This window comes from Lissotriton helveticus, chromosome 12 (genome assembly GCF_964261635.1).
Source record: "Lissotriton helveticus chromosome 12, aLisHel1.1, whole genome shotgun sequence".
In the NCBI taxonomy this organism is placed as follows: Eukaryota; Metazoa; Chordata; class Amphibia; order Caudata; family Salamandridae; genus Lissotriton; species Lissotriton helveticus.
In genome coordinates this window covers 900480171-900598250 of record NC_136073.1, presented here as the reverse complement: position 1 = coordinate 900598250, position 118080 = coordinate 900480171, and the positions used below count along the sequence as shown (strand labels likewise).

The 118080-nt window shown below is 47.5% G+C and overlaps 1 protein-coding gene across 1 annotated transcript; it reads right to left on the bottom strand.

Annotated features, from left to right (window-relative positions):
• Positions 1-38084: 38084 nt before the first annotated feature.
• Positions 38085-92369, bottom strand: SPAG7 (sperm associated antigen 7). The gene is made up of 7 exons (XM_078670978.1): positions 92230-92369; positions 71567-71634; positions 69163-69251; positions 63261-63345; positions 58868-58957; positions 55262-55418; positions 38085-40389 (listed from the first exon to the last, which is right to left on the bottom strand). Exons 1-7 carry the CDS (start codon positions 92312-92314, stop codon positions 40274-40276), a joined length of 690 nt encoding a protein of 229 aa, XP_078527104.1. The 5' UTR covers positions 92315-92369; the 3' UTR covers positions 38085-40273.
• Positions 92370-118080: the final 25711 nt, after the last annotated feature.

The following is a 118080-nucleotide window of genomic DNA, read 5'->3' as shown; positions in this document are numbered from 1 at the left end:
GACGTCCCTCCAATCCCAGACGGGACCACGCCTGTGGTTCCTGGCTGGATTCTGAGCTGTGCCTGCAGCCCACAGCAATTCAATGTATTCCAAGCAGCCATGGGAGAGACTCCTTGGTCTACCCAATGTGAGGGGCCACCCTCATGGTGCAGTGGGTACACGCGGGTAGATCCTGAAGCATATCCTACCCCTGGCATGCAGTGGGCTCAGCCTGCCAAGGCCAGTGATTTTTAGATTCCAACCGTGTGAAGTAGGACAGTACAACCTGCACCGTAGAAATGCACAAATGGCTACTGCTATTCAGGCCACACAGCAGGGGCCGATGGGAAACCGGCTTATTCCCCGCCATGCACGATGGGTATTCCTAGTTTTTTTGCACTTTCTGCATTTTTTTAAACTACCACTGGTTTCCCTTCCTAAATACTTTGGGAATTTACATCTTTCTGCAAAATATTCCAGGATTGGAGCTAGAATAGTAAATAAACCTTCTGGAGTACTTAGAGTTGCCCTTTCCCCCAACATTCCAGTTACATGCGCTTTTTTCAATGTCCAATTAATAGTGCACAGCAGAATTCAGTGTTGGCTTGCCAAGTGCTGTAGAATCCAACCAGGTGTAATGAATAGGCGAGCACTGGATGCAGTGACTGCCCTCTTGCATCCACCCAGGAGGATCCGACAGGCATGCAGTGACTGCCTGTTGGATACTCCTGGGTGCGAGAGGGCAGTCGGTTGATGCAGTGACTGCCCGTCGCACTCACCCAGGAAGATCAGACTGGCATGCACTGGATGCAGTGACTGCCCTAACGCGCCCACCCAGGAGGATCCGACCGGCAGTCTCTGGATGCAATGACTACCCTCACACTCACCCAGGAGGATCCGACAGGCAGTCTCTGGATGCAATGACTACCCTCACACTCACCCAGGAGGATCCGACAGGCAGTCTCTGGATGTAGGAGGATCTGACAGGTATGCAGTGACTGCCCCTCACACTCCTCCAGGAGGATCCGACAGGCATGCAATAACTGCCCTATGACACCAGGAGGATCTGACCGGCCATTCAGTGAGTGCCCTCTCGCGCCCACCTAGAAGGGTCCGACAGGCATGCAGAGACAGCCCTCTTGCACCCACATTGCCTGACCGCTGGAACAACTCCAGGACTGACCCTTTGACCTGGACCGGTCTCATGCGGGGTCTTCCAGTGCTTGGTGGCCTAGTGGTCTTGTACAGCCTCTGTCTTTGGAGCGCAGTCACTGCAGGCCTTAGTCGTGTCTTGATCCCAGGCAAACCTGATTAATATCGGTCATTTGTTGATCCCAGGCAAACCTGATTAATATCGGTCATTTGTTTGCGACTATCCCTACAGGGTGAATCGCGTCTTCTTGGGAGGGGAACTTTTCCTTGCACACTGGAAACATTTGGTTGGAAAAACTGTGGGCAGGGGTGACCTTATAGGCCCCACACATACTTTCCAAAACGAAAGTGTCTGGAGCTGCAGAGCACCACCTGCCGGCGGGCAGAGAAACTGCTAAAAACTTTCTGGATCCAGTCTGACACGTGGGGTATATTCTAAAGGTGAAGGCTCTTCAGTTGCCCTCCAACAGCTGATTGAAGTAGTTCTCTGTAGATCCTATGTTGAGTAGGAGACCGGTCTGCTTGGATGCGATCATGCGGGGAGGTTTAGTGGGAAGAAATGGCTGAGACTAGGAGGGAGTGTACAGGTTAGAAGTGGAAGGCCAGTCTCTGGGCTCTACTAAGAGGAAGAGACTTCATGGGGTTGGGATCAGTGGAACAAGGGGATAAAAGGCTTCATGGAAGGGAGGGGGGGTGTTGGTGGTGTTGGACTAAGCTGACGTAAGTGCCTGAAGGAGGAGATGGTTTGGGTGCAAGAAGCATCTACATGCAGTTTCTCCTCCTTAAATCAAACCACAGCTCACCTTTTGCAAAATCACAAAAAGAACACCCATGACTGTACAAATGTAACTATCCAACCTATCTGGGGCCAGATCCAAGCCTGCCAGGTTAAACCACCCTGGTGCTCCGACTCTTTAGGAGTTTCCCTAAAGTCTGATCAAGACACAACAGAAGGCCTCCAAAACCACTTCCAACTCCCAAATCTGACAACCGCATTCTATCCCCGCTCTAGTCCGTGTGGCCCACACCATAGACTATCCAGACTCCTTTAAATCCTACCCCTAAGGGGACATGTACGACGGCTCGCCTGCGATCCTCCATCTTAGGAGGCGGGTACCTGCACGTGAAGCTGTAGCGTGCAGTGGCGAAGGGTGCATTGGCTTCGTTCAAGTCTAAAACTGTGTTGGGAAGAAAAGGGTGAGGTCTTAAGGAAACTGTTGGTAGAAAATCGGATACTGATACTGCATGGTGCTTGAAGCTCACTCACCCTTTTGATCAATGTTATCGCAACATGAAAAGCCTCTTTCCGTGAGATGAGGTGCAGGTCTGTCGTGCCTGGGCTCAAAAGCATGGGGACCAAGGAGACCTGTCTCCTTACAAGCTGGAAAACTCTCCTTAGGCCTGCTTGAAAATAATTTATCACTGGGATGGTGAAAAAGCATGTCTGGGAAAGGATCTTCCTATATTGAGATTGCAGACAAATCTTCTTTTAAGAGAACGGAAGGCCAGAATTTGCCAAAGAAGGTAAGGTAAACTCTTCTTGACAAGTTCTCAGGTCTTCCTGCTTATGCACCAACCATGTGCAGCACCTTTTCCATTTAAAGGCCTCTGCACAGCGAGGGGGGGTCTCTTTGCTACTTTCATTCTTTTCATGCAGTCATTTGGAATGTTCAAGTGGAATTCGAGGCTACTCTGAAGCCTGCAAGTGAAGGCTGGCGTGGGAAAATTCTCTTACATCTTGGAAAGTAGGTCAGTTTGAGCAGGAGACTCCTGTGAGGGTCAAGCAACTGGAGCCTGGATACCACCACTGCCTCAGCCAGTCTGGTGCTACGGGGTCATCTTCATTACGATCACTTTGGGACGCAAGTGTATTGGCTGAAAAGCGTAGTGAGTGTCTGCGACCAGTCTATCAAAAAGGCCCTGCCCTGGGCTGCGGAACACAGGCTTGGCATTTTGTTTTCTGCCTGGTGAACAAATTGATTTTTCAGTCCTGAAATATGTTTTGAAGTATGTCATTGCCCAACACCCGTTTTTTATAGTCTTAGAACTTGGCGGCTGAGCTAGTCTATTGCCCTGGTTTGTAAACCTGGCAGGTTCCTCGCAAGTGTCCAGTGCAAAACCAGTTATTGTTCGTTTGAAGTCTCTTGATCTTGTACCCACTTGCTTGTTGATATATTGCATGGTGGTTGTGTTTCTGTTTGAATGAGCACTTTGTCAAAATGGACAGGATGGCCGATTTCGAACAGCTCTCGACTTGAGTATGTTGGCCTGCTACAGTTTCACCGTACGAGTCCATATTTCTGGAGCTGAAAGATACCACATCATGGGCACCGCAGCCTTCCAGCGACCCAGCCATGCTTATGAGACCGGAGCGGGAGGTTTCAATAATGGAAATCACTTCAACATTGCCTCTTATGCACCATGCTGCACGGGCGAGTCCCCCCCCCCCCCCCCCCCCCCAATATATCCTCTGGCACCACTGGTCTTCCAGGCGTCCTTGTAATGGCCACACATGCAGTCTGGGGGAGGGGTTTAGTTCATGCATGATGCCAGGCGGCCCAGAAGGTATGACCCCTTTCTGGCTGATGGAGCTGATGTTGCTTTCAGAGAAACGATCTTCATACGTGAAGATGAGTCTTGCCTCCAATGGAGACACTTGCTTGTCTATTGTGGCTCCTCGGTACTGTACTGGTTGCACTGAGGGTAGAACCGATTTGGAAGAGTTTATCTCCAGACCCAGGTTGCAAAGGGTAGCTAGGATATTCCCCAAGCTCTGAAGTTAAGGTGCTTAAACTAGCCAATCAACGTATGAGTAGACCAATGTCGCACTCTTCCGCAGAGCTGCAGCTACCACTGACCTACATTTGAAAAAGGCCGCTGGGGCAGACTTCAGACCAAAATGGAGGACTCCAAATTGATCGCGTGTTCCACTGGGAAGAGGATACACGCTATCCTAGCTAGTTTTGTGGATTGGTATGTGGAAGTAGGCATCCTGAAGGTCTGCTGATGCTTTCCAGTTGCCTGTCAATAGGTGGGGAAAGTTGATAGAGATCCCAAATTCGAAACTTCTCCCTTTTCACCCATTTGTTGGCGCACTCTAGATCCAGGATGGGATAAAATTCTGACTTTTCTTCTGAACCAAGAAAAGAGTAAATACACTTGTTCTTCTACAACCTGGGGACTATTGCTAACCTCTTATCAGAATATTTTGTTCTCTCTTGTGTAAGGGGCCTCAAGTTCAGAAGTTGGGACATCGTTGGTGTAACGGAAGGCAGGGAAGAATCAAACGTAATTTTGTAACCAGATTTGACAATATTTAGCACCCAGCTGTCTTTTGTTACCTTCTGCCATGAGGGAAAAGGTTGGCATGTTTACCGGTGCTGGTGAGCGAGAGGCCCTGTTTCGCAGGCCATACCTTACCCACAGCTGCAGAAGGTTGCTGAGAGCACCTCTTTTCTGAATTTTTGTTGAAAAAAATGTTGTGCGACTGATTCATTTACCTTTACAATTGTTGCTGCTTGCTTTTCTAATAGGTAATGTTGGTATATTGTTAGTCTTTTCTATAACCCTCAAATTGAACCTTCGAGATTATTTTCTTCTTTCGGAACGGGTGCATTTTAGGGTGTCTGTTCACATGCGTCTCGAGACGGACGGAATTAGTAATTTGCATGAGAACAAAAGAGTAGTTCCATAACCAGTCCTGCTCACGTGTTTTTGTTGTGCCTGAGCAGTCCAAGATGGAAGTCTCAAAGAGCTGCCCTGACCAGTGTCATCTGCTGCCTGATTAGGGGAATCCTGGCCTGACGTGATCAGCTTTAAACCCTCCTGAGCCGCCTCAGGAACATGATCAAGGAAACAGACCAGTGTTTCTTAGCTCCCTGTTGTGGTTTTCCAGCAGTCTGGTGGAACCTATACCCGCTGTGGCTGAACGTGCACATTTCTCATAGGGCTGAAGGAGGTGACTTGGAAGATTGTTACCCACATGCGGCAATGCGGAGGCGCAGATGGACCAACTGGGGCTCTAGGGGGCCGACTCATCCTTCACCGGGGGAACTGGTGGGAGCCCTTCTGTAGAAGGTTGTGCATCTTTGAGAAGATGATCGATCCAGGAGGCATCTCCAGGATCTCATCATCTTGCTGGAGGTCTGCATCCATCCTCTCAACGCGGGAATGACTGGAGGATCTTGGAGCGCTGGTGGCCCCCGGTGTGCAGACTGAATGCAGATAGGGAAACTAGTCCAATCTCAACAGACTGTTACGGAGACCAGAACCTCCACGTCGATTGGAGCACCTGCTACTAGGAGTGCGCAGAGGACCCTGAAGGCAAATCAGACGAGACTGGTCACAGCAGCAGCGACTGAAGAGGGACTGGAAAAATCCATTGCCCCTCTAGTGGCGGGGACTATGAGCGGTCAACTCAACCTTGCTCTGCCCTAAGGTGCCCATCTTTGCTATCCCAGAGGCATTTGTAAAGTATCTCCAGACAGAATGTACACCTCACCATGGAGTGAGGATCTTAACATGAGGGGAAAGCTGTCGAAGACCGCTGGCACGGTCTCCAAGGAGGCGTGAGAATAGAAACACCTTAGAGGGAAAGAAAAATTAAAAGGCATTTAATGACCAATTAATCCACTGAAAAACGACGACTGCAGCCAAAAATACTACGAAAAATGCAGCTTTTCAGCAACAAAACAGCCTTAGAAAGGCAACTGCATTCAGGGCCCCTGCAACACACGGTGGAACATGTGCACATCCCCTTCAAGGCTACACTTCCTTTGATTTTGACGTTTAAAAGGGGGTAGATAAGTAGTGTCAGCCAAATGTATTGCATACTAATTTGCTAACCAGAGTTACTTAATACAATGGAGATTATGTAGTGACTGTTGCCTCTTACAAGCATCATTGTTAAAACCAATCTTTAAAATGGTGTTCTGGGGTTCCTGCGTGTAGATATTCTACCCTTAATAGTTGTCAGCGAGACTCCCATAAAAACAGAGCTTTTTATTAATGGATACCATGGGTAGGTAAATTAAAAGCAGTGGATGTACCGTGAGAGAATAATGGTCTCACACAGCACAGTGTGCGGTCGAGATGTTTCAGCCAAATATAAGTGCTATTAAGTCATGGTGGCTTTCTTCAGGACCAGATGTACTATGAACCATCCTAGAGTAGTGTGGGCATGTGCACTGCGGCATGCTGCAAATGTTGTTTAATGGATCGTAACTTACAGTTTTCAGCATCCTCTTTAATAATATTTGGAGTGAGTATAACATTACATAAACAGTGCTACAGTAAATTCTGTAATTAACCATCATGCCCATGTCAAGCAGGGGTGCTCAAGGTGTCGAGACACAGTTCACTCCACTGTATTATCAAACGCTATGACCAGCACAGATCACTGGTCAGCACGGACGGGGTGCTCAGTCTCCTCATACACAGTGCTTAATACTATGACATGCGTGCGAAAAGGGGGGGGCCCACAAGAGTCATACCATGCTGTTCCGACATCTGCCTTTCTATGTCAGACGTGGTTCATTGATGAAGAACATACTACTCAGATGGCAGGGCACATGGGGTGCAAGTACACGTGCAACATAAACTCATGCAATCAGGGGTTGTGCAATCGTTACATGGCACTTTTACCTAAACAGTATTTGACCGTGCTTAGTCCTTATGTTGCGTGGATTTCAAGAGACAAGGAGTGGGCAGGCCTGTAGTCTCACTGTGGAGGAAAGTCATCGGCCATATAAGTGCAAAAGAATGTCCTCCTTTCTTACCGTCTCCGAGGTGGTATTCAGTGCAGTATCAGCCATATTTAGTCCATGACCTCACAGTGACCCCTTGGCGACGCCAATGCTACCAGGGTATCAGCCAGGGTCAACCGCAGCTGACTGGAAATCGCGCTGGGAGGTTCAGCTAACCCCTTCCTTGTAGCTTTTGTTTACCAAAGTGGAAAAGTGCTGCTCCAAGGGATGGATGAATCCATCATCGTTCTTTAGCTCGCTACGCCACCTCAGTTCATACTGGTCATGCCCACATAGCAAAGCTTGCTTGGGCACGTTATCAGATATATCACATTGGTTAGAATTCAAGTCTGTGTATTTCTTTATTGTCCAAACCTTTCCTGGTTCTATATGAAGTGTTCTGGTAGTGGTGGTAAGGTGGCATTCGCTGCAGTTGCTGCATGCGTAATGACCCGCTACCTCTGGCAGGCCCAGTTGCTGCGCAGCATCTTACGTGTCTCCAGTTGTGGTCTGGGATGGGTAGAAACCAGGCTGTCCTCCCAGCTTTTTGCTTTCTTAAATGAAAAGAGGGGCTTATCCTAGTTCAGTATCCCTGGAATAATCAATATGTATTGATCACTTGATTGGAGATAGCGTTGAAGGTAGTCACACAGATCAGGGGGTGCAGTCGTGGAAACCATCTGCGCCTGGTTCTCCAATAAGGCTTCCCTGTTCTGGTGTTGCGCCCTTCTTTGGGTAGAACGTATTATCTTCTCAGGGTATTCCAGTAGTTTTTCAGTAAGGGACTTGGCTTGTAGGTTGAACTCTGAGGTCTTACTGCAGTTTCTTCTTAATCTTAAAGACTGGCCATAAGGTACATTTTCTTTCAAGGTTCTTGGATGGAAACCATCAAATTTCAACAATGTGTTCCTGTCTGTTGGCTTGCAGCAGGTTCTAGTTTGTAGAACCCCATCCTCTGGAAAGATGGTAACATCCAAGGAAGCTATAGAAGTTGTGTTCAACGTATGGGTGAACTTCAGGTTTCTGTTGCAGGTATTTATCCATTCTAGGAAGGGGTAAAGGATGATACGTCTCCATTCCAGATAATCAGGATGTCGCCTATGTAACGCTTCTACAATTGTATATTGCCTTTATAGGGATTGTTATTCAGGATGTTCTTCTCAAAGTCGTACAGTCAAATGTTTGGAGGTAGATAGTTCCTTCGAACTCTAAGTTTTTCATAAGGGCAAGACGGGCACAGTCAAGTATGAAGATACTAGGGGTGTTGTAATTACACTCGCCTTGGCCGAGTGCCTCCATGACGGCCTTCATGGTTTCCTCTTGGGTTAAGCTTGTACCCAAGCTTTCCACATCCAGGCTCACCAACAGGCTGATGGACAGATCAGACTCCATATCAGGGAGTACGGTTAGAAGATTCTTTGTGTCCTTCAGGTAAGTCGAGGGTCCCTGTACTGCGAGTTTAAGAACGAAGTCACAGAAAAGTGATAATGGTTCCAACAGGGAGCCCATACCAGAGATGATAGGGCGTCCTGGTGTTGGAGTTCTGTTCTTGGGGAGTGTGTAGATGTACGGTATTTTGGGGTTAGTAGTGCACAGGAATTCTACCTTTTTTTTTGTAGATCCACCACCTGCTTTTTGCACCTTCTAAAAGATTTTAAGCCCATTCTGCAGTTTTATGGAGGGGTCCTGCTGGAGGGTTTGTCATTCTTTCGATCTCCTAGGAGGCGTTTCCATTCCACTCTGTTATCCTCTATGTTCTGGTTTACTTCTTTATCCGACAGTTTGATGAGGACAGTTTTGTTCATTTTTAGTTCCTGCAAGACGGAGGTCTCTTCCTTACTCATGTTATGGTGTTATTCCTATTGTTCTGTATGTGTTCTACCTCTTTTGATACTGCCAGCCAAAACGTAAGGATTTCTATGGTAGAGGAATGAGCACAGAAAGTGGATTTGATCTTCAGACCCGGGTCCCCTAGGGCTTCTGATTCAGCAGAGGGTTCTTTTTTTTTCTCAAAAAAGGCTTTCAGTTTCAGCTTTTGAAAGAATTCCACTAGTTCGTAATGGAGGTGAAACTTGTCAAGGTGCGCAGTTGACACAAACCCTAGGTCTTTGATCAAAACTCGTTTGCTTTCTGTGTGTAACCTGGAAGATAAGTTGGTCACAATTCCAGATGTGTGCTGGTCCCTGGTTGCATGAACCTCAACTTACTCCTGGTGTTCACCCCGACTGGGTTCCAATGCGCTTGGTTGTCTCTTCTGCTTCTCCTGTTCCTCTCTAAACGGGACTGCGTATGTGCGCAGCCTACGCTAGCTAGACCTAAAATGGAAACCTCTGGCCAGGAGGAAAGAAAGGGATCTATTTCTTCTTGGGGACGCTTATAGGGGGCGTACACAGCCGTATTCAGTGGAAGTGGCACAACCTTATCTATTTCCATCGCCACATGGGGCTGAAATGGGGTGGGGTGGTGCCAGAAATGTAGGGATTGTGCCTGCGCAATGAAGGCGTACAGTTCAAAATCTGGAGTGCCTAGCCCTCCTTGTGTAAATGGCAGCGTCAATACCTTCCATGAGACTCTAGGCTGCTTTCCTGCCCAGATTAATTCTAGTACGTTGGACCGTAGTCGTTAAAAAAAATGCGTGTTTAGTGGCATAGGAATAATATGGGGCTGAGATCCATACGAGTCAGTAAAGTGAAGAGTAATTTCCATTCTAGCAAGTCAAACGCTTTTCGTGGCGTCTAATAATGCCCCAATGGCCTGTACATGGGGGGCTAAGTAATGTATTGTGCCGAAAAGCAATCTCAAATTATGGGCAGTGGAGCGACTTGGTATAAAACCCGATTGATCTGGTAACGCTATCTGGGGTAGCATGGGTTGTAGTCTGTTTGCTATTAATTTAGCGTAGGTTTAGCGTCTAAATTTATCAGTGATAATGGATGATACGCATTTGGGTTAGTCGGGTCCTTGCCTGGCTTAAATATAGTTATTATAGTGGCCTCTCGAAGCGTTGGGGGTAATATACCAGTTTCCATCGCCTCCAGAAATACCTGCAACAAACTGGAGGCAAAACTTGTCAAGGTGCGCAGTTGACACAAACCCTAGGTCTTTGATCAAAACTCGTTTGCGTTTCTGTGTGTAACCTGGAGGATAAGTTGGTCACAATTCCAGATGTGTGCTGGTCCCTGGTTGCATGTACCTCAACTTAATCCTGGTGTTCACCCCTGCTGGGTTCTCTTCCCAATGCGCTTGGATGACTGTTCTGCTTCTCCTGCCCCTCGCTATAAAGGAAACCTCTGGCCAGGAGGAAAGAAAGGGAGGGGTGGGGAGGTTTGGGGTAAGGGGTTCCCCCAACCAAAAATTTGGGTGGGTTGTGGTGGATGGTAGAATGGCCATGGTCATCCCATCGGATTCTGTAGGGAAGTGAAATTCCACGGCCTTTGTTTAGGTCTATTTATACCGCTTTGTCTACTCTTAGAGTGATCACCACTTGACCAACTCTGTGTCTGATGAAGTCCCATCAGATGAGTTATCTGTGAAGTTGTGTTGTTTTCCTATTGTGGTGTAATCTGGATCAGAACAAGGGTATATTTTAACATACGAAAAACATTTCAGATATTTTTGCAACGTAAGCATCTTAGTCTGTGTCGAACAGCCCTTATATGCTTTCTCTTTATTCACCTCACCCAATTTTTTCTTGAAAGAGGTGACCGTTGTTTAAAGCGATTCTTATGTGTTTGGATCTCTAAGCAGTATCTCGGATAATCTTTTTACTGGTTTTATTAAAAGTATGATCCAGTCCCTGGTGCAATGCCAGGCTATTTGAGTCCAATCCCTCCTGAAGGAAGCATCCTCCAGGAAGATACCAGGTGCATTCGATACCATCAGTCGCCTCGAGGTAGTGTTCGATCTTCGATACTCGGTCAATATTACACCATACAGAATCTCTCACTCTGTTCCGTTTCATTCCAATTCTTGGTTTGGGATACGTTAAGGTCTGCCAGAAGAGATGGGCCAGATAGGATTTGGTTAGCATCCTCCTCAGTGAAAGTCAACCCCTGGTTCTCTGCCATCTTGTATTCATTATAGGGACAGGGGCTAGTCTCCCCTCAAGCAAATTATGAATAGTAGGGTTCTGAGCCCTGTGCGAGTAAAAAAATCCCACGATCTAGGACATATGAGATCTAGAGGAAGATTTAAGCTTTCACCGCTGTGAGCTGCCGAGAATCAGAAAAAGAGAGTGAGGAGATGCAACAGGCGCGTTCCTCTTCCCCTTTAATCCATCAAAAACAAACAAGAATGAGCTAGCCTAGCTACCATTAGGCCCCATAGTCACAAATGCCATTCACTCCAGTTCCACTGGATCATAAGTGAATGGCATCTGGGACAATGGGGCCTAATGGTAGCTAGCTTGTCCATGTTTCAATATTGACATGCTTCTGCATGCACAGCTCTGTAGCAGTACCAGGACAACCTCCAAATGTTTTCTGAAGACACTCAAATCTACTTTGGTCTAGAAAATAGGCTGGATGATCAATATCTCCAGATATATCTTGGATGAAAGTGCGTTCTTTGCCTGAATAGAGGTGTTCATCTTGGGAGGACCAAATCTGCCTCACTGTGATTCGAGTGGGCTGCCAATTTACGACCGACAGCTTCCCCTACACTGAAGGTTAGGAACCTTGGACTCCAAACGTGTTGCTTCCTCAGGTCAATGGTCAACGCAGTGGTCAGAGGCGATCTGCAGCGCTCCCAACGCAACTTTGGAAAATCCTTCCACTCCTCCTAAGTGACCACAGGCTAGAGTATACTAGGAACCATACCCAGCACCAACTGCAGCAGAGGCACCGGCTCCATGCACAGGCTGGCAGCTCTTGATGTGCTCAACAGAAACCTGTGATCAGAAACAGCAAACCTCAAACCTCACTGAGCCTTGGAAAGAATCAACATGGAGGAAGAATCATTGGGGTCCAGAGCCACAGGCCTGGAACACAATGAACTACACCCCTCACTACGGGGGCAATGACTGAAGATCTTAGCCAAATGTACTCCAACTCAGTCTTTCAGCAGGTCCCTTAGTGCACAGAAGGAGACACACAATTCTGAAGAAGAACTCTAAATGAATACTTGGATAGGTCAATGTGCCCTTAGTGTCTATTATATACAGCTCTTTCCCTCTTTAGTTAATTTTCTTCCAGAAACACTGCAGTAAAGCAGCTTAGGGTTTAACCAATTAAGGAAATGATTGAACTAGTATTTGAAGTTATAAAACCAGAAGTAAGCAGGATGCTTAAGTAACTAATAAACAAGTTACTAGCCTTTGGTAAAGCCTTATTTTATAGAGACAATCTAGCTGCAGATCTCTTACCTTAGAATAATCCCCAGGCATCAGACTGGATACAGAAACTTTTTGTGAACAGAGCCCCTGCTCGCTAGTAGGTAGTGTTGTTCGACATTGCACAGTCTGTGCCGGAAGTGAGGTACACAGTGCCTATATAGGCGCAACCCCAGCATGCAGACATCAGATTCTTTTCGTGAATTTCCACGCGCGGAACCACTAAGTACACTGACCACCGGTATATGGAACTAGGGCCCTGAAAAGGGAACCGCTCTATACCTATAAATCCATTACCAGAGCGGGAAGGAGGGGGGGGGGGGTCATTAATTAATCTGAGGCTAGACAGTCTCTGCTAAATAAGGCGTTACTGAAGGTAAGTAACTTGTTCAACTGATAGTCTTCTAGCTGCAGATTTCTTACCTCAGAATAGATACCCCAGCAATATCTCTCCGGAAGCGAGTTTTCAAATTTGATTTAGACTAGAAGTCCTGTAGGGTAATACGGGCAAAGTGCCCGCCCCAACAGACCAGACTGTCCATGCAGTAGTGCTTGGTAAATGTATGCAGTGAAGCCCTGTTAGAAGGTGGTTCTGACACTAGGGGCCACCCGGGTTTTTCGCTTTTTGAGCACCTACTTGTTGAGCTTTTACTGTGGGGGAGCCTCATAATCTGGGACTCACCCACAGTAAACTCATAAGGAAGCAGACTGCATGGAGATTTTACTGGTGTCCGCCTGGCTTGACCAGGCCGCTGCGCAGCAGCTGGAGTATGGGGCACCGGGCTGGTTACATGCAGACACATGTGTACATGCGTGTGCACACGTGTAGGGGCTGCGCAGGGGCGATTCCTAGCGTGCGCAGTCCAGTAGCAGCTACAGAGTGAAAGGTGTGGCAGGACCTATGCAGAATTGGGTGGTGACATGGAATAGGCTTTATACCCTGGAAAGGAATATGCCAGGGAAAGTCAGTGTGCTTTACTGTGTTTTTACTTCATTATTTCCCTATGGGGATGTGGGGCTCATGGCTAAAATGACTTCCACAAAGCCTACAGATTCCAGACACGCACTAATGTCCAGTGTAGCAGATGTGGGAATGAGTATTCTGCAAAGTCAAATTTGTACTGCTTTTGGGTCGTCCAGAAATGTCATATTTCTCCGAGTCCCGGGCTGGGGTCTGGCCAAGGAAGGTTAGATTAATGATCTCTCTTCCCAGAACGAAGATCTTCCCTGCAAGGAGAAAAGATAGGTGGAGCTCCAAGCCAATCGATCAACTGCTGTCTCTGGGTGCCAGGCACCAGGTTGTCTCATGTGAAGGCAGTGAGGGGGGGAAGGAGTTGGGTTTCAGAGGCCATGTGGCCAGAGACACTGGACGGCGCCATGTTTGAACAACCCAGAGGCTGGACAAGGAGGAGGGAGCAGGGGCGGGGAAGTGATGTGTCGCTGTTTGCTAGGACGCACAGAGACTTCCTGCCAGCCCCCATCTCAACTTTTAAAAGTACTTGCACAGGAAGAGAAGCTCTCTCTGGGGTGTGGTCCGCTGAGGCGAAAGGTGCTGGAGCCTGGTGCAATGGGCAGTTGGAAGGACACCCCCGACTGCCCCCCAGGCCCCTAACAGCGCCAGAAGAAGAGCTCAGGATCGGGGCGCAGAAGAGGAGGCCTTGGCGCAGGGAGCAGAGAGGCGCAGGGAGCAAGTGTAAACCGCTCCCTGCAGAATGCACCCTCTTGGAGACCCGAAGGACGAAGGATAGTGCTCCCAGTGGCTGGGGGACGCCACCAGGGGCGAGAAGACGCAAAAATGGGGCAAATCGGACTCCAGGGGGTCGAGATATACCCCCAAGAAGGTAGGCGACCTTTGACCCCGCCTGGGACCGCCACCAGTCGCAATCATGCCCCGGTGTGGGTCAGGTCCGGGGGATGCCTCCCAAAGAAGTAAAACTCGCCCCATAATACCTTGCCAGGTGATTGGAAGCCTGTTAATCTGAGGCGTGGTGGCCCCCCCAGGGGGGGGGGGTCACCCTTAATGATGGAAAGGTGCTGGGGGAGCTACTGGAGAAGCGCAGTCTCCCCCCCAGCATGAAGAGACAAGTCACCCTAGGTGTCCTGGGGATTTGAAAAGAATAACCCCTCCAGGGCTCAACCGGCATTAAACACTTTCTGGGCTGGAACTTTTGTTCTTCAGCTGAGGGTGTTTTGATAATTGCATCCAGGATAAAAAGGGCTGAGTGGGGGATGTCTAGAGAAGGGTATCACCTGGAGGTGAAGAGGGTAATTGTACCAAAATGCATTTATTAATGGTTATTTCTTTTCAAGAGATTGAGGTTCCATCTGAAGTACTGGTTTAAGGTGATGTCATAAGCAAAGTGGATTTAAGTGGCTAGACACTCCTGCTAGGGTGTCTGACTGTATTTACTTAATCCTGTGATCATCGGTGATGCCTTTAGGGGCTGTAATTGCACTGCATTTTTAATGCTATCCAAAGGTGCGGAGTACTGTCATTCTAAAGTGTGCGTAAACCTGTATTCTTGCTGCTGCGCTTAGGTGAAGACCCCAGACTGTTAGCCCTTAAGATGAAGAGGTGTATGATCAGTAGGAGATGCTCAGTCAGGGTCATGTGTCACCAAGGCAGGTGTAGCCTGGTTAATGCTTGTTGAGGTTATTGGGGGGGGGTCGCTACTGGGATGGTGCCAGTGCGCAGGGCCCTCGCTCCAGGTTAAGACCAATTCACTGCATTGGGAGCAAGATGATGTGCCTACATGGGAGTGGAGGTACTGGACCCCCCCCCCCCTTGCGGGAAGGGTGGAGATGTTATGCAATGTCACAAAGTAATTCCATCAGCTTATGTATATTTGTAAATTGGTGCATAGTATTGAGTGGTGTGTGTTTAATAAATGTACTCTTACTTTTATAAAGGAAAGTACAGACTGGACAATCAATTATTCAGTGTTATTTTTTGCGCAACTGCAAATGGCGATTACTAGCCCACACCACCTCCCTTGAGTAAGCCTCAGACTGCTCTGCAACGCTTCCCTCTGAGAGTCGATTCAGAAAAGGGGGTGGTGATGAACAGAGTGTCTGAATTAAGCAGACCACTCTTACCCAGTCCAAAGATCAGGGCTTGATCCATCACCGTTATTTAGCTCACTGCCCCATCCCAGCTCAGAACCTGGCTATATGCAAATGAGTCTGTCCCTGGCCCAGTGCATCATGGGAACAGGGCAGACCAAACTACCAAGCCAATTCTTCACCAGAAAGGAGACAAGCTTCCGGGGACCGGTTTCTGGCATTTCAGCCATCGTCGGCCCGGCTTGCTTGAATCCTGATGGAGCAGTGAGCAAGGGACTCATGTCTGAGTATACCCTGCCACACCTATAGTGGCCAAAAACGATTCAGAAAAGGGGGTGGTGATGAACAGAGTGTCTGAATTAAGCAGACCACTCTTACCCAGTCCAAAGATCAGGGCTTGATCCATCACCGTTATTTAGCTCACTGCCCCATCCCAGCTCAGAACCTGGCTATATGCAAATGAGTCTGTCCCTGGCCCAGTGCATCATGGGAACAGGGCAGACAAAACTACCAAGCCAATTCTTCACCAGAAAGGAGACAAGCTTCCGGGGACCGGTTTCTGGCATTTCAGCCGTCGTCGGCCCGGCTTGCTTGAATCCTGATGGAGCAGTGAGCAAGGGACTCATGTCTGAGTATACCCTGCCACACCTATAGTGGCCAAAAACGATTCAGAAAAGGGGGTGGTGATGAACAGAGTGTCTGAATTAAGCAGACCACTCTTACCCAGTCCAAAGATCAGGGCTTGATCCATCACCGTTATTTAGCTCACTGCCCCATCCCAGCTCAGAACCTGGCTATATGCAAATTAGTCTGTCCCTGGCCCAGTGCATCATGGGAACAGGGCAGACCAAACTACCAAGCCAATTCTTCACCCGAAAGGAGACAAGCTTCCGGGGAAGGGTATACTCAGATGTGAGTCCCTTGCTCATTGCACCATCAGGATTCAAGCAAGCCGGGCCGACGACGGCTGAAATGCCAGAAACCGGTCCCCGGAAGCTTGTTTCCTTCCCAGTGTAAGAATTGGCTTGGTAGTTTGGTTTGCCCTGTTCCCATCATGCACTGGGACAGGAACAGACTAATTTGCATATTATAACAGAACTCTGAGTAGTCAGGAAACTAAAATCCTTGAAAAAGGACTAGGCTTTGTGCCTACTCCAATCCCGGACAACTTCACCGAAACTTGTGAAGTTAAGCAACTCTTTAGAAAAGTGCGTCTTCGTTCCTTTTTTGCGGATAAACCAGAACAGGACAAAACAGACACTGGTTTACGCAAGCCATCAACTTTCACACCATCAGATTCAATGGTTCCCCCAGAAATCCTTGCTTTTGAGAAAGCAGTGTTGAGGAGTCTCGATAACAGACCTAATAATTCCTCTTACATGAATTTGTCCAAGTCTGAAAAACAGGCTATGGTGGAACTTGGGAATGATACCAGCATAGTGATCAAACAGGCAGACAAGGGTGGGGCCACTGTGATCCAGAATCATGTGGATTACGACACAGAATGCAGACGCCAACTCGCTAACATCTCCCACTATAGACCACTCAATACTGACCCTACCAAACGACTCATGACCACGATTACCAGCCTTATACTTGAGGGCGAAACAAACGAGTGGATCTCCAAAAATGAGGCAGCATTCCTAGTCACTACGGACCCGGTAATCCCTTATTTTTACACCCTCCCCAAAATTCACAAGGGTGTCACTCCAGTACCAGGGAGACCTATAGTCTCCGGCATAGGCTCCCTACTCGAGCCCTTGTCGAAATTTTGCGACTACTTCTTGCAACCAGTGGTGAAGAAAATCCCATCTTTCTTACAAGATACTCGGGATGTCCTTCGACTCATTGAATCTCTAGAGGGGAGGGAAGGTGTGGACCTCCTCCTCACGATGGATGTTGAGGCGCTTTACACCAATATCCCTCAACAGGCCACTCTGGACGCAGTTGAGTCCACTCTACTGTTGGAGGACTGGTCTTCCCCAACACCGGTTTCATTTATCATGGCATGCGCATCCCTGGCCCTGACTGAAAACTTCTTCCAATATGGTTCCCAACTCTACCACCAAATCCAGGGGACCTCGATGGGTTCTACCTTCGCTCCTAGCCTGGCATGCATTTATATGGCTACCTTTGAGGAAAGAGTCATCCAATCTGCACAGAATCCTTATCGTGAAAATATCACTTTGTGGCGCAGATACATCGACGACATCCTGGTCTTCTGGAAGGGTGATCGCAGTACCTGTGAGGCATTCTGCAGCTGGATCAACCACCAGAATGCATACCTTAAGTTCACGGAAACAATATCAACCACCACCATCCCTTTCCTGGACCTATGCATTAACCTCAGCCCCACCGGCCTGAGCACGACTCTGTTCCGTAAAAGCACTGACAGAAACAGCCTTCTACTATTCCAGAGCCATCACCCACGGGCCCTGCGGGATAACCTACCCTTTGGCCAGTTCCTCCGCATTAGAAGGAACTGCTCGGACAAAGTAGATTTCCAAAGGGAGGCCACTCTGTTACAACACAAACTACAAGACAGGGGTTATCCCACCAGACTAATAAAACAGTCATGGAAAAGAGCCTTGAATAACCCTAGGTCAAGCCTACTGGAAGAACGCCCCAAAGTTCAAGACGAATTGATAACGTGTGTGACCTCATTCACTCCCAACTCAACATTCCTCAAAAAAACTATAAACAAACATTGGTCAATTATCAACTCGGGGGGGTTAGAAATTCCCAAACCCAGATTCGCATTTAAGAGAACTGCTAATCTGAAAGATGCCTTAATACACACCCGCCCGAGACACAACAACAGTGATAACCAGAGGAGATTGTGGGACCTTCCCCCAGTTGTAGGCCACTTTCCCTGTGGAGGGTGTGCGGCATGCCCCCAGACATCCCAATGCAAAGAAGTAAGATTGTCTGACACATTTCGGTGGCAACTACGTAAGCACACCAACTGTAACAGCACCAAATGTATCTATATGATCACTTGCCCTTGCGGCAAAAATTACATTGGCATGACCATGAGGAACATAAAAGTAAGGATTTTGGAGCACAAGAGCAACATCAGGTGCCACAAAACGCATACCAGACTATACGAACATTTTTCCCAGAATAACCACACGGCAGACAGTCTTACTTGGTTGGTGTTGGAAGCCCACCCAGCCATTTCCAGAAAGGCCTTATTCAGGATTGAACAAAGGTGGGTCCATCGTCTCCGATTGGACCTTGATGGGCTGAATGATTCCGTCCCATGGGTATCTCTAGGAATATGACCCTGCGACCCTACCTCATACAATGTTCACTACTAGTTACGATATTTTTACAACTGGTTCTTTGAAAGGTGGAGAACGGCTTACAACCCACCACCTGGTCAGTTGGACACTTGCAGTCATCTGCTCTGCTGCCCAGCCTTCTAAATAGGTTAGCCATCACCCTACTTCCCTACCCACATCCATTCAAAATCGCCACCACTTTAAGATGGCCGCCATAGCCACCAGACCTTCTCCTAGTAATTCGCGCTTTACATGCATGCGCAATGCTGAGTGGGGGAAGCGCCTGGTCCCATATTAAACAAGGTCCGATTGAGATCTCAATACCCTGCGGTGTGGACTCTCACATTTAGCTGTTTCGCTGCATAGTCCCTTGAGCGATACAGCCACTAGCCTGCTCTCCTCACAACTTGTCACCATTACAATATGGCAGCCATAGCCAACAGCCCGACCCCTGGTTAAAATCTCTCTCCACACTGCGCATGCGCTGTCCGGGTGGGGCGGCCCCTCAATGGAGAATGACGCCGCTGTAAACAATCCCAGTGGCGCTTAAATAGCGTCCGCGCAGAGAGAGCATTACCAGCTGCTCTGCGCCATTACCTAGACGCTGTACGTGGGGTAGGTGACACCGTTTGGACTGCTGACGCCGGAGGTGAGGTTTTCTTTAAGGTAGATGCCATGGTACCACTACGTCTGACCAGGTAAGCTCTTCCGCTACCCCCCTTGACATCCCATGAGTAATTGACTCCCCGGGTGTTTGTCTCCCACTGCACCATGGTGCAGCACGCCTAACTAGTAAGGCGGGGCAGGCGTGGCTGCCTTGTCCGGCGGCTATGTCGGCTCACTTTGACTCTCTGAGGCTGAGTCCGGGGCTCGGCACTGGGACGGCTGGCGCTGGCCTGGAAGTCCGCCCTTACCCCTCTGGTGGGTGTATCCCTGGCCGATTGTGGCGGTGGGAGACACACCGGAGGACTCGTTTGCTTGGGGCGAATAGGGAGGCTCTCTACCTTACCTCGGTTGACAGGCAATCTGGTTAGTCCATACCTTCCTGCCAGCAACTCTAAATATCTTTGCTATGAGACCATACATCACTATTGTCTCCTGCAAAATAGGTACTACACCTCCCTAGCCAGTCCCACGGGAGCAGACTGAGGGGTCCACCAGGGATCCGGGTAAGGGTAAGTGTGCCCTGATCATATTCCTCAGACGATAGAGCACTTTACCATGTTGTTTCTTCATGCCTAATCTGACCGACACATATAATCGCTGGTACTAATCTATCACATCGATGGTGTGCCACTGATAGCAATTTTTATGTTCGGTCTTTTAAGTAGCACAGTTATTGTGGGTGTGTGTGTGCTCACTTTACTTACAGGGTGATAATTTGTATCAATGCAGCTGCTCTGTACTATGTCTGTTCTTATGAATATTATCTTATTTTCACAGGCTTTGCAAACTGCAGCAGGACTGACTAGCCTGCATCTTGGTATTTCTGACTATAATACGGTCATAGACATACCTGCAAGTTTCAACCCTTCACTTTTATGTATATATATTTGTCACTAGCATTTTCACAGTGTGGTACGATCATATTTAGGTCCTGAAGAATTGCCATCAGGCAAGAAACATGTCGACCAATAATTGAGGGTAGCAGTCCAATAGACCCTAATAGTACTGGGGTCATTGTTTCTCCCCTCCCACACCACTTTCATTTGTTTTTAACCAAGGGAGTCTACTACGAGAATAAATTCTTTATGTAGACTGACTCACCTTTTTTAACCTAACACTCACGTCACGACCACACTCCCCAGGCCCTCTCACACACATGCACCATATGGCGGGAACAAAAGATCTCCGATAAAGAGCCCCGGTTTCGGGAGCCCGTCAGACATTGCAGCGCCAGTCTGACGAGGAGCAGAGCCCATATGATGAAGCATGACACCTAGCTTGCTGGGTGTGTGAGGGTTCTAGTTCCAACTAGGGGATTCCCCCCACTCACTAGCACACACACACCCCTCTATCACTCTTCCCGGGGAACTTTTGTACATCCCTCTGTGTCATTAGTCTATAGGACAAGTACACTGGACCCCGTAAAATATTGTCCTAACCTAGTTCCCTTCCTGTATTGATAATTTGCATATAGCCAGGTTCTGAACTGGGATGGTGCAGTGAGCTAAAAAACGGTGTTGGATCTAGCCCTGATCTCTTGACTGGGTGAGAGTATTCTGCTTAATTCAGAAACTCTGTCCATCACCACCCCTTGTTGTTAAATATTTTGTCCACCCTAAGCGTGGAAGGGTATACTCAGATGTGAGTCCCTTGCTCATTGCACCATCAGGATTCAAGCAAGCCGGGCAGACGACGGCTGAAATGCCAGAAACCGGTCCCCGGAAGCTTGTTTCCTTTCCAGTGTAAGAATTGGCTTGGTAGTTTGGTTTGCCCTGTTCCCATCATGCACTGGGACAGGAACAGACTAATTTGCATATAGCCAGGTTCTGAACTGGGATGGTGCAGTGAGCTAAAAAACGGTGTTGGATCTAGCCCTGATCTCTTGACTGGGTGAGAGTATTCTGCTTAATTCAGAAACTCTGTCCATCACCACCCCTTGTTGTTAAATATTTTGTCCACCCTAAGCGTGGAAGGGTATACTCAGATGCGAGTTATGTTATGTTATGTTATGTACCCACTCTTTTATAGCGCACGGCTACCCAAACGGGTGTCCCGGCGCTTTAGCAAAGAGATCAGAGACCAGTCAATCCAACCCGCAGCTCGGAAAGTCGTGATGATCACGCAGAAAAGAGCCACGTCTTTAGTTCTTTTCTAAACATCAGGAGACTGTTGGCTTTCCGCAAAGAGATCGGAAGCCCATTCCAATGGAGGGCCGCTAGATAGCGGAAGGACCGACCACCCATCCGAGCACGTTTAAAGGAAGGGACCACAATCGTGGCAGATGAAGCTGATCGCAACACCCTCTTTGGGACATAAAAGGCCAGTCTCTTCCTAATGTACAAAGGGCCTACAGAATGCAGGGCTTTAAATGCCAGAGTCAAAGTTTTAAAAATGACTCTTTTGGAAATCGGTAGCCAATGTAACTCTTTAAGTAAACCAGAGGCTCTAGCTCTGCGTGGAAGACCAAAAATTGCCCTTGCAGCAGAATTTTGGACTATCTGCAATCTTGCCACCAAATACTTCGGCAGGCCCGCATAGAGTGCATTAGCATAGTCGAAGCGTGATCCAACTAATGCCTGCACCACAATTTTCTTATATTGCAGTGACAGCAGCGGCAAAAATTTCCTGAGCATCCGCAGGATGCTAAAACATTTCCCTGATAATGCATTGATCTGGGATCTAAATGACAGATCAACGTCACAGATCACACCCAGATTTTTGGCCTGCGTTGACACCGCGTCTGGAGGAAACATGTCTCGAGGCCACCAAGATTTCCAGCATGGTTCCGGAGCACAGCCAAAAAAAAGCAACTCAGACTTGTCTGAGTTGCATTTAAGGCTGTGTTGTTGAAACCATGAAAAGACGGAGTCAAGGCAGTCCCTGATTCTAGCCCCATCAAATGCCTCTCCCTTCCTGCAAGTAAACAGGAGCTGGGTGTCATCAGCGTAGGATATGACCTGGGCACCAAAAGCCTCCGCCACCGCCGCCAGAGGGGCCATGTAGATATTAAAAAGGATGGGGCTCAGAATGGATCCTTGAGGAACCCCCACCCCTAGCGACGGCATTTCAGCGGAGAACGGTGGTGCCCAGATCACCTGTCGGCGGTCAGATAAAAAAAGATCTAAACCAGTCCAACACCGTCCCGCGAAACCCGATCTCCTGGAGTCTTAAAAGGAGACCGTCATGCGGGACGGTGTCGAAAGCCGCCGACAGATCCAGCATGACTAGTACAGCCTTACCTCCAAGATCGAGCGTCTCCCTGATAGCTTCAGTGACCTCCAGAAGGGCTGTCTCTGTACTGTAATTAGCACGAAACCCCGACTGTGTGTCATGAAGAAGGTTGGTAATCGAGAGCTGCACGTGTTTTTCTACAACCTTAGCTAGAGCAGGGAGAAGGGATATCGGTCTGTAATTAGCATGCGTCAAGGGATCTAAATTTGGCTTTTTGATTAGGGGCAAAATCAGTGCATGCTTCCATGCTAAGGGAACCACTCCCGTAGACAAAGACATGTTCATCAGAGGGTTCAGCAAACTATTTACAGCTGCAGCTACTCTGCCCAAGAATTTAGCCGGGCAGGGGTCCATAGGCGAACCTGACTGCAGTCGAGATAAAAGATCAAACGAGGTCAAACAGGTCATTTGAGGAAATGTCGAAAGGAAGGGCATAGTATCCTCACTCAAGGAAGTAAAAGTAGAGCTATATACTGGCAGTGTGGGGTCTACAGCCGGAAAAGACTCCTGAATAGTCTTAATTTTTTTAGCAAAAAAGACTGCAAGCTGTTTTATCCACTCTTCGGAATGTGAGTGGGCAGAAGAACAGGCAGCCGGTGAGGTGAACTCCCTAACTATTTTAAAAAGCTCCTTACTAGTATTAGTGGCTTCGTCTATTCTATGTTCCAGATAGCTTTGCTTGCTCTCGGCAATCTGTTTATGATACGTTTTAATCATATCTTTATATCTTTGTTTATCCTCAGAGTCATATTTTCTTCGCCAGAGCCTTTCAGTTTTTTTACACTCTTGGCGTATTAATCTTAATGAGGAGGTAAACCATGGAGCAGAGGCCAAGTGACAGGCTGAATTAACAGTCTTCATAGGGGCCAATTCATCAAGTCTATCTGTTAGCCACTTTTGCACCATCTCCAGGTCTGCCTCCAGATCATCAGTGAGCTTGCAAGGATGAAGGCGGAAAGCTTCAGCCATTGCTTCCACCGAAATACGGTGGAAGGCTCTAGATTGTCGAAACCCGTTACTCTGTCCTCTCTGCCCTGTGGCCGTATGAAAGGGAATTTTAAAATTTAGCAAAAAATGATCAGACCACAACACTGGGAGTGGAGATGATACTTCAATCGGTTTGGTAGAGAAGATTTGATCCAGAATATGCCCTTTATTGTGGGAGGGGCTCTTAATATAAGGGACAAGACCAAGCAATGCCGCAACATCTTGGATTCTAACAGCATTTGGATCCATTGCTAGATCCATATGAAAATTAAAATCCCCTAGCAAAAGACAATGCGCCGAGCGCATACAAGGAATGGAGAGCGCGGCTTGTAGATCTTCAAAAAAGGTACCAGTCGGACCTGGTGGTCTGTAGACAAGCAGTCCGGTACATGTCTGACAAGGTGAAAGTGACAGCTTGAAGCCAATGGCTTCACACCCAGATATATTGTCTATCACAAAAGAGGAACAGATTAGGTCCTTCTTCACAATAAGCGCTACACCTCCTCCTCTCCCCTCAACTCTATCATTTCTGAGGATGGTATAGTTCGGGGGTAGTGCTTTAGCCACATCCGGCCCTGAGCCTTCCCCGAGCCATGTCTCTGTTAAAAACAGACAAGAAAGTTGAGAGTTAGCGAGCAGATCCCAGATATCCGTGGAATGCCTACCAAGCGACCTGGTGTTCAAAAGAGCGCATTGGCAGTATTGGGAGGGAGGTGGTGTCAGTAATTCCGATGGGACAACTGGCCGCCAGCCACAGGTCCCTTGCTCATTGCACCATCAGGATTCAAGCAAGCCAGGCCGACGACGGCTGAAATGCCAGAAACTGGTCCCCGGAAGCTTGTTTCCTTCCCAGTGTAAGAATTGGCTTGGTAGTTTGGTTTGCCCTGTTCCCATCATGCACTGGGACAGGAACAGACTAATTTGCATATAGCCAGGTTCTGAACTGGGATGGTGCAGTGAGCTAAAAAACGGTGTTGGATCTAGCCCTGATCTCTTGACTGGGTGAGAGTATTCTGCTTAATTCAGAAACTCTGTCCATCACCACCCCTTGTTGTTAAATATTTTGTCCACCCTAAGCGTGGAAGGGTATACTCAGATGAGAGTCCCTTGCTCATTGCACCATCAGGATTCAAGCAAGCCGGGCCGACGACGGCTGAAATGCCAGAAACCGGTCCCCGGAAGCTTGTTTCCTTCCCAGTGTAAGAATTGGCTTGGTAGTTTGGTTTGCCCTGTTCCCATCATGCACTGGGACAGGAACAGACTAATTTGCATATAGCCAGGTTCTGAACTGGGATGGTGCAGTGAGCTAAAAAACGGTGTTGGATCTAGCCCTGATCTCTTGACTGGGTGAGAGTATTCTGCTTAATTCAGAAACTCTGTCCATCACCACCCCTTGTTGTTAAATATTTTGTCCACCCTAAGCGTGGAAGGGTATACTCAGATGTGAGTCCCTTGCTCATTGCACCATCAGGATTCAAGCAAGCCGGGCCGACGACGGCTGAAATGCCAGAAACCGGTCCCCGGAAGCTTGTTTCCTTCCCAGTGTAAGAATTGGCTTGGTAGTTTGGTTTGCCCTGTTCCCATCATGCACTGGGACAGGAACAGACTAATTTGCATATAGCCAGGTTCTGAACTGGGATGGTGCAGTGAGCTAAAAAACGGTGTTGGATCTAGCCCTGATCTCTTGACTGGGTGAGAGTATTCTGCTTAATTCAGAAACTCTGTCCATCACCACCCCTTGTTGTTAAATATTTTGTCCACCCTAAGCGTGGAAGGGTATACTCAGATGTGAGTCCCTTGCTCATTGCACCATCAGGATTCAAGCAAGCCGGGCCGACGACGGCTGAAATGCCAGAAACCGGTCCCCGGAAGCTTGTTTCCTTCCCAGTGTAAGAATTGGCTTGGTAGTTTGGTTTGCCCTGTTCCCATCATGCACTGGGACAGGAACAGACTAATTTGCATATAGCCAGGTTCTGAACTGGGATGGTGCAGTGAGCTAAAAAACGGTGTTGGATCTAGCCCTGATCTCTTGACTGGGTGAGAGCATTCTGCTTAATTCAGAAACTCTGTCCATCACCACCCCTTGTTGTTAAATATCCCTCTGAGAGTCAGGCGCTGCCCTAGGGTGTTTGGTTCCCAGTGAAGGACAAATGTGTCATGTTATTTGTGCAGGCCTCACTGATGCTGCCTCGTTTTCCAACAAGCCCACGTTGCTGCTTGGCAGATGTCCAGGACCAGAACTCCATGTGCTAACGCAGTGGTCGCACCCTTTGCTCTTGCGGAATGAGCACGCAAACCTGTAGGGCTGCTTCTTGGCCAATGTGTAGCTGAGTATAATCCATCGGCAGAGGGTTCGTTTCTGCACGGCCGTCTCTTTTTTAACTCCAACATATCCCGCGAAGAGTTGATTGTCCACCCGAAAAGGTTCTGTGTGGTCAAGGTAGATTGTCAGTGCTCTTTTTGGGTCCAGCAGGAGTCTCTCCATGGTGGTGCTGCTGTCCATGAACTCCTGCAACAGCCGTCCCTGATGGAGGGTAGAAAGATCAGTCAGATCAGTCAGAGCTCCAACAGGAAGAAGCGGAGTCCAGATTCTGATAGAGCCCAGAGGCCTCTGATCCCCCACCAATCCCAGATGGCTATCCCAACCCAGAAGCGACCCATCTGTCATTACGGTCTGATCTGGTGGGAAAGGAAGATAATAATCTTTCTAACGGTCACAGAACGCTGACCGCTCTCCTCGGCAGTTACCATCGACCACGCCGGTTGAGCTCTGCCATCTATTCTCTATCGAGTTTCACGGAACGCGAGGCGAGATACAGATCAGTCCTTGCCAAACCGATGAACTTTATGACCCCCGACATGAATCATTAACGTGCGGGTGAAATAAATAAATACTACATGTACGTTTTTAACCGTTCAATTTAAAGAAATGAAAATAATATAACAGAGGGGGAAAAGGGATCTTACGTGACGGAAAGCGTCCTTCGATTCCATTTGGTTGCACATCAAGCAGCTTCAGAAATCCCTCTTTTTATCGATAGGAAAATTGTTAATTACGCCCATAGCGGAATGTTAAATGCTTGTCCTGGAAACAGGCATTAATTCACCATATTATTGATGGTCGAATAATAATTTTTATTCCTTAGATATATAGGTGTGGCTCCTGATGAAGGCGTTGGTTCAAACGCCGAAACGCGCGTCGAGTTATTAATGATTGCCACTCTCTTTCTTTGTGGTTGTAATAATTTACATTAACCTTGATAAAATATTGAATGTAATTTTTGTTCTATAATCTATATGGTTATTTTGATTTTTATGACTTATTTTTAGTATTGTACTATCTTGTGCATTTGAATTTTCTTTTTTTTAATAAATTGTGTACATTTGTAATATGTTTTTATAAAGAATATTATTAAAACGTTTTAAAAAAAATGTTTTTAATCTTTATGTTGTTTTGTTGTTTGGTATTGGTTTCTCCCTGGGTTGTTATTACTTATGCGTTTTTATACACACGGGAAAGGAAGAAGGGTCTGTCGCTGACCCAACTGAGGTTCGTTAACCACCACTGCAGATCTTTTACAGTGCCCTCCGAGATCTGGATCATATCTGAAAGATACCCGGATGTTGCGCCCACTATAACTTCAGGTCCCACTGCAAACCCCGCAAATACCAGCGGGCATGCATCACAAGCAAGATGCAGGAGACCATGAGGCTCATCAACCTCAGAGTCAGTCTCACCGAAACCCAGAATAGAGGCTGACACATCGGTACCATATCTTGGACTCGCAGTTCAGGAGGATAAGCCTGAAACAGCCGTGTCCAGAACTGCTCCAATGAAAGGGAGTATCTGAGAAGGAGTTAGGTGCGACTTTGGCACGTTGATAGTGAACCCCAGCGAGTGCATGAAGTCCATTGAAGTCTGGAGGTGGGAGAGGACTGCCTGGGGTGAACTCACCTTTAACAGCCAGTAGTCGAGATACAGGAAGACTGGCACTCCTGATCTTTGTAGATGAGCTGAAACCACAGCCATTTCTCCCTCTTCAAGAATAAATTGAGAGGGCACAGCTCTAAGATAGGACAATGGCTTCCGCCCTTCTTGGGAACCAGAAAGTAGCGAGAACAACGACGACAACCTACTTATGAAGCCAGCACCCTCTCTATGGCATCCTTTGGCCAACAGAGCCACCACTTCCTGGAGGAATAATGAGATGTGGACTCAGTCAGCCTCTGGCTAGTTCGTGGCATGGGTGGAGGGTAGTCACAAAGTCAGATATTATCGACCTCAAGTGGTGCAGGCGATGGCGTATTCCGACTACCACTGGATGCCCATGATGGTCAGAGGGCAAACTAAAGAGGCTTAGACATTGCGCCTGCCTGGCCCAACCTCCGACTACCTAATCCACAAGGTTTGTGGGTACCACAAACTCTGCCACACAGGGCAGGAATGCTTGCGTGCCGTGGTGGCTGGGCGAGTAGACACATAGCTGGAAGCCCCTTCCATGGCCACGAAAGGCAGACTGGGGTTGGCGAGGGGCCATGGAAAGGACCAAAGACCTAGCCAAAGCTCTGCTGTCTTTGCAGCACCCCAGCGCAGAGTCCACCTTGACTCCAAAGAGACAGGAGCCATCAAAGGGCATATTCATGAGCGAAGCCTGAACATCCCCTGAAAACCCAGTGGTTCTCAACCAGGCGTGGCACCCAAGGACCACCAACACAACCGGTCTGCCTAGTGAGTCTGTTGCATCCAGCCCACAGTGTTTGGCGGTATTAGCTCTGTCCCTCCAATCAGCGATAGCTTGGAAGAGTATGGCTCAGGGCTACTCCGAGACCATATGCAGCACTTGTGCTACTGAGTCCCAAATTGAATGGGAGTATCGGCCTAAAAGGCAAACTGTGTTGACCCACTGCAGTCAGGCTGGCAGAAGAAAGCATCTTCTTTCCCAAGGTATCCAGTCTCTTGGATTCCATGACGGTGGCGTGGTAGAGAATGCTCTAGGATTTACCCTGGAATTGGAGGCTTGAACCACTTAGCTCTCCGGTTTGGGGTGCTGGGTGAGGAAGATGGGGTGATGGTGTGGTAAATAAATAATTAATTACCGGTTCTATTTTTCAGGATACTCTAATAACAGATAACTCAATAAATAAGAGTCAAGATTCGAGGTAGCTGAAGTATACAGGCTTTAATCAGGCATAAAAGGACAGGAACAGGACAGCCTGCATGGGAATAGGATGGCAGCTGCCGGGGGCAGGATCTGGGAATTGGCTGGCTTTTAATAACAGTGCATTAATATATATACTAAAAACAATTACATTGCATTCAATACAGTAGGCGTAGCAGTAGGCGGAGTTTGTAGCAGTCGCGAAAGATAAGGGCAACATGATGTAACAAGAAGGCGTGTACAGGGCGTATACATAGACATGTGATGCAAACGTAACAGAATATGTCATAAATGGGGCGGAAACATGGAGGGGGCTACCTGAGCAGCTGGGACCTTTAACCTAGTGGTGCGCGCAAACTGGCAATGACGTGTTACCAGGGAGAACTGGGGGCTATGACTTCTGCACTAGAAGAGGAGACGAAAGTCTGGAGGGTCAGAGCGACATGTACCTAGGTATATCTAGTATCTGGTGTTTATAGTACATGTTGATAGAATCCAAAAGTTATCAGGGTAAAGGCTAACAGACACTAAGACTGGTGCATGCATTATTCTAAATGTATTGCATGTGCGAGGAATATTCTATGAATATGAATACAGTATTTCTCTTACATGGAGACATAAAGGCTAGACCATGACGGAAACTATTGATGCGATTCAGTAGCTTAGGAATGCAGAGAAGGAGGGCTGGACTGATAACTAGAAACATAACATACTCTTGGCAGACTGGGAGGCAGAGCCAGGCCTAGCCGGGCACTGCGAGGCATGAAAGTAAGTGAAGGGTCAGGGATACAGGTGGGGGCTGTATCGCTCCTCGGAGAGTTCAGGAAACAGGAGCTGAATCTGAGTCCGGGCCCTTTTGAGGCCTAGAAACGGGGACAATTCAATGAATTAACGTGCACACTGTAAAACGTGGCAACGTAGCTTTACATAGGCCTGATATTCGTTATATTCACGAAAATTGGAAACTGGCATACTAGAGATGGACACAACTGTAATTGCGTCTTTAATCGATCAGAGGGGAATACATGCATATCGATCATGCACATATAACATAAGATGGGGAACACGTAGGCACATATGACATGGCAAAATTTACTTTTCCACATCCCCTCCTTGTGCCCTACGTTTCCATCAGGAAACATCAATATTCATGATACCATCTATCATTTCATATAGCATCATTTGCTCGTCTCGAATTGTCTTGGAACGGGACTTAGGACTAGGAATACAAGAGGTAGCACAAATGCCGCAAATCGCAGGGCCACATTGTATACAGAGGCAGCAACTGAATAGGATCATTACTGCAATACCTAGAAATGACAATACTTTCCATCCCCAGGCAGATATGATACTCCAGAGCCAACCGGACCATGTCCAGGTGCCTGGATTCTGGTGTAACTGATGGGCAATTTTATGAAGTCTGGTTATAGCTGAATAAACAGACAGCGCGTTATTAGGAATGAAAATGCAGCAACTAGATCCGATGACTCTACATGCTCCTCCTCTATCGGCCAGTATGACGTCAAGAACGAGACGATTTTGGAGCACAACAAATCTCATAGCAGATTGCTCTTCGGTTAAGTTACCTAGAGCAGAAGTAGTCTCATTCACTACTGCTTCAAGGGTTCTGGTTAATCTACGTATTAACTTACTATTCTGGACAGGTCCTATAAAGAAGAAGAAACCTTTATTAAAGTCTTGATACTGTTCTAGAGCAGTTTCAGTTTGATCGACAATTGGGGACTCAATCTCCCTTCTATGTCTGACCTGTACTAGTTGTGTGTTTCTGTGATAATCAGATGGGGCTAGAAAAACTGGTGGCAGTAGGAAGGCAATGTAACATGTTCCATCCCAATCGAGGGGCAGACGAACATATGCGGTCTGACCACAAACAAAATAAGAATGACGTGAGGCTTTGAAAATAGATTTCCCACTGTCACTATACTTGACAGTAGTAGTACAATCACTATGTCCTACATGTGCGGAACCATTCTTTCTGACACATAATTCGCCTTTGACTGGTAGTACTGAAATAGCAGGTAAGTCTGGAGTAGTATCAGACTGAACATTCAATACCATAAAATTCGAAGAATAATTACCTAAATTATATACTTCATTTTCTAGATCTAACCCTGTTCTATGGGGGAGACCTTGCTTGTCTGGAAAACATGTTCTATTCAGAAGGGACATATCATTTGAAGATGACGTTAACGTGGACCATGCTCCACACGAACCATTATGTGAAAACGGATAAGGAAAGAGTGGCAGAACTCCCTTCGGTGTCTGGAAAGGGGGGAGTCGACCACACACCCAACAATTAGTGGCATTGCTGGTCTGGTGTGAATAGTGTAACATTCTTATAAATGTATTATTTCTCATAGCAAGACGATAGGATAACTCGTGAGGAGGCAGATCACTAAATGTGTGCTCTACTGTAGCATTAGAAAACTTATTTACATGAGAAATTGGAAAACATAAATGTAATGCATAACTTGTGCAGGTAACCATCAAACTTAGAAACAATAAGAAACTTAGAAAAACAATACATCGTATAGAGTTTTGACTAACTCTCTCACTATGGGGGTCTATCTCATACATGTCAGATACCTGTCTAACAGTTTCACCCGAGAGGGACTTAGACAATTAAACTGGCTGACTTATTTTGCTAGACCGGAGCTTTAACTTATACTCCTGTTGCGGAGTTTTCTCTAACAGGGGAGGCTTGGATTCAGAGTCAATTTTTAGGCAGTCCTTAGAAATGTTCTTGGCAAATGTTTTTATACGCAATCCATGGAATTTCTTGATGTGGGACAGGTGGACCCACCCCTTGCGGCCTTCCAACTTCACGGCCGTGCGGGTGGTCAGGAGGACAAGTCGCGGCTCTTTCCAGCGAGGCTCCAGCGGACTTGAACGATCAAAGTTCCTTACAAGGACAAGGTCGCCTGGAATGACCTCATGCGGTTTCACTTCGGTATTGTCTGGAAATGCAGCGGCAACCTGTGAACGACAAGAGTGTAGGGCAGACATCAAGGAAGCTAGGTAATCTGTCAACATATTACTGGAAACATCTGTAATACTGCGGGGTCTAGGTGTACCCCACATATTTGGGGGGCGGCCGAATACGACCTCGTACGGGGACAGACCTGATCTGGAATGTGCAACCATCCGCATAAAGAATAAAGCAACTGGCAGGGCAACTAGCCAGTCTACACCTTTCTCTTTACATGTCTTGGCAATACGGATTTTCAGGGTCTGGTTATGTCTCTCTACGAGACCGGCTGCTTCAGGATGGCGCACACAATGGAACTTCCACTGGTACCCTAACAAAAGGGAAACATGTTTCATTAACTCGGATGAGAATGGCTGGCCGTTATCAGAATACATGACCCTAGGGAGTCCATAGCGGGGAAAGAATTCACGAACCAACTGCTTGGCAGTGGTCGCGGCTGTATAATCTGGAACTGGATATGCTTCTGTCCACCTGGACAAAGCGCATACAACTACGAGGACATACTTGAAACCTCGACATCGCTCCATCTGAATATAATCCATCTGGAGGACTTCAGAAGGGTGGTCAGGGGGTTGGAATCCACCTTGTTCCACCGGGACACTTTTACCTGGATTGAATTGGCAACATATCATACAAGTACGGACTTTCTGCTTGGCTGCAGCTCGTAAGTGCTTGTTGAACCAAAGGTTCTGTATACTGTCTAACATAGCTTTTTCTCCTAGATGTGCTGGACTATGTGCGGTATTAATAATGACTTGAACCATAGAGTCGGGGAGAAACCATGTGGCTTTTCCCTTCGTCAACCATCCTTGATCTGTCTGGACCCCTCCTTGTTCGGACCATTTCTTTATTTCTTCGGGAGTAGCATGTAACTGTATGTCTATGACATCTTGTGTAGGGTCCTTAACTGTCATACAAGTAGTCTGTTCTGGAATGGATGTCTGTGTCTTGTTAACTGGAATGTCTGGAGTCTGAGCTGTAAGCTTGGCTGTTCGATCTGCTAGATCGTTACCTTGGGAAATGATGTCAGTAACTTTCGTATGTGCCTTGCACTTCATGATAGCGATAGCTGTCGGTAAATGTATTGCATCTAACAGAGCTTGAATGAGGAGACCATGCTGAATCTTGGTTCCATGAGAAGTCATGAAACCTCTCTCCTGCCAGAGTACTCCGAAGTCGTGTACAACTCCGAATGCGTAACGTGAATCTGTATATATGTTTACTTTCAGGTTCTTGGCACGTATGCAGGCTTGGGTCAGAGCAACTAGCTCTGCTGCTTGAGCAGACAGGATGTCAATACGGTGTGTTTCTATAACTTCAGTTTCAGTAGTCACTGCATACGCGGCTACTAGTTCTCCTGTACTAGTTCTCATACATGAACCATCCACATAAAGTGTCAGGTCGGGAAGTCTAGTTCTACCTACATACGCTATTCTGGTGGGATTCTCGTCTTCTACCTCTTCAGTATCAGTGTTGTCTTCTTTCTCGCTTACTTGTGCTGCTTTGCGTTTCTCGTGTAACCTTATTATTTCCTTACGAATTTTCTTGTACATACTGTCTATACTACTGAGTGTCTTGTGTCTTCCCTCGGCTATATGATCACTCCACTTTGTCAGAATTCTCATTTCGATCGGATCTTTAGTCGGACAATCTTGTTCCCTTACTAAACAATTGATTAGAAATTTTAATAGCATGAGCTGGGTCTCAGCTTTCCTTAGAGACATGATTTCGCCAATACTTCTGGATCGTCTCCTGTACGGATGAAACGATATATTCTGTCTAGATCTTCTTTCATATTCGGTAGGGTGTCCAAATACTCGGTCACCCGTCTTACACGCAATGAATATATAACCATATTATCATCGCCTGGGACTGGATCATAACGGCATTCGGTGAGAGCTCGTCTGATATCTGTAACGGACTGATATTTGGGCGTACGCTGTAACGCACGTTCATGTAACTCGACTAACGTTACACGTTTGTGTGGCGGCGGGGTACCAGGAGGACCTCCCCCCGCGGCCCCTATACTAGAATCGTCGACTGATACTCTTCGTGCTGGCAGAGTGACCGATGTAGCGGGAACTTGTACTACGGGCTGGACCGGGGGTACCGTAACAGGTGCTGTAACAGGTGCCCCGGTGGCTGGAGGAACAGGAATTACATTATTTACAGGAGCTGGCGGAACAGGATTTGCATATTCTGGGACTGTGTCGTCCAAATAGGACGAGAGAAAAATATCAGCTGCGGTCGGTTTGTGACGTAGCTTAATCGGAACCAATGTCGGCGGAAAATTACATGGTGCTTCCGGGGTTGCTTTTGGCAAGCCCTCGGCAAGAAGAGGATACATACCCTTAATAAGGGCATTTCTCTGTCTGTCTGACTGTTCGGCTTTAACTCGTTCACCTACTTCGATTAATTCCCTTTCTTGGGCTCTTTCTGAGGATTCTCTACTTAATTCTGACTTTCTGATTTCTTTTTCGGTTCTTTTATGAGATTCTTTGCGCCATAACTCGATGGCATCTTTCTGGGACTGTCTGGATTTCTTTTTCCATAATGCTTCTTCTACTCGCATGATGCACTCGGCATCCCATGTACCTGATACAGGCCATCTATATTTCTCTTCTAGATCTTTAGTATACTCGACCCATAAGTCTAGATATAATATGGCACTTATGCCATGTTTATGATACATAAAATGACCTGGACTGTCCCTAGGCGGGACTGGAACTGCTTCTTCGAGCAGACCTTTTCTGGTTTTTAACTGACGTAACTTCGAGAACAGAGGCATGACTTAGACTGGAATCTGGACACAAATACAATACACGATAAACACAATAATAACTTAAGAAAACAAATCACTCATACCACGACATTAAAAACACATAAAATAACATTTATAATAACAGTTCGGACAGAATATTACCTGGAATACTGAAAACAGAATACATGAATTTCTCGAGAACAGAACTTACTAGAACAGAAACTTACTAGAATGACTAGATGCACTGCTAAAACAGTACGAAACTTACCGGTCCCATAAAGAGACACGTCAGGACCCGCATCCACCTAGGTGGACACTTCGTGTTGGATCTGTGTACCCAAACCCACGGACCAGAGACAAACTAATTGACCCTGTCTAGATACTACCCCAGCAACGGTACTCACCGGGCAGCAAGAACGGAAGGCCTCGGACTGGACTGGACTGCTACGACGACGGACGGACGAACTTCGGACTTCAGTTACATTACAGGTGGGCCTCCGGATACCTCGGACCTTGGACTCTTGGCTTGGGCTCTGGTCGGGACTCGCCGCGTTCCTCCACCGCCTCGTCTGGACGCTGGACCGCAACCTCCGTCTCCTCCGTGGGCCTGAGGGATACTTGAAGCAGAAATATCTGCACGTGGCCGGTATGGTTCCGTCACGGCTGCAGAGGATCAGGGGGCCTGCGTGGCTTCTCCGGCGCGTGGGGAAAGGGCAAGTCCCTATTCGGGCGCCATTATGTGGTAAATAAATAATTAATTACCGGTTCTATTTTTCAGGATACTCTAATAACAGATAACTCAATAAATAAGAGTCAAGATTCGAGGTAGCTGAAGTATACAGGCTTTAATCAGGCATAAAAGGACAGGAACAGGACAGCCTGCATGGGAATAGGATGGCAGCTGCCGGGGGCAGGATCTGGGAATTGGCTGGCTTTTAATAACAGTGCATTAATATATATACTAAAAACAATTACATTGCATTCAATACAGTAGGCGTAGCAGTAGGCGGAGTTTGTAGCAGTCGCGAAAGATAAGGGCAACATGATGTAACAAGAAGGCGTGTACAGGGCGTATACATAGACATGTGATGCAAACGTAACAGAATATGTCATAAATGGGGCGGAAACATGGAGGGGGCTACCTGAGCAGCTGGGACCTTTAACCTAGTGGTGCGCGCAAACTGGCAATGACGTGTTACCAGGGAGAAATGGGGGCTATGACTTCTGCACTAGAAGAGGAGACGAAAGTCTGGAGGGTCAGAGCGACATGTACCTAGGCATATCTAGTATCTGGTGTTTATAGTACATGTTGATAGAATCCAAAAGTTATCAGGGTAAAGGCTAACAGACACTAAGACTGGTGCATGCATTATTCTAAATGTATTGCATGTGCGAGGAATATTCTATGAATATGAATACAGTATTTCTCTTACATGGAGACATAAAGGCTAGACCATGACGGAAACTATTGATGCGATTCAGTAGCTTAGGAATGCAGAGAAGGAGGGCTGGACTGATAACTAGAAACATAACATACTCTTGGCAGACTGGGAGGCAGAGCCAGGCCTAGCCGGGCACTGCGAGGCATGAAAGTAAGTGAAGGGTCAGGGATACAGGTGGGGGCTGTATCGCTCCTCGGAGAGTTCAGGAAACAGGAGCTGAATCTGAGTCCGGGCCCTTTTGAGGCCTAGAAACGGGGACAATTCAATGAATTAACGTGCACACTGTAAAACGTGGCAACGTAGCTTTAAATAGGCCTGATATTCGTTATATTCACGAAAACTGGAAACTGGCATACTAGAGATGGACACAACTGTAATTGCGTCTTTAATCGATCAGAGGGGAATACATGCATATCGATCATGCACATATAACATAAGATGGGGAACACGTAGGCACATATGACATGGCAAAATTTACTTTTCCACAATGGCAGCATGCATTTGTCCTATTCACAAGAGCCCCTGTGCAGACTTGGACCAGGCCCCAAGTAGGACGTCCATGAAAGCTTCATTAAACAGGAGAGGAGGGAGGCCAAGCCAGAATATTTGGGGGTCCTCGGTAACGTCTAGGGGCTGGAATTCATAAGGGTCCAGTGGCCTCTCCCAGTCATCCTCTAGTTCTAGGACATCGGAATAGGATGGAATGTCACCAGTAAGCACCGGAGTTGGTGTCGGACGACACCCATCCTGCTCAGTGTTGGATTCGTGGCGGACTATGGGGGGGAAGGGGGGGCGCCACTGCCAGGCACGTCAGCAGTGAGGCTGGCGCCTGGTAAAGTCGAGGTGACTCAACCGGCACCGGTCCGAATCCGAGGGGCGCAGAGTGTGAGCCTGCCGGCAGAAGATCAGTAGGGGTCCCTCCTGAGCCACGGGAAACAAAGGTGCTACAGTGGGGACAGGTCACGGAGGTGCATGGCCACATAAAATTCACAGAGTTGGGCAGAGGTCGCTCGGACTCTTGGAAACTCTGGCGCGGGCACGGCCCAGGTGCAGGCTCAACCGAGGAACCAGGCCTAGAATGCAGACACCCTCTGGTCACGTCGGATGACTTCGACAGATGGGGCAAAGTCGAAGACCCCTCTACTTCTTGTTCTTTGGGACATGTGGAATTTGCCCGGACAACTTAGAGTGCGATGACAAGCTCTGGGAGTGGCTCCACGACTGAACCCGGAATTTTCATCTCCACTGGGATTGAAACCGCTGCAGTCTCGCGTTGCGCAGCAAGGAGCTTGAATTACTTCTCCCTCAAGGCCTTAGGGTGCATGGCACGACAACGGACAGAAGTTGTGGTCCTGCTCGAGGAACCAGAAGCAGATGAGGTGTGGGTCTATCACTGACATTTGCCGGTGACAGGCATCACAGGCCTTAAAACCAGGCTTCCTTGCAGACATCCCTGCCACACGAGGAGGCAATGTCCACAAAAAGGTATAAATAAGGTAATTCAAAAAGTGACTGGGGAAGTTCTTCTCCAGATCTGTGCTGACTGGCACGGACAAAAAATAGCTGACGTCAGCACACTGGGATGGCGCCTCTATCGGCACAGCACAAGTCACTTCCAGCGCGGAGGACGCCACACAGCCAAATGATGGCACCTACCGGTGTGAAGGGGTACTGCTCACAAAAAATTTCCAGATATAGTCTGATGCCTGGGGATTATTCTAAGGTAAGGAATTTGCAACTAGAAGTTTTTATCAGATAGCATTTTGTTTGAAACATTCCCTAAGGAGAGCTGCTTTAGGCAGCGATTTAAGAAAGGCCCAGTCCTAACCGATAGAGAAAAATCTTCGAAGGATTAATGTTAGCTCGTGTTCTTTGAAGGAAGTTGGGAGGCACAAATACTCCGTGTTCATTACAACATAAAATATCTTTTTTTATTTTTATTATATTGCGTGAAGCATTTAGCTTATCTAAAATAAAAGCTTAGTCTCTGGACAAAAACAAACTATGTTGGAGACCTTTAAATCCCAAGAACATAAAAATTAAATCTGATACGCCAGATTCCTTCACTGGGCTCCATTGGTCAATGGCCTTTGAATTAGGATCAGAGATCTAGAGTGTCCAAGGTTTGGGGGGCCGGTGGGTACACTGATCTGCTGCAGAGAACATTTTTAGCTTTTTTAATAAAGAAAATGATAAATTAACAATGTTGCCATCAGTGGTGGATCAGAGACACAGATACCATATAATAATTGAAGAAGAAGAAAAAACTCTTCCAAAGAAACTAATAAGTTCCATGTTTATTGCCACACAAAATCTCAAAGATTTGTATACAATTGTACTGTTTAAAATGTGGTTATCAACAATTTAAATACATTTACAGAGAATAATATAAAAACAAAGTAGACATTTTTTACCGCCCACCCTCCCTAAAAACGCAAGAGCCACCAACAAATCAAAACAGAGTCGCACAGAGGGGGGGTCCCAGGTGTACCCCATTTGGATTTCCTTTCATGCCCAAGAGTTCTGCTTCCACCTGTAACATCTGCAACCACTAAATAGATGTGAGATCTGGGCCTGAAAGGGAGACAGACACCCCATCTCCCTTTGTTTTTCCCCAGTGCCTGGTCTGGGTGAGCACCTGATATTACAGACAACTAAAACGGAATAAAAAGAAAACAAACAACTCTGTCTCAGTGCGAAAATAGAAAATGCAAATACTATTCAACTTTGCTTCAGTTTTAAGGTGATGAGCTGAGGTTCTTTTGCAAGATCAGTAATTAAAAGGGTTAAAATAGCCCAGCTACCAAGAACTAAAAGGCATATAAAAACATCACATGGTTTCCCCATCTACTGCCTTACTTTTTACAAAAGTCAAAGATTGACTTTGGTGAATATTATAAACACGTTAAATAACTTATCAACTTGGCAAAAACAAATTTACTTTTAGGAAACACAGTACTTTTTGAGCTAGCTTGGTACCCAGTGAAAATACCTGCTGAGGAGCTTCAAAGGGACAATGGTCTCCTCGTGATCAGGTGATGAAGCAGGCCCAGCAGATACAGATGTAACCAATCCGAAACGCATGGGACTTTGGTATGGTGTGCGAGATGTGGAAGCATGCAACGGTTGGACAGTCCTCCGAAACATAAGCACCGTAGCATCACGTCGAGGTTGTTTTAGGCCTCCCCCTCATATGGCTTGAACATTGACATATCCTTAGTCTGCATGGATCAGGTTTTTTCCAGACTTCTTGTTTGAATTACACGGATACTGGATTTGCTGTGAGGAGGCGAATGAATCAGTCTGTGACGGCTACACTTGGTGGTGCTATTGCGGGAAGGATACTGCCCGTTGGGTGGTCATTTCTTTCTACTTCAGGATGAATCATACTGGAGACCACCTTTAGTGCAGTGATAGCAGCAGGGGCAGCAATGATGCTCTAAGCCAGGGACAAGGAAGAAAGTATGGCAATGAAATGTTTCTAAAAACTTTCGTCTGACTATAGGAAATGTTGTCATTCCGCGAGTGGTCTCCTTAAAGCAGACCCCGCCATGCTGAAACGTATGGGTTTCAGAGCTGCACCCTACCCGAGAGGGAAAACAGACTGGGGGATGTGGAAAGAAATCTCTCTCCACCAGCTGAATGTTCTATCAAACTTTTTGTCCTCTCTCCACTTCAGCAGGGGGCTGAGAGTTCCATATTCTTGAGATGGAGGGGAAACACTTGAATAAAGCAAAATGCAAGAATATCTATGGGAGAGGGAAGAAACCAAGACACGCAGATTAACAAAACAAGGCCTTAGGGAAGACTATGAAAGAAATGCTATCTATGATGGTTTGAAAACCAATTTAAAAAGACTAAAATAAATAGAGCGCCGGCTCTAAACTCACTCCTTTGCGACAAATTCAATAAAAAGACCGATGTTCTTTATAATACTGGTAGCTCTCCAAAGGCTTAGGTACTACAGAACATGCCAATATGGTGCGGGCTAGGCATTTCCATTGACCCAGTCCACACATCTCCAACAATCGCCAGCTGGACCTGAACTCGGCAAAGGCAACAGCAGCCAGGCTTGGATCTCCTGGAGAACTTGGCTCTTGCTTAAAAGATGCAGGTCTTTAAGGCTGATGAGACGTGCAACAGGTTCAGGCAGGTTTAACGTGCCCCCCCCCCACCCCTCCTCCCCCAATAAACCTGCAAGTAAAAACCCTGTTTGCACCATGCGAGTCAGGTCTATTTCTCACTCTGTATCCCTGCCTTTGAGCCAGGGGAGCCCCATGCCAACATTCAGACGTCTAAAGGAGGTAGTTATTGAGTGGATTCCAGCAGGGATTCTTTCCATGTGCAAGGGGTCAAACAGACTTGTAAATAAAACGGCCACTGTCACCCAGTAGGGCTCTCGGATGAAAAGAGCGATACAAGAGCCATGGTGGTCTTCAGCCCTGGTGGACATCTCCTTCCCAAGTTTAAGAGCTGCTGGCACCAGGGGTGTCCTCTTCAGACTGCTTCAAGCGCTTCTTAGCTCGGATCTCATTCATGGCGACTTCGATCGATCTTGTGTCACGTTTATTGGCCACTGGCACTGTAACGAAACAAAGGAAGACTACAATTAAGCAAATGCCAGTATATTTGAAACTCTCCTACAGAAATGCAAAAAATAAAGCCCAACAAACGGAAAGAAATACAAGCCCCCGCTACCATCTTTGAAAGTGCTACAGGCAAGTCATGTTTTCAATTTGTTGTAAAAAACAGAATCTGCAAGAAGAAGCCACTCTTCCACTTCAGGATCCGAAACACAGCAGCCAGGCCAGCGACATTCAATTGTAGACAAAGAGCATTGGAACAAGCGTAATCCTGAATCGCATTCAAGACACTCTTACTACTGGGCAAGAAACAAACCTATTACAGCAGGCTCAGAGGGAACGAGCTCCGCGAAATGGTCTTACCTGAAGTCTTAATTGCGGACGTTTCTGAAACTCCAAAGACTCCTTTGTCTTACACTCTGCTGGGGTAAATGGACAAGACTGTCCTTGGTCTCATAGAATAATCTAGGCTAAGCACCTCTCACTCCTAAAGTCTATTTAGGCATATTTAGGCAAAATTCCAATCTTCCTGACGTAGAGGGTGCATCTGGGAGGCGTGTAGCTTCTCCGTTCCCCACACATGGTGCTTCTCTTAAATAAAGTCTCTTTGGAATATTTGTCAGACAAGGTGTTGAAAAATGATATCCTAGACAAATGGCTGAAGCAGTCCCCTTGAGAGTTCCTTTCAGTCTCAATCAATCAATCGGGGTTTTATAAAGGGTGCTACTCACCGGAGAGGGCCTCAAGGCGCTGGTGGGAGGGGTGCGGGGGCAGAGCTCCGAATCAGTCGAAGAGCCAGGTCTTGGGGCTCTTCCTGAACCTGAGGGGGGCCATGTAGATGTTGAAGAGCATGGGGCTGAGCGAGGATCCTTGGGGCACTCCACAGTGGATCTCTGTGGCTTCGGAGAGGAAGGGTGGGAGTCTGAGCCTTTGGGTTCTGCAGGAGAGAAAGGAGCAGATCCAGTCGAGGGCGGTTCCTCGTATACCGGCGTCGTGGAGTCTGGCTGCGAGAGTGCACCGTGAGACTGCATTGAAGGCTGCGGAGAGGTCTAGTAGGATGAGGGCCACAGTGTGGCCCTGGTCGAGTAGCATGCAGATGTCATTGGTGGCGGCGAGGAGGGCAGTCTCAGTGCCGAGGTTGCTGCGAAATCCAGACTGGGAGGAGTCGAGGAAGGCGTGCTCTTCGATGAAGGTGGTCAGCTGGGCGTTGACGAATCTCTGTGACTTTGGCTGCGAAAGGAAGGAGAGAGATGGGCCAGTAGTTTTTCAGGTCCGTCGGGTGGCCAAGGGTTTCTTGATGAGGGGCTTCACTTCTGCCCGCTTCCAGTCGTCGGGGAAGATGCCAGCTTCAAAGGATGCGTTAATGATCCGGCCAAGTTCAGGTGCTATGGCGGCGGCGGCTCTGTGGTAGATGTGCGGCGGGCAGGGGTCCGTGGGGGCTCCTGGGTGGGTGTTTTTCATGGTCGTGGCAGTGTCTTCGGTGGTAGCAGGTTTCCAGGTGGTAATGGTGGGCTGGTCTGACTCGCAGTTAAAAAAATAAATATCTGACCGAGTGGAGGCGGTTAGGGGGCTACTTCGTTTCTGAATGGCCAGACTTCGGGTCATAAAATGAGGTTGAGAAGTTGTGACCTCCAAGGTTTTTCCAATGCTATTCTGTGTACAAGTACACTGCTTTGTAACACGGACTATTGAGTGTCCCCTGTCTAAAGATGGTTCATTTGTTATATGTATTTGGTGATTTTACTGCTGATTAAAAGTGGTCCCGTTACACGTATTGCTTTGTGGTGATATAAAGCAGCGTGAATGTGTATCTTCTGGCAACTAGTAACCAATGTAGGTTCCTCAAAGCAGGGGAGATGTGGACGTGTGGCTTTATATGTAGTAGTAGTGTGGTGGGAGAGTTCTGAATCAGTTGTAGTCTTTTCATAGTTAAGGATTATCCGAGATAAAGGCCACTGGCGTAATAGAGTTTAGACAGAACAAGAGAGATAGTAGCCTGGACCTTGCGTGAGAACCCGGTGGTAGGGAGTGATGCATTTCAGAGTTTATGGTAATGAAGCTTGATCTTGCTAACTTATCCACTTGGGCATTCACTAATAACTCGGAGTTCATGTTCATTCAAATGGTGTCCTACTTTCTTGGATTCTTTAGGAAGTGATGGCAGGTCGTAAGGCTGCGGGTAGGTCATCATTTTTCAATTCACCACATGTGAGTAATTCAGATTTGGATGCATTCAATTTGAGGTGGCTCCATCATCCACTGATCAATGGCTCTGAGGCAACTGAAGATTTGAGTTCCCAATGTCTTTAGGGATTTTCAGTTTAAGAGGTATGTGTGTGTCATCAGTGTAGTTATAGCTGAGCTGAAATTCTGATCTTCACCGGTAAGGACTTCATGTAGATGCTGAAAAGCATGGGTGAGATGATCGAGCCTCGAGGGCCCCCTGATTTTGTTAAGTACAGTTTGGATGAGAGAGGGGGAAGTGTGGATGACATCTGTTCTGTTTTGACAGTAGGATGGGATCCAGTCTAGGGCAGTCACCCTTACAGTGTTATGATCAAATATGTTGAAGGCAGCTGAAAGGTCCAAGAGAAGGAGTGCAGCGACCCAGTTCCAGTCTACTGTGCTTTTAAGGTCATCTCAGAGAGCAATGTGGGCAGATTCTGCACCTCTTCCTGTACGGAATCCAGTCGGAAAGTATGGAGAAGTCTTCAATGAACGGTAACATCTGGGTGAATGCTGCTTTTTCTATCAGTTTACCCAGTAAAGGTCCATTTGCAATCGGTTTGTAGTTGTTGAGGGGAGAGGGGGGGGGGGAATTCATGTGGGTCCAGGTTTGTTTTCTTAAAAAGTGCATACATATGCCCTTTATTAAAGTATTCTGGAAAGACTCCTGTAGTTAAAAAAGTATTAATGATTGTTCTGACTGATGTGGCAGCAGAGGTGGGCAAAACATTTTGGGGAAGATTTGCGGTGGACAAGGGTCAGAAGGGGTGCCGGCTGGCCTGCTCGGTTTACCAAGATCCATAAGGAATATGTCACTTACCCTGTAAGCATCTATTTGTAGCATGTAGTGCAGCAAATTCATGTGCTTAGTATAATCCTGCTATCTAGAGTTGGGCTCGGTCGTTTGCAACTTGTTTTTCTTTGTAGAAGTTTTTCGAGTCACGAGGTATAATGACCCCTGCTATAGTCAATTGAACATGATCATCCGCTCCTTTGTTAGCTTGTTTTTCTCCGGCATCAGGTTCGGACATCTACCTCAGAGCTCCAGGATCGAAATTTTGGCACGGTTTCACCAGCCTTTTTGGTGACCGATACATCACCCTTACATGGAGACTAGCAATAAAGCTGGCAACTTACTGGTTTCCTGCAGAATTTTACATCCGCCCAGGCTCATCTCCACTTCTACTGAACAGTTTCAGCACATCTTCCACTTGACGCACACAAAGTGATGGAAAAGACTCCTTAGGGAACTATCAGGATTCAAGGTTAACTTGGGTAAATACGTTATTCTAAATCTGGGGATTCCTCCAGAAAAGGTGCTTGCCCTACAACATCAATTCCCGTTTCTGTGGACGCAGACTGACATAATATACCTTGGCATCAGATTAGCGCCCACCATTGCCTGAACGGTTACACTCAACTATGCGACGTTGTTGGAGCAGACGGCCAAGGCGCTGGACGCCTGCGTCTTGCAGGGTTTGGAAGGATCGTGGCTGTGAAAATGACAATTCTTCTGCGTATTCTTTATACTTTTCAAGTGATTCCCATGTCTCCACCGCCTCAGGCGATTAAGCAATTGCAGGTTCTCATTACTAAGTTTGTGTGGCGTGGGAAGAAGCCGCGGCTCTCACTCGCCTAGATGGCATGCCCAAAAATGCAGGGGGAGGGGGATTACCGTTGATTGGGGAATACTATCAAGCCACATGCCTCAGATACTTAGTGGAGTAGAACAGCCCATTGTCCAGCAAACACTGGAACTTTATGGACCAGTCTGTCGCTGGCGTCAACATATGAAGGGAACTATGGTTACCCCGCAAGCATAGGGCTTGGGGTCTTTACTCTTCTCCTGTCACGTCGCTGACGCTGAAGATCTGGGATAGGGTGGTGCTTAAAAAAGGCTGGACCTCGTTTCCCTCACCGATGACGCCCATTGTAGATAATCCTGATTTCCCTCCAGGTCAGGACTCTACGGTATTTCAGCGGTGGCGGGAAGACGGCTGTAAAAGAGTGGGGTCCCTCTTTGACACAGAGGGGCTGATCTTGTTTGCTCAGCTCCGACAGGACTATGGCCTTCTAACTACTGACGAGTACCCCTACACTCAACTATCTCACTGGATCGCGATGCCCTCCAATTATGCTAAAATGTCCAGACCTCTTACCGTGTTTGAAAAATGGTTGGTCCGCAAACAAGATGACTGTCGTCTTATATCCGAATTGTACTCTATGAGAATAGCAGGTCCCACTGGGCAGCGTACAAAAGGTACAGGTACGTTGGTAAACAGAAATAGGCAGGCCACTATCTCCTAAGGAATGGGAACACATCCTATATCATACCCATCATACAGCGCACAACACAGCTGGAGCGGAATCCTCCTTTAAGATTTTCTCCTACTGGTATTACACGCCGTTCGCATCCACAGGTGGGACAAAAGCAAGACAGACCTTTGTTGGAGGGGATGTGGGATGTTGGGTACTTTGGCACACTTGCTGTGGCACTGTCCGAAATTACAACGATAATGGACAGAGGTCCTTGACAACACTGATGCAGTGTTTGATATTTCATTGCCCTGTGCACCAGAATACACCCTCCTTGGCCTCTCAACCCAAGATCTTCCCATTAAAATCCATACGTTTAGGCAAATAGCCTTAGCGCGATTGGCAGCTAGACAGGTCATCCTAGCTCAATGGGGAACGACGTCGGAGACTTAACTGCTGTCCTGGATACACCGACTATGGTACCTCTTGGCTATGGAACGCATGCCTCTTGGGGTGGAGGGCAAGGGGAGGGATTTTGCAAAATTGTGGGTGCCCTTCTTGCAGCGGTCGACCCGCGACAGTAGGGAAGTCACTTGTCCCAAGTATTTGCAGATTCTTTATTTATTACCATTGGAACGGTTATCCGCTGCTCAGTCATTGTCAACATAAACATATAGCTTTCTCAACAACTATGAAGCTTGAATGAACATAATGAGGCAATAGCTGGTGCGGAGATGGTGGGGATGGGAAGGAAGGGTTAAGGTGGGATTTTGCTTTGCTATTCTTTATCAAGTGTTATATTTGTATGTGTTTTCTCCTTGATCAGTTGCATCCTCCAGATTTCCGAAGACAAAGCACCAGCCCTTCTCATTACGCGGCCGGCCTCCGGGTTGTTGGCAAAAAACGCTGTGTAGTATTATCTTATGATCGACTCCGCCGGCCTATGAATGTAGGAGGAAGCGGTGTACGATGCTTTTGTCTTCCTCCAATAAAAAGAAACAAGATTGATTCCTAAAGTACCCAGGGTAGAGGTATACCAGGGGTCTCATGAGCGGCAGCATGTACTCTGCCACCCATGGGATTCCACTTGAACTGTGATTACCGGCCTGCCATTGCAGCCTGTGCGAGTTGGTGCTTGCACCACTTACAACAGATATACGTTTCCTTATATATAAGGTCAGACACTACACTTAAAACCATTCGGTCACTCCTATGGCAGGCTCTTCAGTCAAGAGGGCAGGGTGCTTGGTTATAAGTGTGAGGGTTCCCCTGCAAGAGTAGGCTACCCCTACAAACCCCAGAGTCTATTCTCCAGGCTTTGTAAGTGCAGTCAGCTACTTTAATACATATAGTGGCTATAATTCATCATACCCCAATGCCGATTCCAGTATTGGAAGTATGATTCAATGTACTAGAGGGGCTCCCTTGGGGTACCTCCCTGTTCTACAGGTAACAGCCTTTCAGGGTCTGACAGCAAGCTAGTGCTGCTGCTGACCCCAGATATGATTCTGCCCTCCTGCTGCTCAGCCAAGCTCGAGCAGGGGTAGGTAGAACAACTGGTTTCCTGTCACAGAGAGGTGTGACCACCTCCAAGACTGCCAGCGGCACCCGACTGCTTTGAAGGGCACATTTGGTGCCCTCCTTAAATACTCCAGTTTGGGCCAGTTCAGAGAGACCTTGGCTCCCGCTCTGGCATGAAACTGGACAAAAGACATGGGAGTATCCTCCCTGCTGTCCAGACCCTCCTCGTACTCAATGGCTTACCTGTGGGTGGCTCTTCAGATTAGTCGTGGGACAAGCCTCAAGCCTGAAACTACGTCACTCTTCGACCGTCTGGACACTTGAACTTTCCCTGGAATGGAGACTCCATTAAGGAAGACTCCTGTTGCTCCTCGTCTCTCTGTCCTGCAAGTCTTCTTCGTCGTTGCCTGTGTTTCTTCCACGATCTTCAACAGACCTATGGGCATCAAGGACACTCAAAGAACTCTCCCTTGGAATGAAGGAGTCACTCCCCTACATCTGCAGGCACCACAACAAAGCTGATCGGTCTGCTGCTCTGGACATCCCACGGAATTTGAAAGGCTCAGCAACACCGGTTCTGCCACTCCCTCAAGGTCGGACCTGACCTCTCTACAAACGCTGCCTGTATGTAGGACCCCCACCCAAAAGGGATGCAGGGAGGCAGACTCTCCTCGGAGCAACTTCCCCGACGAAGGCTATTAGCCGAAATGCATTGGAAGTTTTTGTGGTGATTAACTCAAAGAAAATGTAATTTTATGAACTTATGAATTACCATTGATCCATATGGAAGTATGAATAAAATACTTTGGATATAGAAAACGACTGGTTTCAACGAACTATTTTCATTGTTGAAGGTTTACTGGTGTTTCCAGTACATGAATCAGTGCCCTAAGAGACACCCACACAGTCTGTGTCGGTGCTATCTTTTTGGTTTGTCTTCACACTCCCGGGCGGGGAGTGATCTTAGGAGCACGATAAAATAGAATACACCATTGAATTAACTAGCAGTGCACAGCCTCCTTTCTACGTTTTATAGGAAGCACCACAAATTATCTTAAAACTGAATTTTTGTCTTCGAGCAAAAATTAACTTGGACCCTTCCTAGCCCAACGCTAGACAACAGGAGTGTACACAGCATGTGATCTAGAGCAGCGTAGGCTACAAAACCTATGCATCCCAAAAGCCCACCACTTCACCTGATCTCTGAGGCACCAGAGATCCAAGTGATTATGATCTGGTATCCCAGTGTCTGGTCAGGGGTACCCAGTAAGTACACAATCCATTTGACCAGTTTTTAGAGCCCAACTACTAATTCAAAACCCACCTCATACCTGGTTTTAGGTAGGAGCAGATGAACTACAAAGCCAGTACTCCTTAGGACGGTCTTAGAATGTGTTTTATTTCCAGGTGCTGCATCTCAAAGTCAACTGGCGGCACTCCCGTTTTTACAGTGGCGAGGGCATCCAAGGGAGTCACTGGTTTTATTGGTCCAAGTACATGGCCCTCTAATTAGCCTGTCTGTGCCTAGATCTTGCTGTAGATCAGGTCAGATCCATCTAGCAGTCTCCGTTCAGCTCTTGGCGAGCAGGCGTGACTTCCTTCTCACCACAGCTCAGGAGACATCCTGGGCCTCCCATTTCTAGGCCCATTATGGAGGGAGAATGGCAACGATGCAGAGGATCGACTTCTGAATCAGTATAGCCTGCCTGACACTGGTACTCAGGACCTCTCACTGTCCAGATGACCATGAACAAACAAGTACTGGATGAGGGGTCGAATACTTACACCTCTTAGTGGTCAAGGCAATGCCAGAGCCACTCTGAGCATCTACAAAGTTTATGTGCCTCTCCAAAACTGGGATGAGCATCCTATTCCTGATTCTACAGACCCCTGAACCAAGAGACCCCACTCTCTGCAATGGGTAATATGGGTGGAAGGAATGCTTAAATTAACCTCCGTCACTAATAATTTCTTGGGCCACATACCGGTCCATTGCTATTCTGCACACCATGCCACCTCAGTTTGGATCTACAAATCAGCCATGACCCTGCTCCAATGGGAACAGTCCAGCCTGAACTGCCAAGCCAGGTCCTACCTGAACCAGAACAGAAGGAACCAGGGACTGGTTTCGCCATAGTTAGGGCTCTTCAGTTGGATATACCTTGGTTCCAGTGGCACAGTATGCACGGGACCCATGTCTGTGCATACATGTCTCACTCAGGGACATGCACTAGAGTATACAAAAATAGTGATGAATGGAATGCTTAAATTAATCTCAGTCACTGGTAATAACTCCGGCTGCATCCCAGTCCATCGTCCGTGGGAGAGGTGTGGAGGATATGAAGCAGAAGATGGACAATTTTCATACAAGGCAGTAGAAACCTACTCTGGATAAAAAAAATGCCCCCATCTACTATTTATCAAAGGGTTCAGGGAGTGGAACAGAAAGTGTACATGCTTGCTGCTTTTCAGAGACAGACGGAGCCAGTTTATACGAAGGAACCCCCCCCCCCACACTTTGGGCAGCACGTACATGAGGATCAAACGGACTCCAACATTCACGAGTCCACCCATGACATGAAAAAAAACAATGCATATCACAATTATGGTGCAGGTAGGGGACCGCATAGGAGAATAGAAGGGCATTTAACCAGGTACACCTATGTAACTGGTCTACCCTCCGCCACGGCAGTGCCTGTTGTCAGGGGGGAGTGAACGCATTGAAGGGGCTCGGAGTTTACTTGGGTAGAAAAACATAGGATATGGCAGAAAACACGCAACGGTGAACAGCACAGATTTACCAAACCATCCACACGAGTTTCTGCCAAGATAAGCAAGTTTAAGCAGAAGGTAAATAAATGATTACCACCGGAAGCAAAATTTAACTTTTTGAAAAAGTACGTATCTGTTTAGTTATGTTGTCACGCTACTTTCTACCCACTATGGTGATATAAGAGAGGGAAACATTGCGGCTACAAAGATTCAGACTATTGTGAAATGTGTATACATATCTAACCCCTTGTGTGCCCCCTAGATAACTTCCATCACAGAAATGGCACCTCGGTCTAAAAAGATGCAGGTAACAGAGGCAAGGAGTGCGCCCCTACCGGGAAATTTATCCTGGTTCGCAAAAGAGATCCACAGAAGAAGGAGAATCTCCACCAAAAGGAAATGATCAAATAAAGGATTTTAAAAATTACATTTAAAAGAAGCTCTAGCTTTGCGCTAAAGGAAAGAGGCAGGGCCCCAAAAAGCACTTGCACATACAAATAGCAAAAACAAATGAAGGCCTATGGGCACCAAACTCAATACAAGTACCTAATGACCGTGCTTAAAAACTGTAGAATTGCTGCATTTTGTGTCACAGAGAACAAAAACAAGCTATTATTACATGATAGCTGTCTGAACAGTGGATTAGGTGTTAATAAATTCAATATTACAGAACAGCTCTACACAGAGATTTACAGTATTAATTTTTGACATGCCCCTGAAATGACGCATATAGAGGCACCAGTCTGGAAGAGAAGGCCTTTGGGACACCCATCAATAAACAGACAGTACAAAGCTCTCCTGTGAGAAAGTGCCATCTTTCTTGCCTTGGTATGCCCACACTTTTTTCTGAACTGCTGATGTACTTTGACTAAGTGTGCCCTGGGTCCCTGCCAATCAGGTACTCAGGGCGTAAATGGTACCCTAGGTACCCAGGGCATGATGACCAGAGAAGACCCCTGAGGGCTGCAGCACTTATTGTGCCACCCTCAGAGGCCCTGTACCCTGGCTCCCACACACTGCCTTTGCAGGCTGAGTGCCTAAGTACAGAACTACAGCAAGAGTCGACATGGCACACATCCCTGTGTGCCATGCCCACAGAACCCACTGCCCTGGCATACTTCAGTCACCCCTCTAGTTGGGTGCCCCATGCCAGCGGTGAGGGCCCAGGTGCATGAGCCCTGTGCCCCTACAGTACCCAGGGCCCTTCATGGGCACTGTAAGTGCAGTGTTGCCATTTAAGAGTTTATGGTGCTGGGAGGTTATCATTCACGAACTCCACAGCACCATAATGGCATCACTGAAGACTGACAAGTTTGGTACCAAACTTCTCAGCACATTAAACCCGCACTGATGCCAGTGTGGGATTTAATGTAAAATGCACGAGAGGGCATCTTAGAGATGCCCTCCAAAAACCCGAACCTACAACCCATGTCTGGGCTGAGTGGCTGCAGAGACTGCCACACAGCAGACATGTTGCTGGACCCCTGGGTGGAGAGCCCCCTGCTCTCCTGGGTCTGCAACAAAGCACATCCTGGGCAAGGTGATATGTCTCCTCCCCCAGGATGGACAGGGGAAGCTTCAAAGGCATACCGCCTCAGAGCTTCTCCAGACCATTTGCTCTACCTAGCAACCAGCCCCCCACCAGTCCTACCCCCACTCTGGCAGGAAGACTGGCAGGAAAAACTACGTCAGGAAGGGGGGTGTGCCAACCTGTGCCAACTCCACCCTCAGGTGGAGGAGGCGAGGTGAAGCACGACCCCGGGCTCCAGCTATCTTGTAGATGGGGAGGCCTGCCCAAGCTCAGCTAGGCTCCTGCCCGCCTCCCACAGGAGAGGAGCAGGCCAGGGGGTGTACTCACCCCAGGACAGGGACCCATTGGTCCCTGCCCTTGCCCTACCTGTAACACCCCTAAATTTAGTATTTAGGGGCTCCCTGAACCTTCCTTCCTCAGATCCCGATATCAAAAAGAAGAAAGAAGATCAAGAAGAAGACCCGCCGTGCAGCTGCTAACAACAGGACAACAACTACTGACTTGGCCCCAGCCCTACCGGCCTGTTGATCCTGGAACCTGCTCCTGGCTAAACCCGGCGACCTCCGGGGACAGCAACCTTGGGACACCCAGAGGACCTGCCTGCCTTGACCCTCTCGACGATTGGGACTCCCATCAGCAGAGGCTCTGCTGCAACAACCCACCTGGTGCCCACCAGGAAGCTCCGGACCAGCCCACTCTGCACCAGCCGAGCCCGGGCCAACCCGAACCAAGACCACGAGGACGTCCCCCCGGCGACTGGGACCCGAAGTCCAGTGCCCAAAGACCCTCCTCCACGAACCAGCCGACGCCTGCAGACTCAGAAACAGGGGCCACCCCAACCGCGACCAGCCGAGAGTAAGCTTTTCCGACACCCAAAGACACCCCTGCACCCTACAGCCCCCTGTGCCTCCCTTTGAGGTACCTACCTGTGCTCCAACATCCCAACTTACCTCTCGAACTGATGGTCGCCCCTGGAGAGTCACCGTCCCCGCACTGTAGCCTTTGTTCCTTTTTCAAGATCCTCATTGGATAACATTGAGCGCCCGACGGCTCAAAAGCACCCTGCACCCAGCCACCAGAGTGCTGCTGGCTGTGACCTCTTCCCCCAATCCTACTTCCCCCCTTGCCCAGAGCAAGTGACCAAGAGCCCAGCTCCCAGAGCCGCGTGGCCTGCTAGGCAGCAGCCACCAACCGAAGGCCCCCTTTCCCTCATTGGAGAACATTGGGCCTGCCTACCTCTGCACCCGGCCGCCCCTGCGCCGCTGGGACTGAACTAACTGTACTCACCTGACCCTGGGGGACCCCTGAGTCTATGCCCAGAACCCTAACTTCACCAACCAAGTACTCACCTGGAAACCGGTAATTCACTTACCTGCCATTGGATAACATTGACCCATTTTTGACTCGAAAAATTTCTAAGTGTGAAGTTTTGAAAACTGGAAATATTCCTATAAAATCAGCCAAAGTCCGAGTTCGAAAATACTCACCTGTGATCAGGAGAGAAGCCAGTACTGTACCTTTCAGCCCAGTACTGAACCACAAAAGTAATCCCTAGCGGGTTTACTAGTAACCTGTATTTTCTCCATAGGAACCCATTGTCTGCTTTTCTATGAAATTTCTTCCGCCTACTTTTGAAAACTGCAAATATTCTTTAAAAATCGTACTAAATACTGAAACGCAATTACCTACCTGTTTTAAGTTAAGCCCCCAGTGCTGGCCCTAGGAGACTAGTGCTGGGTTACAAAAGTAACGTGATCGTACTTTACCTGTAACCTGAATTTCCTCCCATTGAATAACATTGTGAGAATCACCTCGAAAAGTTTCTAAGTGTGAACTTTAAAAACCGCTTTATATTCAGGATAAAATCATCACTGTAACTAAAATGTTTTTGCTAACCTGGTTTCAGCTTAGACCCCAGGACTGAATCCAAGATCTAGTCCTGGAACTACCAAAGTAATCCATATAGTAATCAACTGTACCTTCCTATGAAAACCCATTGAGCTCAATGCTAGAGTGTGTTTCAGAACTGTATTGCTTATTAGCTAACCTGTGATTATTGTGTGTACAAACGTATTGCTCCTCTGCAAAGTATTTACAGGAGAGTACTCGTAATGTGAAAAGTATATTTTTATGAATGTTGGTTCTAAAAATAAAACAACCATATCTCTGGATATACAAACAATTGGCCTGGAGTTCAGTCCTTGAGGGTGTGAAACCTTTTGCTGACTGTGTGTGTACAACAAATGCTTTACACTGTCCTCTGGTACTGCCTTACTGCTCGACCAAGCTACCACTTTGGAGAGTAAGGTCAGTCCGGACTTTAACCTCTGTTACACCTCTGGGGTTTGTGGACTCTATACACACTGTACTTCCTTCTAGTCCAGTATATATAGAGCCACTTTCTCACATCTCCCAATATAAAACTCATTTACCTCAAAACTAAGCCACACAAACCAATTCTAAATGAAACAATGAAAACTACATACCTCATGCAACAAATTACTGTCTAACAGTAGGTTCTGTCGATGAACGCACCCCCAGGTCTGCACGATAATAAAGGTACACCCACAGTGGAAAGATTAAACTCTAGGGTATTGCCTCAGAACAGTCCAACCAACCTGAGCACATTCTGTATTACAGTCGCTTACGTTAGAGAGGGAGACCAGTGGCCATACATGCAGGAGCCTTTTTCTAACTTTACTTTTAGCATGCCGTGGCACCCCATGACTAAAAACGTTAGCAAAGCCAATAACTCTTAGAATAGGAGACCTATTCACTTTGCCAATGCTTGTTGAGCAAGCAGATGGTGAAAGAAAATCACTGCACACTGGTTGACTGTTTGTGCCGGCCTGCTGTGCTTGTACGTGATGGCACACACCAGCCATGCAAGTGCCCCGAAGGTGCAGCGCCTCAATATTATCCATCATCTAAGCCACTTCATGGGCACACCCATTCTGAGTGAGGATGGGCACACCCATTCTGAGTGAGGATGGGCACACCCATTCTGCGTGAGGATGGGCACACCCATTCTGCGTGAGGATGGGCACACCCATTCTGCGTGAGGATGGGCACACCCATTCTGAGTGAGGATGGGCACACCCATTCTGAGTGAGGATGGGCACACCCATTCTGAGTGAGGATGGGCACACCCATTCTGCGTGAGGGTGGGCACACCCATTCTGCGTGAGGGTGGGCACACCCATTCTGCGTGAGGGTGGGCACACCCATTCTGCGTGAGGGTGGGCACACCCATTCTGCGTGAGGGTGGGCACACCCATTCTGCGTGAGGGTGGGCACACCCATTCTGCGTGAGGGTGGGCACACCCATTCTGCGTGAGGGTGGGCACACCCATTCTGCGTGAGGGTGGGCACACCCATTCTGCGTGAGGGTGCCACTACCCCTCATCCCAGCCTATCCAATGGCAGACAGTGGAGGCTGCAAGGTTACAGTCCAAGGGCCACAAGCTTTTTCACCTGACCCCTGTGGGCAGACTGCCTAACAACTCCCCACGTAAAGGCCTGCCGGGACCCCATAACTAGGGTCTGGTCCCCTTTACATGTGTGGAGGCTCTGTGATAGAAAACGATCCTACCTAGTGAAGTTCTATTAGTCTTTGAAGTTCAAACACCGTCTGTGCATTGAAGTTAAAGCATTATCTTTCTCCAAGTGTCGAACCAAGAGTCAGCCATGCTTGCTTGCCTTTCCTTCATCTTTACTGGCACTTATGCTCAAGTTACAAATCATGAAGGCTGAAATCCGAACTTGGATGTCAACTTGAACACATAGTAACACACTTGACGTATCACAACCTGATGGGGAAGAACGCCTACAAACGTCATGACATCATATTGTTATCTGGATAAATGCCAGGTGGTGATCCTCAAAGAGATTACACGGGCAGACATGGAAGACAACACTCCACGTCGCCATTCGTTGTCCTCCAGTGGCCATGCTCCCATCGCAGTTGGTTCTAGGGCTGCGCCGCCCTGGGGACCTCCCTGTTTACAGAGGGAGGCATAAATGCCATTCCAAGTGTGAAAGACGGGTGCAAGGAAGGTGGAAGAAAGAACAGAGAAAATTGTGGATGGGGGGAGGGGAGTAACGTAAATTGGGACAGGAGTAAGAAAATGTAAACGGTGTAGAGGGGAAGAAATGGTGTGCATGAATTCCTCTGTGCAACCACCTCCGGCACCACAGTTTCCACAGGCCGGGCACCATTTCAACCTCCCGGCTCCTTGCGTGAGTGAGCGCTTCTGCCGACCCCATTTACACATTCAGTGCATTTTTCCCCCAATTCTTGAGGCTAGAGTCAAGGTAATGTTTACAAGGCACCTACAGAGGAGTCTCCACAAGACTCACTCCACTACACCTGCATCCCATCCTGGATGGGCGCTCATCAATCAGGCTCCCTCACATCTCTGGAGCTTGGGCATTCTTCCCTCTCGTCCCCCACAGTGCCTCTAGTAATCGCGTCCCCCTGGCCCCCACCTCTTGTCATTTCGCTCCCGACCCTCAGGATACCCACAGGGGTTGGACAGAGTGTGGACTTTCATAAAAGGGCTTACCGCAACCATACGCCTTGTTGGCCTCGAGGGTGTGGGCCGCGTCCTTGGCCGCGTCTTTGCCGATGAGGTGGCTGTACTTGTCCTTGTAGTTGCTGTTGGGGTTGACCGTGGCAGGACCTCGCATTGCATCCTCTTCGGCCTCCCTTTGTGCCAACTCCTGCAGGGACGTAAAGAAAAGAAAGCATTGGCTTAAAGACCAAGACATGGCGTGCTTGAGAGATCACTTAAGAGAACCTGCCACCTCCCTGGGATCGACAGTATAAGGAGACTTCCCATCCAATGAGATCATTTCAGTGGAATTACAAACGCTTCCAGAACAGTATCAATACACAAGTGGCGTTAGCCCGCGTATGCAGCCGCTTCAGGTTTTGTTAAACTCCATTCTTTCACAAGACTGGAGGCTCAATGAGGACTAATTCTTCTTTACTGACACTCTAGGAGCAAAGTAACAAATACACAATAAGGAATTTAATTTAAAAAAAGATGGCAGTTAAAACACACCACAACCTCTTTCACAGACAGCATACTAGACTTCCCCATCTTATGGCATCAAAGAGGTCCCCAGGCATCACTATCCTCAGTATAATCAGACCGGCCAGAAAGAGCATTTCCGATTCTATGTGGCTCTAGAAGAAGTGTCCTGCTTGGATCTGTCTTATTGAACTGAGATATTGCAATTTGGTGCTGCAAACTTATTCTTAGAATTTGTATTGACTTCAATGCTCTTGGTACCATGAACAGTGTGTGTGGTCTGCAGGGTGTTATCTGCCCCAGTAAACTGGGACTCCTGCCTCTCTTCGTGGTAGCCAGGGATAGCGACCTGTACTCGGTACATTGCGTTTCCAAAGCCAGTTTTTGCACAATGCGCACAGGGTCTGAGAGCACTGCTCTCCTCAAGAGTGGCCCAGCGTTGACTTTTTAGACTCTGGCTGACACCACACGAATGATCCAAGCTTTCGGCTAGGCATATTTGCTGCTCAGGTTGACTTCACGTCTGACAGGAATTCATTTGTTTGGCAAAGACAACCTGCTGGAGTTCAAACATTTAGGCAACCTGTTTTTATTGGATGGAAATAGTTTCTGTCCTTGGTTTGTCACAATATTTCGGTGTTATGTTTTGCCATTTGGGATTATAGTGAAGTAAGAATTTGGATCAGATGACAGTTATTTTGGTAGGGTTTAGAAATTACCATAAAAAAAAAAATGTATATCCTATACTATATTCAGGGGCTTACGATCTATATTCGAGGCTTTACAGATAAAGGTTGCTCACCTACTTCCCTTTTGTCCCTGGATTAGTCTGATTTTATATTTATTATGACATTTCAATCGCTTTAATAATTTGAGGCTGCTGGCTGCCCCTCTGAATCAAGAAGATAAGTCAATTTCATCAAAGAATGAGGTGAATCAGTCTGTGGCAGAAAAGTGGGACCCTACAAAGGAGGCTGCTCCCCTCAAGGTTCAGGAGGAGGTTAACTCTGCTCTCACGGCTGCGATAGAATCTATGCCGCATGAAGCGCTTAGTTCATCTACTGTAGCTTCTGTGGAGGGTTTAATTTCCTGTTTACCTCAGTGTATGGAATGACACAGGACCGTCTCGTGGTGTGGAGATATTTACCCAGACAGTGAAAGAGAACAAAAATGGCGTCTCAGAGTGAAAGGCCTTTAACTCCTGATGTTTCAGACAGTCTCTAAGAAGGAGAGATCCACTAAGTAGAGTAGTCCGTTTAATTGGAGATCTATTCTGCTCGCCTCCCAGATTTAGATGCCGAGACCAGTAATGCTCCTCATCGATCTCATCAGGTAGGCTTGGGGGGGATGCAGAGGGAGAGACTACAGTGTACAACGCCCTTCGATCAATGGGTGCAAGGACTTCTACCACCACAGTGTACGCCCTTCGATCAATGGGTGCAAGGACTTCTACCACCACAGTGTACAACGCCCTTCGATCAATGAGTGCAGGGACTTCTACCACCACAGTGTACAACGCCCTTCGATCAATGAGTGCAAGGACTTCTACCACCACAGTGTACGCCCTTCGATCAATGAGTGCAAGGACTTCTACCACCACAGTGTACGCCCTTCGATCAATGTGTGCAAGGACTTCTACCACCACAGTGTACAACGCCCTTCGATCAATGAGTGCAAGGACTTCTACCACCACAGTGTACAACGTCCTTCGATCAATGAGTGCAAGGACTTCTACCACCACAGTGTACGACGCCCTTCGATCAATGGGTGCAAGGACTTCAACCACCAGCGTGTACGACGCCCTTCGATCAATGGGTGCAAGGACTTCTACCACCACAGTGTACGCCCTTCGATCAACGGGTGCTAGGACTTCTACCACCACAATGTACGCCCTTCGATCAATGGGTGCAAGGACTTCTACCACCACAGTGTACAACGCCATTCGATCAATGAGTGTAAGGACTTCAACCACCACAGTGTACAACGCCCTTCGATCAATGAGTGCAGGGACTTCTACCACCACAGTGTACAACGCCCTTCGATCAATGAGTGCAAGGACTTCTACCACCACAGTGTACGCCCTTCGATCAATGGGTGAAAGGACTTCTACCACCACAGTGTACAACGTCCTTCGATCAATGAGTGCAAGCACTTCTACCACCAGTGTACAAAGCCCCTCGATCAATGGGTGCAAGGACTTCTACCACCACAGTGTACGACGCCCTTCGTTCAATGAGTGCAGGGACTTCTACCACCAGTGCACGACGCCCTTCGATCAATGAGTGCAGGGACTTCTACTACCACAGCGTACGCCCTTTGATCAATGGGTGCAAGGACATCTACCACCACAGCGTACGCCCTTCGATCAATGTGTGCAAGGACTTCTACCACCACAGTGTACAACGCCCTTCGATCAATGGGTGCAAAGACTTCTACCACCACAGTGTACGACGCCCTTCGTTCAATGAGTGCAGGGACTTCTACCACCAGTGCACGACGCCCTTCGATCAATGAGTGCAGGGACTTCTACTACCACAGCGTACGCCCTTTGATCAATGGGTGCAAGGACATCTACCACCACAGCGTACGCCCTTCGATCAATGTGTGCAAGGACTTCTACCACCAGTGTACAAAGCCCCTCGATCAATGAGTGCAGGGACTTCTACCACCACAGTGTACGCCCTTCAATCAATGGGTACAAGGACTTCTACCACCAGTGTACAAAGCCCCTCGATCAATGAGTGCAGGGACTTCTACCACCACAGTGTACGCCCTTCAATCAATGTGTGCAAGGACTTCTACCACCATAGTGTACGCCCTTCAATCAATGTGTGCAAGGACTTCTACTACCAGTGTACGACGCCCTTCGATGAATAGGTGCAAGGACTTTTACCACCACAGCGTACGCCCTTCGATCTATGGGAGCATGGACACCCGCAAGGACCTGCTAGAGTGACAAGTCAGAGCAGCGCTGAACTCAGGTTCCTATCTTTGCAGTTATCCCAACATCCCCTCTTCTCAGATACAATCTTGCTCTCAGTCCCCGATATTTCGACCTGCACTAGGGGTCTGCAGCGGCAGCAAAGAATCTCTACAACACCCCCCCTCCCACCGAATTCAATTCACCCACTGCACCTTCAGTTTCCTCTTTTCTTCAGCTTTTTGTGGGTCCCATTCCTCTCCTCTGCGATATGCTTCCAGCTCCTCATCTGATGGTGCAAATTCCTGCCAAAAAGGGGGATTTATATGTAAAATATACATTTCATTATAGACACACATTTCAGATTAGTGACTTGTAATGGCAATTTTCCAATTCGGAATATTCACAACTGCATGTTTAATATGTAATGCTGTGAAACATCATGTCCAGAACATACAACAAGAAAAAAATGAAATCTCAGTCTGGATGCCCGATTATTTCAGTGTTGGCTGCATGAATCTGGACTATGCAAACAGTCGATCTGCAGAGACCCACCCTCATTCTGACTTCTTGGAAGTAACTAAAACAGCAAGTGCAACTTGAATTGCCACTTCTTGCAGACAGGCCAGTGCAATGACATTCCCAGAAACAATTGTTAATATGGTGACAAGTGTTACTAGATTTTAGGTGTGATGATTTTGTACGGGGAAGTCAGTAAAAGGCTCCAAAATCTCAAAGTAGCATTTGTGCGGAGCTTGAACAAAACAAAATGGTTTCTTAGCTTTTGGAATATTTTGCAGCTTGGAAGTATTTTCTGGATTCACATAGAATATTAGTCACCTAGTGGTTGGGACCGTAATGGTCTCTTTCCTCCGTTTTATCTTCTTTCTCTGGGCATTGTAAGTCATTTGGTGGGTATCTCCTCCCTTTTGAGGTCAGCCTCTGAAGTCTCCATGCATGGCTGCCACCTTCAGATTGGTTTCCTCCTTTTGGTCGGCTGTACTCTTTTTGGGCTTCTTACTTCTCTTTGCGTACCCTCTTAATACCAAGTCACACCTCATTTCTAGGGAGGTAAGAGGGTCCAAAAAATTATTCAAGCTGCAAAACTACTCGCACTGGTCAGTAACCATGAATCTTTTCAGGATTCCCACGCCGTGAATAGGTTGTGTAGCTGTATTCCCCCTTCCCTTGGGAGGTTCAGCTGAAGTGAATGTGTGCCTTTCAAAACAAGTGTCTTAGCACTTTGTCCATCTTGCGCTTCTCCATTAGCTTAATGGGCTACACAATAGTGTTTTGTGAAATTGTGCGGATGACCATGGTGCAGCCATGCCGATGTTTATGGAGGCGATAGTAATGAAAGCAAGTGTAGGTCCCTTTCGTCTTGCGATGGCGCTCTTGGTTTCTCCTCTAATGCTATTCCTGCCATCTTGTTTCGATGGTCTGCATTATCCACCTTGCTGTGGTCCCTTTGTGACTTGGGAACACTAGTTTGCGGATGTAAAGTAATTGAAGAACTGACTTCCCTTCCTCTTCCTGCTTTGTTACTTTCAGGTAATACAGGACAGCCCTTCGGACACCTAGTGTGCGTAGAACCTTTCTGCTTGCGTCCTAGGCTGTTAGAAATAGGACTGTTGTCGTACTGCTTGGTTAACATGGAAGTGCTGAATGACCTTTTGGAGAAATGATGAGTTTGTTCTTGTGAGCACCCACCCTGCCCCGGTGTATTTGGAGGTACGGTTCTTGTATTGAGAGTGCCTGTAGCTCTCGTGCCCAGCGCAGTGAAGTGATGGCAACCGTGAATGCAGTCTTGGGCTGATCGGAAGGACCTCCTCCACTTCAGTTCATTGGAGTCAAACCATTGACGGAGGGAGTTGATGGATCATAAGATAACACAGATCTCTTGCTCCTTAGATATTAATATTCCAGACACCTTTGATCTGTTGCGCGGGCATGGGACGGTGATCTGAGTCCACAGTCTGATGAGGACTGGAGGGAGGCGTAGGCATTCCCACAAGAGGCTGCTATGAACCACAGTGTTGACTGATCCAAGAAAAGTACCTACATCATACTTCCCTTAAGGGAGACGCGTTGTGGAACTTTGGAGTGATAACCTCACTGCGGTGCCCGTGATGCCCTTCACATACCAATGACACCCATGCACACAATATGAGGCAGTAGAGGGATTACCCCTTTTTAGAAGGGGGTGCTTACTTCATCAAGTGTAAAGTTGTTGTGTCCCACTTGGTGCATGGGTTTTAAAGAAGGTTTAGTGATGTGTATGAAAGTTTCAAAGTCTGGTAAAGGCGAATTTGCTAAATTAAAGCCAAAACTCTTTTGTAGCAGGAACACCTTGGCTTTCTTCGAGTTTAGTGTTGCTTCCAAAAACACCTTCTTCCTTTCAGGGACTAGAGATGATTTAGAGTTTCGGTAGAACCTCCAATATTATGGCAAGATGTGTCTCTCGTCATACAGGTATTGGGGACATATGGGAGGATACTATCAAAGACCATCCCCGCACACCTCCGATCCATGCCTTCGTCCAACCTATGCCTGCTGAGGACCATGAACCTTAAACACAATATCTCAGACTTAACAACCCAGTGAACTAACTAAGAGGACACTGAAAATAAGAAATACCATGAAGGGACCTGTAGAACTGCTCAAAGCTGCAAACTTACTGATAACCATAAACTGCTTGCCTGTCTCTCAGACTTCCTCATCCGTTGCACTGCTAAGTACTGCATCGATTACCGCATCTCACGACATGGAACCCATCTGACACAGGATCAAAACAACACCCTACCAACCACACACCCTACAAAGAGTAGCACACAGCTCATGTAAGCTAGCTCTTCCGCGGCCCACGTAGGGGCAGTAAGCTCTATATAAATGCTGCAGTGTAATACAGTGGGACTGGATCCAAGCAGGTCTCTCCAAAATAAAGGCACAAGATCGATACACCAGGCAACCATAAGACGGAAAAGAAGGAGGTACTGCAGAGAAACCTCCTCACTTTCAACAAGGGAAACTGCAGCCCCACCCCTGACGTCTATCATCAACCAAATGGCAGTGCTTAGGATGAACGAAGCTATAGCCCTTTGCTGGCAGGGTTCTCATTGCATTTCTAAAAGGTAGTCTGTCTCCAGCCTCCTCACTTCAGTCTGTGGATCTCCAACCACCAGCAACTGGAAAATACAATACACTTCTGCTGTCTGGGGAATATATCTCCATACTCTACCTGGAGTCGTGCTAAACATAGGCCATTCACAATGGATCACAGTGGTCTGAGTACTCAGATTCACACAATAGAGCTCTACTATTATATATGTGCACTGCACAGAAACATGTTTGGTCCCTTAACTGATTCACAAAACAGGATATGCTGCCACCTCTGCTTCATGTGAGGCCCTCCGGGCACAGACAGAGCTCCGGTGCCCACTATGAGGCAGGCCTGGTGCACCGACCCAGGACACAGGCGTCTTAGCACCAGGGTCTCTGTATACATGCTAAAGTGACAAGATGCTAGGGTTAAAATAAAACTCAGGGTACCAGTTTCATATCAGGTTGGGCACTCAGGGCAGGAATGCACACCTGTGTCCCATCTCAACATCATCGAAACTGGAGAAGAATTGTGTTAATTTGAGTAAAGAAGGTATACACGAGAAACAATAGACGTAGCGGCAACTGTGGAACCCAATGGCTCTGAAGCCAAGAGAAATCAGAATCACTTTTGGATACAAATAATTCAAACACTTTAAATAACATCTTGGTTCAGCAGGACAAAATGAAGGAGAGGATTATGTCCTCCATAAAAGAGGCTCAAAGGGTAGTTTTGGGAACTGGCTGCTCAAACTGGATAATGTAAAAAAAAAATGTGCAAGACGACGAGAGCAAAATCCCTAGCAGATGTGAAGTTTCTTGAGGAAGCACTGGCAGCAGATTCCCTTAAAGCTTATGTTGGATCATTAAAGAGTACCTAATTGAAGGACAGGATTTCGCCTTTTAGCTTCCTCTCTCGGCTCCACCTTCAGGCTCCATGCGCCACCATATCCTGCCCCCGAACCGCTGGAGCCTTTTAGGCTAGAGGTCTCATTCACTGTTCACTGTGAGCCTCCACTAACCCCATAACACAGTGCCCCCAAGAGCGCTGTGGGAGGTTTCAGGTGGTCCTACCATGCAGTAAAAGGCTTTCCCAGGCCCCAAGCAAAAAGTAGGACAAAAATTACCCCAATGTGTCGAGTGGAAGGTATAAAGGTATATGTTGTGCCAGTGTGCGCCGCGGGAGGTCCCTGCTTCCCTGTGTGCATTGTGCACCACTGCTGCCTCCATCTGCACTCAGGACTCCTTGTGCACCCTCGTATGTTGTGAATTTGTAAAGTACATGTTCACTCATGGGTATCTCAGCACTCCATGACACTTCTTTTATCGACCTCGAGAACATGAAAGGCTGAGTGGACTTGGATCAAAGATCATTGCACTGGGTGCCTTAGTCTGCTATGCCATCAGTTCCAGTTTCAGGAAACCTGTAAGCAGGACACCATGAGCAATCACAATGTGTTTTAAGGGTGCCAACCTCTGAATCATGCTGGACCCGGTTAGTACACTCACCTTTTTGAAGATCATTACATATCGGCTCTCTTCGTCATCACCAAAGGAAAAAGAAGCCAAGCCTGCAACTTCCACAACATCATGCCTGAAACAAAAATAGGTGAAGATCAGAGACTGAGAATGGAGGAAGCAAAGGCAAGCAAGGAGTGGGTGGCATGAAGGTATTCGAAAGCCAGGCACAAGTAGTAACGAGAAGGCACAGAGAAGCTTGGCCCAGGCCATGGCAAGAGGACTATGGGAAGATGGAGGTCAGCAGTAGCGGGAAGGCAGCCACAAGTATCAGGAGAAGCTAAGCCCTGGAAGCAGTGAAGGAACAAAGAAAGAGTCATGCCCTTGCAGCAATGAAAAGCAAAGTGAAGGCAAGAACTAAAAGTGGTGTGGGAAGGGTGGGCGGCTAGGCGGAAGGCAGCATTGAGGGAAAAAGTGAGACAAGTCAGAGGCAGTGGGAAGGTAGCTGAAAAAAGCCAGGCCCAAGCAGAACTGAGGAAACCAAGAAGCGCCAATCCCAGATAACAGAGAGAAAGCCAGGTCCAAGCAGCAGCAAAGAAGACAAGCATTGGCAGCCAATAGGTCTCGCCTTTGGGGCCTTATAAGTGTTTAGCCATGCAACAGTTAATGTTGTTGCACTAAGGATATTGTGCTGCATAACTAAATACTTATAAGGTCCCAAAAGCAAGAGCTATTGGCTATGCCAATGCTCGTTTCAATATATTGTTGCCTTTTTATTATGTTGTCATTGGATCATTTTATCATACTGTATCTAGGTCATTTTACTTTTCTGTACAACTTGCGAGGACTATATTTTCCTTATTCATGGTATGCTTATTATTTATTTTCCCTTGTTTTTCTTCCCTTCTTGTCCTCTTCCTTTAAAAGTTTAAAGTCTTTCTGTCCCTATATGATGTTTTATTCATGTGGCAGATTCCTTCTATATCTCTCATTGTTATCCTATCAAAATATTTTAAGGATTGCACTTGTTATTGATAAATATAAGTTTTTAAACTCTAAATACCATTGCACGCCTCATGCCATCCTACCGCTTAAGGTTACTGAGATCCGAGATGCCCTGTAGAGAGGCGGCTAATCAAAGCCCCGCCCCTTTGGATGGATCTAGCAGAGGGGTGCAGTGTGGTCAACATTGCGTGGCGCGTGCTACTTAACGTTAGTTGCACGAGAAGAAGACGCTGTGTTTATTCTATAGACTGAAGTGCTCTTTAGCGTTTAGGATGGTGGGAGAGCTCAGAGTAATCTGCAAGCTTGGTACTCTAGCATCATGAAGCCCAATGCCAATGCTTTTCTATTTTACCGTTCTAAAATAGCCATGTTAGAACTGTAAACGCCACATTAGTGACCGGAGCCATAATGGAGGCATTTCCCTCGCATCGGAAGCATACGCACACATGCGAGCACGAGGAGGCCATTTTAATGGTTTCATTCCAAAGGGGGGGGGGGGGGGGTGCTTGCATGCTCTGTCACACCTTCGCACAGCAAATGCATTCACCAGGGGAAGCAATTTTGGCTTTTTTAAATTCCTCCAACGAGACTTAGGGCCATGTTAGACCAGTGAAATACAAACAAATACTGGCAAAGCCAATTAGTCATGCTTTTCGGGCCTAATGGCTTTGCCAATGTATTTTAGTCCTCCTGCATAGCATCCCTGATGGTGTGCAGCATGGCCAAAGAATTTAAACAAAAAGCTTTTGGTGCAGACGTGCTCATCGTTTTGCAGGCGCAAGCTCCATGCATGTGCGCACCTACAAAATAATGCAGGTGGTTTTCTTTCTATTTTTAGTTAGTGACCAGAGCTGAAGAAGCACAGAAGCAAAACAGGGCAGGTGGGTGGATAGGGAATCAAAATGGGGTACAGAAGCAAGGGGAAACAATATGGTGGACAAAAGGAACACAGGAGTAGCAGAGAAACACATAATTAGACTAAACCCAGGGAGAGCACAGAAGGAAACGTTGAACCAGAGCAAGATGCATACGGTTTGGAAAGCAGCATGGGGGACAGAAACAACATGAGAGGGGCAGAGAAGCACGCGGTGAGACAGCAACACTGAGATGCGGGTGGGGGAGGGAGCACAGAAGCACACAGCGTAACAAGCAATATGGATCCTGGGGATTGGGACAGAGAAACCACAGTGAGACAGAGAAACACAGGAATGATACGAAAAGGCCCAGAAGCACACGTTGAGACAGAGCGAGGCAGGGTCAGGGAAGCACACGATGAGAGACAGCAACACGAGCGAAAGTGATCACGATCAAGCGCGGCGAGGGATGCGCTTAATGAGCGTGGAAAGCCATATGGCGCCTCTGCTCGTAAGCGCGAGCGCACATGCATGCAAGCTGTAGGCCGGCCATGATAGCATTTTTTTAAGCCCTTACTAAAAGTCTCGCCAGACCAGCGACTCCGCAGGGTCAGGCGAGACCTAAAAATGGAAGACAGGCTCAGGAAACAGCAAAGACAGTTCCAGGCAGAAGTGAAGAAGCAATGCCAGGGAGCAGCAAAGGGACGCTCAACTCAGATGGCATGGCGGGAGAGAAACCAGTCCCTGGCAGATAAAGGGAGCAAAGGCAAGCCACATTCTGGCAGCAGCAGGCCCAAGAGAAGCTGGGCCTTGGGAGATTGTGAGTACCAAACTAAAGGCAAGCACTGGCAGGAGTAAAAAAAAAAAAACAAAGGATACTGGGCACTAACAACAGTGAGGGAGCAGAGGGAAGATAGGCCCCAACAGCTATGAGGGAAAAGAAGGGATGGACATCTGGGCAGAAGTAGGAAGCAGAAGCAAGCAAGGCACTAACAATAATGAGGGAACAGGATAGTGTTGGGCATGGGTAACTGTATAGGGCAGAGAGATGTTGGAAGACACAGGGAACACAGACAGCATTGGCTGGAAATTTCCCCAGCATGGGGTCGTGTTCCACTGCTCTGAGTGCTCAAATGCGACTACGAGTACCTGGTATCCTGGTTTTTGATTTTGGCCCTGGCATCACACTAATTTAGTGTGTGACCAGAGGTCGAAGTCTGTCCCATGACATACGCAAGGTCTTGAACCTGTTGTGCTCCAAGCGCACCCTCGCGCTCAGTAAAAGACTGTCCAAGCAGTGGGTTTAGCACATATGGCAGTGCACCATGTTTTGAGAATCTATAGCTGTGGTCGGAGGTTTGTTTTTATCTGTGTCACTTGAGTGGGATTTACTGCCCGCTCACGTATAGTTCCACTCCTACAGTGCAATGCTTGTGGTAAGCACAATCATCCCATGTGTATGTTGTGCATGCTTGTGGAGAAAGCCTGCATGGTACATGAATGGCGTGAGAGAGTCAAAGGAATGAAAGCATGTGGCATCCATTTTGGAAAGACCTGGCATGGCTTTGTGCATAAGATGGAGGCGAGGTTGTTGTCCCAGGCAATGGAAGGGTTTTGTTAAATGTCCTGAAGCTGGAGGGAAGAGACCTAAACAATGTGGAGAAAGAGGAAACCGGGTTCCTTTAAAAATTCAATTAGGCCTTTTACTGAGCAGGGAGCTGGGGATTAGACTTCCTGAAATGCTGTTTGGTGGATGGAAGGGATGAAGGATAGGACTGCTGAACCTGCTGTGCAAGTTAAGGGGACCCTTAGGTGAGGCTCAGCCTTTTGCCTTTCTCAGATAACACTTTCAGTTGCCTGATAACAGCCAGGTGCAGAAACCTCAAACCTCTCTTTGCCTCCACTGTGGGTGCTGAAAGCTGGCGACAACCCAGACGCAATACTTGTTACTCTATACAAAGGTTATGCCTGGATAGAAGCATGGAATTGACTCTTGAAAGGAGAACCACTCAAAAGCACAGACAGTGGATTCACACCCCGGTCGGCTTTTGCTGGATAGACGTGCACCCCATTACCCTGCCTGCTCTTCCAGTTCAATGTTCTCTACTGCCAAGGAAAGAGAGTGCTCCATAGAGTCCTAAGAGGGATTCAGTGCAACCAGAACTGGTGGTTACCTAACCGACAGCTTCCCAGAGGTGAGGGAATATCAAAGTCCGACACTTTGCTGGAAGAGCGGTATACCGGTCTTAAAGCACCCAGACATCAGCTTGCTAAGACAGGGAAAGAGCCTGCTGACCCCTGCAGGAGGAGTGACGGTCCAACTGGAGCTCGGTGCCCTTGTTACCAGAGGCTGGTGGGACTTCCAGCAGAGGAGGGCTGCTGAGAGCAATCTGCATGCCACAGTGCCTGAAAACCTTTAGCCTCTCTGCAGGAGGTTCCTGTAGGGAACCGTGAAAACTTACCCAGAGATGCCCAAAGCAAGGTCAGGCTGTGATAGGAGTCCAAATAGACTTGTGCGTAGCCATTTTAAATCAGAAGATGATCAGGCCACGTGTGGTCTTATTGCCTAGAAGATCTGACCGTGCATGGCCGCACCACTAGGAGATCTGTCTGTGTATGGTTGCATACCTGGAAGGAGACAGGCCTGTGCGAGGCCGCACCGAACCGGAGAACCTGCCCAAAAAGGGCCCACCTGTTACGCACCACGATTATGCCTTCTAGCTCAACTGCTGCCAGCAACCAACAGACACATGCAAAAACAGGACCACTGAAAATGCGTCCGCAGGAAGAGAATCCGCAGCGGATAAGGAGACCTCACAGCTGTCAGCGAGCACGGCTACTCTCAGGAGTGGGCGCCGGACACTAAGCTGGGCAGCTGCCCGTAAGCACCGTACCATCACTGATGTTAAGAAATGAGCAACTGCCCATATATGGGAACTAAAACTACTGAATTGTGAGAGACTAAGTGTTAATAGCTAAAAGGGGCAGGGGAGCTCAGTTGCCATAATCCCAGGGAGCACCACCTAGACCACAAGGGGGGAGGGGAGGGAGGAGTGGGGCAGTACCAGGGAGAGACAGCAGCTAGAAGTGCAGCCCTGTCCAAGAGTACGCGGGATACTACATTGTCCCTTTCCTAGGTTGTGTGTTGCATTCTATTGTAGTGTAAATTGAAGTCTTTTTCTTTGGCAAAAGAGAAGCACTGAGTTGGACATTTAATTATTGCTCCGAGACTATTGATTCCGGAGCTCGAGCACCCTTACAATAACTCTTGGTGGTAAAACTGGCAAGCAATCATAGGCTTCTCTGAGAGTCAAGTCCTGAAGGGGTTACACTTGGCCACTTGGCCAGGTTTTCTGAACCACAAGGACCCCGGGACATCCAAGGCACAGAACAGCAATCCTCTACGACTGAGCCCCAGCCTGCCCTGTGGACATCGGACATAGCGTGAAAGGAGAGACAGAGAGAAGAAACGTCTTAAAACCCATAGATGGTGTGTGGCAACAGAAAACACTGACCTAAAGCCCCTGTTCAAACTAGATCTATTGATTTCAGTATGAAAAACAAAAGGATTCAAACCTAATGAAGTGTCGTTATTTTTTTAACACGTGTTAGAAATAGGAGTCAAAGCAGACTAAAGACAAACTAAGAACGGAGTGTGGCAAAACTGGTTAAATGAAGTTATTTCAAACTTTCCCAAATCAGATCCAATACAGAGCTTTTCTTTTATCATAATGTTAGGGTTCTCAAACAGGTTTCTGTAAGCTGAAATTAAGCACAGAGTCTAAAGCATCAGACACTTCTTGCCACTCTGCTTCACCCCTGAAGAGCTCGCGTATGACTGCACTCAGCTTGTGACTGACAGACAAACCCAAAATGAGATATGTTCATACTAATACACTACAGTGATGAGAACAGACAGGCGCCATCCAAGCTACAACTGGGCGTCGGTGCCCTGCTTCAGGTGCTGGTGGTTGCAGCAACAACTGCCACTGCCACCATTCTTGAAGAGGGTCTTGCATAACTGCAATGTTAGCATTAGACCATTGCTTCTGGTCCGGATTCGGTATTAGAGCAACAATTTAAACTCAACTCACAAGATGCTCCTCTCCAGTTTGCCCATGGCACAGAATTTCTTCTTAATTTGACCAGTATCTTGAATGAACTCTGTCACTTCTTTCTCCATCTGTCAAAAAAGGACAAAAAAGCAGAGAACAAAATATCACTATGTGCAGAATACTGGACTTTCAGACCTCTTCTCTTTTCCAAACAATGCCTCCTTGCAGTGGATGCACCTATCTGTGCCGAGATTAGATGGCAGGGAACACACTAGAAGAAAAAAAACCTTCTAGAAAGCCATATATGGATGTCCTTCCCCAGAAGAAAGAAAAATTCACCACAAGGTGATGTCCAAGTGTTTCTTACTCAAAATACAAACAGGAACAGTATAATTGACGTCCTTTTTGCACTGCTGCAACAAGTGAACACAAACAATGACACACTCGAGACAGTTGTCATAATTAAGATTATTTTACTCTACATACAGGAGAAAGTCAACAAATTGCAAAGCTCTTTAAAGTCTGCAGATCTCCAGCTCGCAGGGCACCATTAGTTGGGCAGTGTGGATTTTGTGTACTTTATGCCACGTGGCTATTTGGAAATCATTCGAGTAAAACAAACAAAAAACAAACACACACAGCCCAGGCTCTCTCTCCTTGAAGCTTATACCCTACCAAGCGGGCTCCTAAGATCCACTGATAAAGCTCTCCTCACAGTCCCTTCCATCAGAAAATCTCACAGGAGCAGAAGCAGATCCTTCTTTCATCTTGCCCCCTTGTATTGGAATCAGCCTCCCTGACACATTATTATTGTTTGTTAAGCGCAACGAATCATCCCCAGGGGGATCTTTGGAAATTCAATGAGGCCCTCATTAGGTAGGATCTACTAATTACTTATTCTTCCGGAGCACATGGGAAGTGAGAAGAGTGGATCTACTGTTTCTAGGCAGGGCCCTTCCTTTTGTGGTTCTTATTACTACTGCAGGTAGGCTGAATGACAGCCAGGTGCAGGATCTTACACTTCGTTGAGGACATCTTGTGGGTGCTCAGATTAGACACAGCCCGCTGCTTTCGGCCTCGAAAAGCATTACGATACATCAATTCACTAAAAAACAGACTCGTTCTCCTGCTACCCACCCTGAAAATGGAGGCAGATCTCTAGCACAAACATTTATTTTAACACCATTTAGCCACGAGTGAGGGCTGAGTGTGTGCACAGTGGTGTTCTCATGGCCTACAATGACATTGCAACACAACCTAATCAGATTACTACTGTACCTCAGCATATTGCCCACACTATTTCAAAGCTCGATCTTTTCTTTAGGTATTTGTAGGGTGCAGGTATGATTTTTAATCTCCTGTAGCTCATCTATTAATACCGCCAACCAATGCATGATATTTTCATATCCCCCTCGCGCATTAAAGATCACTTCTAATTCATACTAATGTACTCTACCACATAGAAACTAGAGTAATGACATGGAATGGTTCCTGTTCAGCACAAGACTAATCACAAAAGCCAACAATAACTACAAACAACAACAACAACAAAAACCACAGTAACGCCAACCCTTGGTTCCTGCTGTCCAGTGTAAAAGCACAACAGTGCCTCATTGGAGGTAGTAAGTGCTATATAATACAATATATAACCCACACTAAAACGAATACCATCACACTCGGCAGTCAGATAGTCGATTGTACTTCAAACAGGATACTGAATTCCCTTTTACTGCTTGACATTCAAGCTCACATAAGAAAACTGCTACAGGTCATGTGCATCACCCAGTACTATACCAGTCTACAGCAATAAACCACACAACCAACTAAACAGGCACAAAATAACTGAAAAAATCTGCCACATAAAGCTGGCCAAAGGTGGACTGTAATTTACTGAAATACTGCAGGTTCTGACAAGCAACATACTAATGCCCCTTCTTGGCATCTCAGAATGACAATCAGATGTGGATGTTGTTAACAAAGCCCATCAGGCGGCTGATATCTCCACCAATTCTCCCTCTAACCTAAGCCTGCTCAGGACCATAAACTTTACACAAAATATCTCAGAATGTAACAAGCTAAGTGCACTAGGAACATAAGGAATATCATAAGGGACCTGCAGGGCTGCTCAAAGCGGTCAGCTTATAGGAAACTGCGTATCTTTCTCTCGGAGGTCTTCATCCATCACGCTGCTAAGCGATGCATCCCATAACACAAGAATGAACTATGTCCAGTGCATGTGTTTACTCAGTGTGCCCATATCCCCCTGTGTACTTTTTTCTTACTACACGCTTACCACAGCCTGCTGCTGAAAACCACCAATTTGTAATGGGAAAGTATAATTTCCCTACGCTGGCCACGCCCTACCTCCCCCCCAGGTAGTTTAGTGTCTGAGACTGACCCATTCTTTGTCAGAATTAAATTCTCGGACATCCAGTGCACTCACCCGTTTCCGAAACTCCACCTTTTGCCGTTTTTCATGCTCCTGCATTTTTTTCAATTTAGCAGCGTGCTCTAAATGAAAGAAAAAACATTAAGGTCAATTCTAAGAAGATTTAGCTTGAAACCTCAAATTGTAACAATTGGAACTTTCCAATCAGATGGGCAAATGAACATTGCTGGAGCAAAACCTGTACGGTTGTCTCTGGTACTTTTAATGAGGGTATTGTGTGGTTACTTTATTAAGTTCCACAGAAAGAGTGCACCTCCAGTACCCACTTTCGAGTTACACCAACTATTTCAAGAAATCGTCGCCTAAGTCTGGAAGGGAGACTAACTGGGCTGCAAAGAAACTGAAGTCTGCAACACCCAACATCTCGAGCTGTAGGCATAGTTCAAACTCATAGGGTACCTCCTACAGAACGTTGCAAGGGAGTCCCTCACACTCCCTTTTGTCACAGATACTGATAGGCCTGGGTTCAATGGGGGTCCACTGAAGGCTGAACCCCCAAGCAATGCATGGCACAGTTTTACACCCTTGCTCAAGCGTTGTGGATCAGGACCGATGTAGTGTGGCCCCTGCCAAGAGAGGAGACTAGGTCTGTAACCATACTTTTTCAGGGTTTAGGAAATCTCATTGGGCACGGATTGCACAACAAAGAGAGAAGCAAGACCATATTCCTATAAAAAAGCAAGAAGTCCAGGGACTCTGTGTACATAACTATGGTGCACGCTATAGAGAAGGTTCACAGAGCTACTTTCTGATCACCAATGCTGCCGCAGCTTTAAGGCAAACAGCAGGACTCCTTATTTTACCCTGCATGTGCGCAACTGCAATGCACTGTAGGGGAAGCGGAAATCTAAAAAACACCCGCAGCTACACCTCAGGGGTCAACCAACTTCTATTAAAACAGCATAAAAACCAGCCTCTTCAACCTCTCCATGGAAGCCAACAATCAGTCTCTAGACCACGGGCACTCACAAACATTTCCTCAGAGGCAGAAATGCACTGTCTGGGTTATCACCGGGGACCGCATATATGATCGCGGGGGGGGGGGGGGGGGGGGGGGGGGGGGGGGGGAGGGGGGAGGTCATGTGGGTAGGGTGATTTTGGGGTGGGGCTAAGAGGGGCGTGACACAGCCTGGTGGAGACTTTGGTGGATAAATCACACACATTGATGTAAGAATGATAAAGCTCTGTCAATTGAAAGTACATTCAACCCAACATTTTTAAATGACTTTTATTCTGATAAAGTAGCATTCCGATTAGATACTTAATGCGTTCAGATTATTAGGTATCACTGGTAATGGAAAAATGTCAATCAAATTAATATTCACACACAGAAAGTAGCTAAGGTACAAGTAGTTCCTTCATATCACACATGAATAGATTCAGTGAAGACGACATGCAGAGTGTTCACTAGTGTGTAAGAGTTGCAGTGCAAGTCTCCCAATCTAGATGCTGCATAAAAAGTGTTGCTCTGGTTTGAAGGCCTGTTAGTGAATGTCGAACAGCACGTACAAAGGTACAATTAATGCTGGAAAAATCTTTTCCAAGGAACAGAGTTTAAGAACTAATTTTACACTTCTTGTCTGCAATTCATTTCTTGTACTCTGGAACCTTTTCAGAAAGTGCAAGTCTCAGGAGGGGAAGCAGAGGTGCATCAGTCAGTTTGTTTCTTAGAACACCCACTGTAGAAAATGAACACTCTCACACATATGTGGAGGTACACATGCAAAGTATTTTCTGTGCCAAGGTAAAAAGAAGGACATTTTCCAGATGGCACACTTTGCCAGAAATCTTGTGGTTCCTTCTCCAAGAAAGAGGACTCGAGCACCGAGCTGTATTGCATGTCAATCAGTTCCATCTCAGCTTGTGCCCTTTTCAAACCAAGAAGTTCAACAGCTTAAAGACTCCTTGCACCATGGATTTTCTACAAACCTGAAAAGTGGGGTGAGAACTCGAAGCTGAGAAAATCGCCCCTCAGTGTGCCCAGATATTTCCTCCAGATAAGCACACAGATTGAAACCCAACAACATTTCCTGAGCTTTTTCAACCCTCTGGGTTAAAACCTACAACTTAGGAAAGTGTGTGAGATCGCCATTGTCCAGCTGCTCTCGGAACATGTCAGGTTTACTTTCGAAGAAGTATATGGCACTCATCATTGAGGACACAAGTTTATGTCAACCTAAAGGGCCAGAATGGGTTTGTTGAAATATGAGATAATGGAGTATGGTAAGCCATTGAAAGGCATACAATTCTGGGATGGACTGTCCTCGACTGATTACAAAATGTTCAATTTCTGGACGCAAAATAATAAACTTTTCTAGCACTAACTCGGCTCAAGCACCTAACTTGAGTATGCAACAATAGGTTTGTATATTCAGTTTTGGCATCCTTCAGCAATAATTTAAAAAGTCTGGTTGAATGCTTTTGCTCGAATATAATTAACAATTCTTACTACTTGCTTCATAACATCATTTAGTTGTCCTCGTTTAATTTAGGTTAAGATAGAGACCCTCTTCCTGTGGAATGATTTCTTGTTCCAAATACCTCACCCAAACCAATAACTGAGCCACATCACCTTTATCTGTGGACTCATTATCAGCAACGCTAAAGAAAGGGGGCGGCTTGACTGCATTGATGACCTGTGCTAGAACATTGTCACCCATTCCACATGTGCAATCCGACAGTTGTAATGCACGTATTTCCTTCATAATGTTCAATTTATTAGGATAATTGGCAAAAAAAATGTCTGCTGCCGAAAGAAAACATTTCTTAACCAGCTCTGCCTCAGTAAAAAAAAAAAACTGTTTTGCAAGGAGGTAGCATATTTGGAAGGATGTCTCCGTTTCAGCCTCACATTCTTTCATCTGGCACAGAAAGAGCTTCTATTGGGATAGAAGGGCTTGCTTCAGTGATGCAACTTTCGCAGAATGCAGTTTTAAGGACATTGGGAACTTTTCCGTGAAGTGAGAATGTCAGGTTTTATAGTACCGCTCCAGGTTATACCTTTTGAGGACATTAACCTTTTCTTTGCAAAGGAGACAAGTAGCTTTGTCTTTTGGACATTCCACAAATAGATATGCTTCTTCCCACGAAGTCTGGAACACCCCGTGTTCACTCCACATGGGTCTAGGTCTTTTGCAAGGCTTTATTACCGGGCTGTACACCATTTCTGTTAGGTTCCTTATGAACACTGCAGGAAAACAGGATTTTTTTTCACAACCGATGGCACAAACCAGTCTCACGACCGATGGCACAACCCAGTCTTAGATATAGAGCTCTGTACACAACCAACGAGGTGACACTTGAATGCAGCAATTTGGGCGGGACAGGTGTTTGAAAATAATATTGTGTGTTTAAAATAGTAAATGTCCACACTGAGTGTTGACTTCTCCCTGCATGTTTTGACAGGGCCCTATTTGCACATATTTAGATGTATTATTTAGACTTATAACTAGATTAGTGCTTCAGAAATGAAATAACTTTGCACTACAATTCTCATGTACAGCCATCCCTACTTGAGAGCATTAGTGGAATGAAGTACGAAATAACACGAGACCACCCTTTCTTAGTTAATATTTGTACAGTGCACCCATGACCTCAAATCCCTCTCTTTCCTCCCCAGACAGGTGAAAGTGACTAAGCAAAATATCCTGCCACACTCAGTAGTGAACTGAAGTCTAGAGGCCCTGGCAGGCCACAAATGGTAGAGAGGGTCCTGCCCTCTGGCAGCCGTAGGGGGCAGAGCGGGTCCTGCCCCCTGGCAGTCGCCGGAGGCAGAGAGGGTCCTGCCCTCTGGCAGCCGTTGGGGCAGAGAGGGTCCGGCTCCCTGGCAGCCGTTGGGGGCAGAGAGGGTCCGGCCCCCTGGCAGCCGTTGGGGGCAGAGAGGGTCCGGCCCCCTGGCAGCCGTTGGGGGCAGAGAGGGTCCGGCCCCCTGGCAGCCGTTGGGGGCAGAGAGGGTCCTGCCCCCTGGCAGCCGTTGGGGGCAGAGAGGGTCCTGCCCTCTGGCAGCCGTTGGGGGCAGAGAGGGTCCTGCCCTCTGGCAGCCGTTGGGGGCAGAGAGGGTCCTGCCCTCTGGCAGCCGTTGGGGGCAGAGAGGGTCCTGCCCTCTGGCAGCCGTTGGGGGCAGAGAGGGTCCTGCCCTCTGGCAGCCGTTGGGGGCAGAGAGGGTCCGGTCCCCTGGCAGCCGTTGGGGGCAGAGAGGGTCCGGCATCCGTGTCCTTAACCCTTTAGGTGCTGCCGTCGGCCAACGGTCGTCACGGGCACTACCTCCCCAGTGCTGCGTGCGACCGCTGGACGTCCAGTTCAGCACTGGATAATGGACAGCGCAGCACTGGGGAGGTTTGTTTACGAGCTCCTAAGGTGTTAATAGAATTGAAAATTGTTGTCACAAATGTTGGAAAAATTTCAACTGTAATGCTCTTGACCCATAAACTCGTCTCACATTGTGTGATCCAGCACAAATATTTTATTTCACCAAGCTACTCTTTTTTTCTTGATTATCACATATGAGAGCACCTTCTAATATGGGAGTTGAACATGTCTGCTGTCCAAAAACACATTTGATTTAATAGACTTAATGTTTTCTCCACAATCCATAACCGACATATACAGTACACACAACCCCTGACTTGCCTCCTGGTTCTCTATTTGCATCGTCATCAAAAGCAGTGTCAGGAAGGTTTCTCAGTTCATGTTTATAAACGCTCTCTTTTAATAATTATATTTTTAAAACAGGCTGTGGGAGCAAATTGACATTTACAAGACAGCACATTTTCAGCTGAAATGGCCAAATTTCCCACAAAAAAGCATTTTTATTGGTAAAACTATATAAAGTACAATGTGTGTATATCAGGTTTCAGCAAATATGTATCATTTGCGCATCACCAAGTAAAGTGTTCTGTATTGTTTCCATCACACCTCAGAATTACAAGAATTGTGCTTCCTAAGTGTGGATATATTTGAACAGTTCATTTACATGCTATTTACATGTTGTGCGTTACACAATAGGTTACATTAAACAGCCTTTCATTTACCATTCCCTGCACTACAGTACAATTGTAAGACAGCTCACTGAACAGAACGTAAACACCAATCTCTAGGATAAAATAAGCAACAATGTGTAAAAAGTCATAGGCTGACCCTTGGCCTCTGTCAAATGTGAAAATTAAAACAAGATTTGAAGGCATCTCTTTTGCTCATTCACTTTCTGCATTAACAGAACACCCGAGCTCTCACGCCAGAACGGGCCAATAAGCCATAAAATAGCTTGCCCTGATAAAAACAAATAGGAGGAGCTGCATTGGCTGCTGTCCCCCAACAGACATCCGAGACAGCCCTCATTCATTGAGACAGCGCCTCAAAGCTCCCTGTTTCAAGGTAGCAGCGGTGGGTTGGGCAACCACTGTAGGGCGTGAACGGTGCTTGATATCTTTAGCAGGGCAAGTTCCTTGCGGTTTCTAGAATGGGACAGAGGCAGCAATATTTGCATTCTATAACAAGAAAAAAATCTGGCTGCTTTTAAAACAAGTAGACCATCATATTTTTAACTGGAGCTTAAAGTTAATGGATCAACAGCAGTGGCCACACTGGATGCAAAAAATGGCTACCCACCTATCAACTACACCCACCATCTAATCCGAGTTCATAAAGAATGGCATAACCCTGTAGAATCTATCACTATTTGTTAGTGAGTCAAGTGAAACCTACGTAGAAGGGGAAGCTAATGCAAAGGGTGACCAGGTGGCACTATGTCACTGGGGTGTGGAAAATTAGCACGTTTTGGTGAACATTATCTGCGCCATCTTGCCTCTTCCCCTGATGCCACACTTTTGTCGTGCGCGCCCGCCATTTTAAGATGCCCCGATCAGAACAAACCCTTTTGCATGCCGCTGGCCCCTGACATAGCCCTTTGCCTTCGCTAAGCCTGCACGCTGACCACCCCCTGCTTGCACCTGCCTTGAGTCATAAACCCCTCTTCGGCGCTGCTCTGCCCCAGGCCCTCATCCTGTTCCCAGCGCGACACCTCCCTGCTTTCCTTTCATGATCTCCGGCCCTTAGATGCAACCCCCCTTTTTCCCGTGTGCCCGTTTTTTCCTCCCCGTTCCCAAGCCGACACCCAGCTCTGCCGATACCATCCTTGCCCCTCCCCGTACAATAGAAAGCTTCCCCCATCAAAGAATCCCCGGGTTGATCAAAGCCCCCCACCCCATGAGACCCGATCAAACCCCCCACATTCCGTGAATCGGCGGATTATCCAGCTGCGCGATGCTCATCACCTGTTGTGACTAGGGTGGGGACTTCAACTGTAAATGTGTATGGGAACGGGCCCAAAGGGGAGTTCCGGGAATGTCTTTTCCGTATATCAAAGCTTTGTCACATGTATGTAAACTGTAATAAAAACCATAAACACTGTATATAAGGGGCCAGGCCTCAAACGTAAGTTAGAGCACCTCAGAACGATACCTTCTGTCCGTTTCGTTGTGTTCTCCTCCGGAGAGAATAAAAAAAACCTTGTTTCCTGCTTTCCAGTCTCCAGCGCCTGCCTCTTCATTTGATTTAATAACTAGAGGGTCACAGAGGCAATACCGCCGGGCAAATATCGATTGTCCCCGACCCGATTGAACTTTTTACAATTGGCGTCCCAAGCGTGGGGCCCATCAGCGACTCGTGGATCCAGTGGGAGAGGTCCCGACGACAGAGTGAACGACTGCAACGATCGGGAGAGCTCTTGCCCAATAGACCCTCGTCTGGCAGCCGATCATCCGAACTTCACTAGTTCCGAACAGACCTCTCTCGAGTGATCTACGGTCCTGACTGGGAACCATCAGGAGTGCCGTGAGAAATACGAGAAAAAGAGGACGATCGAGCGCTGGATTCGGAAGACAAGAAACTGTCCACATGGTCCGGGTAAGGTCGTGTTGCCACGACAAGTTGCGAAATTTGTTTTGATTGCTTGATTGTTCAAAATACTAGTATTGCTCTGTTTATTTTTATTTGGAGATTCACTGTCTGCAAACGGAGAAACAACAGGCTCCCTCTCCCTTTGCAAGCAGTGGAGGATAGGTAGGGTAGCAGCCGTGCTTGTTCTTTTTCTCCCCCACTCAATAATTGCTTGAAACTGAACTGTTGTTCACAAACTATTGTTTCCTGGAGATTCCCTGTCTGCAAGCAGGGAAGAGACCACCCTTTTTGCAGATAGTGAAAAGGGTAGGTAACGCAGATCTTTGCGGACCTACTCATTCTCCCCATTGTTATTTATTGGTCGTTTGGTTTTATATTTTTTTTTGATCCATGAGGTATTCACTACCTGCAAACAACGTAGAATAGAAATATTCTGTCTAGTCTTTGCACCTAGTGATAAGATAGGCAGTGCTGACTTTTTAGTCCCTCGTTACGAGCCGTCATGTCTGTCTTCTCCCCACTGATAAATAGCCTGTTTAGCCCGGACCGGGTGCTAGAGGTGGACCATATAGCTCCACTAGAAGGCACCCCTAATAAGGACATGTTCATAAACTATGGGTTAGTCACCATAGCTTATAATAAATTATGGCACAGGTATACCGAAGATAGCCAAGACAAACAGTGGCCACTGGCAGGATCCTTTGACCTTGATAAAATAGAAACGTTAGAAATAGCCCTTCGAAATAATAAGACGACGCCAATCATGCTCGACAGTCTCGGTATGTGGCGCAGAGAGGCTACGAAACGACAGAGAAAAGACGAGGATAAACCAAGTAGGGAAATATACCGACAGGACAACCCCAGGACACCGCTACCCACAACTTATCCCCCGACACTATGCAAAGGACGACCAGACTTAGGGTCAGACCAATGCGCTTTTTGTAGGTATGTCGGACACTGGAAAGCCCAATGCCCGACTCTACTGAGCGTGAGTAAAGGCAAAGGGCCGACAAGAACGACAGTACGAGAAAAGGCGCGAGACAGAGAAGAACCCGACTTACATAGACAGACCAGACAGAACCACCACGTTTGATTATGCCCGATGGCACAGATTTCGCCAGGAAAATCTCAGCGGCATGCTCAAGTTCTCCTAGGTCGGGCAATGTCAAGACGGGAACCCAGCCTCGTTTAAAATTCACAGACGGAAAGAGATAATTATGACCAATAACTGTTTTTATATTTGTCTTGGGTCTTTGTATGTCGTACTTGTACTGTCCCCCGTCTGAGTTCGTGTGTATGTAATGTACAAATCTGCGTCATCCCTCTACATGTGTTTCCGTGTTACTCGACCCCTGTTAGCAGAAACTTAGCATAAAAGCAACCTGGAAAGAAAGAAATGATAAAACAAAATCCGTAGACCATTAATAAACTTGAACTTTTAATTTAACACAACAAACAAGGAATAATAACGATAAACTGTAGAAAATGAAAGTCAAACAGAACATTCGCCCCCCCCCATTTTGGAACCTTCCAAAGTAGGGCAGGGTTACGGCTACGCCCAACCAACGGCAACCCATATAAGGCGAGCCCCGCCGCCAACTCTTGGTCAGGAAATCTTAACGTATGGGGGAGCCGGAGGAGAGGCAGGAGCCCGCAGCCTGGGCATTTGCAGGTAGTCCCGCCACATGTCTCCTTGGCCGGCCGCAACGGGCCTGGAAAGACTAAGGTAGTCCCGCCACATGTCAAGAGGAGAACGAGGCACCTCTTCCTTTTCTCTTCCGTCACAGCCGCAGCAGTCCTGGACGGCGGGATGTCCTGCACGTACCTCCACAACAATTTGTCCAAGTTGGGCTGGGAGGGAGAGGCGACGCGGACGAGCCTCTCCCACCTCCACCGGTAGGAGGTTTCCCAGCCCCCAGCCCGACGCCGAACATCCCCAGTCAGGCGATGGTGCCCATACTTCCACAGCACCGGACACACCATGGTGGCACCCCAGTACTTGCGCAGCACCGAACGTACAATGGTGGCACCCCAGTATTTGCGCAGCACCGAACGTACAATGGTGGCACTTGGGGAACACCGGATGTGGAGAGGCCTTCATGCGGGGCGATGATAAGGAGCGGCATGGAGTGCACCGGGAGAAGGAGACGATGTGAACGAGTCTCCCTCGCCCCCCCAGGTGGGGGCATCACAGCTGCACCCCAGCTGAACGTCCCGCTCTCACAAAACAGGGACCTCTTCCTTTCACTCCGAAGGGTCTCTTCCATTCTTGCAAACTCGACGAGAGTGGCCCCTGTAGGGCCTCAAAATGGCGTCTGGATCCGCTGGAAGGCGGGCCCCGGCCACTAGAGTAACTTTGGCCAGCCGTATAACTCGAACATTTGTCCCATGGAGCACGAGCCCCCATCTCCGACAGCATCTCCGCAGCCTTGAAGATCATACAAAGGTCCCCGGCGGAACCTTCGGCCTTTGCAGGTTTCCGGTAAGGGACGGCTGCCTTGATCGCCAACGAAACAAACATGACATTGCCACACCTTCTGTTAGCGTGAATTCTAGAACTGCCGAAAAGGACTCTGGTCCAAACTGCCAGTAATGGAAACATTTCCCCCTGATGCTGCTTCCGGACTGAGCCGGCCCCGCCCAAAATGGCGCTGGTATCAATCGGAACTTACGAACACCTCGTGGTGTTCCTTCGCACTAATATAAACTTGATGTTCTGAGATTTTATATGATCCTTTGTACACTTGGCTAGAAAAGACGAAGAGAACTCACTCGACGAATAGTGCGAAAAGATCCCCGTTACAAATGTTGATTACGAATGTACAATGTATTATATTTTTATAACTGATGTAAACCCCATTTACGACGCACACGTACGGTATGCATATAGGAAATCTGATTACAACTATTATGATTATGCTTCTAAATTATGAAATTAAAATGCCCTCGAACCCCCAGCCAATTAATAGACGTTTTAGTTTCTTGCAAATGAATGAGTAAAACTTTCCGATGTTTTTATTGTTGCAAACGACACCCCCCACTGTACGCACTTTAGCCATTGCCACGACCGACCAAATACGACCGCACCCTCATAATCCATATGCTGAAATGATTTTGCAAAATAAAGTCTTTGAAACTATGGACGGGTATTGCATGCTTTATTTTAAAACAATATGGGATGGGTGGGAAAGTTCTTTTCTGTGCACCCTACTCTGCTCTCTCTTTAAGGTTAAAAGAAGATGGTTGCCCAGCCCTGGAGGACGGATCGGATCGACAACACGACACCCCGCCTTCAAAAGTACGCGACTGACTCATGAACTCTCGCGTAGAGGAAGACCTTGACTTCCAAGGATGGGTAAAACGAATGGTGTAAATGAGGGAATGTAAAAGGAGGGTGAAATGAAATAATGTAAATGTTATAAAGTACAACGTTCCAAAGTAGCAGGGACCCAAGAACCGAAGAACTTTAGAACGCCACGGCGTTGAAAGAGGTTTAAGGATCCCGATAGTGAGATATATCCTTTGACTAGATACCTCGCACTAGGCACCTCTGGTTTCCTTTTTATGTTTCCCCGCACACGCCCTACATGAACACACTACCCCCCCTCGACTCCGGAAACCATATCCCCGGGGACCCTGCCCCAAGGAGGAAAGACGAGTAAGAGGTAAGTAAAGGACTTATGAATCCATGTATTTGAATGCGCGCGAATGCTGTCTCCCCCACCCCCCCCCTTTTTTCCTCCCTCTGCAGGTTACATCAGAGATTACAGCCAAGGTGTGGCGAAGATCTGAGACCTTGCCATGTCTAAATACACGAAACGGACTAGCGCCGCAGGGTGGTGTCTAAGCACGCCTGCAAACTACTCACGTATCGAGCAGACCCGGAAAATTAGCACAACTTGATAGAAAGTGATCACCCTTAAACCAGACCGGACGAATGAACCCATGTCACGTATGATGCGAAACTGTGAGGGAATGTGTGTGTGTGTGACTGAGGCGTTGACCCAACTGGTCAAAGGACCGAGAATGCGAGAAAGTGCGACAAAATGGTACCTCCTTTTTTCCTTCTTTCCTTTTCTCAAAGCACGTCCCCTCTACCCTGTCTAATGCTCAAACTGCATGATTACAAGATTCTAACGCGGACTCGTGAATACCCTTTACTGTGTAATGCACTAAATAGCCTTTCTTGAATACACTGCCACCCTCTCTGTTGCACGTGTACTATTTAGCCTGCCGTTGCACTCTCTCTCTCTCTCTCTCTCTCTCTCTCTCTCTATTTTTGCACTACCACTCTTCCGAGTGGTTAGCCCCGAAATTGGCCGATTGCCACCCCTAGCACACCACCTAATTGGCTTCAAATACCGTCAGTATTTGCACAAAAACTTGTCTTTAATACAATCACCCTGAGGCCGCGTCATTACCTCTCCTTTTCCGCTAGAAGTCAATGAACCCAGGTGGGGCCGTAAGGGAAAGGACAGGTAAGACGACAGAGGTTCCCTAATCTGACCCGAAATAAGGGAACTACATGTCAAACGGCTCCTATAGTATAAAACAAGGACCTCAGAATACGCGACCCGCCCCTCCCCGAATTGTCGCAATACCCAAACCAGAAAAAAAAACGATCACCCCCGTTACCTCCCCTGTCTATGTCCCTGGTTGTTTCCCATAAAACCCCTGTCCTTCCTAGTTAAGTAACCGGGCTGTAAAAGGTTACGTAGGACCCAGAATGATGTTTTACAAGGTTAACAGACTAGACCAAGGTAAAGAAATCATCAAAATGAACCCCGCAGTAGTTGAAAAGCAGGATGCACCGATAGAAAGGAAATGTTTAGCCATGTTCGTCTCTCAGCAAAATACCTGTGTAGTACCATGTTGACGACTCACTGTACCCTTTTGTAAATGTAAAACTCTAGAGAACGGCATATCTTTGCCAGATTTGTCTCCCGAAGGTGGGTTACCATCAGATGAACTGTCATGCCTGTAATAAATAATTATGAAGGAAAGTCATAGTAAATCCAACAGGTCCGCCACCGGTCATTCATATGCCAGTTGTGAACATTAAATATAACGGACATTTTCATTCTTTGCCTGGAGCTGGGAGAGAAATAGACTTTTGATTATCTTCATCTGCAAATTTTCTAAAGACTGTCTTTTCAAACTTGTTTAAGGGTACTGCTGTTGGAGGAGAGAAGGACCGGATGTGGGAGCACGAGGCCTGACTGCAGACTAAGGAACACCTGCGACATTAGCCAAGGCGAGACCACGACAGAAAAGAGCTGCAGGACGAGGCACTGTTTTCGACAGCGTGAAAAGAAAGGGTCGACCTGATGCCCCTGCTCGACGTCCAGTGCCTGTCGACAAGTCCCCGCTCTCTGAATTCCGTCACACGCCCGCCTATTTGAAGTCTCTCGTCCCCCTAGTTTGTTCCCAATTTGGCCTTGCTCCATCCCCCTTTTTTTCCTCTGACCTACCCTATGGACTGTTTTGAACACTCTTCTTCCATCGGAACTTTCTGACAATCACCTCAAAGGACACAGGGCGAAAAGGACCTTACCGACCAGAAACGCGAGGAAAGGGTCGTGCCCTGCAACGCAGAACTTAGAACAGAGCTGGACTCGTAGCTCCACCGCCGGTGCTCAACAGCGCCAACGAAAGACCACAAAGAACAATGAGAACTCGTAAAACTTCGAACATTTGACATCCACAATCACCGTTTTTGCTATGCCTCATTTCTCTCCCAGCCGCCATTGTATTGATCCTGCTCCAATCCGAATCTGAAATATGTAATAACCTGCCAGTTCACGTTATGATATGTACTTGCTGCTCGCTACAGAACCGTTTTTGTATTGCATTCCTATGACTTTCCTGCTGAACAAGTTTATCAAAGTTTATCAAATAGGCCCACCTCCTAAAAACTAGAAATCTCAAAATGTATTGTTTACAATTTTTCATCTAGGGTTCCTACCGTTTCCCTTCTCATGCCCACCACAATAGACCCGAGTAGAAAATGAACCAGCAAGATGTCTTGAATATGTTAAAGGGAGGACTGTGGAAAATTAGCACGTTTTGGTGAACATTATCTGCGCCATCTTGCCTCTTCCCCTGATGCCACACTTTTGTCGTGCGCGCCCGCCATTTTAAGATGCCCCGATCAGAACAAACCCTTTTGCATGCCGCTGGCCCCTGACATAGCCCTTTGCCTTCGCTAAGCCTGCACGCTGACCACCCCCTGCTTGCACCTGCATTGAGTCATAAACCCCTCTTCGGCGCTGCTCTGCCCCAGGCCCTCATCCTGTTCCCAGCGCGACACCTCCCTGCTTTCCTTTCATGATCTCCGGCCCTTAGATGCAACCCCCCTTTTTCCCGTGTGCCCGTTTTTTCCTCCCCGTTCCCAAGCCGACACCCAGCTCTGCCGATACCATCCTTGCCCCTCCCCGTACAATAGAAAGCTTCCCCCATCAAAGAATCCCCGGGTTGATCAAAGCCCCCCACCCCATGAGACCCGATCAAACCCCCCACATTCCGTGAATCGGCGGATTATCCAGCTGCGCGATGCTCATCACCTGTTGTGACTAGGGTGGGGACTTCAACTGTAAATGTGTATGGGAACGGGCCCAAAGGGGAGTTCCGGGAATGTCTTTTCCGTATATCAAAGCTTTGTCACATGTATGTAAACTGTAATAAAAACCATAAACACTGTATATAAGGGGCCAGGCCTCAAACGTAAGTTAGAGCACCTCAGAACGATACCTTCTGTCCGTTTCGTTGTGTTCTCCTCCGGAGAGAATAAAAAAAACCTTGTTTCCTGCTTTCCAGTCTCCAGCGCCTGCCTCTTCATTTGATTTAATAACTAGAGGGTCACAGAGGCAATACCGCCGGGCAAATATCGATTGTCCCCGACCCGATTGAACTTTTTACAGGGGCATCACTTTCCATTCCTGGACTTTGATTTTACACATCATCAAGTGTGCTGGTCCAAAAGGCTAATTTAAAATGAATTAAGAACTACAATGCCCAGAATGCACCAATATGTAAAAACAAAGTCCAGGAATTCAGATGTGGACACCTCGTGACCTGGAGCTGCCTGGTCACCTTAGTGATGCAGCTGGAACTTTGCTAGTATTATTTAATTTGGACATCATTGGTGGGAGGTAAATATGGTGGGGCCTGGTGCTGGCTCCACAGCGATGGGTGAATACCACCTAGCAAAGAGACAGTCGGTCAGGACACCTTCACCGTACCAATCCTGGGCCTACATGCTGGAAAACAAAAACAAATTGCAACTCCTAGTGACCACAGCGTTTCCTCCTGAACCAAGCAAAAGTAAATGCAAGGTTTGTGAAAGGTGTCTGTAGTTTAACTTATGTATAGGGTTGGCATCTTTCCCAAAGAAAAATACTATTCATTTGTTCACGTTTTAAGTTTCCTTAAAATTTTGGACACAATATGTAAATAACCAATTTTGAAAAACTTTATTTTTTCATTTTAGATTGCTCTATGTCTGCTTTAATCATCAGTCAGGGGTCACAAAGGTAGCTCCTGGCCACATTTTAAAGTGTTTTATTCGTATAATTCCTATTTTAAACAGGTAGTTAATAATAAGAGGAAAAAAACATTCCAGCTTTAGGTTATTTACAGTTGTTGCACCTTCAGAGAGATTCAAATACTGGTCATCCAGGTAAAAAAAAAAAAAAGTAGGTATCAACCCTTGTTATGTATCTCAACTGCTCTTATGTAGAGGGCTCGGTCAGCCATGTGGCTCTTGTTCATGCCTTATAAAAAGGGTAGACACATTACTACTGGAAAGCACTTTACACTCAGGGCTTAATAGTGTCGCTTTGGAAAACTGCAACTTGCCCCTTGGACTGCCCCCCCCAGTAAAAGGTTAAAGGTCATGCCAGCAGTAAAAGGTTACCCAGCTGAGCTGAAGGCAGCTGATACCCTGGGCCATGGTACAAGGGCAGAGGCAACAGAGAGCAGTGAGTGTAGGGCACAGCGCTTGTAGGTATGTATGTATTGTACACTTATATAGCGCAAGCTGTCACCCAAAGGGTATCCTGGCGCTTTGACTCCACTAAACCAAGTACGCAGTCACCACATTATACTGTTCTAGGAAAAAGGTAGGTCTTCAAACCTTTTTTAAACGATTGAAAGTCCCTCAAACTCCGCAGAGAAAGGGGGAGGGAGTTCCGGAGTTTAGCGGCTGAGTATCTAAAGGAACGGCCACCCATTCGCAATCTCCGAACTCTCGGGACCACCGCCAAACATGCCGAGGAAGAGCGTAGCAGTCTTGCTGAGCGGTACCACGAAAAAAGTTTCTGCAGCAAGACGGGTCCTTGGTCATGCAGTGCCTTAAAGGCCAGGCAAGAAGCTTTAAAACAGATTCGTTGTTGAACAGGTAGCCAATGAAGGTCTTTTAGCGCCAGGGAAGAAGAAGCAGCAGCGCGTGGCCTAGATAGAGCAAGCATCGCTGCCATGTTTTGAATGCGCTGCAGCCTACTAATCAGAGTGCTAGGTGCGCCCAAGAGTAAAGCGTTACAATAATTAATCCTAGTTAGGATAATACCACGCACCACCTCTGGCCTATGATATGATAGCCCATTTATACCGCGCAACAATCGCTCCAGGGAGCATCTCGGCGCCAATAAGAGGTCAACCTGATGTCAAAGTTGCCATTACTGCTTGAATTGATCGGGGCCGGACTCACACTAGTGCTCTGGCAGCTATGTCTGGAAGGTTGTAAATCCAGGTTTTTAGTTGTTTACGGAATTCTGATTCCTTGGCCAGTGCTCTGAGAGGTGGGGGAAGGGCGTTCCAGGCTTTTGCGCCTAGTACCGCCAAGGATTTGCCCCCACGGGATTTAAGTCTAATCCCTGGGACGATCAATAGGTTGGCGTTTGAGGAGCGCAGTGCTCGGGTCGGACAGTATCTAACAAAGTTTTTCCTTAGGTATAAAGGGCCAAGGTCATGGACAGCTCGAAAAGTAATTATCAATAGTTTGTACAGGACCCTCTTTGTTATGGGCAGCCAGTGTAGAGCATTGAGTGCTTTGGATGCTGAGGATTTTCTCGGCCATTTTAGGACCAGCCTTGCTGCCGCATGCTGGACCATCTGAAGTTTGTGAGTAACCGCCTTATTGGTTCCAGCATACAGGCTGTTGCAGTAATCTATGCGTGAAGTAACTAATGCAACAGTGACGGTTTTCCTCGCTACAAAGGGCAGTAAGTCAAAGAATTTCCTGAGACTATCACCCCAAAACAGGTGCCTGCCACTTTTGACGCCTGCTTTTTAAAAGATAAGTCGGAGTCAAAGTGTACCCCAAAATTACGAGCTGAGGAGGTGGTGTGAGGCGGTATTTCTGCCTTTTCAGGCCACCATAATCTGGGAATAAATTCATTCTTTGGGCCTATAGGCATGATCTCAGTTTTGCCTGTATTACATTTAAGGTGGTTTCTCCGCATCCAGTCAAAGGTGGCCGTAAGGCAACATTTGAGTTTTTCCTCCCAAATCTGGTTGTCTTTATCCATTACCAGGATAAGTTGGGTATCGTCGGCATATGCTATTACATTTATGCCAAAGGACGATACCAACTTTATCAGAGGCGCGGTGTAAACATTAAATAAGGTCGGGCTCAAGCTAGAACCCTGAGGTACTCCCGTCGAAAGCGATTTCTCGCTGGAACGGAAGTCCCCCAAGGTCACCACTTGTCTCCTGTCACTAAGGAAGTTTCTTATCCACTCCAGGGCTATGCCTGAGATGCCAGATGTTATTAGCCGGTCTATTAAGATGACATGTGAGACCGTGTCGAAGGCCGCCGACAGGTCTAAAAGTATCAGGACGGCCTTCTTTCCTTGGTCTAGGGCAGATCGGATAGACTCAGTAGTGAACAGGAGAGCTGATTCCGTGGAATGTTGAGTCCTAAAACCTGCTTGGTTGGGGTGCCAAGCTTCACTGTTTTCCATGAAGCCGGTAAGCTGTTTATTAACTATCGACTCTGTAATTTTACACAGTGCCAGGAGGAGTGAGATGGGACGTAAATTTGATAATGTGGTTGGGTCAGGGAGCTGTTTTTTTTGCAGAGGTTTCACTGCTGCCAATTTCCACTCTGAGGGTACATTGGCAGTAGCCAGTGAATTATTGACGATGTCATTTATGTCTGGATTGACAGTTTCGGCAATGAGATGTAAAAGTCTAATGGGGCACGGGTCAAAAGGTGATCCCGATTTAGTTGCTAGGATGGCTTGCTTAGTCTCCTCCAGACTGATTGTAGTAAAGACTGTGAGCTGGGCTCTATCCTGCCGTATGTTGTCATCCTCCTTCATTGAATCCTGAGTGGGGACCTCAAATTCTTTCGTCAGACCCTGGACCTTTCCTTCAAAGAAGTCTGCGATAGAGTCACAGAGTATTTGTGAGGGCGGAATGTCCTGCATTAAACATTTAGGTTTATTAAAATCTTTCACAATTTTTAAAATCACTTTATGTTTATTGTTAGCTGTTTCGATCTAGCCTGCACTGGAAGAATTTTACGCAAAGTGCGTAATAACAACATACAAGTGGAAATGGTCTTGTTAACAAAGCCATCCATCTGCAGATTGGGACTGAACATGACTCCCAGATTACGAGCTGAATCCGCCGCCACCACTGTGCCCATAGAGGACGATGGCCAAAAATCAGCCGGTAGGGGGCGCGGGGTACGATCAGATGAACAATTCAATACCTCGGTCTTTGAGCCATTAAACTGGAGAGAATTGGTTCTCAACCAGTCAGCCGTAGCAGCCATGCATTGTTGAAAAGTCTCCTTAGACACGGCGTCTTCTCCTTCAAGGGAGAAGATAAGCTGAGTGTTGTCAGCATAATTGATCACTGAGATGCCGAAGGACTTAATTAGGCTAATCAAAAAGCGGAGGTACAAACTAAATAAAATAGGGCTAATCGCTGACCCTTGGGGTACACCTTGCCCTACTCTTTTGATCCCTGATCTAAAAGGAGGCAAAGCCACCACCTGGTGTCTATTCTGGAGATATGAAGTTAGCCAGTCCAGTGCCAATCCCGCTACCCCAATCTCCTCCAGCCGACTGATAAGGATGGAGTGGCTGACCGTGTCAAATGCGGCCGACATGTCGAGCAGCACTAAAAAGGCTGCTCGACCAATGTCGACCAGCGATCGAAGATCATCCAACACGACCGCCAGCGCCGACTCCGTACCATGCGCTGGCCGGAAGCCGAACTGGGTCACATCCAAACAGATGTTCCTTTCCAGAAAGCTGGACAGAGACTGGGTCACGAGTTTTTCCATGATCTTAACCAAGAAGGGAAGCAACGAAATTGGCCGATAATTCACCGGGCAGGTGGGATCGAGTGTGGGTTTCTTCAGAGGAGGAGAGACCACAGCCAACTTCCAGCACTCTGGCACCGTAGCAGTGCTAAAGGACTGGAAGCAGATGGAATAAAGGGGGCAGAAAAGCTCCTCCTGAAAAAGCTTCCAAAATTTATGAGGTAGCGGGTCAAGAGGAGAGCCCGAGGACACACCATTTGCAAGGGAACAGAAATCCTCAAACGGAAGAAGGGTAAAACTTTCCAACCTTGGATGACCTGAGATAAATGAAGGTACATGGGCAGCAATTGGCTGGGGACATGAGCAACCCGAACTAGCGAGTCCACTCAGAATGGTGGTAGGTACATTAGGGATACTGAGAGTAGGGCACAGTGCTTGTAGGTATGGTTAGGGATACTGAATGTAGGGCACAGTGCTTGTAGGTATGGTTAGGGATACTGAGTGTAGGGCGCAGTGCTTGTAGGTATGGTTAGGGATACTGAGTGTAGGGCGCAGTGCTTGTAGGTATGGTTAGGGATACTGAGTGTAGGGCGCAGTGCTTGTAGGTATGGTTAGGGATACTGAGTGTAGGGCACAGCGCTTGTAGGTATGGTTAGGGATACTGAATGTAGGGCACAGTGCTTGTAGGTATGGTTAGGGATACTGAATGTAGGGCACAGCGCTTGTAGGTATGGTTAGGGATACTGAACGTAGGGCACAGTGCTTGTAGGTATGGTTAGGGATACTGAACGTAGGGCACAGTGCTTGTAGGTATGTTTAGGGATACTGAATGTAGGGCACAGTGCTTGTAGGTATGGTTAGGGATACTGAGTGTAGGGCGCAGTGCTTGTAGGTATGGTTAGGGATACTGAGTGTAGGGCGCAGTGCTTGTAGGTATGGTTAGGGATACTGAGTGTAGGGCGCAGTGCTTGTAGGTATGGTTAGGGATACTGAGTGTAGGGCACAGTGCTTGTAGGTATGGTTAGGGATACTGAGTGTAGGGCGCAGTGCTTGTAGGTATGGTTAGGGATACTGAGTGTAGGGCACAGTGCTTGTAGGTATGGTTAGGGATACTGAGTGTAGGGCACAGTGCTTGTAGGTATGGTTAGGGATACTGAGTGTAGGGCACAGCGCTTGTAGGTATGGTTAGGGATACTGAACGTAGGGCACAGTGCTTGTAGGTATGGTTAGGGATACTGAACGTAGGGCACAGTGCTTGTAGGTATGGTTAGGGATACTGAGTGTAGGGCACAGTGCTTGTAGGTATGGTTAGGGATACTGAGTGTAGGGCGCAGTGCTTGTAGGTATGGTTAGGGATACTGAGTGTAGGGCGCAGTGCTTGTAGGTATGGTTAGGGATACTGAGTGTAGGGCGCAGTGCTTGTAGGTATGGTTAGGGATACTGAGTGTAGGGCACAGTGCTTGTAGGTATGGTTAGGGATACTGAGTGTAGGGCGCAGTGCTTGTAGGTATGGTTAGGGATACTGAGTGTAGGGCACAGTGCTTGTAGGTATGGTTAGGGATACTGAGTGTAGGGCACAGTGCTTGTAGGTATGGTCAGGGATACTGAGTGTAGGGCACAGTGCTTGCAGGTATGGTTAGGGATGCTGAGTGTAGGGCGCAGCGCTTGCAGGTATGGTTAGGGATACTGAGTGTAGGGCGCAGTGCTTGTAGGTATGGTTAGGGATACTGAGTGTAGGGCGCAGTGCTTGTAGGTATGGTCAGGGATACTGAGTGTAGGGCGCAGTGCTTGTAGGTATGGTTAGGGATACTGAACGTAGGGCACAGTGCTTGTAGGTATGGTTAGGGATACAGAATGTAGGGCACTGTGCTCCTGGGTATGCTAAAGGGCACACAGGCTCCACGAGTAAGGAAAGGAATATTGTGTTATGGGTCACTGTAAGTTGGGCATTGCCTAAACTAACTGCAGCCTCAATTCAAGTGGTGAGGTCTGAGTTTGTGGAACCAGGAGGGCGACCAGGTGGGGAGAGCCTCCACAATAAGCGTTTAAAATGGAAGAAATAAAGCATGGCTGGTAAGCAGCAAAAGCCCCCCTGTGTCCAGGGGAAGGACCTCCACCTATGACTCCCTTTAAAGTTCAACACTACTTAGAGCCACTACCACTTTAAGGAAGGCCGGTGAGTGACACCTCAGGCAGCCAATCGGTGAGTAGCTATGAGGTCACGTGTCGGCCTACGCCCGCCCTTCTCCAGGCAACTGGCGTGAACATACGAACATCGACGTGCTCCACGTTCGGGAAGCGTGCACGAGCCCCCAATCAAAGGTTCAGCTACAGAACCGTTGGGACAGACCGGGATGATGGACGCGCAGGTGGACCAATAGGAAGAGGCGAACAGTTAGACGCCTAAAGACACGGTTTAGAACAGCGCTGAAAGGAGGCTCGACCGGAGGGCCCTGGGAGCGCGCAGCCACCACCGGAGACTCACCGCGGGCCTTCCGCCGGCTCTCCTGGTCCCCCACGGTGGGCGGCCGCTCCATGGAGCTCAGGATGGATCCGAGGAGGTCCGCCATCTTGGGGCCGAGTGACGACGGCGCGGCGGAGGCGTGGCTTAAGGGGCGCTGGGGCTGCTCTTAAAGGCGCGCGGATAAATGTCGGCGGATAGGAAATGCTTCAGCCTTAAAGGGACAGTCTCATCTCGCTTTTTGTCGGCGGTCAATAATCCAAATGGCCTGGTTTAAAGGGACAAGATAGTTCACAAATATTATTAGGGTTCCCGGTTTTATGGTATTTATGCTTTTTGTCATTTCAGTCTATATTTATCCATATTTATTTTTTGTCAACTTTATCTGTATTTGTTCATATTTTTTATGGGTTTCGTGAAAAAAGTAAAGCTGAAACTGGTATGTGTAGTGTCCCAGTATGGGCCTGCAGAATCAACACGCTGGGACACATATGCTTCAGGTGGTGGTTAGTTGCTTACTGACCACGCCCAGAGCCCTGGGCTATTTATTTACTCAGTGGCGCTAACCGCGCTCACGTAAGGGGGATACCAACACTCTGCACGCCTCAGGGGGAAACACACACGAGTCATAGGGAGGGGGCGTGTGCTGCAGTGGTACGCCCCACTGGCAGCAACACTACATTCCTCCTTTACCTAGGGATGAAAAACAAGAATATACGAAACATTCAAATGCTCAAAGTCTATCTCTCAAAGTCCCTCTGGTCGGTGACCATGTTGTAGTCAGGGAACGGCAACATCCCTGCGATAGTTTACAAAATGTCTCTGGTTCAGTCTCTGATTAACCTGCAACATGCTATAACAATTTAACTACAAAAACAGAACAGTCTTACTTCAGTTCTCGGCGGGGTCAGCCATCTCGATCACTTCAACGCCAGCACTGTGCCACAAAGTCACGATATCTCTGGGAAGGCTTTGGGCACGGACGTAGGCTGTATCTCGTCTGGCTTCGACTTTCCCCTGTGGCTGCAGGTGGTTCTTCCAAGTTGCTGGGTTCCTGAGCAGTGGGATTCTCCACGGGTCTCTCTGTGACCTGGATGCTCGGGGCGTTGTCCTCTGCTCGGTTGGCTGCAGTGTTGGTTTCCACGGAATTTGAGGGCCGATGAGGAGGGGCCGGGTACCACTCATCCTGGTCACAGTCTATGTTCTCCTCGGGCACTTGCTTGAAAAATGAAACATTTCTAGTGACAGACTCGCCGTGTCTGGTAGCTGTGATCATGGTCCCATTTATTTCCATCACAGTCCATGGGTCTAGTTCAAAAGTCATGCGGAACTTTCCTCCGGGGTGACGGTCTTTTACTAGAACTTTATCTCCGACTTGTATTGGACTGTCCATTGCTCGCCTTCGTCGGGACGCCTCTTGATTGGTTTTGGTGCGCTGCTCTATGGACCGGTTCTTTTTTTGGTGAGGGGCGTGTTCCCACACCGGGTGGTGCGGGATGGTGTCTACTACGACTCTGTTGAAGGAGAGTCGGCTCGGAGAGACTCCTGTTGTGCAATGTGGGGTCAAACGGTATTCTCTGAGGAACTGGTAGATTGCTAATTCCAGACATTGGCCGTCGGCGACTGCAATTTGTATGGTCTTGTTCAAAGTCCTCATTAGGCGTTCGACCTCTCCATTAGCCTGAGGCCACCGGGGCGTGATCCGTCTGTGCTTGATACCTTGGCCTTGGAGGTATTCCGTGAACTCGCTGCCGTTAAAGGGGGGCCCGTTGTCGGTGCGGATTTCTTTCACGAGCCCATGGGTGGCCAGTATCTTTTCGAATTTCGGTATCACTTCCCACGTTGCGGTTGACGACACGATCTCTACTTCCGGGTATCGGGAGAAGTCATCCACCACTACGAGCATGTACTTGCCTCCAGGGAGGCTACCGAAATCCGCGCTCACTCGCACCCACGGGGACGTGGGGCCTTCCTCGGTCACTATTGGCGCCGGAGGGTTCGGGAGGCTCGTCGCTAGACACACTGGACACCTGTGGATCACTTCTTCCACCGCTTTGTCTAGCCCTGGAAACCACACCTTGCTCCGGAGCCTGTTCTTGGATTTGACGATTCCTTGGTGCGATCCGTGTGCCAGGACCGCGGCTTGTTGGGTCAAACTGCTGGGCAGCACTAGGCGAGGGCCACGCAGGAGGCACCCCTCTGCGGAAACGGACAGTTCGTGTCGGACTTGATACAAGGCCTTCAAGATGGCTTGGGCATCCGAGGTGCGGAATGATGCCGGGCTCTGGAGCGCCTTCCAGTCTCCGCTCTCTATGGCATGGATCGCGATCTGGAGGCCGTCATCGTCTTTGGTGGCACTTGACACCTCGTCTAGAGACATGGGACGTGGTCTTGACCTTTCGACGATCAGTCGGACGTACTCCTCGGTGTCTGCTGCTTCAGCTGCTTCTGCATCAGAGACAGGTCGGGCGTGCCTCGATAAGTAGTCTGCAGGGTTGCGCGAGCCGGGCCGGTACTCCACTGTGAATTGGAACTCCTGCAACTGCAGCACCCACTTCTCGATCCGTGGTGGAGGGCGAGAGGACGAGCCTTGGAAGAGTGGTATTAGGGGCTTGTGATCAGTCACTACCGAAAAGGGGTGTCCATAGAGGTAAATGTGAAAATGGCGGCACCCCCACAGGATTGCAATGGCTTCCCGCTCTATTTGGGAGTAGCGTTGTTCGGTGGGTGTGAGGGTGCGGCTGGCGTATGCAATGGGGGCCCACTCCCCGCATGGTTGACGCTGTGATAGGACGGCGCCCAGGCCCGTGGGGCTGGCGTCCACAAGCAGTTGTGATTCGTTCTGAGGGTTGAAGTACACCAGCGTCGTGTCGGCTGAGAGAGCTGCTTTCGTGTTCTCGAACGACTCCTGTTGGTCCGGACCCCAAGTCCAGGCGGTGTTGGATTTCGTGAGATCCCGGAGTGGTCCAGTTAGGCCGGACAGGTCCTTTATGAAACGCCTGCAGTAAGTCACCATGCCTAAGAAACTGCGGACTGCGGTCACTGAGGTGGGTGCGGGCGCGTTGTGGATGTCTTGGACCTTCTCCGGGTCCGGGCCTACTCCTTGGTCGGAGAACTTGTACCCGAAGAAGCTTATGTCTCTTCGCAGGAACTCGCACTTGTCTTTGTGAAGAGTCAGCCCTCTCTCCTTTAGGCGGTCGAACACTGCGTGGACGCGCCGGATGTGTTCATCCAACGTCGGGGCATGCACCAGGATGTCGTCACTTACGTTTAGCACCCCGACGAGACCTTGAAGGACATTGTGGATAATATTCTGAAACACTTCGGCGGCGCTTGAGATGCCGAAATTGAGCCTTGTGTACCTCCACAGGCCGGCATGGGTAGAGAACGTTGTGATTGGACGCGAGTCTGGGTGAAGTGGGATCTGGTGGTATCCTGATCTCAGGTCCATTTTGGAGAACCACTTGGACCCTGCGAGCTCCCCGATGATGTCGTCAATGGTCGGCGTTAGGTGACGTTCCCTCTTGATGGCCAGGTTGGGGAGTCGCATATCCACACAAATCCGTACCGCATCGGGCTGCTTCGGTTTTTTCGCCACCACGATGGGGGACACCCACGGGGTGGGCCCGGTCACACGTTCGATGATTCCTGCTTGCTCCAGCATTCTCAGCTCGGCTTCTACCTTGGGTCGGAGGTGGAACGCGATCCGCCTGTGTCGGAGAGCTACAGGGGCTACGGACTGGTCAATGTGGAGCTGGACAGGAGGCCCACGGAGGCATCCGATGCCCTCGAACAGCGAGGAGTGTTCAGTGACCAGATGATCCAGGCCTTGAGCTTGTACGGTAAGGGCAAAGTGTATGAGTCCGAGTTCACGTGCCGTTTTGCAGCCAAGGAGGAACCCTGACCCTTCTTGGGACACGTAGACTTTTGTCTGCAATTGCCTGGCGTCGTGGGATATGGTAGTTCTGAATACCCCGCACAGGCGTAGGGGGCGCCGAGTCCCGTAGGCAAACACCTGCACTCTGGTGGGGTGAAGGGCAGGAGCGTCCACCAGGTCCCGGTACACGCTGGCCGCCATGAGGTTTATCGTCGCACCGGTGTCGATGAGGGCTCTGATTGCCTGGTCATGGACTTGGACAGTGCACATCGGCTCGGACGATGATGCGGCAGTCAGGGTGTTGAGCATGCGCACTACGTGGACAGACGCGGCATCTTCTTCGTCGTCGTCCATGTCGCTGCCGGGTGACGTGTCCGGGAGTGGCGCCACCTGTCGCGCCCTCCTGGGTGGGCCGCTGAGCTTCTTCCGTTGAGATGACAGACAGACACTCGCGAAATGGTTGGCCTTGCCGCATGCACTGCAGATCTTCCCTTGAGCCGGGCAGGCTCCTTTGTGCGGAGTGGCACCACCACACCACATGCAGGTTTGGTCCCGGGTGGACTGGGAGTGATGGGGCGGAGTGGTCTTCTGAGGCCTCGACCGCCTATCTGGACGTTGCGCCCTGACTGCGCACACTGGTTCCGATTTGATCTTGACGGCCGGATCTGGCTCCATGTGGGCCGCTCGGGCTTTGGAGAGCTCTTTGGACCGTCCTAAAGTGAGGATGTCTCGCATGGGCATGGCGTCCGTTTCGAGGACTCTCTCCCTCAGCTTCAGGGATGCGCACCCTTGAATGAACTGGGCGCGAATTTCGTCTTCCGCGTCTGGGAGTGTACACGTGCTTGCCAATTTCTTAAGGCGCGCGTAGAATACATCAACAGACTCCTCCGGGAGTTGGCGCGCTTGTCGGAGCAGGAAGCGTTCGTAGTCTGCGCTGGTGAAAGGTTCGAAATACCTGGTGATAGCGTCACGCAGGGTGGCGTACGTGTGGGGCGGGTCGCCTTCCGTGATGTCTTTGGAGATGTCATGGATTGCCTCTCCTCCCAGGTGTAGGAGCATCGCCCGGCGTCTCTCCACAGCGATGTCAGCCGCAATAAAGTATGTCTCCAACCGATCCACCCACTTTTTCCACCGAGAAGCTTGGGAGGGTGGCGTGTCGGTGATGGAAAAGGGCTCCAGGGAGGGGCACATTGGCCATGCCGGCGGCAGGAAGGTCAGGCAGGGCACACCCACAGCACAGGCAGGCAGATGCAGGTCACCCAGGGCCACTCAGGCACAGCAGGAAGGAGCAGGTACCCCCGGGGCACAGGCGGGCTCTTCTCCACCAGAAGCGTGAGGAACGGCAGCTTCAAGTGTCCTGACGACACGCGAGATGCGTGAGGAAGAGTAGCCGAGCGAGCCGCGCATGCGCGGGATCTCTGGGCCGACGTGCGGGCCCGGCGGCGTGCAGGGAGTAGAGCGCGGGCCCTGGGCAGCTGGAGCGAGACGGAGGCAGGGCGCAGGGGCAGCCGTGTGAAGCGGCAGGCAGCAGCCCGTACCTTGAGGAGGCCACGTGGAGGCACCGGATGGCAGCGCTGGCAGCCGGCAGGTAGGACGACTCTTGGGGCGGCGAGGCCAACGCTGGATTCTCCACTGCCGGGGAAAGGGCGGGCCAGGCGAGGGCAGGAGACGTCGTCGAGGCTGCGGGGCGGCCTCGGAAGGCAGGAAAGTGCACCGCGGGGCAGCGGGCTGAACGTGGGTGACCGGCAGGGTCACGGAGCAGCAGGGCACGCGATGGGCAGGGGACAGATCCCATCCTCGTCGCCAATGTAGTGTCCCAGTATGGGCCTGCAGAATCAACACGCTGGGACACATATGCTTCAGGTGGTGGTTAGTTGCTTACTGACCACGCCCAGAGCCCTGGGCTATTTATTTACTCAGTGGCGCTAACCGCGCTCACGTAAGGGGGATACCAACACTCTGCACGCCTCAGGGGGAAACACACACGAGTCATTGGGAGGGGGCGTGTGCTGCAGTGGTACGCCCCACTGGCAGCAACACTACAGTATGTTTCCAAATTTATTTAACCAATAAATATGCAGCCCTAATTGAATCCCTGCCAGGTTTCAGTGATATGAACACCCGCAGAAGATAAATCAGTGCATTTATATGAAAGTATGCCCATTTCAGTATCAGCCTTGTGCATATCAACTGCTGTTTAAGCCTTTTACTAAAATTACTTTCTTTTTTTAACATCCTTACCTATCAATCCACAGTTATTGGCCTAAAAGTCATGGCAAAGTGTATTTAAAATCACTCGAAAAGCACAGAATATCCGTTTTTATCCACATTTAAAAATAAATACTGACAAGAAAATAAATGGTTTTCTGTCTGTATTTATCTGTAGAAATCAGTAAAAACTGAAAACTGTGAGCCTTAATTATAATAATCAAGTGAGGGCAGGAAACCTCCCTAAGGATTGCCACCTGGCCGGTTTCTACCAGCACCACCGGTACTAATGTCCCAGCTGGTATACAAATAAGCGAAATCACCTAAAGCCTGTATTTTTAGCTATTATCTGTGTTGTATTCTATATGATGTCAACTTTAGAATTGTTAGAGGTCAGGTAGAACATTAAGTGCTGAGCGGAGTTACGGTTGGATGTTTGAGCGGAGTTACGGTTGGATGTTACCGGTCATGCTCCTGCCTGCTGTGGATGTCTAAGTTGTTCTTATCCTGCAATAAACCTACTTGGTACAACACGACGTGTGGACTCATTTACTACAATCTGTACATTCTTCAAACAGCAAATATAAATAGAAAGCAATTTTAAATGTGTGATAGAGCTGCATTAACGACCCCTGACTAATATTATAAGTAAAACAAAGCAGAAAAGTAGTGTTACAAATACAAACATTTAATATTGTTTAAAGTCCTGCTTAGAATCATGCCCGGGCCTTTGCAGACTTTTAAAAATTATTTATTTTGAAGGTTTTATATAGCGCGAACAAGACTCTTGCGAGTATCAGAGCACTTTACAAGTCATAAGTAGAAGGCAAGCTATAGTATACAAAGATCAATGTGAGTAAGTTATACATAGTTCTTAATCGAAAGAAAACAGTCGTAAGGTAGCACAAAAAACCCCAAAAAACTGAAGGATGAATAGGAGCGCAAGAACACGACAAATAATAAAATACAGTGAATAGTCATAGAGTTTGCATGAATTTAGCCATGAGGATAGATTTCACTTCTCTTTTGAAGGAGGCTGTGGAAGGGTTCCTTCTTGTTTCACTGGGCAAAGCGTTCCATATCCTCGGAGCCATACCAGAAAAGGACCGGTTATAAGCTTTTTTTCTTGGCCGTTATTTTTCTCTTGGAAAGGTGGCAACCCATGTAGGTGTCTCTGCATCACTGTCATATGCCATGGACTCTGGCTGCCAGGATGCACCTGCCAGGAAGGCCTGTCACCTCCTTGCAGTGAGCTGTGTGGCTGCTGTCAAATACTCAGCCTCTTCGCACATGGAGTCAGATTTTGAGAACGAGGGCCAGCTTTTGGCATGGGCGAGCTGGGCCTAGGCTCATGATGCATACCGTTGGAGGGACCCACATGTAGCTGGCCTCCTGTGCTGCATTGAATATTTCTTTTATTGCCCACCGCCAGTTCAGATTATTGCCTTCAAGCTGTGAGTAAATCATGTTCTCTTTAATATTCTCCTTCAATACCTACCTCTCTCCCACTCCCCCATCCTTCTCCCACAGTCCCCTCCCAGGGACTCAACTGAATTGGTGATTGAGGTAAGGGGCTAAAGTGCAAATGTGTGTTCACAGGCCTGTCACTGCTCTAAGGTATTCAGGCAGGATGTGAACTGTGGGCATAAAAGTGACCCCCGCTAGGATCACCAATGGGAGTTGACGGATGGGGAAGGAGTGGCGGATGATGATTAGATGGGCACCAAATTTTGTTTTGCCCGGGGTGCTGTCTGAGGAGTGGCCGGCCCTGGCCAGAACCATGGACATTCTGCAAATACAGACGCAGAACTACAATACTGCGTCAGCTCAGAGGCACTGAATGGCCTGAATGACAGCACACACCAATATGGAAAACACAGACAGATGGGTGTGAAGGAAATGAAATACAGCGTTTTCACAGTCATCTGTGTCAACCACATCTCTTTCTACTAAGGGCTACTAACTAATTCTGCATTGCAATGCATGAAACTTGCCCCTCTGTCTTCAGTCGAACTGTTCTTAAAACTAGTACATGAGCTAAAGCTAGAGAAATGTGCTGAGACAGGCAATGAAAAACTAGGCTGCCCCAGTAAATCTGGGAACCCTGGTCTCACTCTGCCAATGTGTCAAGTGACGACCTCATCATGTACTGGCTTTCTTGGCCCACCTCGAGATCTATCAACTCCTTCAGTAGGGGTCTGGGCAATGTAGTCAAGACCCAGGATGGAACACAGCAGTAAACATAACATAGTGCATGGAAACTGTGCCTCCCCTGTGCCACCAGGTGGGTTTGTCCTTTAAAATGTTCCGTTGCGTGTGGTGTTGTGTCAAAGGAATGACTGAACTGCTATAGTAGTTAAAATATCGCCCTAGAGAATGGCACACATTGACATGCTTGCTGAATGGTATTTAATGCCCCTGTGGTTCAACACACTGAATCAGAAAAAACGGTCCCCCACTCGAGACTCAGTCTGGATGACAATGTGAGCCACCCCATCATCCTGTGCAGCACACCTAGGGACCTAAAATGTCTTGCTCCTTGGCGGTGTGACTCACTGTCCATGAGTTTGACATATTACAGAAGCCATATGCACACAAGAACAACAAATCAGCCACTTCGCGGAAAAGGAAGGCCTGTAGCTAGGTAATTCCACTTTAAGGAAGGGTAGAAATCAGCAATTGAATTTAATTTGTAATTGTTATGAAACTCCAACGGAGGTCCACAAAAATACACCAGAACTATAAAATAGACATACTTTAAGTACAATACATACCATGGTTTTTTTTTAAGTACACCAGTAGATTATAAAGAGGAAAGGAGAGACATACTTAATATACAGTGCAAAATTCTTCAATGTCCAACCTTCAGACGTTACAACATACAAACTGAACTTTAAACATTTCTTCATAAATAGCCAGAAATGTTTTAAAAAATTGATATATACTGTGGCAAACCATTTCATTTGGTGGGGACAAGATAATCAGCAAATATATGTGCTTGTGTGCCAGGCCAAGTTTGGGGTGGGACCATTGGCAAACAGGGGTACTTGTACCTAAATGTGGTGGTTGAAGTCATTTGCCACTGGTGTTCCGGGGCCATCCTGCTATCGATCTGCACACTGGGACAAGTATACCGCTTCCACACTCGACGGTCAGGGTAGTGAGGGCAAGCAGCTGATGGAGACAGTGATAGCAAGAGGCAAACACTCAGCATTCAATGATCACCCAATAGACTCAACAACTCATTGTCCAGCCAGGGCCTTTCTTTTGAGAACAGAAAGTACCTTTAAATATCTCAAGTGTACGAAATATTACACAATTCCATAGGTATCAGACCTAAGGGTAAACTGTTTCACCCCAGGCTTATTATGGAAGCTGCACACACCCGGTGCCCTCCTCCTGTTCTATGGTGTCCCCCGTGTCGGTCCCCCCCTGTAAGTCGAGCTGCAGCTGAACCTCACTGTTACTACTGGATCTTGGGCATAAATGTAATTTATCTATTCACTCAACTGTACTGTGTAACCTGCAGCATAATAATAGAGTATAGCAGTTCACTAATATACACTCTCCTTTTTCAATATACAGTACACAATGGTTTAGCAGCAAAACAAGGATTTAGTAAAGTGCATCAGATCCTAAAGGTCAGTAACTAGAAGACAAGGTTTATAATGAAGTCCATGCTTAATTCCAACCTAATAAATTGAGCATAAAACATCTAATACATGATAATTTAGCAGGGAAATAAATGTAGTACAATAGTTGTAATCCTAACAATAAGTGACTAGCAGCAAGAAATGTTTGAAAAAGTGCACATTCTTAATTGTAAACGCAATAAAGCGGCCTTGAGGCCCGAAAGGGTCAAGAAAAAAGTGCAAGTGCTCTGTGCATCCTTTTTGAGTTCAGCTTGACTTGTTGATCCCTAACTGGAACCAACAGAGTGCACTGGCTGAAGTATTGTGCACAGACCATCAACCGTGAGCGCTTGGCCTTCTAGGAGACGTATGTCACGTATGTCATACCAGCTCAGCTGCCACACATTGAAGATTGACAGCTTTACTCCCCTTCTCATCATTCTGACACAAAGCAGAGTGGGAGCTGGAGGGTCTTTACTTACTTGTCCTAGGGTGGGCTTCTGTAAAAGGGTGAATCTCTTCCTGATGTTGCTGAAAAGCAAATTAGGTGAACTCTGCTGTTTTTTCTTCAGATGTGGAGGAAAAGTGCCCCCGCCTAGGCCATGAGACACAGTACAGGGAGCTGTAGCCAGGCTGCCATCTGCAAACCAGAATGGTACTGAACATCTATTCTGATTGGTTGCAAGGGGGTGCAATCAGAGTGCTGTTCTTTCAGCTATCTGATTGGCCACCGTTGAAACCAATCAGATTAGAAACTTGTCTCATGCCCTATTCTGATTTGCTGTTGTTATACTGTCAGAAGAGCCATCACACATACTTTGTGGATATTTCATGATGTGTGTGAGCATTAATTACCACCTACTGTTCCTCTTCTTTTAATGTCTTGCCTAACATACAGCTCAAGCTTTTAATTGATGGCCTTGCCCGCCTTCTATTGGTCCCTTCCCCGGAGCATCACCCTCTTTACCATCCTTTTGTTTTGCTGACTCATATCCCTCGGCTACTCACATTTATGGAACTACTTTGTCCTTTTTCTTGCAGCCCTCCACGAGAGTGCACGTTTTATAGCCCTGTCCCTCGTTTGCTGCTCCACCCACCCTCACATGCTCAGCGATGCTCCCTCGATGTGCTTCTCAAGTGCTGCTCTCCCCTGTGCTCAGTGTTGTTCTCTTCCATGTTTGCTGCGTTCTCCCTTCCCTGTTGCTAGTCCCCTCTCACTCCTCCATTGCCCCCACCCCTCGCTATGGCGGGCGACACCTCTACCAACCACACAGTTGGTTTCTTTGGCAGATGCCAGTGTGGCTGAAGCCACACTGATTTCAGTAGTAGGCGCAAATGTCCCTAAAGACAAACTTCAACCTGTTTTGTAAAGCAGCTGTGTGCTCTTTATTAGTTCATGGAGCTGCCCTTCATCCCTGCCCCCAAATGATATATCTGATAGAGACATCTGTGAGAAGTTGGCCTGGTATATGATGTTCACTATTCTAGTGAGCACCTTGCACCAGTCCAAACAACCCTTATGGTGATGGTTGTAAAGTCAACCTTATAGACCAGCTATCCTAGTGGTAGCATGGACAAAGCAGTCTTAGGCTAAAACCTCAGAGAGCATGTGAAGCCAGCTGTTTTACCATATGTAACCCCTTGAATACCACATGAAAGGACACCACACAGGTTATATTTAAAATATATATGTATTTATTACTAACACAGCCCCTCTGAACTCTTTATGAGGTCAGAGGACAAAGCACATAACAAGATACTTAATTATCATACAATAAGTTGCACAAAATACAGTTGGGCCCTAGGGGCACGAACAACCATACATTAAAATAGTGGTATAAGAACCACGTCACGAACAGGGAGTAGGCCTAGGGCCTAGGGAATCGCTGGGGCTACGCTGTACTACCAAGAGTTAGGAAGCAGGCGGCCCATGGGATGTGTGTGCAGTGTCTAAACACGCACGCGGGTTCTCATAGGGATACAATGGGAACGAAAGAATGGGAAACTAGTTCTTTTAGGACACTTCCGGATGGACTAGGAGAAAGCTACTTAAAACTAGGACACTAGGATAGTCAATACCCACAGGAGCACCGAAGTACACGCATTACCTCACCCACAGGAGCCGGGTGCATAGGTGTCAAAGTGTGTCGGGTTTCGTCGCTGATTCCTATGGAGACCTGTAAAAAGATGCTGCATGCGACCAGGAGAGAAGTGTCCGGTTGGATCCAAGGGCGGATCGAGGATGAAGAGTACCTGAAAGCAGAGGGGACAGAGTCTGGGTCACTAGCCAGTGACCAGGAAGGAACCAGGAAGGAACCAGACGACGTCGAGGAGCAATCAGGTGATGTCGTGAAGCTTGTCTCGGCAGCCACGTGGACCAGGAGGTGTCGATGAAGACCAGGAGCTGGATACCAACTGTCCCACGAAGGTTCTCACTGTCGGCGGTGTCGGCTTCCGGATTGGAGTCAACAAGCCTTGGCAAAGGCAACCCACGCAGGAATCGAAGATGGCTTACAGATCAGACCAGCAAGGTCTGATGGACTTCTCCTTTTCAGGGAAGCAGGGGCCAGCCTGAAGCAACCAGGCCAGCGGTGTAGATTCAAAGGTTCGTCGTCACAGAGGCCACTAGCCAACGGGCAAGTAACCGGACAGACGCGTCGAGCACAAAAGTACCATCAGGCCCAACGCGGCACTCGGGGAGTGTGGAGGGCTGTGCGTCGGTGCAAAAGGTGCTCGGGGCTGGGGCTTCTCAATCCCCAATGCACAACTTTGAGGATGCCTCAGAAGCTGCACAAGTAGCAAAGAGCAGGCTTTTCAAGATGGCCGGTCCCACGTCTCTCGTCGCCTCCACGGGTCTCAGCTTTGCTGTGGCTGTGGATCGGGGTCAAAGAAGTCTGGAAGTCTGGCTCTTGTCGGACTCTGTGTTCGGGTTCCGGTGGGAGCGTCGACAAAGTAAAACGCAGATCGCTGGATGGTGCCTGTAGGTACAGGGTGGTCACTCCTTGACCACAAGGGAGATTCTTCAGTCTTCTAGGTTCAGTAGAATGTCGAAGGTCCAGAGTTTCGTTTCAAGTTTCAGTTCAGGATAAATCTAAAGTCTCTTGACTCAGCTCCTACCTTTATACCAATCTGAGGGGCTGGATTACCTGCTAGGTCCCTCCTATGGGTGGGACCAGGGAAGGGGGTGGTTACACCCCTTTCCCTTTGTCCAGTTTCGCGCCAGAGCTGGGGCTGGAGTGCCCCAGCACCGGTTTGAACCGGACTATGCATGGGACACCTTGTGTGCCCCAGGCAGTGTCTCATTTCATTCAGCCCTCCCTGCCCCAATACACTATAGCCTGTCTGGGGTGGTGCTAGCACCTCCTAAGACAGGAAACCTATTGTCCAAGCCTCCCTTGCTGGAAAGACTCCCAGCAGCAGGAGGGCAGACTTGTGTCTGTGGCAGCAGCATCCATTTTGTGATGCTGAGGCTTTGGTTAACTTTAACCAGGATTAACAGGAACAACATGTCTTCACTCTCTAGAAGGGTGGAATGCTACCCCCGTCGCCAGAACTGGCGAGGGGGTAGTATTCCAAAGCGTATGACACCTTACACGACATGTTTTGATAAAGCCAAACCAGTGTTAGCATTTAACCGCGAGGTTCATAATGCACTTAAGAGTATATGGTATGGCTATATCCTAGAACAGCTAGAAGGACATGGTTCCGAAAGCTGCAGACAGGCTCAGCTCATGCTAGAGCCTCATCTCACATAAAATCAAGCACTCTGCCTCCAGGATTGTTAAGGCCTGCCATAGGAGTGACTTATAGGTGTATATGTGTCTCGATATAAGGTTAGATATAGGAATACTATATCTAAGCAAGGGGGGATTACACGACCTTGACCCAGCTGACTGATCAGCCAGTTGTGTCAGTTTGGAGGGCGAGCCAGGGGTGGCATAATATATGCTGCAGCCCCTGGTAGGCCTTGGATGCACCTATGCCCTGGGTACTTATAGTACACTATACAGGGGCTCACAAGGTGACCCAATTCCCAATTGGAGATGTACCTAAAGGACATGGAGTCCTTTTTACAGTGAGAGCAGATAGCCTGGGGCCCTGATTAGGAGGATCCCAGGCCAACTAAGTCAAAAAACAGCTAAACACTAGGCAAAGAATCTGGGGTAACCATAGTCAGATATCCATCCTCCTACAACATCTAGCCACATATTCCTCAACTTTAAATTCTCCCCAGGTGTCAGATTAGATCAGACATTTTTCAGTAGTACCTCTGCGCACGGGCGCCGTACAGCTATGTGATAAATGCGACTCCGGGCATGACGTCAGTGGAGCCACATAAGTCCCCTCCAGGGCGCGATCGTCAGTTTCTTCTTTTCCGTGCTGCAACGCAGATCCGGAGAAGTGGTTCCTCAGGCCATTTCTGGCCTACTTTGACAACTTTTCTCATTGGGAACAGTGTGCCCCTTTTCTCTATGACTTCAGGCTTTAAGCCTTGTTGGTCTAGTAGTCGGCAGATGTCGGTTACAGACCCACATACAATTTGTATGTGGTGTTTGGGTCATCACTACGACGCCGAGAATTGTGGCTCCTGCCATAAGCTGAAGCCAGAGGCGCTGAAATAGCATTGCATGAAGTTGCTGGCAGTGCTTATATCGCAATCTTCGGAGACTTTCCGTCCTCGGTCTTCGTCGTCCCGTTCGTGCGGTCGTTCTAGAAGCTGAAGTCGGTTCAAAGGACGTCGTTCATCAATCAACAAAATGTAAGAAGCGGTTGAAGCTGCAGTTATCTGGACTGGTGCAGGGTGCCCACTTACATTAGTGGGCATCATATACCAGGCCCGCTTCTTACACTAGGTTAATCAGCGCTTGTCACGTTAATCAGCGCAACCCTTTTTCGCTACTTTAACAGAATGCATGTTCATTGCGTTTGCCTAATTTTTTGAAGCATTGCCCTGGTAAGCTCAGAGTCTGTTTTGTATTCTTTCGAAAACTCACAATCTTGGTTTCCTCCTTTATTGGAGGATATATGTATAATTCCTGTGTTTAATTTTGGAACATGGTGGTTATATGAGCTCTGTGTCTAAAGTTAACTGAGAGACAGTGTCTAAAAAATGTTTTCCTTCAGGTTGTTTTCGGCCATGCCATGCATAGTAGAAGAATTTTAGTCTTTCTTAAAATCGCTTCTTTATTTTCCTGCAATGTTCTTAGCATACATTATTCTGTATGGAGGTTGTATGTTACCTGTCTCCTTGAGATCGTTTGTTCCTTCTCTAGTATGCATCTGTTATTCTCTGAACTTTACAGTCCTTGAGAGACCTTGGTGTGAGCATATGATCTGTTGCGTCTTGTAGGTGCAAGTGTGATCGTGTGTTCTTACAGTTAGCAAGGGTTAATTTTTATGTTTTATTTTAGGAAGTATTGTTTTTTAAAGATGTTTTTGGAAGACAGCTTTATCCTTATGCAAGTCACCTTTGGTGTTTTATTGTTTTCAATGTTATATTGCATGGTGTTGTTGGGCTGGTTTTCAGTGCCGTTTATCTATTGTGTATACGGTGTATACATAAGAGAATGCATTTGTGTTACACATGCTTGAAAATATATATATATATATATATATATTTGTGCTTTTCATTAAATCACTATCTGCAACTTACCAGTTTGAGGGGGGTGTACCTTTTTTCCTTGGATACTGGGAAAACTCTGTTGTCGATGTATATATATCCAACACAACAGGTAAGCCCAAAGGATTGACGCCTCAAACAGAAAGTTTCGCTCTTCCTTGTTTAATGAATGACAACGTGCAAGCAGGCAAGCTGACAAGGTACCAGCATCAAAGTTCCATCTATGCCAGACGCGTTTCGGGAGTCTTGTTATTCCCTTCTTCAGTGGCAATGAATCAAAGACTGAAAGCAAAGTTCCTTCACGTGCACCTTTGTTTGAAATACTTGCCACAGTGGGCGTGGCCCTCACACGACCTTCTGGTACTTGTGGTGCGCTGAATGTGACCCGAAGTTGGCTTGCTTTTCTGATCTTCAAAATTAAAATGCGAGAAAATTCCCCAACTCGAAATTCATGGGGTTGTGTGTTCAGTGTATATACCGTGCATATATGGCAGACTCCGAAGCCAACGCAGAAATGGTACACAAGTATACAGAATTGACGGGTATCCCAGAGGGAATATGCAGTGCAAAAATCACAGGAAGTGATGCAAATCCTTGCGGAGAAGTGTGGCTCACTGGTTAGAAGCGGCAGACCCGGAAGCAGAGGTCGGCCCGGGACCAGGGTTCAATTCCCGACACGGCAGGGTCTTGGGTCAATGTCCGCGGACTCAATAATTCTCGCAGAGGTGCCTACGCTAACCATGGGTCCCACTCTGCAACTCTGGGCAACAGCTTGCTTAATCTCCACAACGGCCCCATTAACGCCTGGGATGCCTGGCTTCACCTTGGGAGTGCCCAGGAGGGACCATCCCACAGGGAAAGCCAGGACGGGTTCCCCAGCGGTATACAGCGCCAGGACACCCCGAGATGGGGTAACAGTGCGCTTTACAAGTATACTTACCTACCTACCTACCTTGCTAGTGTTGAGGCCTGTGGATGTCTTGGTGTTAAACTCAAGGATATATTTACTTTCCAGCTGATGCAGAAGCTTCTCCCTGTTGCCACCACGTCTTAGTGTGGGTATGCAGTCTATCACTGAGTATTGGAGTGGATCTGTGGTAAATAAATAAATAATACCCTATTTTTGAATGTATAAATGAATAACAGATAGCTCAATAAATAAGAGTCAAGATTCGAGGTAGTAGGAGTTTGCAGGTTTATTACAGCATAAAGGAATAGGATGGCAAGGCCCAGCAGCGCTGCTGGTGTCAGGATCGGGACAAGGGAAGTAAACCTTTTAATAACAGTGCATGAGCATATATACATAACGCAAACACATAGCATTACATTGCAATAGGCGTAGCAGTGGGTGGAGCAATAGGCGTGACGCGTAGCAGTCGCGAAAGATAAGGGTAAAAAGAGGTGTAACAGGGCGTATACATAGACATGTGATGCAAACGTAACAGAATATGTCATGAATGGGGCGGAAACCATGGAGGGGGCTACCTGAGGAGCCGGGACCTCTAACCTGATGGTGCGCGCAAACTGGCAATGACGTGTTACTAGGAGAAGCTGGGGGCTATGAACTCTGTGCTAGGAGCAGAGACTGAAGTCTGGGGAGTCAGGGCGACATGTACCTAAACAGTATCTAGTATCTGATGTTTAGAGAACATGTTGATATAAACTAGAAGTCAGGAGGGGAAAGGCTAACAGACACTTAAGACTGGACCATGCATTATTCTACATGTAGTGCGTGATGAAGAATATTGAATGACCGTTAAATGCAGTATTTCTCTAACGTGGAGACGTGAAGGCTAGACAATGACGGAAACTATTGATGCGATTCAGTAGTTTAGGAATGCAGAGAAGGAGGACTGAACTGATAACTGGAATCATAACATATTCTTGGCAGACTCAAAGGCAGAGCCAGCCTGAACCGGGCACTGTGAGGCAGGAAGTAAGTGAAGGGTCGAGGATACAGGTGGGGGCTGTATCGCTCCTCAGCGAGGTTTCAGGAGACAGGAGCTGAATCTGGTGTCCAGGCCCTTTTGAGGCCTAGAGACGGGGACTTTATAATGGAATAACGTGCACACTGAGAAACGTGGCAACGTAGCTTTACATAGGCCTGATATTCGTAGTATTCACGAGAACTGGAAACTGACATACTAGAGGTGGACACAACTGTGATTGCGTCATTAATCGAACATAGGGAATGCATATGCATATTTAATCATGCACACATAACATATGATGGATGACACGTAGGGACACAGAACATGGCAAAATTTACTTTTCCACATTCCCTCCTTGTCACTACGTTTCCATCAGGAAACATCAATTTTCATGATACCGTCTATCATTTCATACAGTATCATTTGCTCGTCTCGAATTATCCTGGAACGGGATTTAGAACGGGGCTTGGGATTAGGAATACAAGAGGTAGCACAAATGCCGCAAATCGCAGGGCCGCATTGTATACAGAGGCAGCAGCTGAATATGATCGCTACTGCAATACCTAGGAAGGACAATATTTTCCATCCCCATGCGGAAATTATATTCCAGAACCAACCGGACCATGTCCAGGTGCCTGGATCTTGGTGTAACAGATGGGCAATTTTATGGAGTCTGGTTATAGCTGAATAAACAGACGGTGCGTTATTTGGAATGAAAATGCAGCAACTAGATCCGATGACTCTACAGGCTCCGCCCCTATCGGCCAGTATGACGTCAAGGACGAGACGATTTTGTAAAACGACAAATCTCATAGCAGATTGCTCTTCGGTTAAGTTACCTAGAGCAGAGGCAGTCTCATTTACTACAGCTTCGAGGGTTCTGGTTAACCTACGGATCAGTTTACTATTCTGGATAGGTCCTATAAAGAAGAAGAAACCTCTATTGAAATCTGTATATTGTTCTAGAGCAGTTTCAGTATAATCGACAATTGGGGACTCCCTTCTATGTCTAATGTGTACTAGATGTGTGTTTCTGTGATAATCAGGTGGGGCTAGGAAAACTGGTGGCAGTAGGAAGGCAATGTAACAGGTTCCCTCCCAATCGAGGGGCAGACGAACATATGCAGTTTGACCACAAATAAAATAAGAATGACGTGAAGTTTTGAAAATAGATTTCCCACTGTCACTATACTTGACAATAGTAGTACAATCACTATGTCCTACATGTACAGAACCATAATTTCGGACACATAATTTGCCTTTGACTGGTAATACTGAAATAGCAGGTAAGTCTGGAGTAGTATCAGACTGAACATTCAGGACCATGAAATTCGAAGAATAGTTACCTAAATTATACACTTCATTTTCTAGATCTAAACCTGTTCTGTGGGGGAGACCTTGCTTGTCTGGGAAACATGTACTGTTAAGAAAAGACATATCTGTTGAGGATGACGTTAACGTGGACCATGCTCCACACGAACCATTATGTGAGAATGGATAAGGAAAAAGTGGCAGAACTCCCTTCGGTGTCTGGAAAGGGGGGAGTCGACCACACACCCAACAATTAGTGGCATTGCTGGTCTGGTGTGAGTAATGTAACATGCGGATAAAGGAATTATTTCGCATAGCGAAGCGGTAAGAGAGTTCATGGGGAGGTAGGTCACTAAACATGTGCTCTATAGTAGCATTAGAAGACATATTTACATGAGGAACTGGAAGATACAGGTAAAATGCATAACTGGTGCAGGAAATCATAATGCTGAGAAACAATATGAAACATAGAAAAACGATACATCGGATTGAGTTTTGGCTGACTCTCTCACTATGGGGGTCTATTTTATACATGTCAGAAACAGTCTAACCGTTTCACCTAGGGGAGGACTTAGACAATCAAACTGACTGACTTATTTTACTAGACCGGAGTTTTAACTTATACTCCTGTTGCGGAGTTTTCTCTAACAGGGGGGGTGTAGTAACATTGTCTTTTGCGGGACAGTCCTTAAAAATGGTGCTTTGGCAATCCTTCAAATCCTGGGAAATGTTCTTTAAGACGGGTTTCAGTCCATAAAACTTTTTTATATGAGAAAGGTGCACCCAGCCTTTGCGACCTTCCAACTTCACGGCTGTACGGGTGGTGAGGAGGACCTGTCGGGGCTCCTTCCAGCGAGGCTCCAGCGGACTTGATCTGTCAAAATTCCTCACCAACACCATGGATCCTGGAACGATTTCATGCGGTGCCACCTCGGTATTGTCTGGAAATGCGGCGGCAACCTGTGAACGACATGAGTTGAGGGCAGACATCAAGGAAGCTAGGTAATCTGTCAGCATATTACTTGAAACATCGGTAATACTTCGGGGTCTAGGAGTACCCCACATATTTGGGGGGCGGCCGAATACGACCTCATACGGGGACAGACCTGATCTGGAATGTGCGACCATGCGCATATAAAATAAAGCAACTGGTAGAGCTACCAGCCAGTCCACACCTTTTTCTTTGCATACTTTTGCAATTCGGATTTTCAGAGTCTGATTATGTCTCTCTACGAGACCGGCTGCTTCAGGATGGCGTACACAATGAAACTTCCACTGGTACCCTAACAACAGGGAAACATGCTTCATCAACTCAGATGAGAATGGCTGGCCGTTGTCAGAATATACGACTCTAGGGAGTCCATAACGGGGGAAGAACTCACGAACCAACTGCTTGGCAGTGGTCGCGGCTGTGTAATCTGGGACTGGATATGCTTCTGTCCACCTGGACAAAGCGCATACAACTACAAGGACATACTTGAAACCTCGACATCGCTCCATCTGAATATAATCCATCTGGAGGACTTCAAAAGGGTGGTCAGGGGGCTGGAATCCACCTTGTTCCACCGGGACACTTTTACCTGGATTAAACTGACAACATATCATACAGGTACGGACTTTCTGCTTGGCTGCAGCTCGTAAATGCTTGTTGAACCAAATGTTCTGGATACTGTCTAACATAGCTTTTTCTCCTAAATGTGCTGGACTATGTGCGGTATTTATAATGACTTGAACCATAGAGTCGGGGAGAAACCATGTGGCTCTACCCTTCGTTAACCATCCTTGATCTGTCTGGACCCCTCCTTGTTCGGACCATTTCTTGATTTCTTCAGGAGTAGCATGTAACTGTATGTCTATGACATCTTGTGTAGGGTCCTTAACTGTCATACATGTAATCGGATCTGGAGTGTGTGTCATGTTAACTGGAATGTCTGGAGTCTGTGCTGTAAGCTTGGCTGTGCGATCTGCTAGATCATTACCTTGAGAAATGGTGTCAGTAACTTTCGTATGTGCTTTGCATTTCATGATAGCGATAGATGTCGGTAAGTGTATGGCATCTAACAGAGCTTGAATAAGGAGACCATGCTGAATCTTGGTTCCATGAGAAGTCATGAAACCTCTCTCCTTCCAGAGCACTCCGAAGTCGTGTACAACTCCAAATGCGTAACGTGAATCTGTGTAAACATTAACTTTCAAGTTCTTGGCGTGTATACAGGCTTGTGTCAGAGCAACTAGCTCTGCTGCTTGAGCAGACAGGGTGTCAATACGGTGTGTTTCAATAACTTCAGTGTCGGTAGTCACTGCATACGCGGCGACTAGTTCTCCTGTACTTGTTCTCATACATGAACCATCCACATAAAGTGTCAGGTCGGGATCTGGTAACGGAGTATCTGTCAGATCTTGTCTTGGCTTTGTCGTAATGTTAACTACTTCCATACAGTCATGTGTGGCAGAATTCGAAGTAACTGATGGTAACAGTGTAGCAGGATTCAGGATGTTGCAGCGTCTGATTTCTATGTGTGGCTGGAACAGTGTCAATTCATAACCTGTTAAACGTGCGATTGTCAAGTGCTGAGTTTGTGTTCGGTTTAAAAGAACTTCCACGGAATGTGGAACTTGTACTGTCAAGGAATGTCCTAAGACTATGGAATCACTTTGTCTGATAGCTGGTGCTGTGGCTGCAACTGACTTGAGGCACGCAGGCAGAGCCTGGGCTACAGGATCTAATGTGCTCGAAAAATAAGCACAGGGCTTGTATTGTCCTGCTTGATCTTGTGTGAGAACAGATAATGCTGTACCTTCCCGTTCAGTGACGAAAAGTGTAAAAGGCTTACTGTAGTTCGGTGTCGCTAGAACTGGAGCTTGGCATAGGGCTTTCTTTAACTCATTGAAACAGAGTGTATGTTCAGATGTCCAAGGGAGGACAGTCGATACGGCTGCCTCCTGTGTCGTTAACTGTATCAGTGGCTTGGCTAGAAATGCATACTGAGGAATCCATTGTCTGCAATAAGAAGTAAGGCCGATAAAAGCACGTACCTCCTTCTGGGTCTTGGGCTGAGGAAGACTCGCTATTAACTGGATACGGTCTGGTGTCAACTGCCTACCCCTCTTGGACAGTAAGTGTCCTAAGTAGACCACTTGCTGGACACAGAATTGGAGCTTAGAAGGGGACACCTTGTGCCCCATCTCGGCTAGGAAATACAAGACTGTAAGGGATGCTCGCTCGCAAGCACGTTCAGAACGGGCTGTGATCAGGAGATCATCGACATACTGGAGCAGGGCAGTGTCAGTTGGCATGTGAATGTTGTCTAGTTGTCTCTTAAGTGCTTGACTGTAAATACTAGGACTTTCTGTGAAACCTTGAGGAGCTCGTGTGAACATATAGCTCCTTCCATTTAAACAAAATCCGAAAAGGAACTGGCTGTCTGGATGAATAGGGACACTGAAAAACGCGTTCTTGAGGTCGATTACAGTAAAGAACGTGGCTTCGGAATCAATGGCTGTTAATAGGGAAGAGATGTCTGGGACAACTGGGTACTGAGGAATAATACACTTATTAAGTTCTCGTAGGTCAATCACTAATCGATATACTGGGGGTGCATTTGGATCAGTACGTTTCATGACTGGAATGATCAGAGAATTACATACATTGGAGTCAGTTTCTACAACCACTCCTTGAGCCATGAGCTCGTCAATAATTTTGGATAAGGCTGCTACAGCCTCAAGTGGCAATCTGTACTGTCTGATTCGTGGTAACACTACACCTGGCTTGAGAGTCACACGATGGGGTGTGATTTGCATATAACCAACATCAGTCGGACCTTGCGCCCATAGATGTTGCGGGACATTGGACAATCTGGGATCAAAATCTCGTAATACATAGTGACCCTTAAAGTCACGTAGGAACAGACGTATTCCCTCTGGGGAACAGCATATAACTGCACCTAACTCTTTCAGTGTTTTAATGCCTAATAGGTTTTCTGGACATGACTTAGTAAGTAACAGATCAGTAGTGCGGGACAATGGACCTACTTCTAGAGTAACTGGCTTTGATATTTCATTTACAATAGGTTTTCCTGAAAATCCAAGGGAAACATTTCTTGAGCCTGAGAGCGGAGCCCCTGGAACTTCGGCGTGACTAATTGTGGTCCTACTTGCCCCTGTATCAATCAAAAACTTTCTGTCTTTCCCTAATACTTGACTGTGAACATAGGGACCTTCTTGATCTACAGGTATCTCGATGAGAGGCAAGCCTACCTCCCTCTCTAGGCTGTTTCATGAATACTGCTGGTACTCTGGATACTCAGACTGTGCATACTGGTACATCTGCTGTGTAACGTGCTGTGTTGTAGCAATAGGCTGCGGTGCGGTAACTGTCTGTGGTGCATTCTGTGGCTGAGGAATCTGTGAAACTTGTTCGTGTCTAGGCGGACGTGGTCTTTCTTTAGTCTTACCGGTAGCTATGTTGTGTTTCAGAACTGCACACTCGTTTATAAAATGACCTGGCTGTTTACAATAATTGCAGTTCCCTTTAACGGGAGCTGCAGGATGACTGACTTGATTTGGACCCCTCTTCTGACTGTCTTGAGGAACAGATTGTGCAACTAGTACTTTCATTTTCGTGTCTTTCATACGTTTTCTCTCGTGTTCTTGCTCTTCCCTGATTCTATTCTGGTGGTATTGGAGCATCTGCAACATCTGGGACGGGGTATTAGCTTGCCAGGTACTTTCGACTTTCAAAACTCGATTTTTAATTTGTGGACTTGAATTCTCGACTAATTTAGTAACAAAAAGGTGAGGGTATGACTCACTACTTGTCTTGAGGCCACTGTTGATGCTAAAACATTTCTCAAATCTAGAATAAAAATCACTAATATCCTCATCTTGCTTCTGTTTACAGGCTGAGATTGCATCCCAGTCTTCTTTTCTAGTTGTCAATAATCTGGGTAAAACTTGTATTAATAATTCAGGTAATTCTTTACATTTATCCCCGAGACCGGTACCTGGTACTCGTGCCTTATCTTCAGCTTCTAGAACTGCCCAATCGATCTTTTTCTCTCCCACCTCCCATTCTTTTTCCTTGAGCTTTTCATACACCCCTGCGGGCAGCAGAACCTTTAACATTTTAATTATATCTGGATACGTGTATTCTCCCATACGGAGCATGTCTTTTAATTCTCTATGGAACCCTGCTGGATCTTTGTCATGACAGGGAATTAATTTCTTCATCTCGAGGAGTTCCATCTTTGTAATCGGAGTGTAAACAAACACTCGTTCTAGTTCGCCACCCGTTCCTCTAACTGGGTGGACTTCTCGTAACGGATTCTGTCTCTCCATGTAAAATGGTTTACCTTCTGGGGGTGAGACATGAACAAAATGCGGGTTCAGAAACGTTCTATATTTGTGACGCTGTTCTAGAATGACACTAATTAAATCGGTACCTAGACCTTTCCATCTATACTGGAGTAACTCGTTCAGGATATCATGTAACGGGCCTGGATCAGAGTGTTGACCCTCATACAATGTAATGAGGTGCTGGATCATATACATACCCACCAGTCGTTGCTCGGCTGGGGGCAGTTTCAGAAACATTTGTGCCACTATTTCGTCTGGAAAAGTGGTAGAATCAGTAATCCATCGGACTGCTGATCGGGCTAGTTCTTGTTCATGCATGGTACTTAACTCACTGTAACCGATTCGTGATTTCAGAATGTGATCGGTAGCTTGAAACACTTGTTCTAGTGAACCTTGTTCTGGTGCTGGAGAATGAAAAATAGACTTGTGTTCTAGGCGTAAATGGCGATCTGGAAATCTAGATTTTCCTACATACGCTATCCTGTCGGAATTCTCGTCGTCTAACTCTTCAGGATCAGAGTTACTTTCTTTCTCGCTTACTTGTGCTGCTTTACGCTGTTCGTGTAATTTTATTATTTCTTTACGGATTTTCTTGTACATACTCTCCATAGCACCGACGGTCTTGTGCTTACCCTCGGCTATATTATCACTCCACCTTGTCAGGGTTCTCATTTCGGCTTGATCTTTAGACGGGTAATCTTGTTCTCTTATTAGACAGTTAATCAGAAACTTTAATATCATGAGCTGGATCTCGGCTTTCCTTTGAGACATGGCCTCGCTAATGCTTTCTGGATCATCCCCTGTACGGATGAAACGATATATTCTGTCTAGATCTTCTTTCATATTCGGTAAGGTGACTAGATACTCGGCCACCTTTCTTACGCGGAATGAATATAAAACCATATTATCCTCGCCTGGGACTGGATCATAGCCGCATTCGGCAAGGGATTTTCTTATTTCTGCTACAGTCTGATGTCTGGGCGTACGCTGTGACGCTTGTGCATGTAATTCGGCTGTCGTTAAACGCTTGTGTGGCGGCGGGGTTTGAGGAGTACCTCCCCCTGCGGCCCCTAAACTAGAGTCGTCTACTGAGGCTCTTCGTCCTGGCAGAGTGGGAAATGGAAATGTAGGCTGGACTTGTATGGTGGGCTGGACCGGGGGTACCGTAACAGGTACTCCGGTGTCTGGAGGAGCGGGAAGTGCCTGATTTTCAGGGACTGGCGGAGCGCGAACAGGATTTGCATATTCTGGGACTGTGTCGTCCAAATAGGACAAAATAAAAATATCAGCTGCGGTCTGTTTGTGACGTAGCTTGGTCGGAACTAATGGTGGCGGGAAATTACTGGATGCCTCTGGGGTCGCTTTTGGCAAGCCCTCGGCAAGGAGAGGATACATACCCCTAATAAGGGCATGCCTCTGTCTGTCTGACTGTTCGGCTTTGACTTGTTCACCTATCTCGATTAGTTCTTTTTCTTGTGCTCGTTCTAAGGATTCTCTACTTAATTCTGACTTTCTGATTTCCTTTTCAGTTCTTTTATGAGCTTCTTTGCGCCATAACTCGATGGCATCTTTCTGTGACTGTCTGGCTTTCTTTTTCCATAATGCTTCTTCTACTCGCATGATGCATTCGGCATCCCATGTACCCGATACGGGCCATCTATACTTTTCTTCTAACTGTTTGGTATACTCTACCCATAAATCTAGATATAATATGGCACTTATGCCATGCTTCTGATACATAAAATGACCTGGACTGTCCCTAGGCGGAACTGGAACTGCTGCTTCCAGCAGACCCTTTCTGGTTTTTAACTGACGTAATTTCGAAAAGAGCGGCATGACTGAACTATAATCTAGACACAATACAATACACAATAAACACGATACTTATTCCCCATTCATACCACGACATTAAAATACATGAAGAACATTTAAAAATAACAG

Bases quoted from the DNA above. Each gene is read 5' to 3' on its own strand.
- SPAG7 (XM_078670978.1), bottom strand. From the start codon at position 92,314: ATGGCGGACCTCCTCGGATCCATCCTGAGCTCCATGGAGCGGCCGCCC. The intron at 63,346-69,162 runs GTGAGTTGAGTT...TTTTTGTTTCAG, and splicing joins AAACTGGAGAGGAGCATCTT to GCATGATGTTGTGGAAGTTG. The intron at 58,958-63,260 runs GTGAGTGTACTA...CCTTTTTGGCAG, and splicing joins ATGTAATGATCTTCAAAAAG to GAATTTGCACCATCAGATGA.